The sequence below is a fragment of the Nelumbo nucifera genome, chromosome 1, assembly GCF_055504915.1.
Source record: "Nelumbo nucifera cultivar China Antique chromosome 1, China Antique-T2T, whole genome shotgun sequence".
In the NCBI taxonomy this organism is placed as follows: Eukaryota; Viridiplantae; Streptophyta; class Magnoliopsida; order Proteales; family Nelumbonaceae; genus Nelumbo; species Nelumbo nucifera.
This window is the reverse complement of record NC_142649.1, coordinates 178,445,550-178,589,728: the sequence shown is the minus strand read 5'-3', so window position 1 is coordinate 178,589,728 and position 144,179 is coordinate 178,445,550. Positions and strand designations below refer to the sequence as shown.

General features: G+C 40.0%; 5 protein-coding genes across 10 annotated transcripts; 3 read left to right on the top strand and 2 right to left on the bottom strand.

Moving 5' to 3' along the window:
* The first annotated feature begins 6,193 nt into the window (after positions 1-6,193).
* On the top strand, positions 6,194-9,173 carry LOC104600357 (putative xyloglucan endotransglucosylase/hydrolase protein 30). The gene is made up of 4 exons (XM_010263259.3): positions 6,194-6,629; positions 6,809-6,909; positions 7,221-7,429; positions 8,532-9,173. The coding sequence occupies exons 1-4, from the start codon at positions 6,419-6,421 to the stop codon at positions 9,049-9,051; spliced, it is 1,041 nt and encodes a 346-aa protein (XP_010261561.1). The 5' UTR covers positions 6,194-6,418; the 3' UTR covers positions 9,052-9,173.
* Positions 9,174-13,471: 4,298 nt separating this feature from the next.
* On the bottom strand, positions 13,472-30,699 carry LOC104600358 (LOW protein: zinc finger CCCH domain protein). The gene is made up of 5 exons (XM_010263260.3): positions 29,432-30,699; positions 24,026-24,689; positions 14,854-16,255; positions 14,670-14,750; positions 13,472-14,263 (listed from the first exon to the last, which is right to left on the bottom strand). The coding sequence occupies exons 1-5, from the start codon at positions 30,180-30,182 to the stop codon at positions 13,526-13,528; spliced, it is 3,636 nt and encodes a 1,211-aa protein (XP_010261562.1). The 5' UTR covers positions 30,183-30,699; the 3' UTR covers positions 13,472-13,525.
* Positions 30,700-37,649: 6,950 nt separating this feature from the next.
* Positions 37,650-72,107, bottom strand: LOC104600359 (uncharacterized). 6 transcript variants are annotated; one of them, XR_016080721.1, is made up of 9 exons: positions 71,844-72,098; positions 71,487-71,551; positions 68,757-68,817; positions 56,880-56,957; positions 51,621-51,695; positions 50,428-50,545; positions 50,181-50,333; positions 38,081-38,179; positions 37,743-37,980 (listed from the first exon to the last, which is right to left on the bottom strand). XR_016080721.1 is itself a non-coding variant. In XM_088895421.1 (9 exons), the coding sequence occupies exons 4-8, from the start codon at positions 56,885-56,887 to the stop codon at positions 39,447-39,449; spliced, it is 444 nt and encodes a 147-aa protein (XP_088751547.1). In that variant the 5' UTR covers positions 56,888-56,957; positions 68,757-68,817; positions 71,487-71,551; positions 71,844-72,107; the 3' UTR covers positions 37,743-37,980; positions 39,411-39,446. The 6 variants fall into 6 exon arrangements, 5 of the variants coding, with proteins under 5 accessions (XP_010261563.1, XP_088751546.1, XP_010261565.1 ...); XM_088895421.1 differs by lacking the exon at positions 38,081-38,179 and adding an exon at positions 39,411-39,536 and having other exon boundaries at positions 71,844-72,107; XM_010263261.3 differs by lacking the exon at positions 38,081-38,179 and having other exon boundaries at positions 37,650-37,980; positions 71,844-72,088.
* Positions 72,108-89,080: 16,973 nt separating this feature from the next.
* ORG1 (OBP3-responsive protein 1) lies at positions 89,081-110,183 on the top strand. Its single transcript, XM_010263265.2, has 14 exons — positions 89,081-89,432; positions 89,643-89,965; positions 90,051-90,094; positions 90,188-90,266; positions 90,350-90,466; positions 90,827-91,009; positions 91,132-91,218; positions 94,089-94,195; positions 94,293-94,380; positions 96,377-96,457; positions 96,555-96,631; positions 103,535-103,670; positions 108,934-108,996; positions 109,388-110,183. Exons 2-14 carry the CDS (start codon positions 89,654-89,656, stop codon positions 110,006-110,008), a joined length of 1,995 nt encoding a protein of 664 aa, XP_010261567.2. The 5' UTR covers positions 89,081-89,432; positions 89,643-89,653; the 3' UTR covers positions 110,009-110,183.
* A 2,032-nt stretch (positions 110,184-112,215) lies between these two features.
* LOC104600363 (Got1/Sft2-like vescicle transport protein family) lies at positions 112,216-123,000 on the top strand. Its single transcript, XM_010263267.3, has 6 exons — positions 112,216-112,476; positions 112,629-112,682; positions 114,090-114,163; positions 114,926-115,043; positions 116,355-116,413; positions 122,707-123,000. Exons 1-6 carry the CDS (start codon positions 112,378-112,380, stop codon positions 122,786-122,788), a joined length of 486 nt encoding a protein of 161 aa, XP_010261569.1. The 5' UTR covers positions 112,216-112,377; the 3' UTR covers positions 122,789-123,000.
* The last annotated feature ends 21,179 nt before the right edge of the window (positions 123,001-144,179 follow it).

Here is a 144,179-nt window from a genome sequence, read left to right as displayed (position 1 = left end):
GAGGAAGATAGGATATAAAGAATGATAAAAAAAAAAACTCTTCTTTTGTCTTTTTTAATCTCATCTGTGTTGTTGGTTATCTTCCTACACAACCCACCCTATTTATCCCATTTAATGTGGACCATCCTGGCATTCACATTCACTGGGTGTAGGGCCCTAATCTGTTTAATCCATGGTCCACATCACCCCTCCTGAGTGTAAAACCCTTATATTTTGCATTTATTTGTATTTATATTGTACATATCCGATACGTATTAATTATACGCATAATACAAGGGGCTTATGTTTAGACACATGAAGCCCTCTTAACATGTCCGTTGTGAAAACTCAGATATAAATCAAAACAAACAAAAAAAGAGTTTTGACTTTAAACCTTGATTGGTATAGTACGAAGCATATCATGACAAGAAGGGCTATAATGCACAGAGGCCAGGTGGGGAAGCCGATGATCCAATAGTTCAGTTGGTCAATCAGCATACTCTGAATCTGCTCCTCACACCATGTTTTAACCGCACATCAGGAATATTTCTTCATTCATAGGAGATATTTTCAATACATGGTGGGATGTGTCTGTGAGGTCGGTGTGGGGAGATTGCATCTGTTCCTCACACCTGGTGCTTCACAAGTGCCTTACATGCACATCCTATTTGTTATTATTGGGAACTTCTCCCATACTTATTTGTTATTATTCATGGGAGATGTTCCTAATGCATATGCATGATGGATGTGCCTATGAATAAGGGTGTCAATGGACCGGTCTTGGACTGGACCCCATCCAGTCCAAAATCAATTTGGACGGATTGAATGGACCAAAAAGACAGTGGATTGGACCAATTTGGTCCAAAATATTTATTAGATTGGACTGGACCTGATCTATCCAACGTATCCATGATAAATTTATATTGGATTAAGCCAATATCTGATCCATTGATATAAGATAAGAATATAGGTGTCAATGGAGTGGGTTTTGATTGAAACCAGTCTAAATTAAAATGAATTTAAACAAATTGGACGATGAATTACATTGGACCTGGTCCATTTATAATAAATTCACATTGGACTGGATCGGGTTGGACCAATGAAGAGGCACCAGTGCAAAGACTGTTTTTAGTGAATGCCAGTGGTGGGCCCATACATGCATCCTGCCACCACTAAGGCACTAACCCACCAGTGTACAACACCCCACCCCTGTGGGGGGCATGAGGGCCGGCCAAAGCCGCACCCCATGTACCAAAAATACAGAGGATGTGAGAGGAACGTTAAGGGAATAGAAAGAGGAGTTGTACACCTGTGCTGCACACTTGCAACTCCTTAAAAGCTTTTAGTGATATTTTCCCTAAAATCAAATGCTTTTTTGGGCATGTCAAACTTCAGGCATAGGTATTGTAATCCCGTGGGTCCCACCCATCAATGATGGGTGATGTGCCAAATCATACATGGACCCACAACTTAGTAGTGGAATGCTTTTAACTTAGCTGCCCCAAAATGACAGCAAATAGTTGCCTAAGTCACCCTCAGATGATGTGGGGCGGTGAGCTTCAACAAGTAGACCCCTTTGTGGGTCTCTTGCCATCTCCAAACGAAACTCTAGAATTTAGAAAATCAAAAGTGGGATTATGTTTCTGGATCATGGGTCCCATGTAGTTGAAATCGAAAGGGATATGCTTGAAAGGTGAGTTACATGGATTTTGACTAAATCTAAATCATTCTCCACGGAGCTGAAACAAGATTGGCTTATCTTACTTGACTTTTCTTTCCCTTGTCAGAGACAGAGAGAATGCCTCAAATTATTGTCAAATGAGAACAACTTCCATGGCCAGCAAAGTGCATTCCATGCATTTTGGCCTCTGGATTGCCAAAGCTTCAATCCCACGGTTTTCTATTTTAAAATTTTTGCCACGTGGTGATGATTATTTTATTGAAACTTTCCATCAAAAAAGCAGCTGATGCGGCGAAACACGTGGCTACTATTACAGCAATTCAGGATCAAAGTATCAATAAGTATCATACCCATACTATACATATCGATTTATGCGGTTGTTGATATATGAAATATGAGGTTCTGGTAGGAGTTTAAACGGATTGAATTTAATCCGAATTGGAATTTGATTAAAAATTTTAATACTTGAATTCTATATGATATCCAATGAATACTTAAAATTAATAATTCGAATTCAAGTTTGATTGATTAATTATTTATATAATTTAAATGTGATATATAAAATATAAAACATATATATTTTATATAAAAATCAAATAAACGATCGAATTTAGATATTTATCAAATTAAATTAAATCATTTTTAAATTCGACCAATTATAATATTTAAATTATCCAAATTCATTTTATTATATCGAATCTCAATTTTAAAATTGGATTTTCGAGCATCATTAACACCCTTAGAAATTAAACGTTAATATCCTTCTAGAGAGATTTATTATGAATTAGGTTGGCATGTGGAACTTCTTAAATCAAGGAGAATGATGCTTTGACACGCTCAATGCATAAAAAATAAAATAAAAAGAAGAAAATTTAGTATCAAGCTTCCAGCATATCGATACTTTGAATGATGGTAGCAGACATGTGCCAAATTTGTATAATTTTTGCTAGCCGTATCTTAAATGCTTATCATTGAAGGGTGTCAAAGGGGAAAAAAATATCAACATTATACACTTGATCTTTACAAGGTCATGCTTTTAAAATCGGATCGGATCGGATCGGAAAAATCGAAAATTAATCATTTGATTGGTTCCGTTTTATCCTAAAATTGTGTTTTGGCCAAAAATTATTGATTTGATCAGCAAACTGCTGATTTTGCAATTGAACTGTCAACTCAAACAATAGTTTTGACTGTTTTTTGTTTTTAATTTTTTATATTTTGTCAGAGCAGGCCATCCGTTTAAACCGTTCAACTTGGGAACTGAACCCAGAACGGTTCCCCGTTCAGTCTGATTTTAAAAGCCTTGGTCAAAGCCTCTATTTAAGGAAGAAAGAAATGAACGCATTAAGGAGATGATTTTATTGTGATTTGATTTTTCATTGAATGTATTAAGAAGTTAATGAAATCGTTTTCCTTTTGGGCTGCAAATGATATGTGATTATCCAAATCTGAATTCAAATCAATCGCATTTTCGATTCATTTTGTTTATGGAAAACAAATGCCACTTTTAGTTCATTTTATTAATAATATATAATATTTTAATTAATTTAATTTAACTTATTTATACTATTCAATTTCCAATTGTAATTCGAAGTTGATTTAAATCCGATTCGATTTAAATTTAAATAAATAAATCAAATTTGGTTTTATCTATAACCGATTCAATTCAATCCATTTGCAGCCCAATTTCTTAGCAACCATAAACGACTTCATTTTACTTGTCATCCAAACACGAATTAAGCTGGGGTTTGGTAACTGCTGAAAGAAATAAGAGTTAGAATATAGAATGCTTGAAACTTTCCAAATTAAATAAAAAAATAGAATGCTTGAAATCGTTCAGCTTTTCAGCAACTTGAGACCTACTTAACTGTTGAATGACGAAGCATTATAAGCATTATTAGGTTGGGATGATTATTTTATTTCTAATTTTTATATTCTAATAATACATTTAATTTTGAATCTATTTTTAATAATTTAGAATGATAAGTCAAAAACCTCTCCTCTCACTAATACAAACAATTTCATTTGGTTTGTCATCAAATCATACCACCATTGATTATTTTTCTCAATGAGCCAATGGGCCGCCTATTGTCCATCTTCTACCACTAATATCGTGTTTGGTTTGAAGGAAAAAATAGGGAAAGGAAGGGAAATGTAAGAAAATCTTTACAAACCTGGTATAAAGTTTTCAATGTTTTCTTTTCTTTTTTTATTTTTTTTTTAAACCATAGCCAAATGAAAATCATGGAATAGGGTGTAAACGGATTAAATTCGAATCAGATCAAATAATATCCGAATTCGAATCTAATTAGAAAATCCAATATTCGACGGATATTGAAAATTAATATCTGAATTCGAATCCAATTAAATATTCGAATGTTCGATTCGAATTTGATTAATTAATTATTTTAGATAATTATTAAATATATAAAATAAATATTTTTTTGATATAAAGTATATAAATATATAAATTATTTATATAACTTAATTATTATATATAAATTATATAAAATATTTTATACATTATATATAAGAATTAAATAATCGACTGAATTTGGATATTTATCGAATCGAATCAGGTCATATCCAAATTCGAATCCGATTAACAATTTGGTATGAATAGGATATTCAAATTCGACCGATTAGATATTCGAATTATCCAAATTCAATTCGATTATGTCGAATATCGAATTCAAAATTGGATTTTTTTGAATACTGTTTATACCCCTACATGGAATCATACTCACTATTATTTAGGTATTATTCTATCGACTCGAATTCGATCTGGATAAATAGAGGGATACACCCACTTATAATCACTTTTTAATGTTAATTAATATGTTGGGTTTAGTATGAGCCCATCACAGTTCACAACCCAAACCAACCCGGAACTCGATTGGGCCAACCAGTTGGGTCAGTGCGGGTTTGTCATTTAAGCCGATCCATTGGACATCCTTAAGGCTAAATAGGGGTGTTCACAGATAAGTTAGGCCTATTTTTTTTACCAAACCAGTACTACCAATTTATGGAAAACTGGTAATCAAAATCGAACCAAAGCTGATCAATTAACCAATTGATTTATTCAATTAATTGGCAGTTTAGTTCATTGGTTTTTCGGTCTTTTTGTTTTTATAATATATTATAAAAAATATATAAACATATAATAAAAAACTAAAAAATATCATATTATATTTTAAATAATAAATAATATTATATATATAATGCAAAGTGCAAGTGTGAAGCCCATATCTATGATGGCTGGCTGCTAATAATATACCGTATATACCGTGAGTGGAGGCTGCCAGATGACACCATAACCACCGTAGGATTGCAATCAGATCAGACAAGCTTTGGAATTAACAAATAACAAATATTCAATATCTTATCCCTATCCCATTTTCATCTCTCTCTCTTGCTTCTTCGGTCCTTATCCAGAGCCAGAGCCATCTCTCTCCCACTCCACGACAAAAGATGTCGCCAACCCTGCCCCAGCGTGTGCTCCACCAGCAAAATTTTGGAATATACGCTCCAAGCCTCCAACCCAACCTACTTGACACGTGGGTGACAGCTCCATTGACCGCGACACGTGTACATACCTCCTCGTTCGAGTCCCACCTTCCAATAGTAATCCTCCACATCACTAAAGACGGCGGAAAGCTACAGATTCTTCGCCTCGTGGTCCCCACCAAGTCACTAGAAGATTAGACAGACCTTGAATGATTTTTTTTCAATATTTTATTCCGACACTTCTTCATCCGGACTTGGAATGAAATATTGGAATCGTGCAAAGGCAGGAGTTAGTACTAACTACTATTCTACTAACTACTCCATTCATCAATAATTAGATTAATTAACCGTGAGCTTAATCATCCTTAATATGATTAGAGACGTCATTAGGTCCCCATCTGACAGCTGTCCTGCATGGATTCCCACCGGGACCCACATGTAGCTTCTCCAGCACGTAAGTTAGAGAGGGACTTCTTTGTCAGCTCGGAGAGCTAGTGATAACGAGCTCCACCCACCACCTTGTCAACGGTTCTTTTAACTAACGACGATTCTGCCAGAGTCATCCATTTGACGCCTTCTGCCGTTACACTAAGGTCGAGCGGGCCCCCCTAGCTCTGTTTACGAGGCACACGTGTGCAAGTGCAAGACGTTGATACACGGAAGCTATCATGTCTGTAAGAGCACAAGATAATTTCCCTCGTAATGAATAAGTGATGCTGTTGCCAGCGTGGCAGTGTTCACACCGCCGTTGCTATCGGGACGCGGTTTACAGCCAACACAAAGAATGGAATGTTGGAAAGAAGCTTTCTCCTTCTATTTTCCGTTATGAGAACAGAGATACGCCCCTCGTTTCGCCCGAAACTACGAAAATACCCCTCTATTTCTTCCAATTTTACCGAAATTGTAACTTTTCGGGACGTAAGTGAGGGGTATATACGTCAACCAAAATAATAGTCAAAAACTTTAGAACAGGTCCCGATCCTTTTCCAATACGAAACTGACCTTCGCAGCAAGCCCTCCTAAAGAGGGAAATGGCCAAAGTTGCCCTCACTAAAATATTAGTCGTTGAAAATTAAGAAGGCTGTCTTTGTATAAAATGAAGCCAAGAAGTGAAGTATCAACCCAGAACTCTCGACAAAGCGTCATTTTTTTCGTTACGGGTTTTTCGAGTTGCAGAGGAAGCAGGAGAAGGGATAGAGAGAAGAGGGAAAAAGGAAGAGAGTGAAGGAAAAGAAGAGCAGAACAAAATAGATGGATCGTTTACGTTCTTCTTCTTCTCTATGTAGAAGTAGAGCGTTGTCGTATCTCTGTTTCTTTCTGTGTATCTCTTGCGTCGCAGCAACAGATTTTAATGTTACGACTATTAGGTTTGACGAAGGCTATTCTCCTCTGTTCGGTGATTCGAATGTCGTCCGTTCGTCCGACGGCAAGAGCGTCCATCTCCTGCTCGACCGTTACACAGGTATCACAAATTAATCACTTTTTCTGTTTAAACCTGAAAACTGGTTTCCCAATAAAACCAATCCAGAAATTAAGCAAGAAAGTAACAGAGTAAGGATTAATTTCTCGCTTTTATATATGTTCTCTTGTACGGTAAGCCGGTCGTCGTCACCATTAACGGTTCCGTTGGTCGAATATCAGGTTCTGGTTTCATATCGTCGAGCCTCTACAACCATGGATTCTTCAGTGCTAAGATTAAGTTGCCGGCCGATTACACAGCCGGCGTTGTCGTCGCCTTCTACGTAAGCACTTTCTTCTTGAAAAGGGATTAATTTCTACTTTTAATGTTAAAATAGTGGGAAAAAAGTAAAGAACTATTTAATTTCCACCGTCTGATCGGGCTATGGTTCGATCAGGGCTAGTTGTGGGACCAGGTGGGCTCACGTGTACTGACTGGATGGAAAAGGCGATGGATATCGCTGAACAGTGGTAACGGATTCATGTGTGTCCGAGGTTCCATCGAAGTAGAGAGAGAGAGAGAGAGAGAGAGTAGTTGTTTCTTTCGTAGTAGTTGATTATATTATCACGATCACGGTGCTGAATGCTGATGCAGACATCCAACGGAGATGTGTTCGAGAAGACGCACGACGAGCTGGATTTCGAGTTCCTTGGAAACATTCATGGCAAAGAGTGGAGGTTCCAGACAAACGTCTACGGCAACGGGAGCACCCACCGTGGGCGAGAAGAGAGGTACTACCTCTGGTTCGACCCGACCCGCGAGTTCCATCGGTATAGCATCCTCTGGACAGCCAACAACATCATGTAAGCATCTCAACCCAAACCTCCCTCTCTCTCTCTCTCTCTCTTAAAAGTAGACACTTGGCAACCTGCATGCAGAGCTTTGGCTGTGGGACGCAATATGAGATGGGTCCCACAGAAGAGATGATAGAACTGTGGATTAGAAACCTTGGGGACTTGTTAGGCTGTTGGATTTCTAGGGGCTTTAAGTTTTATCCGCCTACCAAACGAGAAGACCTACACGGCTGCACCTACTATATTGAATATTGGTTGAATGTGACTTTCTCCTGAGGCTGAGATTACTGATATTCCTGAAGCAATTGTTTCACCTTCACGTGAATTTCTGCTCTGCATATGGGCTTTAGAAAGTCCTGTTTGTATACTTATTCTAGCTTATCCTGCACGTACGTTTAATTGTTAAAAAGGTTAATGGCTCAAGCTGGGGAGACGAGACGAGACATAATCACCTAAAGGGATAAACCGACTCGAACGGAAAGTTCAGTAGTCTTGTTTTCATCATTAATGGCAATTTCCAGCTTTGATTGAGTTGGGTTTCCTGGGATTTTGCCCAAGTTCTTAGCTGGGGACAGTTGGGTGTTTATATAGGATGGCTTGTGAATCCAATCCAAGTATATTCTCAAAATGGAAAAATATCTCTTCTTTTGGTAAGAATCGCAAAATAATAATTTCTTCTCAACGTTAAATCTTTTGATTCTTGACACTGACTCTCATTAGGTTTTATTTAAGCTCCATTTGATCAAGTTTTCAAAAGGTCTGTTGTTAATCCGTGCTTGGTGTCGATGGATTAAGCTGTTAATCATCTCTGTTGTAAGTTGCTGAATTCTTAATTGTTAATTGATGAATTGAAATAGTAGTTGGCATGAAACTTCATAAAAGGGAATAGGAAATCCAGCAAACTGTGGTTTCTTCTCTCCTTTTTTAGTGATCTACACCAAACCGGGTCCAACCCAATTCGTAAATAGTTTTGGACCTTGGAATAGCTCTTCTCTTCTCAACTCAAATCCAGAAGTAGAAAGCCTTGAGATGTGGATAATGTCTAAACATCTTTCCTTTTTTATCTAATTTTTAAGTTTTATTTATTTATGTTATTTTTTGTGGGGTCCAGATTCTACGTGGATGATGTTCCAATCCGACAGGTGGTAAGAAACGACGCAATGGGTGGCGACTACCCATCAAAGCCCATGTCGTTATACGCAACAATATGGGACGCCTCCAACTGGGCAACTTCCGGTGGCAAGTACAAAGTGAACTACGAATACGCTCCCTTTGTTTCCCACTTCTCCGACCTAGTCCTCCAAGGGTGCCCCTCCGATCCCATCCAGCAGCTCCCCACCGGCAGCTGTGCCGAGAAGGATGCCGAACTGGAGAGTGCAGACTATGCCGTCATCACGCAGGAGCGACGCGCCGCCATGAAGAACTTCAGGCAGAGATACATGTACTACTCTTATTGTTACGATTCATTGCGGTACCCTGTCCCACCACCGGAGTGTGTCACAGTTCCAGCGGAGAGGAGGCGGTTCAAGGATACTGGTAGGCTGAAGTTCGATAGCCACCACCACCGCCACTCGAAGCGGCCCAGACGGGTTCCGACTGGTTCAGCATCTAACAAACAGGCCGAGATGTAAATGAGGTTGTTGTTATTTGTGGAGATGGTGGTTGATTTTTTTTCTTTCTCATTGTTTTGTTCATGTTGATGTGATTGTAAAGAAAAATATATCAATAAGATCTCAATATGATTTTCCCATTATTCAAGAACTGTTCTTTTCTGATACAACCTGCAGCCATTGGTTGAGGCGGTAACCTCAGTCTTCATGTGAAGGCTCGCTTCTTTTTAACCACCCAATTTGCTCCATCATTGTTCAATATATGTGTATCTTAATTATTCGAATTAATAGGTTCATATATGATCATTGACTCATTGTCATTCACTCTTTTTCTGAATTTCTCTTAGATAACCTTTCATCTGAGTGGTTACATTTATTTTAGAGCTTCTATAAAAGGATTCTACCCAAAAAAACTATCTAGTGTCTACATCATTCATGTATATTTTTCTATTGTTTGGTAGTGGAAATGAATAATTAAAGGCAAAGAGAATAAAGAAAACTATTGTTCTTTACCTAATCCTAATGAAAACTATCTTCTTCTATTTCATTTTTTAAAGATAGTTGGGTTGGTAAGTACATCACTGTCATGTCATGGCCATGCATGAAAGAAGCTTCATTAAGAATATCATGGAGAGAGAGAGAGAGGACCAGATAAGGAAGTGGAGTATAGTGATTCTTAACTCTTAAATGAAGTATTTATTCCAATATTGAACAAATACTTTGAGACAAATGAAAGGGGGAGCCATGGCTTTTATTGAAGAGTAGGGTTAGTTGGATGACAAGGGCTCTCACTTCCTTCCACAGTGTGGGAGTTGGGAATGATTGGGGTTAGTGGGTTTTGTTGGTTCTGGCTGAGCTGTAGCCAACTGTTTGATGGGTCTCAAATGCTTTTATTTGCTGAAAGCCAAACCCAAGTTGATTTGACTGCAATACATTAGTGCTTGTTAAGATAAGTTTAAAAAAAGTTGCACATATTTTAGGGATTCAGGGGTCCATGGCAAATTGGCAATGGAAGTAGTTGGTTGTGGTCCTCTTGTGCTTTTGTTATGATGGCTTTGGTTGGAGAGGAAACCAATAACGAGGATGGCTTTAACCCCAAGCTGTTTAGCCCACAATAGCAGGAATTAGCAATCAAAGAGTTGATCAGTAATACCAAAAGTGCATACACCTGTTCCTTTCAGAGCCCTGCAAAAAAAAAAAATATTCCTTCTATTATTGCTAATACAAATATCGTATTTTATTGGTAGCAGTTTAAAATCCAATCCTAAAGGGTGAACCACTTTTGGGTCAATCCACCATGTCATCATTATAAAGTGAATTTCAAAAATTAAAATAATGCAAACAAAAAAATAACGATTTTAATGGGTCAAACAGGTTAACAGTTCAACCATCCAGGTCGATGGGCTACTGTGGTCTGTGGAGTTCTATAAGCCAATGGACCCACTATTTGATGGACAAATTTTCAAAAATAAATTACAATAATGCAAAAAGACTGGTAACCCATTGAAGGGCTCAGATAAGTCAATGGTTCAACCATGGACAGATGGGTCAGGCATATGACAAAGATGAGCTATGAAATTGAATGTGTCAGTCCAGTGGATCAGATGGGCACTCTGAATTTGACCATGATATCCTTCCATGTGGCAGAAATATGTGGGTTCCCATAGAGCTCCCTATGACCTAACTGAATGGTACTTTGGTCAATTTCATACTTGATATAAAACCTATGGTGCTGGTTATCCTACCTTCCTCAGACCTCAGATAGCAGGTGGGAGCCTGGGACCAATAGCATTTTTAATCCTAGTTTCAATATTCTTAATTGAGGAATCAAGCAGCAGCCTAGTTGTACATGCAAATGTATACACCACAGATGTGGTGGAGATGTGAAGATCTTTGCCTTTTAGGGTGTCTTCTTGTTGGACCTAGCCTGATGAAAGTTATGCAGTCCTTCTGTATCTAAGCTTGAAACTTTGAGACTGGAGGTGTAAGACAAGTTTATACTAATAAAAATCTAAATGACATTGTTCTAATTAATTAAAAAGATATTTATCAAGTAAGGGTTCATACCAAAACATTTTGACTGAACTTTTATTTAAGAATTACAATTAATAAAACAGAAAGTAATAAACAACAACCATATACATTAAAGGAGAGGGAGAAAAGATCTTAATTACCACTAAGGTCTCGTTCGTTTGACGATATCTTATGGGGTTAGTTGGTGAATCAGATACTTGACCAATTTTCTTACGTTCAAATATTATTATAATGGGTTTTATGGAAAACGATTTTTTTTGACAAATAACCAATACTCTCCTAGAGGGTACCCGTCGAAAACATGAATAAATGAGAGAGAGAAGTAGTACCGCTGATTCGCTGCCTTTCTTTCTCTCTCCCACAAAAGTTTTCCATCGTTATAGAACAACCAATGTGCTACTCTTGTCCCTACACATATACGTACCGGTCAAAACTCAAAACCAATGTATAGAGTACAGGGAGGGGGATTAGGGGGTGGGACAAAGAAGTGTGCGGTTGAGGTTTTAGTTCATTGACTTTAAGACATAAAACCTACAGTTACGCGAGCCTGGAGGGACGCTGAATCTGAATGACCATCTCAACCACTACTAGGCCATTAAGCAATTGATTACTTCATCTCTCTCTCTCAAGTAAAAGGTGGAGTACAACTCTGCTCCCAGCTCCCTTGCTTCCTAAATTATTTTCCAGCCTGGTCCTGGTCCTCCAAGACCTGCAGAGCCAGCAGCTGCTCCATTAGCTAATGACACCAAATTGGAGAAAGACAGCTATGCCTTTATAATTCTTACATTGCAGGGTCATGTTGGTTGTGCATCGTACCATTGCTGTTTTTTCCTCAAATCCTTAATATGTTTTGGATTGATAAGTACAAAATGATGAGAAATATGTGTCGTCACATCATATATGAGAATCACTTGTATGGGATTTATCATTTCTGTTTATTAGAAACAACAATTTCTATTGATAAACCCAAAATGTTTTGCTAGAAACAACACAGGTGTAGGAGAGAGAGATGGGCAAGTAACAAAAGTAGAAGAGTACAATTATAGTGCATTTTGAATATTTGTTGCCCATTAAATCAAAATTTCAACCAATCATATCAAAGATGTCACATGATCTTTTTATTTTTATTGGTATCATGTTTCATCTTCTACTTATATTAAAAACTTTAACAATAATAAAAATGATTTTTATTATAAAAAATTTGTATCCTTTAATATTTGACATATGTGACATTTTTTTACATTTATTAATACTTGCATAATAATGTTCATTTTATCCATTGTAATTGTGCATTGCTTTCCAATTTATTTTGACTTTAAAATATAAAAAAGTTCTCTCAAAAAGTGACAGGAACGGGTCAATTTTGCCCACAGTTCATAACAGTTGCAGGGAGTGATGTGTGGTGTGGATTGATCCACAAAAACTCCCCACAACACATCCCAACCGTACACTGAAAACATCTCCCAATGGCATACGGGAGATGTTCTAAATGCACGATATAAAACACCCCTTGGTCTCTTTAATGAAAACCCAATATTCATGAATAGTTACATTTTTGGTTAGTAATTCTGAATAGCATGACATTGCTAACAACGCCTACGCCATCCAAAAAATCGCAACCACTGACAACCCTAGAGTCAAAGACCGGATTCCCCAAAAAAATAAAATAAAAAAATCCACTCCCACGTCCCTTCTAAAGAAGAAATAGCTCAATAGAAGGGGGGCTTCAAAGGGTTTGCCCAAATTTTGTCTATACGGGAAACCTCGCTCCCACGTTCCCCCCCCCCCCCCCCCCTTTGCTGTAGTACCATAATGGGACACCATTTACTTTACTACAAAGCCTAATATCTAAAAACTAAAACTCCTAGCCAGCAGATTAAAAAAAAAAAAAGGTTTTCAGCTTTGAACCCATCGAAACTCCAATGTCCCAATGTCAAGCTGTCAATTTTCTATGTACTAACTAAAAAACATTACTTACCAGACTTCCATAGAAAATCCTCCATGAGATGAGAAAATACATGACAACTGCCTTGACCTGAATTTTTTCTCTTAACTGCAAAGAGACGGCTTCTCTAGAATGCGTAAGCGAGTCAATTGCTGAACTGAAAAATAAGAAATAATAAAATGGGAACCGAGAGAAAATACCTGATATTCCAAGTGCATCAAACCAATTGTCACCTATACCGCTTTCAAAACCCAGTACCCAGTATACTGTTCCACTTATATCAACCACCCAGATTTCTGAACATAAATAAAGGACAGAAGAAAAGTACATTGATAACCTATCCTATGTCATCCCTTTTGTTTCTTTTATTGAAACAAAATCAACAGAGAACCATCAGGGCAGAAAACTTAAAAATTGGTTGATGAGGTAGATAAGCAATAATGGCGAACAAAATGAGAAACATGATGAATTTCAATGAAAATGGCATTTCAAAAAACACATGGAATAGAAAATGTCTCAATGTGTACTTTCAGGAGAATGATGTATCCGACTTAAATTTACCAACCCAGACTCAATTGACTCAGACATTAAAGCCTCACAAACCTTGGAACTGTCAGAAAAACCTACTGGACCACACATTATATCACCGAATGCCTGATTCCCTTCACTACCATTAGTGGAAGGGTTGCCCTTGGAAATGCCACTTTTGTTTGTTTCCTCATCGTTACTGATTGAATTGCTTATAGGCTGTGAAGCAGTTTCAGGAGAGAAAAGGCAGTGTCCCACTGCTTCATGTTTCTCCTGATCTGGACTAGCAATAAGCTCCATTTTCTTCTGATTTGAAGCTGAAATCATCACCTCCTGTACAACCTTTCCTGGAGTTGGTTCCGACTCCGGTATCTTCTGACTGGGAGTTGATGGTGGTCTGATATCGTCCACCAAAGGAGTTGACATCAGTTCCACAACCTCTTCACCAGTAGTTGAAACACGCTCCCCCATCTTAACAGGCTTCTGATCACTGAGACTTGGAAATTGTTCCACTGCCTCCAGATTGGAAGTAGGGACTGCATCTGCTTTCTCTTGCTTGTAATAATCTAGAACCGCATCCCCTGCTGTCTCCTGATTGGAAGTTGGAACCAGCTCGGGTTTCACCCCATCATCTGCTGTTATCATTTTTTGTTGTGGCTCAGAGAATGATTGAATGTTTTTGGCCTTCATCTCTTCACTCTGCTTTTTGTAAAGGTTCAGGGCTCTCTGCAAACATAGAATAACAATAATAAATCATCAAGGCAATTTGTAGGTCATATATCTACTAGCTCCGTTCATCATTACAGGTCAGTTGCTCAGTTCAAATTTAACACCCTATAATTCAGTTCTTGATTAGAGAAGACAATTTTAAATTCAGAAAATTGTGAACCAGCCATTGCACTGGTTGTCTATGAAAATGCTTTAAGCCGCAGAAAGCTCAGGTGTAAGCCATGGCTTCCAGAAAGGATCAATATTTAAAGAGTTTGCAGCAATGCTGTATGGGAACATATACAAATAAGTTGGCACCTTGCACTGATAAAGGCAGGCTCAAAAAGGTATGACTAAGCAACATGAAGAAAAAAATAAGGATCACATTGCAGCTTTAGAGCACTAGTTTCTGAAATGAATCTACCTGGAAAACAGTAGCCCTGATTGCAGGGAAGAAGGAAGCACCCATAGTATAAGAAATATTATATCCAGATTCTGCACTCTCCTGTCATAGAAAAAGGACTAAGATACAGAATTCATAATACAAGTAAATGGGGAAAGAAAGAAATGGAAGAAGAGATATTATTATGTTCCGTGACATATTCTACCTCTAGGTCCATTTGTGCATTCTTGGTAACATCTTCATCAGTCTTATTTCCTTCAGTTTCCAATAAGCCCATGCACTGGCCATACAACTCCGGATGGGTAAGATCCTCTGAGATTTCTATCCCAGATAGATAAACATGACAAAATTGAGAACCACCATTACTAGATATTTTACAAGGCTCAGGACTATTCCCGTGGATGGATTTTGGAGAAGCTTCAGAAATGCCCTTTTCTGGAGTGGAGCTGGATCTCTTTATTTCAATGCTTTCTGCCCTAGTGACAGACCTGTTCCGTTCATTTCGGGTCCGCTGGCTTGACTGCCCAGCCCAGACCTCATCAGGGACACGGAGTGGATAATCCTCCTTCTGGGATGTCGTGGGCAACTCCATGTTCATACCACCGTTATGTCCCTTCCACATTTCTGCACTAGTTTCCCGCCCACGACCACTCATCAAGTGTCTGTTCTGATCCCATTCTGGTCTCCCAAACATGTGAGAGTCATCACCATAGACACCATTACTCCCATCCCATCCATGCAAATGAGGTGGGCAAGACTCTTCAGCTGGATTCCGCCACCCAAATGGATGTCCATGAGTGGAAAACCGGTCAGTATCGGGCAAATGATAATGAACCCCGGCATGATTTAATTCCATCGACGGTCTAACTCCAAACAAGGGTGGAGCAGGAAATTGCTGCATCACATGAAATCCTCCAGGTGGTGGCCCATGTTGATAAGGAAGGAAACCATTTGCTACTGGTGAGGGCCAATTTGGTGTACCTTTCCAAGGATTTCCCTGCCCCCTTCCTGCACCGGTATCACTACTCCTCTTGAAACGGTTACTGGGCTTACCTCTGCTGTCTTCTTCTGATGAACCTAAAACTGAAGGCCCATCAGCACCAGCTCTGAAAGGCGGTGGTGGAGGAAGAGATGATGATCTGTCAGGAAAGTGACCAGTTCTATTGAAGGATGATGAAACAGACACAGTGTCACCATCTCCTTGAGAAAACTCATCCACTGCCTTCTCAAAAGGAAATTCCCGGCTACCTCTGTCTTCATTATTGGAATGATCCCTTGCATCTTTAGAACCAGTACTCCTTCGTCCTGTTTCTTCAACATCAAGGCTCCGTCTCACACTGCTTCTATTGGAGTATCTCCGGTCAATACTTGATGATGATGGTGATTTCTCAAACTGCATGGGTGAGGCCAGAACATCTGATCTGGGAGACCGTTCAGTTGACAACTCACCAAAATGGTTGTCATCCCTTTGTACAGACTTGTCCAAAGATCGTGATTTTTCAAGGATGCCAGAGACACCAACCTCTCTTGAGGAAGTTGCATTAGGCCGAATTCTTTCTTCAGATGCAGAGTCTCTATACTTCATGTCCATTTGCTTTGAGCCATGCCTGAAAACATGAACATGTTGCAAATTATTATTCACCCAACTTCAAATAAACATGATCTGGATTCATTAACACTAAATCTGGCTATAACAGGAAACCAAATTGGTGTGGAAAGCCTTGTTTTCTGAACCTGAAAATCGTTCGAGCCAAATCAATACTTCAACAGACCATAGGGAGTGTCAACATTACAATAGCAATGTGCTAAACTTTAGTTGACATTTCAAATAATAATGTTTCCAAAGCTTCCATATTTGATGAATCATTGCAAACTTCTGTTTTTTTTTTTTTTTTTTTTTTGAATAGCATCGAATTCCAGTCTACAAGCTCCATTGCAGACTCTCCAGCTCCGGAAGTAACCAACAGACAGTCTCTGGTGTGAGGTATGTATTCATTTAGTCAAAAGAAAGTGCCATAGGAGTTAATTTTCTACCTAATATTATAAAATTCAGGGATGCAAGTTAAAACAAGGTTCACCCTGTCATATATCACAACAGATTGATTCATTTTTCCAATGCTCCATCCACATCATAAGGCCTCAAACTTCCAGGACTTGACCTTTCCATGGGCATGCTATTATGTAAACATCTCCCCCCCCCCCCCCCCCGAACAGAAAGAAACTCATTAAGATTGGAAAAGAGAAGAGAGTACAAAAAAATCCATGCCTAAGGAAACAAGGTTGAAGAGGCAAAACAACCTCAAGGAGGTGCCACAAAAACCAAATCAAGGCCAACCCAGAGGTGCACAACAAATCTAAGTTGGTCCAGTCTTCCATGGGCATAGAGTCAGCTAAGCTAAGAATCCATCTAAAACAGAGTTTAATTTCAGAAGCCAAGGTTCTAGAAGGATAATCCACCCTATAGAAAAAAAAATCTAGAAACAAAAAAAAAAAAACTCAAATATATTGGAACAGACAAAATGCATTAATTATGGAGATTTTGGCATGGCTAAGGGTGCAAACCAGACAGACTGCTGGAGAACCAAATTCAACAGTCCATGTCCTTCCCATGTCTGGAATGATTTTGTGCATGTAGTGGTAATCTCTTAGTCCTAGTAGTTTTGGTAGTGATTGACCTTGTTATTTGCAAAGTTATTGTGCATATTCTCATGTAAATAGCCTTTCACATATAATACAGTTTGTCAGCTTCATTATCCATTATTGGCGATAAAAAGGAAAAGCTACAATGACTTTTTTTATCAGTAGCAGGTCAAGTTCCTAATTAAATAAATGAAACGATATGTAGAGAGTTGTACAAGGAAGCTAGTACTATTAACCCCACTAGTTATCACTCTTCATACTGTTACAGATATCCTCGTTGGGAAGTCAGCCATTAAAACTTACCAGCAGTATTGGTTGCTGTGTTGGAGAAGAATACCAGAGATTTTTTGTGGAGGGAGTGGAAGGAGGAAGCTAAATGGCATTTGGTGAAGGAAGCCAACACTGCCCTGTTAGGGAAGTGGATGTGGAGGTTTAACGAGCAGCTGAACAGTTGTGGAGAAGGTTAATTGTATCCAAGTAAGGCTCTAGTAGCAGAGATTGGGAAACAAAAGATATAAGATCCTCTTATGGATGTTCAATCTGGAAGGCAATTCAGAAAACTCACACTCAGTTTATGAAGGGCATAAAATATGATGTTGGTAACGGATAAAGGGTCTTTTTCTGGAAGGATCACTACTGTGGTGATGGCCCCCTCAAGGATTTGTACCCTGACCTCTTTGAGATTGCTGGGAACAAGAGTGCAATGTTGGAAGAATGTATAGAAAGGCAGAATAGGTGTTGTGTTTGGAACCCTCAATTCCGAAGGAACCTAAATGACTGGGAGGTGACTTACTTGATTAGTTTGTTACAGATTTTGTATGCCTCAAGGATGAATGGTGCATGGGAAGACAAAAGAGGTGGATTTTTGAGAAATTAGGTGAATTTTATGTTAAATCTTTTTACAACAGTTTGACAAGGGAGGATGCCTCTGACTTCCCAAGTGATAGGATATGGATCAGAAATGTGTCATATAAATTGGCTTTCTTTGTTTGGTCCGCAGTACTTGATAAGATTTAACGAGGGACAACTTAATCAGAAGAGGTTTAGAGGCGGTGGATGAGAGTTGCACCATGTAATGTAAGTGTGGAAACCACAAATCATCACCTTCTGTAGCAATGAGTTTGTGTATTGGATTTGGAGAAGAATATTGGATATGCTTGAGGTTGAGATTAAAAAAAAAAAAAAAGACTGATGCAAAGGGATCCATAGGGGGTTAAGCAAGGCTTGAAGAGTAGCTTGGAGCATCATTCCTACAGCAATCTTTTGGGAAGTGTGGTGTGAAAGAAATAGCAGAACTTTCGATGGGAGGCAGAGCTCAAAAGAAGAGGATTTCAAAAAAGTATTGGGAATTGTGTTTTCTTGGTTGCCAAATCACCAATTCCAGATATCCCCAGTTGCCCAAACTACAGCTATCAAAGCTCATCTTGATTAGGTACATGACTGGAGGAGACCAGGTGATAATGTTAGTAGAAAAATGTCTGGAAGAATCTGCCACCATATGCCAAATTACAAATGATATGTTAGTAGAAAAAGGCTGGAACACATCAATAGGTTCAATGTCTTCATATTGATTAGGTTCATAACTGGAGAGCTTCCTTTATTTGGTTTTTGCCCTTGAAAATCTGGTGTTTCTTTTTTCCCAAATAGTCACAAGTAAAGCAGATTTTTTTAGAGAGAGAAAAAAGGTAAAGTATTTCATTACAGAAGACTGAAATAAATACAGCCTTGCCCACTGAGGCACTGAGCAAGGCAAGCACTTTGTACAACTCAGAAAAACCAAAAAAGAACATACACAAATATTTCTATACTCCAAAAGAGAACTGTAAGGACAATTCTTGAACAGTTTGTGCATTGCCACCCAGGAGTGTAACCTTCCCCAAATGCTCTTTAAGAGTTCCTCCTCTGATCTCAACTGATTTTCAAAGAGTCCCGTGTTTCTTTCCGACCCTTAGACCCCCAGCCCCATAACAGATCCAAATCATCCAATGCATTCCTTGGGAGGCATGACTGAACTCCAAAAACTTTTAACATTTTCATCCAAACTACCCAACTAAATCTGCAGTGCAGAAAGAGATGCTCCAACTTTTCAAAATTGTTGCCACATAGGACACATTTGCTTGGTTCTACTACCCAACCTCTCTTTGTCAAAATGTCAGCTGTTAAGCACTTCCCTAAGGCTGTCATCCATAGACAAAAGGATACTTCTAGAGGAGCCACCGTCCTCCATACGGGATCTTCGGGAAAATTATCTTCCTCCTCCCTGCAAAGGCTACTGTAAAAAGATTTGACTGAGAACCTACCTGATTTCTCCTTAGCCCAAATCCCCCCCCCCCCTTGTACTGTCCACCCTTGTCGCACTCAGGATCTGCATCAACTCCTCCCATTGCTCCACTTCCCAATCATTCAGGTTCCTTCTAAAACTGGGACACCACACCCCTGCCCATATGATTTACCCTTCTTCTTTCTAGGTGACAAAAATGAGGTGCCAAAACTACAAGGATCATCATCATCTAAGCCTAAGCCCAACTATATGGGATCGGCCATATGGATACTGTTTTTCCATTCGGTTCTATTTAGTGCCATATCAATTGTTAAATTATGAGCACTTATGTTGTTTCATACTACTTCGACCCATGTCCCTTTTGGTCTGCCCCTAGCCCCTCAACTTGCAGGTGCTGTAGGTGGTCTTCTAAGCACATGACCAAACCATCTTGGTCTACTTTATCTCATCTACCACCCATTAGAGCTACACCTAGGTTCCTTCCAATGACTTCATTTCTGACCCTATCCTTTCTAGTTTTTCCACTCATCCATCTCAATCAGTAGACACACTTCTGCCACACTTATTTTTTTGGACAAGTTGTATCTTAACTGCCCAATGCTCTACTCCATACAGCAGTGTTGTCCTTGCAACTATTTAATCGAATTTTCATTTTAATCTAGGTGGTATTCGCTTATCACATAAGACTACAGATGAACCCCTTCATTTTGCCCATCCTGCTCTAATTCTATGAGTGCCATCCTCCTCAATCTCTCCTTGTTATGAATTATCAAACTAAGGTAATGGAAAAGGTCACATTGAATTATCTCTTGGTGTCCAATCCTAACTGTACCCTAATTTGCACCCCCATTATTATTAAATTTACATAGCATATATTCTGTTTTAATCCTAGTTAAACCTCTTGTTTCTAATCTCTACATGATTTTATCCCTCTTATTTCCAGTAGAGAAAATATAAGCCTGCCGCAAGGATAAGTGTGTTGGAGTATCATTTTGTGATCATCAACCCTAGAATGAATAAAACAAAATCATTGAAAAGAAAACAAAAGATTTCCTGATAAAAAAACGAAAATAAAAGATTAACTAATCAACCAGCATCCAGCCTTTCAATTAGATTAAAATTGATCCAAACTCACAAAACTAAATACCATAAAATACAGAAACAAATTCAGCACAGTTTATTAAACTTTTTGACAAAAAAAGAAAGCAAAATAAAATAGGGTTTATTATAAAGATGCAACTATTTTTCTCTTTTTTGGAAAAGAACCCACAGGAGTCAATTGGTTTGTGGTTACCATAACAAGAGTGGGATTTGATTCCAGGTTTGGAATTCAATCCCCCAAGCCTTGTTGAATCATGTTTTACAAACACTGGGCCACCGGGGCAAGGTTGTTCAAGGAGTTTTGGGAACTGGATCAATTGTTTGCAAGACAGTAAAATGCAAGTAAATGAGAAATAAACTATCCAGCATTCTAATAAAAAAATACCAAGCAAATAGAAAGGAAAAGCAACCAAATAGAATAAATTCTTTTTTATGATTTCTTTTGAAGGGCTACACAACCGGGGGGGATCCCCCAACCCAGGTGCAGGTGGGATTCGATCCCCAAGTCTCCAACTCTTCACTACAACCAGCAGAAGACCTTACCAACCCACTGGTTGGCACCTTGCAACCAAATAGAAGAAATTTAAAAGTTAAATTTAGAGAACCACTTAAAGTAACTTAAAACTATCAGTCATTTTTAAATTATTAAAACTTCAAGTAAATAATACATAATGAGTGAAAACCAATGAACTAGTCCATATTAAAAAAAAATATAAAAAAAAAACTATGATTCATTGATACACTATAGCCCTTACTATAGTAGCCAAACTGAGTAAAGGAGGTTTATCCATGAACATGTTGGGCAGAACAAGAACTTAGATTATATTTAACATGTACCAGGTAGAACTTGGCTCATCTATCCAAACCCAATTGTGACTGTATAGGACCTGGTTCCAATAGAACCTTTAGAGAAGATGCGCACGCATGCGACACATGCACAGAACACACTCAAACACATTCTATAGATGCGCTATCCCAACCCATAATATTCTTGCACCACTTAAACCATATATAGAAGGCACAGGATAACGTAGAAAGGACAACAGTTCACTGGCAGTTGGTACACGTACACAGAAATAAAAGCACATCTAAGATGTTAGTTTACCTAACGGTCCCAACTTACATAAATCCAGATGGATATGAAGTATTACAATTGCTAAAATATCACTTGATTGCTCTAAAAGTTGAGAATTTTTTCAAGACAGCTGGAACATTTTATATACAGTATGAATAGTAATTTGAACAATTACTTATTAAAAAAATAGTTATTTGAACAACTATATATCTGTGTGAGTTTATGCATAAATATTTAAGTTCAGAGATGTGTCCGGTGATTAAAGGCAAAAGTCCCCTACTTTTGATTGAACACCATAATGCCAAAAAATGCACTCAAGTCCCAATCAGCGTAATCAGGATACTGTGCAACTGACAATTCCAATTCCACCTCCAAATCCAAACACAGACTACAGTATTGTAATGCCAATATATGTGATAATTTAAATTGTTTGGTTATTCATATAAGGACATGGCAGGTAATAATTTTAACTTGTTTAATTCACTTAAGTTGTGTCCAGTTTCTTGAAAACAAGTGAGAAAAGGAAAATTGTAAGGAGTTTTCAAGGGATTTCATAAAAAAAATAATAATAATAATAATGCGTTGAGGATTTTCCCACAACTTTTTCTTTTTCAATAATTTTCTAAGAAACCAAACACAGCCTTGTATTGCAGAGGGGGAGAAAGAAAGTTGATGTAAGCAAAGAAACATATAGGCAGTCGTTTATAGGGTCACATCAGCAAACAAAAGACTAAATCCAATCAGATAAAACAAATGGTACCCTCATTTTGAGTAAGTGAAAAGTTTTAGCAAGCCAGGATGGTATAAAACCCCCAGACGTCCTCTTCTTCATGGTAATTAACAGAATTAACATGGATATAAATCCATGGTTTTAAAATAATAATAAAAAAAAAGTCCTTTCCAAAGAAACAGCTATGCTGCAACTTGTCCCAAGCAGTGTTGTCCATGGTGAGGCAATAACCAGTTAGCACCCAGACTCGCGATTCAATCCCAAGTCTCTGCTATGACCAGCTAGAGACCTTACCAGCAAGCCAGCTGGTATCTTCACCATCAGCCAATCATGTTCCATCGCAAATATTTAAAGCAACAGTACAAACATAACAAAATACTAGAATATTCTATTCTATATCATTTCAAATAATTAGAAATACAAACAAACAAATAAAGCTTTAAAAAACTTTGCGGCTAAGTTGACTAGTCATTAATCCACTGGTCAACCCAGTCAATGCTTAGACTGTGTTTGGCATGCTTTCAAAGAATCAACTCTGATGGCTTTTGTGTTTCAAAGAATCAATCTTTAAGTTTGCATTTATGAAAATTGTTGGAACTAATTCTTTTTCTGGGTTTGTAACTCATTCTAAGAATTGATTCCTTGAAATTAAATTTTTTAGCTTCAAAAAATAATCACTTTTGGCTCAAAACTTGTTCTTCAAATAATGATTTTTTGGACCAAATTTTTTACCTAAGTGTGGCAACCGCCAACTGCATCACGAGTATTGAGTATTGGCTGACTAGTCCAGTTGACAATTTGTGATTAGTCAACACTTTGACAAAACTGGTCACAAGGATCTTTTTTCAGAGAAAGAAACATATATTTGATGACAAGGTATCCTCTTTTGAAGCTTTATGGAGAAGGATTCTCTTTTTGGTGAAATCCCGGTAAATTGCAATAAAAGCATATATCTGGCTTTCGTGCAAAGGACACTAGTGGAAATCCTTGGTTCCTACTTGAAGAATATTCTGTAGGAGCTCTCCACTCCCTCATACTGAATGTGAGATAAAAAAAGGAGCATGATTTGGAACATTAGTGGACATATCAGAGATGCCACCTCAAATAAAGCCAAGGTCCTAGTGCAGATGAAATCTGAATCATTATTTCAACCCCCCTTGATTGCTGATGGATTAGCAAGAGTTGAGGCAGGAACAACCCTTTTGTATAGTGATAGCTCTATTCCTGCCTAATTTTTGGTTGATGTGGGAAGGGTTACTATCTCTTTGTTCTTCATGTACATCCTTTCACATACACACCTTTTTTTAATCAATGAATATATCAGTACTTTTCTCTCAAAAGAAAACCATAAATCGTGTTTTTAAATATTCACACCACAGTATTCTGATGACTAAGATAAACACATGTTGAAGTGTCAGAAGATATGTTATTCCGTAACCACAATATCACATAATGGGAGCATATTATATGTTTTCTGGAAAACAAAGGATTTAAAAAGATGTAAAGAAGAAAATAGCAAATCGAATGGGGGGATACAAGCAGAAAATTACCTATGCTGCTCTTTAGAAACATGAGCACCAGGGCTTGGGGAACTCTTCCGCCTTGCATTGCTTACAGAAGAATCAACATCAGCATGGCGTGATTGAGACCTTCCCCTATCGACATGTGAGTCTATTTTGCTACTGCTAGATGACTTCTTCTCAACATCAGAGCGGTGTTCCTTGCTACTTTGGAGCTTAATATCACCATGATCATCAGTATCATCATTAGATCTTTTCCTTCCTTTGATATCTTTATACCTGGCTCCTCGGTTGTCAGGATGTGGACTACCATCACGATCATCATCCTGGGACTTAGATTTTTTATGACGGCTTTCTGCAGATATACTTTCATCCCTCAAATGCTTAGAGTCAGACCTACTGCTTATATGATCTCTAGAAGAACGCTCATCTCTGTGTTTATCATCCCTGGGCCTGTGATCTCTCTCCAGATCTTCTCGATACTTAACTCTGTACCTCCCATCTTTATTCCTTTCCTCTTTATATCTTCCATTCTTGGAATGATCATCCCTAGAAGACAATCTTTTTTCAGTACTGTCCCTGACATCATCTTGATATTTATCTTTGTCACCTGAGCCGTCTCTCCTACGCCTGATCCGTTTCTCAAGTTCTTTCTCTAACTCAGGATTACGCAAGTCATCTTGTATCTGCCACTCTACAGAAACACAATAACCAAACTGTCAAATGGAAGCTAATAAGAATTGCTAAGGGCAGAAAGATGCATTTCCCACTATCAGTTAATACAATTTTTTTCCTACAGAAACACAACAACCAAACTGTCAAATGGTAACTAATAAGAAAGGCCAAGGGCAGAAAGATGAATTTCATGCCATCAGTCAATACAAAACGTGCTCTACAAAACTAATTTTTGTTTAGTTTGTGGGGAGTGGTGAAAAAAACTTAACACTACTCAATCATGTAGCCCAAACACCCACTCTCTAACCAAACTTACATCTCAACACCTAAAAATCAAACAGAAAAAAAAAAACAAAAGAACAGAACATACAACCTACTTCTACAAAGGAACGACCAAGCCACAATAACCGAAAACAAACACGAGAAATCCTGATTGAAACCACTCCCAACCGCTTTGACCAGACACTTCATCCCCAAAATCATGATCAGACTGCAAACCCTGATTTTACAATCAAGATTATTTGTTAAAACCTTTTGGTTCTTGATCAGTTTCTACTTGTAATTAATCATACAAAAAGCCTAGAACATTCTATATTCCATAGCAATATGCATTAATTTCTTAGGGTTAAAAGACCATGACATTGTTAAAAAAAACACAAATAATGGCTCCTATTTTCTCAAAATCCTGATATTTTCCTAGGCATCCAAACAAATCAATCACAATATAAGCAACATATACCTCAGAAATCCCCAGAGTTTCATTTGATACAGTCAAGATTAACCAAACACTTGCAATTATTAATAGGTATCTTGACTCAGTTCACAAATCACAGCTACCTGCCACCATCTTCAGTAGAGCTCTAATTCAATTCAACAACCTTACCTGATAGTATACAATTGTTAGTTCTCTCCACATCCTTACTCTAGAAAAGTTTTCAGTCCTAGACGTACTAATAACAACAATTCTCAGAAAGATAACAAAAGCCACTAACCACCATATGATGCACAGACACAGCTACTTCCTTGCTTCCATTCTGGAACAGGAAATCTTGCCCAGCTGTTTTTTATAGTAAAGAAAAGAAATTTTATAAAAAGGAAAGGTAAATGTACAATCTGACCCATGTTGAGAATGAAGTCAAGTACTCAACCAACAACTTATTAAAGGTACAAATAGAAATATTACAAAGATTACATAGAGACTCCATTGATAATTTCAAGTGTTGACCATAAGTCAGATGCAAATGAAGACCAAGATATGTCTTTTTCAGGGTGGGCAAGTAACACCAATCCATAATAAGAAACCACATCAGCCACCACCCTCCTAATATCTCTGGATCTTCCTTCAAGATTCTTCTCTCCACATACCCCAACAAACTGCAAAAGGAACCATCATCATCTAGGCCTTGTCCCAACAACATGTTCCAAAATATTTTTGCTTTATTGCTTCCAGGTAACGATGGCCATGTAGAGAAAAATCTTCTTTGAACGGACTGGATCATGCATGGGTCTTCTAAACAGCCCAGCAAAGAACCTCCAAATAAATTCTGCAACACTGCAATTGATGACAGTCTTCTCATGATTACAGCACATAATGCATTGGCTTTCTGGGCAAAATCCCCTGCTTTTCAAATGATCTATTGTTAGAATATTATCAAGAGAATGCAGCCATGCACAAAACTTCCCCACACTCCTCTAATATCAGAATTTTCAGTTGATTTCTGATAATAGAATTATAAAATGACTTTACTGTAAACACACAATTTGCACATTTTTCCACAACCTAATATCAGGTGATGACTAACCATCTCTCTTCCAAACCCTTGCCAGATTGATGCATTCCTCAATCTCTCTTTCTAATAAAGAGCATCTGAAAATGGGACACCATACCACCAAGTACCATGGAACTTCCTCTTGAATATGTTTAGTCAATTCATCTATGATCAGTGCAAATAGATAAGGGCTAAGTGTTGAACCTTGGTGGAGACCCATAGTAACTATAAAATCTGAAGTCTCTCCCACTAGTGTTCTGACATTATTTGTTGCCCTCTCATACATATCCTTAATTAGGTCTATATACCTACTTTGAACCCCTTTCTTTTTCAAGACCCATCATATTATCTCTCTAGGAACTTTATCATATGCCTTTTCTAGATCAATGAACACCATATGAAGATCTTTCTTCTTCTCTCTGAACTTTTCTATCAATCATCTCAAAAAAATATACAGCTTCCAATGGTTGATCTCCCTGGCATAAAGCCAAATTGGTTATCTAATACACTTGTTTTAAGTCGATAAATAATATATATATATATTATACATTAATATAAATTTGGTTAATAACCGAAATACCCTGAAATTGAATTAACCGAACCAAAATACCCTAAACTGAAATAACTGAACTGAAAAAACCAAAACTGAAATTTTCAGTTCGGTTTTAACTGAATAATGCTCACCTCTAGCTGTAGATCACCCTCTCAATGTTGAATACATTGGCACCCCTTTTAATCTCCTCATTCAAAACACAATATGCCACCCTCTTTTGTTTTAATGTAAATGTGTAATAGTGAACCATTCTCACCTTCATAAAGTCAGTGACAACATCCACTTCCCCAGAATTCCTTTCACAACAGATGCAATATAAAAGTGCTGCTTTATTCTGATTTAGTGCAATGCCAAAGTATTTTACATATGTTTGAAGGGTGTCAACAGAAGTAGAGAATAAAAAACCCTGTTGGGCAAGCTTGCTGAAGTGCCAACGATGGGAAAAAGTGCCTTTGATTACTCATCAAAAAAAAATATGGGAATAAGTGATTTCACACATTTCATACAAGAAAGAGATAAATGATTAGCATCTTCACTACTCTTGAAGCAGAGAGTGCTTTTTATGCTTCACTTTTGAGGCCACCTTATATCCATGGAAAGATAAATTTCACTCACCTACTTGACAGGTAGTGTAAGCAAGGCTCCCTACTCTCTTTGCTCTTTTCATCAAGTGTTAAACCCCAAATAAGCTTTCTTCCCACAGTTATTGATAATGGTGCCCAACATTCCCACAGTTTTTGAAATGAACATAATAGAATGTCTGACAGTTTGATCATCAAGGACCATAAGTAATTTCAGTGTCTCATCCTCTCAACCAAAAAGGGGGAAAAAAGATGAAAGCTAACACTGCCTACCATGACAGCTCACAAGCTCATATGTTATCGAGTTCCTTCCAATCCCAAAACACACAATTAATTGTACAAACTAGAACATCATAAAAAGCAAGCTGCAGATCCAGACAGCTCATCAGAAAAGCCACAGAAATTCATTAGCAATTAATTTTCTTACATCGTCACTTTATATGTATAGTTCAGTTTTTCTGAGTTGTTTTATTTTCTTGTCTAGCCAGCAAGTGTAGGATAGTCTTAGGTAGGACACTTTTTGCTTCTTTTATACATAAATCTGATTTTGTAAACAGAATTTTTAATGAAAAAATTGGTTACAGAAGTTCTAGCATAACTTATTTCTTGTTTCCTATGGCGCAACTCCAGTGGATGGATCTTGATTCAACAGTGAAGTGTCATTAATCTTAATCAAGAAATGTTTAAGTGTATCAACTCCCAGTTTATCTATATCAACATATCTTGTTATTGAAATAAAATCTCAGTTCCTCATTTTTTTTAAATCTGAATCTTTTCTTGATTTTTTTCCTTTTTTGATATGTAAAACTTTTGAATCTTTTCTTGATTTAATTGAAAGTCAGAAACTCTAAAGAAGATGCAGGAGTAACATAAATTTTGGAATTTTTTTCTTGATTTCAGTAGTTATCTTTAACCAGGGTATTACTTTCTTGAGACTAGTTTCACTATATTAAAATCCCTAATCTTTCAAGTTATCCCTAAACCCTTATTCTTCAATTGTTTGGTCTTGTAAACTTCATAATCCTAAAATTTTATGAAACAGCATCAAATCCGTTTTTTTTTTATTTTTCTTCTTTTTCATCTTGACAGAAACCTTTATCTAGCTTCTGTGCCCTTATATTGTGAATCTTGAATTCCCCTTTGGCAATCTATATCAGAACATCAATCTTGATTCTCTGTCCTTGAATGTATACACTTTCCATATCGTACTTATGAAGCACACTTCCCCAAACCCCTCCAACTTTCCGCTCAGACTTCCACAACTAGTTTATAGGGAATCCAATACCTCCTTCCCAAGATCCCTGACACCCATAGTTCTGTAAAAACAACTCTAGATTTATTAGGCAAACATAAAATAGATCCCCCTAATCTCCTCGTAGGGCCCTTGGATCCTTTTCCAGTTTATCAGTGATTGCTGGAATCTCTTCTTTCATTTCTTGCAGTTTAGAACTCAATAAAGTTGACTCAGAAATTAACCATAAATGAACAGATGCGGTAACACTTTTTTCTCCTTTTGGTAGAGATGTTTAATAAGTTCTAGGATTCATTTGCCCAACAACCAAACAGTTGGGATTAAGATTCGGTTGAGTTAAGTTTGTACAGACATAATAGCAAGTTGAAATGAACTCCAACAATCTCAACCACATACAAAAATAAAAGACGACAACCATTGTAAAAGATCAGTCATGGAGGGAGTGAACAGGATTTTCAACAAAAAAAAAAAAAATCCAAAGTTTGAAAAAAAGGCCTTGAGATAGGTAAAAGCCACATTAAAAGGCAGAAATCAGTTCTTAAAGTGTTCAAATAGTACTGGAAGTTGACAATAAACAAATAGAAACATGATAACCGGTTACCTTACCTGTATTGTCTGCTTCCCGCTTCACGGGACGCTCTTCTTCAAAACCCCCTGATTGGGAACCTTGTTTCCTACCTAATTCACCACCCGCAACCCCTGACCCCGGAATAGTATCAACTGATCTCTCACGCCTAACGTCTTGAACCTTTCTATCCTTCTCTGTTCCCCGTTCCTTTTCCTTTGCATCCTTGTATTGATGATTATCTTTCCGACTTGAATCCTTTTCAGATTTACGCTTTGACTCAACCTTACTCATACTCTTCCTTGCCTCCTCATTCTCCCCTGTTGAAACCACATTTTCCTCTTTTCTCTCACTCCAACTATCGCTCTTTCTGCTAGACTTACTCTTCGAATCAACTGAAGACTTTGACTTGGGACCTTTATCTGAATCGGGTCGTGGCCCGTCCCCTTTCGTCTCTCTGTCTCCAACTAAAGAGTCTCCTTGTTCGTCCTCGCCGCCGTTCCAGCGATCAGTGACTACAGCATCGGCCCTATCTTTCCGCCTCTTCGAAGCAACATAATCTTCTGACATATCACCGTTACCTGGACCGAAAAGATCTTTGCCATCCTGTGACTGAGAACCAAGCTTCCGTTTCTCACCAGACGCTGAATCCCTGGAAACCCTAGCAGCAGCTTCTTCCCTGCCTTTCCTATCTCTCAAACTCCCATCTTCGTCAGAGTCCGAATATTCTCTAGTATCCTTAGAACTGTGTTTGTGTTGCCTGTGTGACTTATGTCGAGAACTTCGCGGCATGACGAAGTACCAAAAATTAAAGAAAGCAAAATCCAAAGCTTGAAACCCTAACTTCTAAGCCACGAACCAGACCAAACCCTAAGCAGACTGGAAGCTGAACTCCACAGACGACCTATCCAAATGCCGCAGCTCAAGCATTAAATGGCAGATCGACAGGAAACCGAGGGCGAAGTAGCCGGAAACCAGATGACAGGCCGCCGGGAGGGGAAAAAAAAGGGAATCTTACAAACTCCCTCCGAAATGAGATAGCCGAGATTCACCAGATTCTAGCAAGATCAATATTGACCAAACAGAAAAACTGAGACAGATGAAATGAGAATCGAGCCGTTGAGAAGATGAAATATTGGAATCGAGAGAGATCAAAAATGATTTGCTGTATTTTTTTCGAAATTAAAAATGTGACTCCAAGGCGTCTCTTGGTCTTGGAGAATCACGGATAATTCCCTGTGGGACGGTAATGTCCCGAACATATTTCAATATTTACGGCCTCAACCACGTGCTTTATATCCTTTTGTAGTTTCGTTTACACGTTTTATTTTCTTCGGTGAGCAATCTCTATTCTCAATTCTCAATTCTCAATTCTCAATTCTCAACTCTCAGTCTTTTGGGTTGGGCACGCCGTCGCCGTTTGTCCGCAACTCGATCGCCTACTCTATTCAACCCTAACAATAAAAAGATACGTGCAAAAAAAATAATAAAATAGTAAGGGTCCGTTTGGTTAATACATTTAGAATTGGAATCAGAACCCCTCATGATCGGAATCAGAATGGTTTATTATTCCCCCATATGTTTTGCTTCAAATGGAATCTAAATTAGAATCGGAATCATCTGAAATGGGATTCTCAATTCTAAGGGAGGAAAAGAGAAGAAGGGAGAGAGAATAATCATTCCCTAACATGGGGGAATGTGTTATTCCACTAGAAAACCAAGTGGAAAATGGTCCATTCCAAACCCCTATTCTCACAAACCAAATGGGCCCTAAAAAGATCTTAAGAACACAACAATAGAAAAATAATATGGATGTCTTTTTTTTTATTTTAACTATTCCCATTATCCATCAAATTGGATAAACTTATTATTATTATTCGACGCTTTTGTTGATCATTATTAACCCATCCTCCTTGCTCCCTAGCTTCTTGATTATATTCGTGGCAGATTTTTAAATCTTTTATACTCCTTAACTCTTTTTTTTATTGACTTGAAATTGTGTTTAAATTTTTACAAGAAAAAAAAAAGGAAATTTGTTTAAATTATGTTTTTTAATTATTTTCAATTAAGACAAATGTTTGTTTGTTTGTCTTACTTTAGACCCAATTTGTGAAAGCAAGTGCCTTTTGAAATCCATCTTTTTATGGTAAAAATGCATTTTGTCACATCCTATTGATAAGAAAAATTAGACCAATTATTCAATGAAAATAGCATTATATATTTTATATTATTATAGATTATTTTTCTCTAAATAAACCATGAATTTATTTTAGGGAGATGTTAGTATATGTGTATTTTGTGGATAGAGGAAATTTTCTTAACCATAAATAAATATAGGCACTTCACTTTGAGAATGTTTGCTCATGTGTATGGTTTTTCTTAAAACAAAAATTATTGTAATAAGGGATGTTTGTCTTGATTTTGTTACAAGTCAAAAAAGCTAAATCCAGATAGCATACTTATTGCACACGTGTATAGTATGTGATCTTACACTTGTTAGAAAAAACAAAGTCTTATATATTAACCAATACTCCATCCATTTCTTTTTTCTCCTTTTTTTTGTTTTTGCTTCACTCTAATGGATAGTTGAGAGAGCTATAATTGGATTGGACTTGTATCAATTTCAATCGCATATAAATATGATCCTAATACTTAAATTAATTAAGAGATGGCTTGTTGGTATATTAGTTAGTACATAGTCATCTTTTCTTGCCATACCATAAATAACAATGCTCCAACCATGGCTGTGTAGATTAAGAGGGTGTTTGGTATTGGAGCCAAGCATTTTATCTAGTTGATCACCAGTATCAAATTGGTGGTACTTCTTTACTTCAATTTTTTTTATTTTTTTGAAAATCGTCTTTTCAAGTTTCTTATTATAGGAAAAGCATTTTTTCTTACATAGCATTTAATAATGTGTTATGTGTATGTGTTTTGATACAGGAAATAAGCAATAAAACTTGGAAATTTGTATCAAATTTAGCTTTTCTCAAAATCCAACAGTGGATTCAATACCAAACACCACTTAAGCTTTACATGAATGAATTATAAGAGATTAACCACTTTTGATATAACATGATTTTAACCCATGCTAAAACCATGAATTCAAAACCTTTGATATATTGCTATGGTCCTACCTTGAATTAAGCCATAATATGTAATAGCAAAACTGAACTTGTGGATAGAACTTGTGAAGAGCATTATAACGTCGACAACTAAAGTTTTTTCATTGTTCTACAAATTATACTTTAATTTTTTTTTTTTTTTTTTTGGGGGGGGGGGGTGTGAAGATATCCTATTAGAGCTGTTTACGGGTCAGGTTGGGTTGGTTTATTGGGATTTTTCTAATTGACCCCACCTGGTCGGGTTACCTGAAATTGAAACCGAAACCGACCCTATGTTAAGCAAAACCGACCTGATCGGTTTGATTCAGGCTGGTTCGATTTGGGTCGATTTCGACTCTAAGTTCAACCATGGTAATAAATTTGTAGATTGGCCGTCAAAGAAGTAGCTAACATCATCATCCAGCAAGGAAAGTACATAAATTAAGAAAAAAACAGGCCAATAACTTTGTGAAGCACATAAAAAATTGAGTTTATGTATCAAGAAAATGGAAAGTCAAACTGTATTAGAGAAAGAAGACTGAAATTTGTATCTTTCAAGAAACCTTCTAATCTAAGTAAAAAAGGACACTTAATTCTAATTATAATTGGTTGCCTATTTGGTGTAAAAGACCATAGAAACTATGATTCTTTGATTCTTTTCTTTAAACTTTTCCAAAAAAATTCCTTGCCTAATTGTCTTACAATACTTTCCATTAATGTCATTCCTAACTAGAAAACTAGAAAATAAGTTAGGTTGTAACTAGGATAGAGACAACTTATTTAAGTAGGAACTAAGTAGGCTGTAACTACTAACTAGGAACTAACTACTAACTCGGTTCGGTTCGGATCGGATTCGATTTTCACACATGAAAACCAAAACTAACCCGAACCATCAATTTATGATTTTTTACAACCTAAAACCAACTGGTGCTGAAGAAAGCCCGGCCAACTCGGGTTAGGTCGGTCCGGGTTGATCGGTTTGGTCGAGTTGGGTCTTCTTATGAACAACCCTAGATCCTATTGTTATTGCCCCATTATAATATTTAAAATATTTTGATAAAAACCAATGTAAACTCCAAAACCCTCAACTATAGGGTTGGGATGTAATCAAATCGAGCTTTAGTCGAACAATTCAGGCTCAAACTCAATTAGGTTTGATTTGAGTTCAATGCTAACCGACTTTGAATATTTTACCAATAAAATATTTTGCTTGAATTAATACTCATAAGACTCACTAAATTTATAAAGCAAAATACATTGCTTAGTTTTGCATCAAGAAATCACTAGCTTGCTGCCTCTCAACCCAAGGTTCAAAGTATCGACATGTATCGGCCCGTATATATACCGTGCCGGTGGTTTCTCGATACACCCCTACAGGGGTTGTATCAGGTCAGCCATTGGTTCAGAGGGTAGTCGGGCCTTAAATCGGCCCCTCTAAACCGATTTCAAAAAATAAAAAATAAAACATAAAAAAGCACCAATATAGGCCAATACACCGGGCATATTGGCCCGTGTCGATATTTAGACCCTTGTCTCAACCTTTCCCTCTCTTGGTGCTCCGTTGCAACCCACAGTGCCACTATACCAAAGAAAAAGTGAGGAACCCCTCATAGTTGATCACAACTTCTTTTTTTTTTTGTGGTCTTGCACAAATCTCTCCTTGTTCCCAATCAAATGTATTCAACGGAATTGTTTACCTCTCTTCGTTTTTTCCTTTTTTTGCAAAGACTAGGTTTTTGGTATTAACCTTTTTTTCCTCTCCCCATCACTTTGTAATAGTTTACTAATTTTTATAAAATTTGTTTGTTATAGGTTTAATCAAATGTTGATTTGGAGTTTACAAGTAGCTCACCCCCATCAGTTACTCTCTCAATCTCTCCTCTAGGTTAAATCAAATGGTAATTAGCATTTATGGTTCATGATGACCATGAATATGATCTAATTTCAAAATTAGACTTAGGTTTTTGTTTCTTTGAGTTAGTTTCTATTATGTGCTTGGGTTTTTTGGGTTACACGTTGTAATTTCAATTAATAGATGGAATTTATACAATCAAGTGCTAGATTGGTGTTGTGGGCAATCAAGCCCATTTCGCATTTGTAATTGTAGCTTCTACATGGTAGTCTATTTCTCCATTTTCCCTTTTAAATTTCTCTTTTATTTTGTCTAAAAACAAAACATTGAACATCAATTTTATTACATGGTACCAATTATCATGATATGACATTTGATTTCATTGGATGACTAGTTTTTTGTATGCTTACAAATGTCAATCCTGTTTGGTTGGTAAGAAGGAGAAGAAAAAATGGGAATATTCTTCTTAGATTCTCATTTTCATTCATTTGTTTTGTGAGATGGACCGAGAAATAGTGAGACGTGGTTTCCCAAAATTTGGAATGTTCAGTGCGCCCCCAATGAGAAAGAAAAACAAGGGGGTTGAAATCAAGGAAAATGGGAGGGACAAAGGTCTTGCTATCATTACCGGTTCAAGTAGAGAGGAAAGCAAAGAAAAAGATGAAGAAGAAGAGGAAAAAAACAGGAAGAGGGAAAGGAGGAAAAAGAGGAAAGAGAGAGAGAGAGAGAGAGATCATCGGCCCCATTAGTTTTGAGTTCGAGATCGTGAGTTTTCATGATCTTCATTGCTAGTCTTGCCGAAGAAACCACCACTGCTGGTTTTGAACCAAGTTGCAGAGATATAAGCAGACCATATCTCGTAGAAAAGTTGGCGCAGCCTACAATCAAGAGATGAAGCAGTAGTAAATTTTCCTTCTCATCAATCAAACACCAGAATGCCAAAATGAGAAAATAAATTTTCCCTTCTCATTCCATCCCTTCTCAACAACCAAATGGAGTAAGATAAAAATATATTAAAAATATCATTTTATTAAAAAGCTCAATTAAGCTTGTGAGCTACTTGATCAGGGTATTATGAAGCTCGAACTCGATTCAACTAACTACTCAAATCGAGTCAAATTCAACCCGACTTGATAACCTTCCAACTGAGTTCAAGCATTTAGCAAGCTAAACCTGAATAGCTTGCAAATTGACTCAGCTTGCCTACACCCCTAATCTTGACCTAGCTGAAAATAAAAGAGAAGTGCATTACAATTTAAAAAAGTGGATAAAATAAATACAACTCTGTAACCAAACAGAATGGTTCATCATTCTGGCCCTTGTGCCTTCACAAAGCAGTCTTGAAAGTTGAAACCATGGTTTTAAAAAACATCTCAGAACCATTATGGGCATCGGTTTCCAGGCCGATGGTTTGATTGTTTGGTTCAAATGGATGGTCTGTTTTGACAAAAAATTAAAAAAATAATTAAAAATAAAAAACGGCTAAAAATCATTGAACGAGTCGATGATTCAATCACCCGAATCAACAGATTGTTAACTGATTAAACGCTTTTTGACCAAGAAACAAGTTTAGAATAAAACAGAATCAATTGCCTGAATGATTCCCGAATTGAATGGTCTGACCGTTTGAATCAACGGCAGTTCAGAAACCATGCTTGGAACTTCATCATTTTGACTTTTTAAAAACATAAAAGAAGAAAGAGGATGACTAGTTAGGAAACTCGTACAATCTCCTTTTTGATCGTTCTATCCACATTCCGCACGTCTCCTTGCTGAAATAGGATAACTATTTTACAATAGGACAAAGTATTCCCTGTTAGGGAAAAAATGGTGGGATAATAGTCCTGCCATGCCAGTTAAGGAGGCGAAATATCACTATTCCAAAGTACAGGTAGCGATTTTATACTTACCCTACCTTTTTTTTTTCTTATTGTAGATTAAAACGGTTATGAATATGAAATGTTGGTTTAAGTGCCTCACCTTTTTAAAATTTTCTTTAAAATTAGCTAATATTTAAAAAGTATAGATAATTCTTGACTATTTATTTATTTTGTGTGCTCTGGGACTTTGACTAAAGAATTTTTTTAAGTAAAATATTTTCATTTTATTGGTTTGGAAGGTAATACCGTAATGGATATTCAATGAAGGCTTGAACAGTGCTTCTTTTTCCTATTTTGCATAATTGATAACTATGATGAATTGTAGACTTTTAATTATTTGATGAATTTTATTTAAAATAATGAAAAATAAGAAACATTAAACTTATCTGTGAAATTTTATTTAATAAATAATTTGTAATAAATTAATTAAATAATTACAAAAAACAAAGAAAACGCACTATTTAAAAAGTAATACACATTAAGTATTGTATAGTAATAATAATAATAATAATAATAATAATGGAAATTAAAAGTTATTAAAATTTGTTTGAACAATGAAACGTGGTAATAGATATTAATACATTTATAATTAATTAAATAATAACTAAAATCGATAAATTAATAATAAATAGTTATAAAATATGTAAATACATTATCCTACAAAGTAATATGTATATTAAAGAATTATAAAACCATAATATAAGAAATTAAAATTATTAAAAAATATTTAAAGTAATGAAAATGTTAAATCTATTTATAAATTATAATTAACAAATAGTATAAGTTAATTAAATGATAAATAATTATTAAAGATATTTCTCAAATGTAAAAAAATGTACAGAATAATCAAATAGATTTATCCATAGGGATAAAATTGTAGAAATTTCTCGGAGGGTGGAACACTCATATTGGACAACTTTATTTACCAAAAATAAAAAAGGACTACTCAACCTTACTTGAAGATTAATAAAAGCATAAAAGTAAGTTTTCACTACTCAAAACTCAAAATTGCTCTCAACCTTTTTTTTTTTTTTTTGCTTCTTAGAGATCAAAAAACCTGCTTTTAAGAGGTTAAGGGGCATTTGACATTATGCGTATTTCTGATGTCTAATAATGCCTTTATAATTATCATATAATAATAATAATAATAATAATAAAATAAATACTATCATTTTCATTTAAATAAATATTAATATTTATGTAATAATAAGAATATTTAATAATGTTCATTAGTAAAAATAATTAAAATATTTTTATTTAATATTATTTTTATTATTTCAAATATTATCAAACATTCTATTTCCATGGGTAAAATAGTAAACTTCACAATTAATTTCAAATGTTGGAGAGTTGTTCCAACTCAAAAGATTTTATCTTTTTAGAACCTCTAAAAAGCAAAAAATCATTTCTACTTCTTTTCAGATTTTAGACCCAAATAATAGCTTTTTTGACTTTTTAGACATCAGACTTCAGATTTATCAAATGCCACCTAATATAAATTGCAAGAGTTGTTGCCTTTTTGGTGAAAGGAAAAGTTTGCCATTCAACAAAAGGGATTAGTCTCCCTTCTGTGTGAATTAATACATACAAACTTAGTTCGCCTCCATTAACTCTTGATCTGGACTTATTTTATCTACATCTGTCCCTCTTTCAATCCCCACAGATGCTGGATGCTCCGGTAACACCTGAACAACCATCTCCACCAACTCTTCAACATCTTCACTTTTCATGCGTTTCTCGCATTCCTCTATAATCTGCAAACGTCGAGCAGGACAATAATTATTTATTTCCAGAATCAACTAATTCCAGTTTATGAGACAAATAAATATCTATGCAATGGGAGAAAGGAATTACATGGCGTAGGCAGATAGTTCAGCTGCCCCATAAGTCTACTGATGCACATGTAGGATTATAATTGTATAGTGTTTCATGTACGCCCACTAATCTCTAATACTACAAATTGATAACATAAAATGATCAGTTTGATGGTGCTTTGGTGGGTTTGAAACTCTTATTTCTTTATTATCACCTTCCTTGTACTTTCTTTTAATAAACTTTATTTTATCACCGAAAAACATAACATAAAATGATCATATCCATTTGATCAGGCTTTGCAACATGGGTGGAACATTTTCTCAAGTGATAAATCAAAATAATGTCACCATATAGACAAATTAAAAAAAAAAGGATTCTTCACTCAAAACACAAGCAGAGTTTATGGGGATCATAAGCCTTGTCTGTCACGGAGATATCAAATCACGGACAAAACATAAGCAGAAAGTTATGGGGGTTATGGGGTGATACATATCTTTTTGTGCATGTCCATGACCATGAAGCCTGCATCTGGCTATCAGCCATCTGGGTATTACCCAAAATAAATAGTGCAAACGCTTAGCCTGTCTCAAGTTGAAGATAAATGTAATTGGAGGGAGATAAACAAAACCATGGGTTTCTTTATTGAACTCCATAATTTAAGGCAGAAATATGGCTCCAATCCTCTTAGTTCTCATGAACCATTGTATCATCAAAACTGGAGTATTTAAGCCTTTGCTAGTTATCTTAGGCCTATAACTGTATTTTTCTTTTCTCTTTCAAGTGACAGTATAAAAATAACACGTGGAAAAATATTGTCATCATACAAGCCTTATCCCAACTATATGGGCTCGACTATATGAATCCTGTTTTGCCATTCTGTTCTGCTTAATGCCATATTCATTGTTAAATTATTAGCGCTTAAATCATTTCTTACTAGTTCGATCCATGTCCTTTTTTGTTTACCTCACCCCTTCTAGCCACTTCAACTCACAACAGATCACTTTCTTGTGGGTGCTCTCAGAGGGTTTAATAAATATCCGTTGTTGATCTCTTGTTCTTTGTGTCAGCTATTTGGGATTGACTTTTTGCCCTCTTTGGATGCAAGTGGCTCCCTCCCTCAGATGTATCTAATTTTTTCAATCCTCCAACGAGGAGGGGAAAGATAGTAAGGAGATGTACTAGAGCTACAGTTTTATGATCAACTTGGGAGGAAAGAAATGGAAGGCTTTTCAGGAATAAGGCACAAGACAAAAAGGTCATGGTAGTATCACGATAAAGGTCACTGATATTTAGATCTTTCTCCACTAATGACATTGTTAAAAATTGGAAAATGATTGCTTAATCCTCTATAAGCAGAGTAAGAACATACCCCCGATGGGAACCCCACCACCCTTCTTCATCAAACTCAACTTTGATGGCTGTAGTAGGGGAAACCCCAGTCCTCTGGCATAGAGGGAATTTTCAGGAACAGCAATGGAGAGCCTTTGACACTACTCTGCACCAAAAGGCTAATGGTTGAGACTAGCAAAGAGAGGGAGTATTTCAAGCATCACATCATCATAGAGGGTGACTCCAAAGTGATTGTGTGGTAATCTGGTGGATTCAAAAGGAAAAAAGAAGTCCATGGCAATATAAAAATTTCTTGAGAGATAAATGAGCTTAAAAGGGATAGAGTGTTTAAGTTCATTGGATGTATAGGTGTGCAAATGGGTTGGCAGATGTATTGGCTAAACAAAAGGTAGAGAGAGACAGAGACGGAGACGGAGACAGAGACACAGAGAGAATGTTTTTGGGGGAAGTGATTTCAAATTAACTTTTGTATACTCTATTGATGGCATCTCATTACCTCAATCTCTGGGATGCATGTTCCTTTGTAAGTATGATCTGTTCTAATTAATAAAACTGTTACTGTTATTAAAAAATGGTATAATTAGTGACCCTTAAAATTGAAGCACAATTTTAGCAGCTGCTAACTTAGGGTTTTATCCATTAAGTCAAGGAAAATGTTACCCAAAAGGGAGACACTAGTCAACCACATCCCATCAACAATCACTACCACCAAACTACCATAGGCAAGCCATATCAATCAGCTAGAAACAACAATGGTAAAGCTTCAACTAGAACACCAAAACATGACATTGAATGCTACACCTCGCATCTCGCCTGAAACTCAGTGGAGCTCGACTTCCACCTGATCAACCCATGCCTCCATGGCTGTAGATCGCGTATTGGTCATGCTCTGATACCAATCTGTTAGGAGCTGCCTAACTCAGGGTTCGTGGAGTGAACTGAGCTCTCGAGGAGAGAGGAAAACAGAAGGGAAAACAGAGAGAGAGAGAGAGAGTGAGAGAGGGAGGGAGTTGTTCGGATGAAATGCCTGTCTTCTTTATTTCTTCCTCAGGTCTTTATAGCCCAGGTAAGTAGTTTGTTACAAGACTGTTGCAGTTTGTTGTAGGACTGTTATTCTGTTTTAACAGTCTGCCACTTGGATTAACCTCTTGCTGATGTGGCTTCTCCCTTTTCTTGTAGACTTGATATGTGTTTTTTTTTTTTTTTTGAAAAGGTAAGGTAATTTATTAAAATAAGAACCAGTACAACGGAGCCTAGGCCATTAGAGGCTGCCTAGAGCCACCACAAATTACAGATACAACCAGTTCTGAGATCTAAACAACAGACTCAAATTCTGATTTTTAAACAACTCCGATGCCAACACCCAGGACAGAAGTTTACCCACAGCTATCTGCACCATTTCCTCTGAAGATTTAGCTTTGCCCTGAAAAATTCTGTTATTTCTTTCAATCCAGATAGTCCAAAGCACAGCAGCTGGGATAGTCTTCCAAACCAAGATACCTTTCTTGCTGAGACCCTCAATCTGCCAACACAACAGCAGATACTTCACAGAAATTGGCATTACCCAGCTGATTTCCAAAGCTTGGAGAAAATGCCTCCAAATATAATTCGAAACTGGGCAATGTAAGGCCAGATGTTCAGTAGTTTCTACTACCCCACCACATAAGCCACATGACATACCCGAAATCTGAATGCCACGTTTCACTAGATTAACTTTGGATAGACATTTATTTAAAGCCATTGTCCAGAGCAAAAACTTCACTTTAGAAGGACTGAATGAGCTCCAAATCTGCCTAGTCGGAAAGTTTTCCTGACCTGAACTTGTCAACTTACTGAACATAGACTTAACAGAAAACATGCCATCGGCTTCCCATTTCCATCTCCAAGCATCCTCCATATATGGGTCAATCCTCTGGTTCTGAAGCAGGCCCAACAGAATTGCATACTCCTCAATTTCCCAGTCAAAGAGGCGCCTCCTACAAGTTAGGTTCCAATTGAAAGAGTTACCATCCACATTGAAATTCTCAGCCACCGAGGAGTCCTGATTTACAGAAATTTGATACAAGAGAGGAAAGGCATCTTTCAGACACACTTCAGAACACCAAGAGTCTTTCCAAAATTTGATTCTTTTCCAATTACCCAAGTTGTAACCGATTGCTTCCTCAAATAAACTAGCGTTCTTCATACCTGTCCAAATGGAACTTATCCCTCTTGAATTAGGAGAATTGGATCTCCAATCACCCCTGTCCACTCCATATTTGTCCACAATCAGCTTTCTCCACCAAGCATCTTTCATTTGCAAATCTCCAAAGCCATTTACACAAGAGAGCAGAATTGAATTTCTTCAATTTTCTTACTCCCAACCCTCCAACTTCCTTAGGAAGACACACTTGACCCCAGTTTACAACATGAACCTTCTTCTCCTTCTCCCAACCTCTCCAGAGAAAGTTTTTCTATAGGTAAACCACTCTGCTAGCCACTTTGGAAGAAATAGGAAATAGGGAGAGGTAGTAAGTAGGTAAATTAGAAAGAGTACTCTTAATCAAAATCACTCTCCCCCCAAAAGAAAGGTATTTAGCTTTCCAGGAAGCCAATTTCTTCTCCATTCTTTCAACAACTAGATTCCAAATCTAAGAGGAAGTATATTTAGCTCCCAGAGGGAGCCCCAAGTACTTGACCGGAAGATGGGCAGTCTGACAAGCCATAACTTCTGCACAAACTTCTAGATTTGTAACAAGACCTACAGGGATAATCTGAGATTTACTCAAATTAACCTTAAGGCCAGACACCACCTCAAACCAACTCAAAATTCCAAGCACCACCTCCAGTTGATTAGGAGAAGCATCAACAAAGCATAAGGTGTCATCAGCAAATTGAAGAATATTGACTTTTTCTTTCCCCGGAGCAATTGCAAAGCCCTCCTAAAGCCTATTCTCAGTAGCCTTCTTGCTAAAGAGAGATAAAATTTCCATGACACAAATGAAGAGTAGGGGAGAGAGAGGGTCACCTTGCCTCAAACCTCTTGAACTTCCAAAAAACCCCGTCGTTTGCCCATTAATTAAGATGGAGAACTTAGGAGCCTTAACACAAACTCTGATCCAGTTTCTCCAAAGCTACCAAAAATTCATTTTATCCAAAACCAGATCCAAGCAATGTCAATTAACATGATCATAAGCTTTTTCAATATCCAGTTTACACAGAACACCTGGGGTCCCCTCTCTTCTTCTGGACTCCAACAGTTCATTAGCAATGAGAATAGAGTCAACCATCTGTCTACCCGGGACAAAAGCACTTTGGTTACAAGAGATAACACTGCCTAACACACTTCATTCTTTCAGCCAAAACCTTAGCCAAGATTTTGTAGAAACTGTGCAAGAGACTAATGGGCCTGAAGTCCTTTATATTGACAGCCCCCTCAATTTTTTTAATAAGAGTGATGAAAGTTGCATTCAGACTTCTCTGAAAGGAGGCATTAGTGTGAAATGCTGGAAACACCTGGCATCAGATCACTCCTCACAATATCCCAACATTTTAAATAGAATAGATTAGAGAACCCATCAGAACCCAGTGACTTGATCATTTTCTAGCTTCTTTACTGCACCCTTAATTTCCTCTTCTGAGAATGCTCTCTAACCAGATTTTCTGCTCTCCATTTAACTTATTAAATTGGAGCTTGTAGACTTGATATGTAGGTTGGCTGTTTCTGTGCACAGTTCTTGATTTGCCGCAGCTCTTGGTCTTAACAATAATCTGTTAGGAGCTGCCTAACTCAGGGTTCGTAGAGTGAACCGAGCTCTTGAGAGAGGAAAACAGAGAGAGAAGGACAGAGAGAAAGAGAGAGTGAGAGAGTGAGAGAGGGAGGGAGTTGTTCGAATGAAATGTCTGTCTTCTTTATTTCTTCCTCAGGTCTTTATAGCCCAGGTATGTAGTTTGTTACAAGACTGTTACAGTTTGTTGTAGAACTGTTATTCTGTTCTAACAGTCTGCCACTTGGATTAACCTCTTGCTGACGTGGCTTCTCCCTTATCTTGTAGACTTGATATGTAGGCTGGCTGTTTCCATGCACAGTTCTTGGTTTGCCGAAGCTCTTGGTCTTAACAATACCCCCCCAGTTAAGTTGGACCTTGCCCTCAAGGTCAATATGGGGGAACTGGTGTTGCAGTTGTAGATGGGGTTCCCATGTTGCATCTTCTTCCGGCAGCTGTGACCAAACAACTAAAGCTCTGGAATAATGTGGGAGCCTTTCTTGATCCATCTGAAATTAGTGATACGCACCGGCTCTGTTTCTAGGTCTATACTTGAGAATTTGGGAAGATGTGGTTGAGTTATGGCATCTGGTTTCAAGCATTTTTTGAGAACCGAGACATGGAAGACTGGGTGCACTCTTGAATCTGGTGGGAGATCCAATCTGTATGCAAGAGGTCCAATTTTCTCCATGATCTTGAAAGGTCCAAAGTAGCAAGGTGCCAGCTTGTTCCATCGCTGTTTTTGTACAGAAAGCAACTTGTAGGGGAGCAATTTCAAGTAAACCACGTAAACCACCTGATAGTGTGCTTCTCTATGATGTTTATCATATGATTGTTTCATCCATTGTTGGGCCCAGAGCAGGTTCTGTTTAAGTTCCTGTAGAATGATGTCTTGATTCAGCAGGTGTTCTTCAAGTGAAGCTACTGCTGTAGAACCCTTCTCATAGGGAATCAGTGTGGGTGGGTCACGACCATAATGCCCTAAAAGGGGTCATTCCTGCTGATATCTGATAGGTAGAGTTGTACCACCATTCAGCCCAATGCAACCAGCTGAACCATTGTCTTGGCTTTGTTCCGGTGAAGCATCATAAATATGTTTCTAAGCAACGATTGACCACCTCTGTTTACCCATCTGACTGTGGGTGGTAGCTTGTGGATTTGTTGAGCTGTACACCTTGGAGGCGAAAAAGTTCTTTCCAAAAGAGGCTGATGAAGACTGGACCTCTGTCAAAAACTATAGACTTTGGGAACCCATGAAGACGAGCTATTTCCCGCACAAATGTGTCAGCCACTGTAGTTGCAGTAAATGGATGTGACAGTGCTAAGAAGTGGCTGTATTTTGTAAGGCGATCAACCACCACTAATATGACTGATTTACCGACAGATGTCAGTAGGCCTGTTATAAAATCCATAGAAATATCTTCCCAAACTTGGCTGGGTACGGGTAATGGTTTTAGCAGGCCAGCTGAGGATTGGGCCTCATACTTGCATTGTTGATATACCTGGAATGTAGATATGTATTTCCTTATGGACTTTAGCATACCCTTCCAATAAAATTGGGACGACACTCTCTTATATGTGCGTAGGACTCCTGAGTGTCCACCCATCGGTGTCGCATGGAAGTAATTCATTAGCTGGTCCAAAAGATCTGAGTCTGCAGGTAACACCACTCTACCTTTATAGTACAACACTGACCCTTGGATAGAATACCCGGTTTGTCCCCTGGTCGCTGCACCAACTGTGCCTTTATTGCTTGGAGTTCCTTATTACCGTCTGCTTCCTCCCATAATTGGTCCCATAGTGCTGCAGTGGGTTGTTGGAACACATGCAATTGGAGTATGCTCTCCACTACATGTTTGGGTTGACGTGACAGTGCATCAGCAACTCTATTTGTTGCTCCCGGTTTGTATTCAATAGTGTAATCAAAACCCATTAACTTTGAAATCCAACGCTGCTGTTTTGGAGAAAGGACCCGTTGTTCCAGTAGGAATTTCAGACTTTGGTGATCCGTCTTAATCACATACGGCCTAGCAGGTAGGAGCGCCAAGGCTGAACTGACAATACAACTGCCACCAATTCCTGGTTGTAGACTGAAGAACGGTTTTGTGTGGTGGATAATGCCTTACTGAAGAAGGCAAGGGGCTGACCATCTTGCATTAGTACTGCTCCCACACCCAGTCCCGGTGCATCGCACTCAACCACAAAAGGTTTGTTGAAATCCGGTAAAGCTAGAGCTGGTGGGGATGACACCACTGCTCTTAAGGATTCAAATGCTACTTGGGCTTTGTTGTTCCAGATGAAAGAGTCTTTCTTTAGAAGGACTGTCAGTGGTGCTGCAATTATCCCATAGCTTTTAATGAAGCATCAGTAGTACCCTGTGAGTCCTAGAAATGCCCGGAGTTCCTTGGTGTTACGTGGCGTTGGCCACTGTTGGATGGTAGCTACCTTGTCCGAATCTGCTGAGACCTTCCCATCTTCCACCACATGGCCCAAATAGTGTACACGGGCTTGCCCAAAGGCGCACTTCGATTCTTTGGCATACAACTGATTTTGTAAGAGAATGTCTAGAGTAATCTGCAAATTCATTAAATGTTGGGCTGTACACCAAAATGTCATAAAAAAAGACTAATATGAAACGACGTAAATGTGGCCTAAACAAGTCATTCATTAAGGCTTGGAAGGTTGTTGGGGCATTGGTGAGGCAAAACGGCATAACCCGGAACTCATAGTGGCCATCATGAGTCCAAAAGGCCGTTTTTGGAATGTCACTTTCATGGACTCTAATCTGATGGTATCCAGCCCAGCCCGTAAATCCAACTTCGAGAAAATTCTTGCAGTCTTGAGTTCATCCAAGAGCTCATCTATTACCAGAATTGGAAAGCAGTCCTTAACTATAATATTATTAAGTGCCCGATAATCCAAACAAAATTGCCACATCCCGTCTTTCTTTTTGACAAGAAGAACGGGTGAAGAAAATGGGCTGTGGCTGGGTTGAATAAATTTTTTATCCAACAGTTCTTGAACCTGCTTTTCAATTTCTTGTTTTTGAAAATAGGGATAACGGTAGGGCCTTACATTGGTAGGAGACGCATCCAGCAGTAGTGGATTCTGTGGTCATGATTCCTTGTTGGAGGTAAGTTTGTTGGCTCCTTGAAAACTGCAGCATATTGTTGGAGAATGTTGTGGAACTGTTGTTTGTAATCAGCTTGGGTTGACGTATCCTGGGCCTGGGATAACGTTGGGCCTGTATGATTTGATCCCCAGATAATGAGCTGATTTGGGTCTCGTGCTTCTTCCAACATGGATGCCAAGCTTACTGGGCTGGCTCGGCTAGCTGAGTGGCCTTGCAAATGCACTCTTGTTCCTTCTATCATGAAATCCATAGACAAATGGGCCCAGTCGCATAGAACAGGCCCAAGTTGCTGCAACCATTGAATTCCCAATACAATGTCGGCCCCACTTAACTTTAGTGGGTAAAGATCAACCAGAAATTGTTGATCTTGGATGTGTAACCCAATGTCTATGCAAATTCCATCACATTGAAGCAAGGTCCCATTTGCATATGGACCTTAAATGAGGCTGTGGGCTGAACTGGTAATCCCAATCGTCTAACTATCACAGTGGTTACAAAGTTTAGAGTGCTACCACTGTCAATTAGGATGAACACTTAGCGACATGGTTTTTAAAACAGAACCGGTCAGGGCACCGTTTTCCAGTTCAGCAGTTCAACCATCCGAGTCGAGCGGTTCGACCCGTGACATCATAAATAAATAAAAAAACAAAAAATACTTATATATAATAAAAAATAACATAGAAATTTAAATAAAATACACCGAAAAATATAGGAAAAAGAACAACATATGAAAAAAATAAAAATATCTAAATATAAATATAATAAAATACAGAAAATACAAAAAAATACAGAAAAAAATCTAAAAACTACAGAAAAAATTCCAAAAAATACAGAAAAAATTCCAAAAAATATAGAAAATTTTCCAAAAATTATAGAAAAAATATGTAAGCAAGAACATGTAATGAGAACCTTTTTTTTAGAAGAAAAAAGCATATCAGTTCAGAAAAAAATTACGTGAACATATTTTGAGAAGAAAACATAAATTTCATATCAAAACATATTTTGTGAAGAGAAAAAAGAAAGAAAATTGATTGATTCAGTTGAATCAAGAGCTCCCTCATCAATCAGTAAAAATAAGGATTAAGGAGTTAAGTGTCCCCAGTCATTTTCTTTCAATCTCAAGTTGTCTCTAGAAATCCTACCAAAGAAAAAAATCTCTAGAAAAATTAATTCATGCTTACTAAACAAGCATATATATTACCATTCTAGTAGGTCCAATGAATTCAAAAAATCAATTAAATCACAAAAAAATCAGAAAAAAATTATACCTTCAGGGATTCACCGCCAGTGGGCCTGGGTAGTCCGCCGCTACTACAAGTCGCTCACCGTACACTGCTGCAAGTCATCGCTGCTGCAAGTGTTTGGGAACTCTTCGCCGCTGCAAGTGCTTGGGTACTCTTCATCGCTGCAAGTTCGCCGGTCGCCGTCGGTGTGTGTTGCCGTCGGATGCCGGAGTTGATGGCTGCCGCAGATGGTAGGGTGAGGGTTGAGACTTGAGAGGACTGAGGAGTGAGGAGGGAACTCGGGAACCCTAAAGGTTAAACCGAATAAGGGACTGGGGATTGGGATTCGAAAATCGTGGGATATAATTGGCATTTTATTTTTTGTTTTTTTATTCAAAACATTAAAGATAAAAATATTAACCCGCGAACCGCTGCCTAGGTCGAACGGTTTAGCGGTTCAACCGCCCGGGTCAGCAGTTTTTTTTACTTTTCAACGCTTTTTTTCAATTTTCCGGTTTTTAGTAAAACCGAACCCAGATGGCTGACCGGTTACCAGATTTTCTGGTCCGACCATCCGGTTCAGTCCGGTTTTGAAAACCATGCTTGGCGACCCCAAACTAGACCCGTCACACTCATGGTTTGCGGTGACGAAAACCTCGCTAGGGCCTGTAGAGAGATTTCTGGTTGTATGGTCTTAGCCCAGTGTTCGTCAGTCAACGATCTTTCTTCCAGTTGCTGATCTTCTTACTCCTCGCTAGGGCTGTCGCGGCCATTACAGTTGATGGGTGCACCGCCTTGACCTCTAACCGAATTTCTTCCTTGAGTCCTCCCACAAAAGCTCCGACCAGAGCCTTCTCCGGCCACCCTTGGACTCTTAACGATAGACGTTCAATCTCCAACTTGTAGTCACGAACACTTCCTACTTGTTTTATCTTCGCAAGACTCTCGTCAAAATCTTCATAACCGAAAGCCCCGAATCGGACACACAGGGCGTCAGTGAAATCGAGCCATGATACGGGGGTGCCCTCGACGATACCACTGATACCAGAGGATTGTGTCTCCATCCAGATGCATTGTTGCCAACAGGATGGGGTCTCCGCCTAAGAAGACAGGGAAGATTAGTTTGGTGTTCCTTTCCAAGGTGGAGCTGCTTCTTCGTTTACTTCCTTGGCTAACCAGATCCTAGTTGATTTCCCTATCTTCAACCGGCGGGTTCTGTTCCAGTTTTTGCAAGATCTCTGTTAGCGTATCCTTAATACCTTGCATCTCGCCTGAAACTCGGTGAAGCTCGACTTCCACCTGATCAACCCGTGCCTCCATGGTTGTAGATCGCATATTGGTCATGCTCTGGTACCAATCTGTTAGGAGCTGCCTAACTCAGCGTTCGTAGAGTGAACCGAGCTCTTGAGGAGAGAGGAAAACAAAGGGGAAAACAGAGAAAGAAGGACAGAGAGAGGGAGAGAGGGAGGGATTCGTTCGAATGAAATGTCTGTCTTCTTTATTTCTTCCTCAAGTCTTTATAGCCCAGGTAAGTAGTTTGTTACAAGACTGTTACAATTTGTTGTAGGACTGTTATTCTGTTCTAACAGTCTGCCACTTGGATTAACCTCTTGCTGACGTGGCTTCTCCCTTTTCTTGTAGACTTGATATGTAGGCTGGCTGTTTTCATGCACAGTTCTTGGTTTGCCGCAGCTCTTGGTCTTAACAGATAGCAACACTTACTCATTCCTTTACAAAAGGTGCAGAATAAGTTTTTGCCTATGAAGGATGAAGAGACTATAAAAGTAAAAGGACTTCCCATTCTCAATATAAGGAGTTTAAAACTGAAAGCAAAGAACGAGGGATGAGCTCCCTTGAGGATTCTAGCCAGCTAAGTATCGGCTGAACCACTGAAGTGAAGGAACTCTTGTATAATTTTACAGGCTTGATTCCAGAAAGAGCTTCCTAACAAGCTCGCCCAACCCTTGATGGATATCCAATATGTCGTTTGTCTTATTTCTAGATCTGTTTTGCCCAATTTATCAGATTATAGAATGAATCCAGCTGAGCATGAGATAAAAGGAAAAGTAGATGAATTACTCAACAAAGTTTTTTTTTTTTGAGAAAAAGTTAATGTATTACATTTATTTTACTCATGTAAGCTCCAAATTACATGTATGTTTCATGTACAGCAAGAAACTATACATCTGAGGTGTGGAAGTGTTATCTAACAATCAAGACACTTCACACAAACCAAGAAAAAAAAGGAAAAGGAAAAACTTAGGTTGTGTTTGGTTTGAAGAAAAAAGTAGGAAAAGGTAGGGAAACCTATACAAGGAAAGGTAGCCTCAGGGTGAAGACTAGGAGTGAGAAGTCTCCGTCGTATGTATAGGTGGGTCAAACCACCAAATATTTCTTTCTTTAATAATAATAATAATATATAATGCTATCATATGCATCATTTAAATATATTAATTTCAATATTTCATATGAATTATTTCTTTGAAGGATTTTATTGCTAATAATTAGTGTATAGGTTTGTTGGTTAGTATACGAAACTAATAAAATAGCTTAGGAGGGGTAAGAATCTATATGCTTTATATTTTCAGATTCCATCACTTAGGCGACATGCTTCAACATGAGAATGTGGCATTCACATGCTTCAACATGTTCCAGTTAAATTCATGAATATATAAAAAAGTAATTACCGGGTCAATTTCAACCAAAGATGATGGTCTAATGTTGATAATATTGAGCTTTTCAGCATTTGCAAGGTCATATTTTTCACATCTCTTCAAGAATTCATTGATGCTTTCTCTTGTTTGATTGCAAACCGCACTTTGAACCAAATAATCGTAGACCTGCATGCTCAATGAGAAAGATTTAGAAAAAAAGGCATCATACTTCCACTCAGTTGAAACACAACTTAGTTACTACAAGCTAGACAAATCCTACCTTGAACTCAGATGGAGCTACAGGGGCAATTACACGGGTAGGATCTGTTGATGCTCCTCTAGACCGTAAAAAGTCAAGTACTTCAAAATTTGTGAGTGCCCCGGCATTGGCTTGTACTCTACACAAACCATGTCTTACTTAATTAATGGAATGATAATCAGCTATGAAAATATAAAATCTATAAATCTGGCTACTTGGAAGAAAAACTACATCTCTTTCAGCGGGAGCAGATTGCTCTCATCAACTCTGCTTTGGCAAACCTTCCACTTTACAATCTATTTATCTTTAGAAATCCTGCTTTGGTGGCAAAAAGACTAGAGAAATTAATGAGATGCCTCTGAGAGCTGGGGGAAACCCTTTATTTTTTTTGCAAAGTATCATTGTGTTAAGAGGAGGGAGAAGAACCTTCCATAATGGGATGTGAGGGGTAGAAGAAAGGATTAAGGGGGATAAGAATTTGGGCACTTGAGGTTTAGAAAGTATGCTTTGCATGGAAAATGGCTTTAGCATCCATGGCTTGACGACAAATGGTTAGGATGCCGGGTTGCCTCCTAGAGCAAACTTGCTATCTCCCTGAAAAGTCATTCACAATCTTTTTTCACTTCTCATCCCCTATGCTTGCCTTGATGTGGGCTTAGGGAATAAAGTTATGTTCTGGGAGGATTTACGGGTGGTGCCTTTGAAAAATGCTTCCCTAACCTTTTTTCTTAATCAGAAATTAAAAAAAGCGTGCTTATCTACTTCATCTTTGACCATGTGAATTGGAATTTTTTGGATTACATGTTGAAGAAGATGAACTTTGGAGTGAAATGGAGAAATTGGATAAAAGCGTGCCTATCTACTTCATCTTTTTCAGTTCTGGTGAATGGGAGCTCTTTTGGACTGTTTAGGAGTTCAAGGGGCCTAAGACAAGGGGACCCTCTCTCCACTCTCTTATTTATTTGTGTGACAGAAGCCATGTTCAGATTGGTAGAGGGAGCTTGAATAGGAGGAATGGTAGAAGGTTTCAAGGTGGGAAACGGGGAAGTGGAGATAGCCCTACTAGAATTCGCAGACGACACTCTCTTCTTCTGTGATGCCTCTTGGGAACAACTCTGGCACATGAAGGCAATTTAAGGTGGTTCAAGGTGGTAACTGGGCTGCACGTTAATATTATAAAGAGTGAAATAATGGCTGTTGGAGAGGTGCCAAACCTGGAGTTATGGGCTGATGATTGGAGCTGTAAAGTTCGCAAACTTCCTTCCAAAGGGTATGCCTTTGGGTGAAAACTGCAAATCCAAATTCCAAAGTTATATGGGAACCCATCATTGAGAAAGTGGACAGAAAATTGGCTTCTTGGAAAACCAAAGATTTGTCTAAGGGGGTAAAGTAACTTTAATCGAAGTGTGTTGTCTTCCTTTCCTGTTTTCTGTTTGTCTTTGTTCCCAATTCTGGCCAGATGGGCAGCAGAGTTAGAATGGGGGTTGGAAGAGGAGTCAAAGTGCCACCTTGTCAACTGGAGAAAGGTCTATAACTCCATAAAGGATGGGGGTCTAGGGATAAGATCAGTGAAAAATATCAGCACAGCCCTGCGAGAGAAGTGGTTATGGAGATTTAATGAGCAACTGGATAGTCTGTGGAGAAGATTAATTTTTGTGGCTAAATACAATTCAAGCAGCAGAAAGTGGGAGATTGAAGAAGTCAGAACATCATACAGTTGCTCTTTGTGGAAAGCAATACAAAAAGTTCAACATCAGTTTTTGAAAGGAATAAAATATGAAGTCGGTAATGACCTCAGGATTCTATTTTGGAAGGACTTCTGGTGTGGGGATGTCTCTTTAATGACTCTGTTCTCTGATCTATTTGAGATCTCAGTAAACAAGGATGCAACAATGGCTGATTGTTTGGAGAGCCAGGACGGACAGTGTATCTGAAACCCCCAATTCAGGAGAAAGTTAAATGATTGGGAGGTGGCTTCTTTGGTCAGGTTGCTTCAATTATTGTATGACTCAAAAGCAGTGTTTTAAAAACCGACCCAGAGGCCGAACCATTTTTGCCTCCAAGTCAGATGGGTCAGACCGTGCCACATTAGCCAAGTGGAAATTCAAATTTATATGTATACACATGTATAGGTATGTATAAACATTTATTTTATCAATAAATAATGTATAATTATGTTTTACATGTAATATATGAAATATTTTATATTTAATTTATGTTTTTTAATTCAGTTATAAACTTTTTATTTGTAAAAAATTAAAAATTGCAATTTGAGGCCAAAAAAAGATTTTTTTGAAAAAAATAACGGGGAAAGGCACCTATGCGTCTTGGGACACATAGATCTCGAAAAGTTACCCAAAATAAATAAATAAAAAAACTCAATCGGACATCGGAGTGCAAAGTTATGGCCTCCTGAAGTTTGCAAACACAGTTAGTATGCAACCTGCGACCCGAACACCAGGTTGAACAGGTCAACGGTCCAACCGTTCAGGTCAGACAGTTTTTAACCAAGTCAACGGTTTTTTTTACTTTCTCCGGGTTTTACTCAAACTGGACCTAGAATCTTGACTGGGTGATGGCTCAAGCGGTTCAACCAGATGGGTCAACAGTGGGTTGAAAAAACTGCTCAAAAGGTAAACGGAGTAGGAGAGGACAAGAGGAAATGGTCTTCGAGAAATCGGGCATCTTCTCTAGCCTTCTTTTCCAAGTATCAGAATTTGGATTAGATCTGTTCCATCTAAGCTGGCTTTCTTTGTTTAGTCAGCAGTGCTGGATAAGATTCTAACGAAGGAAATTTTGGTTAGAAGAGGTCTAGAGGTGGAGGATATGGCCTGCATTCTATGTGAGGGAAATGTGGAATTTTCTGGTCATTTGCTGATCCATTGTAACTTTTTTCCTTATTGGGCTTGGATGAGAATGCTGAATTTGTTTGGGGTTAAGTTGTGCTTCTCAGCTGATGCAAAGGGATTTATAGGGCATGGACATTTGGAGGTTTATCCAGCATGGTTTAAAATGCCCCTAATTTCCCTAATATCTCCACAACATATTTCCATTTCCATGGGTAGCAACACAAAATTTTACCAAAATCAACATATTCCCCAATGAACACTACCAGCACTATGTGGAGTACAAGAGATAGCTTTGACGACAATTTTCTATCTCCACTTTTACCAGAATTGACATATTCCCTAGTGAACACTACCAGCACTATGCAGAGTACAAGAAATAGTATTATAACATAAGTTGGTGACTCTTGTAATATATGGAGTAACAATGTTATTGCCTACCTAACTTACATGATTACCACTTTGAGCTAGTTCAATATTTGTTTTAAACAAGAAACATGAAGTTAAATATTAGTCTTTGTTTGTGTAGTAGATTATTTGATTGATCTATTATAACCATTTACATTTTCTATGAGTTCAAATTTTGCTTTAACTCATTCTATCATGAAGCTTTGAATCTTAAGGTTCACAGGACAACATCAGAACATAATCTTTCTTTGATAATTGAACTTCAGAACATAATCTTTTGTCTATAGTCTTAGTTTCTTAGCTTGTTTAATGATTTGGATCATGATAATAATTTAAAAAGGTGTGCCTATACTTCTGTTATCATTTTATAAAACATCATTCTATATTTTTGCATATTTTACAATGTTTTCACCATGCCTATAATTTTTACAATATTTCCATACGATATTTTTGACATTTCCAACATGTTCCCTATATTTGGATGACCAACATTTCCACCAACATTGACATTTTAAACCTTGTTATCCAGGGCTGGAAAGGTCGCTTGGAGCATCCTACCTGCAGCAGTTTTCTGGGTGATTTGGAATGAAAGAAATAGTAGATTATTCAAAGGAAGACATTCTTCAAAAGAAGAAATTCTTAACAAGATCACGGGGATGGTGCATTCTTGGTTGGCAATCCACCCTTTATTCAAAAATAAACATATGTCTTCCTTTTTTGACTCAGATTTCTTTTTTGTAAGGAATTTATAGTTTTTTAGGGGTGGCTGTTTTTTGGCAAGCTGTTTCCCTCTTTACAGCTTCTCATTGTACAGATGTTACATTGTAATTTTGGCTCTTTGATCTTAATGAAATACTTTAACTTGTACTTTCAAAAAAAGGTATTTTTGTAATTTTGCATGTTTAGGGGGTTATGTTTGGGAACAGGTCTTAGTCTAGTAATTTCCCTTTGTTTGGCTTTATGTTTGTAATTGTTTGGGGAAGGTTTAGTCTAATCTAGCTTCTTTTTGTAAGTGACTTGTTGGGCAAGCTAATTTGGGGGGCAAGTTTCTTCCTTTGGAATTTGTAAGGCTCATCTGGAGAATAGTATTTTTTCCCTGATGAACAAAAAAGGTTTCTCTACAGAATTTTGTGTGATTGCCAAGTTGGGGGGCGTAATTGCCCTCACTGAGGGTTTTCATTTTATTTCCATCTCTTCTCTTATCTTCTCTTCTTTCTCCATTAGTTCTTTGTTTGTGCTACATAGGACTGGAAATCTTAACCCCAACCCATTTGACCCACCCACCCATACTATTGGCGAGTCAATAAGGGTCGAGTGACCCATTAGGATCAGGGGAAAAGGGTCAGGGTGGGTTGGGGTCAGTTGGATAAAGGAAGGGTCAAAACTCAAGGGAAAAAGGGTTAGGAGTCTCATTGTTCTCAGTAGCCGTCAAGTTGGGTTTTCACCCCCACTGTTATCAGTAGCCGGCAATCAGAACCACTGGTGATTTCTTCTTCGGTTTTCACCCCCATGTTGTCAGTAGCAAACGATCAGAACCACCGGTGATTTCTTCCAGATCTGGCGTCACATAGCAGATCTCTCCATTCTTTCCGCCATGGTAGAACCTAGATCGAAGAAATCCAGGTTCGCAGACACAGATCAGAGAGGTTTCTGCCATGGTAGAACCCAGATCTGGGTTCACAGACACAGATCGAAGAGATCACACCAGATTTGGTTTAAATCCAGATTTGTATTCATCATCTTCCTCTATGGAGACAGATTTGGGTTTGCAAAACAAATCCATCGCATGTAATATATTTTCTCTAAAAATTCTTATACTTATTCTATATTTTTTGAAATTTTCTATTAATATAATTTTAAAAAAAATGATGGAAACTTCTATCAAAAAATTCCTACATTTTTACGTTTTGTTTTCTTGTATTAAAAAATTCAAAAAAAAATCTATCAGTTTTTGTAATTTTCCTACATTTTTTAGGTTTGGTTTCCCATAATTTTTGTATTTTCTTTGAATTTTATAGTTTTCTAAATCTTTCATAATTTCTATTATTTTGCATTTTATACATTTTCATGTATTTTTTTGTTATTTATTTACAATTTTTGTGTTTTTTCTATAATTTTTTATAATTTCTTTGGTTTTTCTACAATTTCTATTTTTCATATTTTATATTTTTCTAAATTTCTGCATTTTTTATGTTTGCGTTATTCTGCAATTTGTGTTTTTTACAATTTTCTGTTTTATGTAAAATGATAACTTTCATTTAATTTTTTTTCTATAATTTTTTATGTTTTACATGAAATATATTTATTATTTTCAGTGATTTGTGCATTTTTATTTTTATTTTTATTTGAAAATATTTTTTGAACTTTTTTATCATTTTTATGTTTTCTTAATTGATATTTCTATGTTTAATTCTTTTGAAATAGAGAAAAATTAAAAAAATGTCAACAGTTTAGGTCAGGGTTAGGATGGGTTGTGACCCACTAACATCAATAAATATGGGTGGCAAATGGGTTGGAGGGTCAATATGGGTGGGTTGATAGTCAACCCACACCCAAACCACCCATTTGCCACCCCTAGTGCTACACACTTAGAACTAGGTCGGTTGCAAGAATAATGCTGAATCACAAAGATCCTACATCAGCCACCAGGATCTAATTGTTTAAATTTGAACTTTGTGATCATTGGGGAACCCAGGACTCTCAGGTATTGGTGGAGTTTTCAGGAATGAATATAGCTCCACAACAGCATTATACTCAAGGCCAATAGACCATGGTGACTCCTTGAAGGCAGAACTGAAAACAGTATTACAAGGGATGGTAATGGGGTGGTTGGAGAATAACAAGGAGGGAGTTTGGAAGCAGACACCTCATGAGGAAAACCAGGCAGAACGTCAATGCAAGGGTGGTAAGTTTTCTATGGTTTGGCTATTGTTCTAGCAAAATAAGGGGTCAACAGGGCAGATCTGTACCGGGAACAATGTTATGAGCAAATCTAAAACGACGCTGAAGTGTTAGGGCTGCAAGCAGCCTTTGTACATATCTCTTTTTTTATACCATATTAATAAAATTTTAACTGTTGCTGACAAAAAGAATCTCAAATCTACAACTACAAATGCTCGAAAGTCAAAAGTAAATACAGAAACCTTGAACCTCAATAGAGGAAAAAAGAAGCAATAAATTATCAATGAAACAACACAAACTAGGGTGGGAATAACTTACATTTTCATCAGGAAATGAGTGATTAGTTAAAATTGAAGTATAATTTGATAAGTATACACAAGTGAGATTAACCAGAACCTGGATTTTGCATTTAACATAAAAGTTAGCAACAGAGTTAAGATAATTAAGGAAATCTACAGAAATGTTGCACTAAAATTCAAATTTTCATATCTCCTTGTGCACCAAAAGGCAAGGCACGTACTAATTGAAAAAAAAAACATATACCAGTGATTCATATCTCCTTGTGCCCAAGGACTACACTGTGGACTATAATCAGTGTATACCACCTCCAATCAAAAAATTTGTTATTTCTTGTGCAAAATTATTTTCAAGGAAAAGCATTATGAGCTGAGAAAAAGCTGCAGGCAGATAAAATTAAATAAAATAGAAGTTCAGGAAATTGAATTTCCAATTCCTAAGTGAATTTACAAGAAGTCAAACGGAAAGATGGGGCTTCCAGTTCCTAACTTTAATGGGAAGATGACGGGGTGAAAATTTAACTTGGGTGGGTAGGTTGGGTTTAGAGTCCCACATTAAGGGTTAACACAAGAGCTGACTCAACAGGAGGTAAATTCCTCAAAAAATTGCAAACTCATCAGCTTGGATTGAAAGAGGCTAGACTGGGATGAGTTGCCTAACATTTTCTCAGTGCAGTAACAGCTTTCAAAATCATTATTAGACCTAAATATTATCTGTTTTCTAGTTATAGAAGTTACATGGTGTTTCAAAGTTTCAACTAGTCTCTGTCAAAAGCTGCATGTGTGGCACACCAATTCATGCTTAGTCTGAAAGAATGCTAAAGGGTTTAATTGGAAACTACTTGGAAGTGGAAAATAATGCAAATTGACCATGTAGTAATCTAATTTAGATTTGCTTAACCATTGGTCCATCCTTTCCATCAGAACAATTGGTCCATGAATGCTTGTTTTCTTTTGCCTGCTTAAACAATAAACTTGTATGTTGGTATATGTTATCTTTGTCGATGTGAACTGAACTGCCAGCAAAATGTAATGCATGTGATTTGTGATTTAATAATACAAAAGTTTCTCCTAAAAATTGGATTAGATTTTGGGCTAGAGTGTCCAATTTGCTCAAGAAAAATAACTATATATGCAACAAACCAATCAACAATGGGAGTTGGGAGAAGGCTTGATTGAGGTGAATTAAACTGGATATAGAGCTTGTTGAACCTTTTACTCAGAAGCAGACTTGAGGAATGAATGCATTGGGTGAATTTTGAAAGGGAGAGTGGGGAGTCATCATCAATTATAAACTCCTCAGGTCTCTTAATTAAGACAATGCTGAAAGACCACTTGGTTTCCCTTAAAATATACAGGTAATGTTTTGTACTCTTTTTTTTTTGGAAAAAGGTAAAGTATTTTATTCAATCAAACAAGAATACAACAAAGCCCAGACCACTAGATCTGCCTGGGCCCAAAACAGATTACAAGCTCATCCATGATTTTGTGCAAAATAACTGAGATACATTCTGATTTTTAAATTCCTCATTCACTGACACCTAGGAACAAACCTTGCCCACCGCTTTCTGCACTACTTCTGAACTTCTGAGGTGACCACAGAAAATTCTGTTATTTCTTTCAGTCCAAATGGACCAAAGAACAGCCTTGTGGAATGGTATTCCAAACAATCTTTCCTTTCTTACTGAGACCCTCCATTCTCCAACACATTAGTAACTCCTTCACAGATCTTGGCATAGACCAGCTAATCTCCAACTTCTTGAAAAAATGTCCCCAGATTGAGGAGGAGACCGGACAATGGATGCACAAGTGCTCTGTAGATTCTACACAGTTACCACATAGAACACAGGAGGGGTCCAAAATCTGAATACCCCTTCACACCAAGTTAGCCCTAGTCAAACATTTGTCAAGAGCCATTGTCCAGACCAGGAAGTTAATCTCGGAGGGACTGGATGGGTTCCAAATCTGCCTAGCAGGGAAGTTCTCCTGACCTGAACTGCACACCTTAAGAAAAAGGGATTTCACAGAGAAGCTACCATCTGCATTCCACTTCCAAGACCATTCATCTTCCAAACTCAAGTCGATCCTCTGATTTTGAAGCAGCCCCAACAGATCCACATACTCTTCCACTTCCCAATCCAACAAATTCCTCCTACAAAGAGGAGTCCAGATGATTGAATCACCAGAAATGCAAATGTTATCATCAACAGAAGAGTCTTGATTCACAGCAATTTGGAACAGACAAGGAAAAGCTTCAGCCAAGGGACCCTCCAAACACCAGGGATCCTTCCAAAACTTGATTCTGTCCCCCTTACTGACCTTAAACTTGATCCCATTCAGAAAGAGATTGATGTACTTTGAGATGCCTGCCCAAAGAGATTTACCCCCAATTTGATGGGGATCTAGAGTTCTCCAATCACCCCATACCACTCCATACTTTGCCGCAATAAGACTTCTCCACCATGCATTCCTCTCCGAAGCAAATCTCCATAACCATTTACTAAGAAGAGCATAATTAAATTCTTTCAACTTCCTAATTCCTAGACCACCCACTTCCTTAGGAAGACACACTTTCTCCCAATTTACAATGTGAATCTTATTCTCAGCTTCCCATCCTCTCCAATAATAAGTTCCTTTGGATCTGTTCCAACCTGTTTGCTATTTTGTTTGGGATGGGAAAGAGAGAAAGGAAATAAGTGGGGAGGTTGGAGAGGGTGCTCTTAATCAAAGTAACCCTACCACCAAAAGATAGATATTTTGCCTTCAAGAGTCCAACTTCTTCCCCATCCTCTCAATGATTGGGTACCAGATTGAGGAGGAAGAATATTTGGCCCCAAGAGGCAGACCCAAATACTTTACCGGGAGGAAATCTGTTTGGCAAGTCATCACTTTCGCACAATCTTCTAAATTTGAAACATGGCCCACTGGGATGATCTTACTTTTACTCAAGTTGACTTTGGGACTCGACACCACTTCAAACCAGCTCAAGATTCCAAGCACTGAGTCCAACTGAGACAGAGAAGCATCCACAAAGCATAAGGTGTCATCTGCAAATTGAAGGATATTGACTTTCTCCTTTCCAGGGGAGATAGCAAACCCATTCCATAAGCCCGAATCAGCAGCCTTCTTACTAAAGAGAGTGAGAATTTCCAAAACACAAATGAATAACAAAGGGAACAGAGGATTACCCTGCCTCAGACCCCTAGAGCTATCAAAGAACCCCGTGGATTGGCCATTAATTATGATTGAAAATTTAGGGGTCTTAGTACAAACACTAATCCAGTTTCTCCATTTTTGTCCAAAATTCATGCATTCCAGCACATGATCCAAACAATTCCAGTTGATGCAGTCATATGCTTTCTCAATATCAAGCTTACAAATCACACCCGAGATTCCCTCTCTTCTTCAAGAATCAATTAACTCATTGGCAATTAAAATTGAGTCAACCATCTGTCTTCCAGGCACAAAAGCACTCTGATTATTTGAGACTATACTACCTAACACCCCTTTCATTCTTTCAGCCAAGACTTTAGCCAAGATTTTGTAAAAACTATGCAGCAAGCTAATAGGTCTGAAGTCCTTAATACTCACAACCCCCTCAATTTTTGGAATGAGGGTGATAAAAGTGGCATTCAAACTTCTTTGCAGAGAGGCATTAGCATGAAACTCCTGGAACACCTTCATCAAATCCTCTTTCACAAAGCTCTAGCACTTCAGATAGAAAAGGTTTGTGAAACCATCCGGCCCAGGCAATTTGTCTCCTTCTAATTTCTTAATTGCAGCACTGATTTCCTCTTCTGTAAAAGGGCTTTCGAGACATAATTTCTGACTATCAGTCAGCTTCCTGAAAGAGAGATTAGAGGGAAAGGGTTTATACATCCAATTTTCCTTGTATAGCTTTTTGTAAAAAGATGCAACTAATTTGATCTCAGAATCTGATTCCCCGCTTCTATCATCCCATACCAACTTATTAATAGAAGAGGCTCTAGCTTGAGCATTTGCCATTTTGTGAAAGAAATGTGTGTTTTTATCACCCTCTTTTAGCCAAGTGATCTTAGCCCTTTGTCTCCACTTTATTTCCTCTTTCACAACCAATTTGTCTATGCTATTTTTTGCTTGAGATCTCTTCAGCCTTAAGTCTTCAGAAATTGGACCCAATTCTTTAGCTCTGTCAATCTCTTCAATGGTACCTAGTAAGGCTTTCTTTTCAGTCCCCAACTTTAACATTTTCTCCAAACTCCAAATTTTTATTCTCCTTTTGATAGCAGAAAGTTTTTTTGCCAGAATAAAGGAGCTGGATCCCTCCACCTGAGTTCCTTCCCACACAGCATTCATCAACTGAATAAGACTATCTTCCTCATACCAAGCATTTTCAAATTTAAAGAGAGCTTTAACTTTCTCCTGATGCCCACAAATAAGCTGAATAGGGCTGTGATCTGAAACAGGTCTGGGTAGGGTGATCTGTCTAAAGTCCAGAAAAACACCATCCCAATTAGAAGATACCAAGAACCTGTCCAACCTCACAAGGGTAGGATTTTCTTGGTTATTTGTCCAAGTAAATCTGTTACCTTGAATGGGGATATCCATGAGATCCATGCTATTGATAAAATCTGCAAACTGCCTCATCGACCCATTTCTTCCACTCCTTATGTTTTTCTCTTCCACCGATAACGTAACATTAAAATCACCACCAATGACCCAAGGATGAGCCAAAGAACCTCTTATATCTACTAATTCCTCCCAAAAGTCCGCCCTGAGATTAGAAACTGTTGGTCCATACACATTTGTGATTTGAATAGTATTACCATCTTGCAGCTTCATGACTAGAGAAATTGAGAAATTCCCACTTCTGCAAGAAATCAAGCTACATACAGAAGGGTCCCTAAGACATAGCAGGCCCCCTGCACTCCCAGAAGCAGCCTTTGCCTTCCATCTAACCTGACCATCTCCCCAAACACTCCGAATAATGCCAGCATCAATTTTCTCCAATTTTGTTTCTTGAAGCCAAACAATTTTCGATTTCACCATTTTCAGGGAATCAAATACCACCATTCTCCTTCTCCCCGATCCCAGACCTCGAACATTCCAAGATAGAATTCTTAAGTCCATTAATACAACAATTCGAAGAAGCAAATACCCCCCAACTCAAATTCTCTTCCACCTTCTCAGTTTTTCTTTGACCCCCTTACAGCCCCATCACTACTCCCTGCCTTCTCATTCAGACCCCAAGTAAGATGCATCATTTCCCTGTTCCTCTTGGAATTCGTTAATTGGTTTAATCCAATACTGTCAAATTTGGATCAGACCGGATGGTCAGACCTCTAGAACCAGAAAGCACAAGTAAAATAGTATTTTTTGGTTTTTCAGTTCTTATAAATGTCAACTTGTTCAAGCTTAATTACCCCATTTTGGGATCACATGTGTATATGCCCTTCAGTTCTACTCCTAATCTTCTATTCTCCAATTTTTACCTTTAGAAGTACTAATTCAAAAAGTGTATGATGATTAATGTCTGGTGACTCTTTGGCTAGAGTAGCTACCATGGTCTCATAGGTACTCCTTTTTTTTACGAGTAATAGTATAATTTTATTAATTCAGAAACTGATTTAGAGTTGTGACTTCATATAACATCTCATGGAGAGGCACGAGCTGCAGCCCCTCCTAGAAGCATACAAGTAATCTAGGAATAAATTACAGAAGTCACAGCTGAGCCCAAAACAGTTCTTCCCTATTTACCCCTTGCTTGGCTAACACATCAGCCAAAGCATTTGCTGATCTCCCCACCCACTATATAGAAACCAACATATTCCTTGTCAACCAATTAAATTTCTTCATTTCATTCTTGTAGCACCATATAGCATCCTCAGGGTTGTTCAACCAGCCCACCACCACCTTGGAGTCCCCTTCAATTAGCAAATGCTCTACCCCCAAGTGGTTTGCAAATTGCACCCTTTGTACAGCAATTGATAGCTCTGCCCTGATAGAGTCTCCGAATCCTAAAAGACCCGAGTAAAGCAAAACAATTTGTCCACTCTTGTTCCTCAGAACACCTCCCATTCCAGATAATCTTGGGTTACCCATGCTACTTCCATCAAAGTTCAGCTTCAGTGAGCCTTCAGACAGAGAAGATCACCCTCTAATTATCTTGTTCTTAAAGGATGAACACCTTGCTACTGCTGACCAGTTTCTCCAAAAGTCATTAAATAAGAATTGATGAAAATTTTCCAAAGTCTTCAGCCAAAATATTGCCCTATGCAACACACGATCTTTCAATTCTTGGCTGCTCTTTTCCTTTTCTTGAAAAATTCTAGCATTCCTTTCTTCCCATAATGTCCAAATCAGGGCAGCACAAGCACATCTCCACATAATTCTCCCTCTTTTTGTAGGCCAAGAGAAAGTAGAATGGTCAAATATCATGCAAACTTCTATTGGTAAACTCCAACTGAAGGGATGGGAGATCCATCATATGGATGGCCGAACCCTGCGGGAAGGTTGGGCGAAATTTCAAAAATTTCTTTACTCCCATCCGGGAATCCTATTCCAATTTAGAAAAACTGCATTTTCAAGGTTCGTTTTTGTAAACAAACCGGACCAAATCTGAAACCAAAATTAGGAAGGGATGTACCAGATATGGAATCCACGCAAGAATGCTCCTCCCAACGTAGGTGTTCACGCCCAAAGAGTGTACCAAATCCTCCCTCCACTGAAGATGACACAGCTTAGGATGAGGCAGGATCAGCAGGTAGTTCTTCACCAAGAAATTGTGATTCTTCAGCAAGAATCGAATGGGATAGTGAGCACAGCTTCTAAATTGTTTCTTCTGGCAAGAAACAATATCAAGATCAAATCTTGATCAAATCCAAGACTGGAGATCGAACAGGGTAGGGCGGCAAGAGCAAGAAGAAAAAGAACTGAAGGCAAGATCAGTCTAACTGAGTTGTCTTCTCTCTGTATTGAGTGAGTTTGTTTTCAAGGTTCGCCCTGCTCTCTTATTTATAGCCTTAAAGAGACAATTTCCTAATCTCATTAGGAGTTTCCTGGTCCAAATCTTTATTTGGATCTGAACTCTTTAAGTAATAAGGATAATCCCTTATCTTATCTGTAGATAAAGATCAGCCTTCCTAATCAAATTAGAAGTTCCTTGATCCAAATCTTTATTTGGATCTGGACTCTTTAAGTGGATTAGATTAACCCTCTTATCTTTATCTGCTTATCCAAATCCCAGATCCGCCCCTATTTAATTAATCTAATTAACCTAGTCCGAAATGGGATTTTAGGCCCATTAAGCTTTCAGGCCCACTTCCTCTTTAATGTTGGCTAGTTTGGCTCTCTTTGTATGGCGTGGGACCCTATCATTGATCTACACATCAACCACATGGGTTCAGTCTAGCCTCTGTTATAAGGCCTAGCTGAATTCACTGTTGGATACAGTAAACTCCTGAGTCCATCACTATGGGCTCTTAATGGGCTCAACATTTACACTAAATGGTCCTTGGGTCCAACCATCTTATGAAGGCCCAAGGACTGTGGGCAGATGCAAGATTAGCCCATCAGGTATAACCCTCAATGGTCTTACACTTAACCTCTCAGCCCATAATGATCAAACACAGCTCGACAAGAGAAGACCTCTCCCTCGGCTGCAAGGTACAATGTTGCACTCTCTACTAATATGGATCCCGGGAATTAAAACCTTTTTGCAAACATTTTAAAACCATAATATATATGTATATCTCTATATAAATATATTTTGCAAAAACAAATTTCAACGGTTGAAATCAACTGCTGACAGTTTAGGTTTCCATCAGAGAGAGTGCGTCCCCAATCATTCACTTTGTCTGACAAAGGGGTTGATCCTGTCACTATGATCACCCACTCAGATGAATTCTCGGACTGTCCCAACATACCCAGGTTTTGACCCCCTCTAAGAATCTCACTGATTGGCATATCAAAGACAGCCCAATCCGACACCTAGTGCAGTATCATAATCGAGTCTAGGGGTCAGGTGTAACATTCCAGTTTTGCCCATCTATCTCCAAGGTCTAGGGCAATACTGGAATTTTGGTCTTGTTCAGGGTTTCAAGAAAAACCCACACTGCATGTACCTCAGGTCTCACCCTGACAGCTGAGACAAGCCACCCCAACCAACTTGGTGGTACATCAGTGTCAGCCTTGGCAGGATAAATCTCCCTAGATCTACCCAACAGCTGTGAAGATTCTAAACCAACACGAGTCTCATATGTGTCCAGTTTAAGGGTATTACACAGAAACACACCATAATAACATGAATCAAATACGTACTTTATTCATTTACAATAAATGTCATAATGTACATCATGCTGATTGGAGCTAAGGGCGTACACTGTCTAACACCAACTACTCCCAAACAACGAAAATAACCAAGCCCATAGGACAGCAAAAAATGGACAAGATATAAGTAGATGGTAACAATCCTCCCCATGAGCTCTACAAAGGATACACCAATTAGAAGAAATACAGAGAAAAGGTCTTCTCTTTTGTAGGTTATCTAGAGATTTTACTTTCCCATAGTATATTTCCCAATAAAAATCCATAATCTTTGGGGGAATTGGCCTACACCAAATTTCCTTTGACAAAAAGGGTTGTTGGGTAGAAAACTAAGAGATGGACTTGAAGTAAGAAGCACAACCAAAGATCCCTTTGGGTCTAGGAGCCCACACCCTTTTGTCTGGCTTGGAGGGATCCAAGCAGACCTAATTAGGGAAACAAAGTTAGTCAGAGAGGGATTCAATTTCATCATCCCTTAATTCCCTACAAAACTCAAAGTCCCAATTAGGAGCCATAGGTGTTCCTAAATATGAGACAAATTTTGAGACCACCTCTTTTTTATACAAAAAACAGAAAATAACAAAGGGAAAATGTCCTTTAAAGGGTTGTTCCCTATCTAGTTGTCCTCCCAAAAACGAACAGCATTACCAAAAAACTTCATACCTGATAAACCTAAGAAATTGAGGAAGGGTGTTGTGAATGGCCTTCCAATGTGCCACCAAGTTAGCCTGCCTTGATACACTAGCATCCCACCCATTCTCTGAACTCCCATGAATGCTTCCCACCACCTTTCCAATGGCCAATGCCACAACCATTTCCCTAACAGGGCTTGATTTTTTTTCAACCACCCTCCCTAGTCCCAAACCCCCCTCTTCTTTATTTCTACAAACAATTTCCCATTTAACCAAATGATCCTTTTTTCTAGTCCCGGTTCTCACAAGAAATCTCTCATCAACTTCTCTAACTTCCTAGCTTCCTTAGGTGGTATCCTAAAAACAGATAGGAAGTAAGTGGGTAAGTTTGCCAACCACCCTCCCTAGTCTCATAGGTACTCTTACCATCAACAACTTAGGCTATACTCTTATTAGGCCCCGTTTATATTGTTCCTTTGATTCAATTTCTGTTTCCCATAATATCCCCCACATATTGACATATTATTTGCATATAATAACATTACATCTTCAACAAGTTGGGGAGTGGGGTGGAGTGGGGAAACTGGAGATCTAGGGATCCTCCCCCAAGTTGGGGAAACTCCCCTTGGAAAGGTATCATGAAGAATTTCTCTGTTTTCTTGGAAGGGATTTCTGTCAAGATTGAAAAGGGGGATAGAACTAAACTTTGGAAGGACCCTTGGTGCTTGGATGGGCCTCTAGCTGAGTTATTTCCTCTCCTTTTTCAGTGTGCTTCTAACCAAGAAGCATCTGTGGCTGAGTACTTTTGTTCGGCTGGAGATTCTGTTACTTGGACCCTACCCCCCTTTAGGAGGAATCTTTTTGATTGGGAGTTAGAAGAGATTGTGGAGCTGATGGCTCTTCTTCAGAAGCAGAAGATAGACCTGCTTTTGGAAGACAAATAGTGCTGGAAATGGAATCTTGATGGTGAATTTACTGTTAAATCCCTTGCCTCCAAGCTTTGCAGATTGGGCCTCACTGATTTCCCAACTACACAGATCTGGAATTCTACAAGTCCTTCAAAGTCCAATTTTCTGATTTGGACGATGGCCCTTGACAAATGCCTTTCCAGATCTAATCTTGTGAAGCAGGGCATCCAAATTTTGGATTTATCTTGTGGTCTTTGTGGGTTCCTTACTGAATCGACAGATCATTTGTGTATTCATTGTCCATTCTCCTCTCAGGTTTGGGTTATGCCTAGGCCGGTTAAGGAGCGTCTCTGCTGTTGGAATGTTAAAGGCCTAAGCAAGAAAGGGAAACTGGTATGGAGGACTATTCCTGCTGCTGTCTTGTGGTCCATTTGGGCTGAAAGGAATAGTAGGATATTCTGTAATATAGCTAAGAGCCCTGAAGATATAATACAGAGAGCAGTGGACAAGCTGATCTCTTGGGTTTCTGTTTCTGTGGTGTTCAGAAGTCTGAATTTGTCTTTTTTACTTTGTTCTAATTCCTGGTGGAGATTGCAATTGCTGCGGTTTTCAAACTGCCTTTCTGGGTCTGAATCCAGCTTGTATGTGTTTTTGTTTTTGAATAAAATTACCTTACCTCTTTCCAAAAAAAAAAATATCTTCAACAATTTCAATGTATGATGAATGCACCATCCATTCAGAAACAGTTATTAGAAAATTGAAAAAAATTAAGAAAATTATTGGATCCTTAAATTTTCCTAATAATAATGAGGTCTCAATCTTGAATGATCCTTTCCTTTTGATAGTGTTGATCTGAATATGAAGGCCAAAAGTATGGTAGACATCCTTACAAAAGGCTGAATTGCACAAAAGTTATATGTTAATATGAACCAAAAAGAAGATAAAAATTAAGTAGGAGGCAAGGGAGACTTCCCTGAAGCCCTACTGCACCAGTAACCAAGATCTAAGGGATTTCCTACCTTTCATGAGAACTGTTATTTTTTTCCTCAAAAACCAAAGAGTTCTTTTTGCACCAAACCATCCATAGGACCATAGATGGAAGCACTAACCAGAGGATGTTGTTACCCCCTTTTATCAAGACCTTTTAAATTTCAGCCTATGTCAGACAGGCCTATTCACCTCTTTAAGACATTTATCTGGCATTGCTGGCCAAACCATAAAATCCACCTTGAAGGAAGTACAGGAAGAAAACAGATTTTATTACTTGGAATGATCACATCCCAGCCTGCTGGAACTTAGCTTACTGAAAGAAGAATGCACTTAGAAAATTTCAGATGCATCTTACATCCAAATTCTATTATTCCTTTGATTTGGAGCAGTTGCTAATCTTGGCATATGGCTAGAATTTTGGCCATTGACACCACCACCCTAGTTATTCAGATTTCTTCTTATTCATGGATTCCAAACAAAAACTATTACAACACCAAAAGACTGTTTTTCGGGGGGGGGGGGAGTATGTAGCATTTCATATGGCATTACCCCCTCATAGATATCATATACATATTAATTATATCATATTTTTACTGTTGTATTCATATTTATTACCTGATTAGTAAAATTATCATGGATATGTTAAAAATAAAAACAATTGTTGTGTGATTTTAATATTTATCCATTTATCTATCATTCCTTTCATAATTTGAACATGTAATTAATGACATTGACATGAAAATTAAACTATATGTGTCCACGTATTAGAAATCCAATTAGCATTTACAACACCTTTGTCCATTGCAGGATGGTTTGATAAAAGCAAGAAAATTTGTGGGTTACTGACACACCAAGTCAAAATGCAAAAGAAGAAAATCTACACCACATAATGAACAACTATATAGTTCTAGTATGAAACTTCCAATACTATACCAACAAAGGATATGCAAATTCTAAAGCCCTTCAGTAGGAATGACCTTGCATATTCAATGTCCAAAGCCATATTTGAACATAGAGTAAAAATTAATAACAAAATAATAGGATGATATAGAGAATGTTTCTAACCTTGATTAGGTGGTGGAACAGTCTGATTATGAGTAGGATGATATGTAGCAGGTGTAATCTTCTGAAAACAGACAACAAGATAACTTAAAACCTTTACAAAAACAAGAAAGTACATTTGTATCTCTTTTGTTGTCTATTTTTAGATCAAAGCAAATAGATACAACAAATTAAAGACAAATTCTGAGCATTTACTTTTGAAAAGCAGAAAAAAAAAAGGATACACGTGCAATGTGCAATCAAAATTCAAAATAAATTGTAATTAGAAGAAACGGGATGGTTGACCCATGTTCAATCAAAAAGAGGAGATCAACACCATAACAAGGGAAAAAGAAAATGTGGAATTATGATTAGAAGGGGAAGCTGTTCTGATTGTGGATTCTCATAGTTTACTTGTGGATGCTGTATGTTTATTTTCTTTTTTTAATAAATGGTTGTTGAAATATTAAGACTAAATCAGCTCAAAGAGACTAAAAAAAGACTTAATGGTTAGTGAGCTAGAACCAACGCAAGAGAAACAGAATCAAGAACCAAAAATTATATCAATCCATTTTTAATTCGGAAAGGGCTGTCACCCACTGGGATGAGGTTTTCTGGATAATGATAGCTCAGAAGTTCCCAAATTCAGACCCTGCATCTCTTGAATCTGTGTTTGGCTGTTGACTTCGAAACCTGAGTGCCATTACTTCATCTACCTCCTAATCCTGAAAGTTCCTTGAAGGTTCCTATGAAATTATGAAGTCCAAACAATGTCATTCATCACTTCCTGATCCTTGGAAAAGGAATATAGGGAAAGGTGCAGATTGGGGCCTGTTGTCACACCATGTATCTGCTCAGAATTGTACCTTTCTCAATTACCTAACTTAAAGATTGTACCCTTGCTTAAGGTTTCAAAGGATTTGTCAATCCCTTTCTGAACAGGGCACATATATGTGCCATGAGCCACTCCTGCAACCCAATTTCCATTGCTTACTCCATAGTTCACCTCTACAACCTCCTTCCACCAACTGTTAACTTCCATGCTAAACCACCAATGTCATTTCCCCACCAATGCAGAACTTAACACTTTCAAATTCTTTATCTGAAGATCCCCTTCCTCCTTTAGTGAATAAATCTTCTTCCAATCAACCCAATGGATCCCTCTCCTCCCTCCACCCTTTCCAAGCAATTCCCTTTGAATTCTTCCTAACTTCTTAGCTACCTTACTATGAATAAGGAACATAGACAGGTAGTAGGCTGGTAAATTAGCTAATGTACTTTTTATGAGTCTCACCCTCCCTCCCTTTGAAAGGTATTTAACCTTCAAAGAGGATAGTCTCCTTTCAAACCATTCCACCATCATACCACAAATTGCTCTTTAATTACACTTTCAAGAAGGCAGTGCTAAATATGGATTTATGGATTCTAGACGTTTGAATAACAACTTGAATTACGATCTCAGAATATAAAGAAAAATTAATTAGGTAGTTAATTTTTATAATAAATTATATAAATATTAATAATTGCCTCACAATCTAAGATCAAGGTTTTAAAGAGTTCGACTGATCAAAAAAAGGTTTTAAAGAGTTCGGATCTGCTCCTCACAGAGCACACCTCACACCAACCTCACGGCACGTTTCAACCATGCATTGGGAACATCTCCCCATAAATAAAAATTTAGAATTACAGAGATGTTCCAGATGCACAACTAAGATGTGCTGTGAGGCGCGCTCTGTGAGGAGCAGATCTGACCTCAGTTTTAAACGGTTAAAGGCAGATGCGAGGCAGTTGGGTGCCAAAGAGGTGAGGTGTAAGCCTCAAACTAAAAAATTAAAAATTATGGACATATTTCATAATTAATAAAGCACAAAAAAGAAACAAATAATTGAAATTTTACATAATTATGTCTGACTTTTTTAATGTAAAATGGTCCAACAACCATTAAATGTGTGTTGAATTTTTTTCAATATTACTTTTGTGAAATCTAAGCACTAAGAAAACAATGCTGTAATCAAAATAACTAATAACTACCAACTAACATATAGAATTTGATACCACAATACAAATTCTAAACTATAGAAGAAAAGATGAAAAAAGGAAGATAGGATCAAGAACAGCCTAACACAACCCAATAGCCAAATTACAAAATATGAATCCTTGAAGTTCAAAATTGCAAATTCCTGTAAAAATTACAATAAATTTTTTGAAGTGTATCTCCTATAATAAGTAGACTTCCTACCAATAGAGCTAGGCAAAACATTTAAAGTTTTAAATTAGTAGGCACACCTTCATTAAAAGCACCAACTAGCAAGCAAGGCATATCAAGCATGTTTATTTGGTTATGAAAATTTAACCAGAATTTATTCCTATTAGTGTAAGAAAGTTCTCCAATTCCCAGAAGAATAAAAAAATACCAATGTTTCAATTAAAATTCTAGTTTCAAGGCTTCAAGCCTAATTAAAGATCAAAACCTGGTTTGAACTTTGAAATCAAAATTTAAAACCCTCTTTTCTAAATTCTAAATTTCTAATGATCGTTCAAATTACATCCTTTTCTTTTCGAGCAAGTCCCTTATCACTAAAACCATGTGTTCGGCTCCATTCATTTTCTTCTTCATGTGGCAATCAAAAAAAAAAAGCATTCAGAATAACCATAGCCACAGCTTTTAATAATTATTTAACACCAAGTAACCAATTAACCGTAACAGATTAACCATGAAAAATTATGATTTAAGAAATAAGAATAAGAACTTACCTTGGTCGATGATCACTTGGTAGTCGATTGTTAGTCTGTTACAGACTTCAAATTTCAAACCAAACCTGAAAAGAAAAATTGAAAATTAGAAAAACAAAAAGTTATATTGAATATTGAAGATGTAACGATGGGAAACTCAAAGCAAAACTCTGTTTTCAGTTTATATTGTAAATAGAAACTCAAACCTTGGAGTTACCTATGCGGTAGACAAGCAAGAACCACAGGAAAATTACAAAAATAAAAAATAGTAGTAGAATAAGAAGAATAAGGAGAAGAACGGGAGAAGAAGGGAGAAACCCTTGCGCAGTTGCGCCAGAATGGAAAAAGAAGAGAAAGGGGAAAAAAAGGAAAAATTACTTGATCCTCGTTTCAATGTAGATTAAGCCGTTGAGGAGAGCACTGGAGTTGTTCTTTTGCACTTCTCACTTCTTGGTTCGAACCAGCAAGAAGAAAAGAGTTCGATTCCCACTCTCACTCGTCACTCGGAATGCTTTTTCATCTTTTTACAAACTTACCCCGTTAAAAGCCTGAAATGTTCTAGGCTACCCCTCGACGATTTTACGCCTCGAGGGTCGAGGCGAGAAACGTACGCTCATTGAAGTGAGGCTACGCTCTGCATCTTTGAGAGGCTATCAAAACCAGGCGATTTTTGGCTGCCGATTAGGAATGGCAACGGAGCGGGTTTGGGGCGGGGATCATATTCCCCGTCTCCGACCCTGATTCGGAAATTAGTTCTCATCCGTATCCGAATAAAATTTGTCCTTTATCCTTGATCCCAACGGGGATGGATTCCATTCGAATTCTCAAAATTTTTTAGATAACAGTATTTTTTAAATAAATTTACTTAAAATAAATAAAAAAATAAATGATAAATAATGTTTTAAATATGTTTTGATATAGAAATAATATAATAATATATATTTTAATATATATATAATCGGGGCCGGGGTGGGTGGGGACTTCAATTCCCATCCCTGACTTCAGCCCTAATCGGGGATTCCTATTAACCCCATCCTCATCCCCGCCCCGCTGAAACAATCCCCATCCCCGACCCCATCAGGTCGAGGAAGTCAGGTCCCCATCAGGGATGGGGAAAATTGCCATCCCTACTGCCAATAGGGGTAGATTCAAGCCAAGCCGAGCTGAATACTTAGCTATTCAAGTTCGACTCGTTGAAACTGTGTTAGGCTCGAGCTCGAGCTCATCTCAATTTAAAGCCTGCAAGTTCGAGCTCGGTTCGGCTCGAGCTCGACTACAAGCCAAGTTTTTTCTAAAAAATAAATATATATATATATATATAAATCTTTTATTTTACATACAAAAAATTAAGAATTATTTATTATTATACATGTAAAAAATAAAAAATATACATATAAAAATGTTTTTATTTTACATACAAAAAATAAGAATTATAAAAATTATTTACTATTATACATAAAAAATAAAAATTATTTATTATATATATTTATATGTATGTATGTAATAAAAATTTATTTATTTATTATACTAGGCTCACGAGCCTAACGAGCCGAGTTTTACTGGGCTCGAGCTCGGCTTGATTAGCAAACGAGCCTATATATTAGGCTCAAGTTCGACTTGTGGCCACCACTAGCTACCGAGACATATGCCTTTTGCCTCACCTTGGATGCCTTTTAAAACCATATTTAAGATAGATCTCATCTTATATAGTTTCAAAGCTAGAGAGTTAGGCTATAAGAGTTAAATTATATTTTGGCTCAGTTTGGAAGGAGTACAAATGCAAATATGTAGAGTGTAAATACATACAAAATAATACAAAATATAAGGTTTTGCACTCTACATATTTGCATTTGTACTCCTTCCAAACTCGGCCTTTAGAGGTGTTTACCTTGCATGAAAAGTAATAGATCAAGTTAGCTAACTACAAAACTAATTTTGCATTTTCAAGAACAGACCATTCTAATCCATAATTGTAAAATACAAATGGCTAAAAATGAAAAAAACAAGGGTAAATTTCTTAAACTATCTTTATGGTTTAGCCAATTGACCAAGTGTACCTTTACTGTTTGAAAATTGACTAATGATACCCCTACTATTTATGACAATTAACTAATACTTCCCTTACTATTAACGTTCCATCATAAACTACTCACATGTGCCATCACGTGATTGTTATAACTTTAAAAATACCCAATTTACCCTTTATGTTCGAAAATACCCTTTTGTTTGTGAGAGATGATTCTGATATCAGCTCAAGAGGGAGAGAGAGAGAGAGGGGAGGGGCTCAAAGTTGGTTATCTCCGGCACCGACACCGGCATCTACATCAATGTATCAGCACGATAAGGAACGAAATGAGATAACGTTTCTCTCTCTCTCTCTCTCTCTCTTGTGTGTGTATGTGTGCCTTTCATTCGTTCTCTTCTCTTGGAAAACCCAAATGATCAATTTATACAAAACCCGTAAATTTAAAGGGGAGTGAAATAGAATTTGGGTCGTGAATGGTGAAGTAAGGTCTAAAACCAACACTACACAAGAGTGGGGTGACTAGACTTACAAGGCTGGCAACAACTTCACAACACTAAGGTGGTGTTGGCGCTATTATAAGAATGGGCCTACCGATAATCAAGAGCTCCTAGAGCACCCAAAGCTGTAAAAGAATCCTACTGAATATACTAAAAAGACCAGCATCATGGAAGAGACCTTGCCGGAGGAGCAGGTGGCAGGTTTACTTTAAGGCTATGTTTGGTTTGAAGGAAAAGGTAGAGAAAGGAAGGGAAAGACAGGAAAACCAATACAAGGTTTGTAAAGGTTTCCTTACCTTTCCCTACATTTTCTTTCAAACCAAACATAGCCTAAGTGTAACATTCCCTATAGGAAGTTCCATTAGTTTACCTGGTATAGGAGCAAGCCATGCTGAAATGCAAGAAGCAATATGCTCCAGAGTTCTCTTACCAATGTCGAAAAAACAGAGGACCCAATATTTGTAACAAAGGCCTAAACACACTCGAGAATGGACAGTAAGACAATATGACCACAGACTTCTGCTCTCCTCCTCGCTTTAGCCTCTCATCCAGCCTTTGCCTATTGAATACATAACCATACGTGTACATTGGGCTATTAGCATAAATGCTATTGCTCGACCTTCTGAGTGCCCTATTATCTACAGACTTTGGAGATACCACTTTAACTATATCCGAAGAAGATACATTTCCCAATTGAGTAGTCTCCCGCCTTCGGAATAGAAAAAAGAAGATACAGTCATGAATGCTCAAGCGGCTTTGGTGTTGGCACACAGAACCATGAAAGGAACTGAAGTAATTTCAAGCTCTTCATATTGCGTGAGAAAGTGGAGGAGAAGGCAGGCGGCGATTTCTTCAACCGTTGCTACAAGCTCTCCTTTATCTCCGTTCGTAAACAGTGGCGGTTTCGGCAATGTACCCAAAATGGCAGTTTCGACAACATGCTCACTAAAAACATCATCAACAACGGCAACCATCGACGGAGAACAATGTGGATCTCCTCTTTTTTTTTCATGTGTTTTGGCCGGACCAAGCAGCGACAAATCTCCCATTCTCCTTTTTATTACCTATGTGCTTTGGTCGGACCAAGCGAGGAGAGCAACGGTGGATCTCCCTTGTTCGTATTGCTTAAGCTCTAAAAAAACCGACAGATCCACCGCTGCTCTCCGTCGCTTGGTCCGGCCAAAACACATGGCAAAGTAGCGACGGGTCTCATGTGTGTCCTGTTACTCTGTTCGTGAACCCAACAACGGTGGGGAAAAATAAGGAAAGAGAAAGTGGGAGAGGACGATGGGGAAAAAGAATGAGAGAGAGAGAAATAAGGGTTGGGAGAGAAACAGATCTAAAGGGTAAAATAGTCCTTTTATCTTTTTGTTAATGGGAAATTAAGGGATGTTAATGGTAAGGGAAGTATTAGTCAATTGTTAGAAACAATAAGGATAGCATTAATCAATTTTCAAACAATAAGGATACACTTAGTCAATTCGCTAAACTATAAAGTTAGTTTAAGAAATTTACCCAAAAAACAAAAATATATATATATATATATATATTAAAATTGGTCTTGTCCATGTTAGCATACATCTCCTTTGAGAGAAGCTATTTATCTATTTTCTCCATTTTTTGTATTTTTTCTTATATTCTTTTGTTTAAAAAATATAAAATAGTAATTGATAGAGGGAGATTTGGCCCGACCCCTTGGCCACGCGACATGTGGAAGCAACCAGGGTGACCTGGCAGAAGTGCCAGATCGGCACAACAGTAGGCCCACAACCCAAGCTCTGAGAAAACAAGTCCCGAGCTCTCCCTTCGAGGTCCTGAGCCTTACAAGGAGCACAAGGCAAAAACCCGAACTGCCCATCCAGGGGCAATTCGGGCCACACTTCTATCCGAACTCAAGACTTCACCTCACACACCACTTCGGCTCCAAGTCGCCTGACTGAACAACCGTACCTAACGCCCAGGAAACCCGTACACGGAGACGGCGCACCTGACTGATTAGGGGTCCGACACATGACAGCCGTCCTCCAACGGCCACTTGCCACCGCCATCTCAGACGGGGCAAAGACGGCCCTGGAAACTGGCAGTGGAGGTTATGACACCCGAACCGGCAACTGGCAGAGGTTATGACACCCGAACCGGCAACTGGCAGAGGCTATGACACCCGATATGGCAGAGGAAATGACACCCGATCTGGCAGAGGTAATGATACCCGAACTGACAGAGGTATGGAAGTAAGTGTATAGGGTGATTATAAAAGGCCCCCATCTCTCAAAATAGGATGTATGTGATTCTTGCGCTTTCTGGTCTTGAAGTTCTTCATTTTCCTTGCCTTCTCAAGAGCACTAACTTGAGCTTCGGAGTGTTCCAACCGGGTTCCTCCTCGGAAGTCTCTGTTTTCTTCCTTTTTTCAGGCACCTCCAATTCCATCAGAGGCGAGGTAACCGGCAGCTAGGATCGACCGGATTGCGCACCATCATTTGGCGCCGTCTGTGGGAATCTTTCAAAAAGCCTCCCCTAACCTTTAACTCTCTCAAAGAAACCTTAGCTTCCATGGCTTCCTCCAGCAGCAACAGGCACAACGCCGACTTGAATGCTGTAGGGGAACACCCTTAGCCCGCCATTGTATGCATCGGACAGTTCACCGTCCCCCTCTCGACGGACGGAATCCCTAGCCTCGATGCACCAAGCATGGTGGCACCTGTGAATGTTCCCCTTCCCCTCCCTATCGAGATAACTTTCGCCGAACCAACTGTTGTCCCTTTAGCGACTAGCCAAAACCAGTTTGATGACTTGATGCAGTGCATGCGAGCAATGCAAGCCCAAATGCAATAGTTCCAGCAATATCGGCTCCATCAGCAGCAAGTACTGCACCACATTTCTCAGTATCACTATCAACAACAGTTCCCCCAACTGCCTCTGAACCAACCACAGCTCCCACCTCGGCACCCCGCTCCGAAGCCGGTCAAGCCCTCCCCTCGGGGCGGGCGCCTTCACTGAGGAGAAGCCTCCCAACTTCAGAACCCCTTCAAGAGCCAGGCCTCATTCCCGGGCAGGAGGGAAAGACTAATCACCCCCGCCTCGCAGCTCGCCGGCGAATCGGGAACCTCCTCGCCAGTCAAGTCAGCACCTCGGCACTCCAAGTTCGAGCTCCTGCTCGCAGAGAACTAATTCGGCATCCCGGCCGCGAACTACCAACAGTCCGGGCCCATTGAGCTTGGCAACACCGAGGCAAACAGCGCCAATACCAGGCCTTCTAAGCAGCAACGAAGACGCCGATGAAGTCACCGAACTACCACCCGTATCCTGCTCGAGCTCCGAGGTAAAGAAGAAACAAGCTCGGACGAGGTAAAAGTTGCCCCTATTCTTTCAGTCCTTTCCCCCTATCATCAGAACTCCTTGCAGTCCCCATGCCCAAGGATTTCAAACTCCCTCCCCTAGACAAGTATGATGGGTCTTTTGACCCCAATGACCATGTCGATGCTTTTCCAGTCCCAAATGCACCTGGCAAGGGCTAGTGAGTCTTGCATGTGTGTGGCATTCACTACAACCTTCAGGGGAGTAGCCCGCACCTGGTACAGGAACTTGGCCCCCGGGTCGATAAGAAGCTGGACCCAGTTTGTGCAGGTATTCACCGCGCACTTTGTTACCAGCAAGCGGTGCCCCGCACTGAGGAGAACCTCCTCGGAAGAGTCTAGAGGGAATGAGAGTCCATCCGGGGCTATATCAAGCGGTTCAATGACGCGTGCTTACAAATACCGCGCCTGGACCCCGCGGTGTAGCTCGCGGCAGCCAAGAGGGGAGTGACACACAAGGAGTTCAAGTGGCACAGGGTAGTTAACCAGCCCGCAACCGTGGCTGGATTCCTCAAGCTCGCAGACAAATTCATAAGAACAGAGGAGGAGATCAACCAAAGGACTGAAGGCAGGATCGAAAAAAGGAAGAGGGAAGGTGAGCCCTCCAACTCAGATGACAAGAGAAAGAGAGACCCAGCTCAGGGGCCGAAACCAAGCCAGTCGTTCCGAGCTCCCTTAACAGGTCGGGCAGACTACACGCCCTTAAACGCGAAGTGGGCCGAGATCTTAATGACAATCAAAGATGCCCCGTATGTGAAGTGGCCACCTCGTCTGAAGGGAAACCCGAACGAGAGGAATAAAAACTTGTATTGCAGCTTCCATAGGGACCACGGTCATAGCACCGAGCATTGTAATAATCTCCGCGACAAGATAGAGGAACTTATCCGTCGCGGGTACCTACGAAATTTTGTACACCATAATAATAATAATAATAATAATAATAATAAGAGTAATAAGATAGGTCGGCAGGGAGAGCGCAGCAGAGACGCTCCCGAGTCCAGCAGCCAGCCAGCAGAACCGCAGAAGCAGCCCCCGAAGGAAAGACCAATTCGGGGAACAATCCACGTGATTGTTGGAGGATCAATCGTAGCAGGTTGCACATCGGCATCAGCCCGGGCATCAACCCGGGAGGCCGCCAGAGAAGAACAAAATCCCCCAAAGCGGCCTAGGATGGAAGACCCCATATTCTTCACCGAAGACGATGCGCGCGGGGTCCACTACACCCACGACGACGCACTTGTCATAAAAATGAAGATCAACGACTTCGAAGTCCGGCGGGTAATCATTGACTCCGGTAGTTTGACAGACATCCTTTTTAAGGCAGCCTTCGACAAGCTCCAATTCCGAGAGAGTGACTTAAAGCCCGCTAGTCGGCTTCAGCGGAGAAGAGGTCAGACCCCTGGGAAAGGTCACAGTACCTGTGGAAGTCGGCACGTGGCCTAGCATGGTAAGACTCAGTCACGATTTCTTGGTGGTCACGACCCCCTCCCCCTACAATGCCATAGTAGGTCGGACGATCACCCACGCTTTAAAAGCCATGGTGTCCACTTACTATTTGGCCATGAAGTTCCCAACGGACTTCGGCATCGAGGTAGTGCGGGGAGACCAGTTCGAGTCCCGTAAGTGCTACATTGCCACCCTCAAGGGAAAGGCCAAGGTAACTGGTGACCTCGAACTGGAGCGACCAGTGGAGCAGAACGAGGAGTGAGCTGCGTCAACAGAGAAACTGTTCCCATCCCTGTCTCGACAGGAGACCCCGCCAGATCACTTCAGGTCGGAGCGTCCTTGGAAGAACCCTTGCGATCCGAACTGGTACGCTTCTTACTTAGTAACTTAGATGTTTTTGCTTGGTCCACGGCAGAAATGCCTGGCATAGACCCTAAACTCATAAATCACAAGCTCAATATTGACCCTGTAGTTAGGCCCATTAGACAAAATAAATGCAACTTAGCCCCAGAACACTGGAGGGCGGTCGATGAGGAGGTCGAGAAACTCCTCGCAGCAGACTTCATAAGGGAAGTTCATTACCCGAGCTGGGTAGCCAATCCCGTTCTGGTAAAAAAGGCAAATGGCAAGTGGCGCATGTGCATCGACAACACCGACCTGAACCGAGCTTGCCCAAAGGATTGCTTCCCCCTCCCCCGGATTGACCGCCTAATAGACGCGACCTCGGGACATGAGCTGCTAAGCTTCCTGGATGCCTAATCGGGCTACAACCAAATCAGGATGGACCCAACCGACGAGGAAAAAACCGCCTTCGTAACCGAGTTCGGCCTATACTGCTACAAGGTCATGCCCTTCGGACTGAAAAATGCTGGGGCAACCTTACAAAGGCTTGTGAATAAGCTGTTTCAACCCTTAATTGGCACAAAGATAGAGTGCTATGTAGACGACATGGTCGTCAAGACACAGTTTTCGCATGAATTAATACAAGACTTACATTTGTCTTTCAAATTCTGCGTCAGTTTAACATGAAACTAAACCCAAATAAGTGTGTCTTCGGTGTCACATCAGGTAAGTTCTTAGGGTACATCGTCAATCGGCGCGGTATTGAGGCCAACCCGGGCAAAATAAAGGCCATCCTAGATATGAGACCACCTCGAAAGGTAAAAGAGATTCAGAGGTTAAATGGCAGAATAGCCGCTCTGAGTCGTTTTATGTCTAAGTCAGCAGACTGTTGCCTGCCCTTCTTCAAAGCAATAAAAGGCAAAGGGTTCGAGTGGAACCCAAAGTGCTAACTCGCATTTGACAAGCTCAAGAAATACCTCGCCAGTATCCCGGTGTTAACTCGGCCCGAAGAGGGCGATGTTTTAGAACTGTACCTCTCGGCAAGCGACGAAGTGGTCAGTTCGGTACTGATAAAGAAAAAAGATCGGGTCCAACGACCCATCTACTATGTTAGTAAAATATTGCAGGGAGCAGAAACAAGATATCCGGAGATAGAAAAGCTAGCCTATGCGCTGGTCCTTGCGGCCCGCAAACTCCGTCCGTACTTCCAAGCCCATACCATCATCGTCCTCACCGACAAACCCTTGAGGCAAGTATTACTCAGGCCCGAGGTCTCTGGACGATTGACGAAGTGGGCCATCGAACTCAGTGAGTACGATCTCCAGTACAAGCTCCGAACCGCTATCAAAGCCCAAGCCTTGGCGGATTTTGTTGCAGAATGCACGTTCAGCTCCAAGGTCCTTAGCCCGGTTGAGCACGAGGCCCCTAGTTCGGGTGAGCTCGATGCTCCCAGGCCGGTTGAGTCCGAGCCCCATAAGGTCACACCCAGTTCGGTATCTCTCCTGGTTAGGCCGGACACGAATTGGGATGAAGAGCCCTGGATCCTTCACGTAGATGGCTCCTCAAATCAGCAGGGCAGCAGAGCCGGTGTAGTTCTTCGCGGTTCGAGTGGCACGAAACTGGAGTACGCGCTATGCTTCGAGTTCGCGACATCCAACAATGAGGCGGAATATGAGGCGTTGATAGCAGGGCTAGCTCTGGCGCAAGAGGTAAAGGCAAAACACATAGTTATCTGCAGCGATTCCCAGCTCGTGGTCAACCAAGTTACAGGGGAATACGAAGCCCGCGAGCCAACTATGATCGCCTACTTGACAATGGTAAAAGAGGCTCTGCTTAAATTCCAGTCACACTTCATCAAGCAAATCCCGAGGTCAGAGAACGTTGAGGCTGACGCCCTGTCCCGGCTAGATAGCACTAGTGACAACACCATGAGAACTGTGTACATAGAGGACTTACCTCGGCCTAGCATTCTTCGAGGGGCAGAGGAGGTCGCTCCTGTCGCCCAAGCAGAACTGAGCTGGATTGATCCACTCGCGAGCTTCCTGCTACATGGAACCCTCCCCGCAGAACGCAACGTCGCCAGGAGGGTAGAGCGCCAGGTAGCCAAGTACGTCATGATAGACGGACGACTGTACCGAAGATCCTATATGCTCCCCTACTTGCGCTGCTTGCGACCTCCCAAAGCCGAGCTCGTACTCCGCGACATTCATGAAGGCCTATGTGGCGGACACTTGGGGGGTAGGGCCATCGCCCAAAAAGCACTACGACAGGGGTACTATTGATCAACAATGAAAGCAGATGCCGTTGGGTTAGTCAGGAAGTGCGAGAAGTGTCAAAAGCACGCCAATATTCACCACCAGCCCGTCGCCGACCTCAAATACCTCACCAGCCCGTGGCCCTTTGCAAAATGGAGTATTGACCTGCTCGGGCCATTCCCGCCAGCAACAGGAGGAAGGAAATTCCTAGTAGTGGCAGTAGACTACTTCACCAAGTGGGTTGAAGCTGAAACTCTTGTAACCATTATAGCTCGAAACGTCCAGAACTTCTTCTGGAAGAACATAGTGTGCCACTTCGGGCTACCTCGGGTGCTGATCTCCGACAATGGCAAGCAATTCGAGGACATCAAATTCCAAGAGTGGTGCCAAGACATGGGGATCCGACAAAAACTTCACGACGGTTGCGCACCCACAAGCAAACGGTCAGGCAGAAGTCACAAACAGAGCTATCCTCCGCGGACTGAAAACCAGGCTAGACCGAGCTAAAGGGTGATGGGCAGACGAGCTGCCCAGTGTCCTATGGGCATACCGAACTACAAAGAAGACCGCCACCGAAGAAACTCCCTTCAACCTCACCTACGGCACGGAGGCAGTCATCCCAGCCGAAATCGAAGTCCCCTCACTTCGGATGGAAGCATACAACGACAATACTAATAACGACGAGCTACGTACCAACCTCGACCTACTTGACGAGGTGAGAGACCTCGCGTACATCAGGACCGCGACATACCAGCAAAAGGTAGCTCGGTACTACAACGCCAGAGTTAAGAAACGAAACTTCCACGTCGGCGACCTGGTTCTCCGCAAGGTCATGGTACCTGAGCCCGGCGTTGGCAAACTTGGGCCGAACTGGGAAGGACCCTACCGAGTAAAGAGAGTACTCGGGGAAGCATACGAGCCCGAGACCCTGGAGGGTAAACAGATACCCCGGGCATGGAACATCATCAACTTAAGACGATTTTACCTATAAATGATCAAACTAAGCAGGCCATGAGCCACTACTAGAACCTAAGGGCCAGAATGCCGAGCTAACAAAGACTTTGGCACCTTAAGGCCCAGAATGCCGAGCTAACAAGGACCTCAGCACCATAAGGGCCAGAATACCGAGCTAAAGAGACCTCGACACCTCATCAACGAAAGCAATCTGCACGAGTATGTTAACTAACCCGGGCGGAGAACAGATCGGAAACATAGCCTTACTGTTAACTCGCCTCGGGGCCTAAGTCTAGCAATTTGGCAACATAATCAGCTCGGCGAAAAAAGAAAACTGCCCAACACTTTGCCAAAAAAGGGTAGGTATTCATTGCAAAATGAACTTGTTTACACTTCATCCAAAAAAAAAAACAAAAACACAAACGAGCTCACAAGCCCGGAGGTACATCTTCCTCGCCTTCAAAAGGGACTTCGATAATACCCGAAGGACCCACTTCATCTTCGGAATCCGTGTCATCATCATCTGTAGTAGCCATTTCCCGAGTGATGCGCGAAGTGGTTATGGCACTAATGTCGAGCTCGGGGTATGTGTTCTTTATCATCCATCAGCTCAACTTGAAACCCCTTCTGTACGAGCCCACCATCATGTCGTCAAAGCGTGGCGAAGCGATGTAATCCTTGACGGCTTTCACCTTCGCCTCCTCGACAGCTTGAGAAAAAATCTGAGTCTTCTCCCTGATATCATCCTGAAGGTACTCGACTTGATGCTCCAGGTCCAACTTCAGGTCCGCCATGTGTCTCACCACCATTCCTAAGGCCTCTTTGTCCCTCTGAGACCTCGATAGCTTGGCTCGCGCAACATAGGAAGCCGCTTCGGCAGCTTGTGCTCGCTTCAAGCCCCTCTCCGCCTGGATTGACAAAGCGTGGATAGAGGAGTTCACATGCCAGAACAAGGACAAATCAGCTCGGTAAAAAAAAAAAAAAACTACTTCGACTTACCGCCATGGCATGAGAGGCAGCCCGAACGCCTATGAGATTTGTAGGAAGATCGACCCATGCCGCGACCTCCTTAGGGCAAATGGCCTTCTTGCTTTTTCGGAGAGCATAGCTCGGCGTCAGCACGCTCCCAACCTCATCGTGACTTCCCGAGCTTGAAGACATAGCCCGGGTATAAGCAGTGTCGGCATAGGGAGCCCCTACCGCTTCCTGAACTGGAGGGGCCACCTCGGGCTCCCCAAGAGGCTCCATTCTCGGTGCCTCAGGCTCCGCAACCCGGGAAGGATAGGCGCAGACCCGCTTAGCAGCTCACTTCCTCCTTTTCATGCCACTGAACATACTCGCACCTCGAATCTTCTCTGCCTCCATAGCACCTGCAAAAAGGAGCTCAACGTCAAAAGACGAGAACAAAAACAAAAGCAAAAGTATCTTCGTCTGAGCAAGAAACCTACCCGAACTCAGACTGACCTAAATAAGCTTGTCCTCCGTCAGGTAGACTTCGCATTTGAGCCCAAGCCGGGCCCAGTCCTGGAGGCCGTTCACCGTATCTTCGTCTAATGCGACACCGGGGTCAGGAACGGCCAACCCCCACTCAGTAGGAAACGACCACCCCGTAGCACTTCAAACCACGAAGTAGTCCCGCTTCCATGCCGGGACCTTATTTGGGAGATCGTGTAAGAGCTTGAAGCTCGGGCGAGGTGACAAGTAGTATGCCCTCCTACGCCCGGGCAGGGGACCTGCTTGTTTCTTAAGCATGAGAATAGCGAAAAAAAATTCCAGGTCCAAGGGAAGGCAGTGTTCACATCAAAGGGAGATGGTTCCGACAAGGTTACGGATGGAGTTCGGGTGAAGCTGACCTACAGTGACGCCGAAGTGGTTCATGACCTCGACGATAAGGGGATGGAAGGGAAGGTGCAGCCCGGCAACAAGCTGCTCCTGGAATATCACGATCTTGTCCGGACCGTGCTCCCAAGGAAAGTCGCCCGAGGGTAAAATATAAGTATACTCCCCGGGCAGGTTGTATTGGGCGATAAGGGACCAAAGCCTCTCAGGCGTCATAGTTGAAGGTCCGAACTTATCTGGCACCCGACCTCGACGAGAGGTGGATTCCAAGCTACCCGAAGTGACTCGGCCTACGGGCTCAAACTCGAGCTCTACCTCGGGCCCCACCTCGGACTCACTAAGACTGTCGGGGGCAGCAGCTCGGTTCGTAGAACCGGCATTGGACCCCCCCAGGAGACTATCTAAACTACCCGAGCTAGACATCGAAGCAAAGAGGGCTGAGGACTCACTAGGAAAAGCTACCGGACTACGAAAGGTGACGCGAGCTCAAGGAACGAATGCTGAAGGATGGCGAAGGAAAGTGACCAGGGGCCCCCCACTATTTATAGCCACTGTACTCGTGCATCAACGACCAAGATCAAAACCATCCAATGGCTCCCCGCGAAACCGGTTGCGCACCCCCCGAGGAGAAGTCAGTTTGGCACGCATTTTTTACGTTCAAAAATTTGAAATCGTTTACGCGCGTGAGCTACACGTAGCTTGGGATTGACCCTTGGTCGAACCAAGCTGACCCTGGTTGGGCCAAGAACACAAGCAGGTCAGACCGGAGAAGTTCCAAATCAAGGCCAAAGCGTCACGAGGCAAATCCACCCGTCATCCCGTGAACTCCCCACGTCGGGTTAGGACCCCGGGCACAGGGAGTGGGGGGCAATTGATGGAGGGAGATTTGGCCCGACCCCTTGGCCACGCGACATGTGGAAGCAACCAGGGTGACCTGGCAGAAGTTCCAAATCGGCACGGCAGCAGGCCCACAACCCGAGCTCCGAGAAAAGGAGTCCCGAGCTCCCCAAGGAGGAACCCGAGCTCTCCTTTCGAGGTCCTGAACCTTGCAAGGAGCACAAAAGGCAAAAACCTGAACTGCCCATCCAGGGGTAGTTTGGGCCACACTTCTATCCGAACTCAAGACTTCACCTCACACACCACTTCAGCTCCAAGTCGCCTGACTGAACAACTGTACCTGACGCCCAAGAAACTCGTACACGGAGGCGGCACACCTGACTGATTAGGGGTCCAACACATGACAGCCGCCCTCCAACGGCCACCTGCCACCACCATCTCAGACGGGGCAGAGACGGCCTTGGCAACTGGCAGTGGAGGTTATGACACCCGAACTGGCAACTGACAAAGGTTATGACACCCGATTTGGCAGAGGAAATGACACCCGATCTGGCAGAGGTAATGATACCCGAACTGGCAGAGGTATGGAAGTAAGTGTACAGGGTGATTATAAAAGGCCCCCGTCTCTCAAAGAAGGATGTATGTGATTCTTGCGCTTTCTGGTCTTGAAGTTCTTCATTTCCCTTACCTTCTCAAGAGCACTAACTTGAGCTTCGGTGTGTTCCAACCGGGTTCCTCCCCGGAAGTCTCCGTTTTCTTCCTTGTTTCAGGCACCTCCAATTCCATAAGAGGCGAGGTAACCGACAGGTAGGATCAACCGAATTGCGCACCATCAGTAATCATTCCTTATCTTGATTAGATTAAACAACCAATGAGATGCACTTTCCCATAACCTAAATAATCTATTCTCCTAAAATTTCTCCTAAATTACCTCCCCCACTTTCTCCAAAATTATCTCTAGTTCTTATTTATCTTCTAAATTATCTCTAATTCATATTTATCTCCAAAATTATATCTAATTCCTATTTATCCTCTCCCCTACTTTTTAACTTTTTCTATCTAAAGAAAGTTTGGATTAAAAAATTTAAGAATTATTTAAATATTAATTTTACAATAATAGTGTATATTCATTATATATTTATATATACTATAATTAATATTTATTTTATTTATAGTAATTATTTAATATTTTTTTATAAATTTGCTTTCAATAATTATTGATAAATCTATTTTTATTTTTTATTTAATAGAAAATGATAAATAATTATTGGAGATTAAACAACTATTATTTAATTTTTGAAATTTAATTTGTTGTATTTATTGTATTTTCATTATAATTTTTGTAGTAATTATACTTATTAGAGATTAAAATATTATTTGAGATTGCATTATTTATTGACTAATTTTGTATATTTTTAATATTTATAAACTTATTTTCAATGATTGTGTATGTTTGCTATAAGTTTTCAATAATTATTGGAGATTAAACTATTGTTATTTATTAGAGATTAGACTGCAAATTTAGTTGAAATTAGGAGTGTTCAATGATTGGTTCAGTTCAGTTTCAGTCTGTTTTTCCAACCAAATCGGTCTGGTCAAGTCTCAGTTTGTCACTCAAAACCGATTGATCATTCGTGAAAACCCACAAAGTTGGATTGTATCGATTTGGTTCTATTTTTGGTTTAGTTTATTTATTCGGAATATTTAAATCTATGATTTGCTTTTGCTTTAAAAACAAAAGCAGAAGCAAATAATGACAAAATGTGCAAAGTTATTTTGGATTAATTTGTATTTGTGCTACCCATTATGGGCCAAATGTGCTTTTCACAAAACACAATAAGGCTCAGTTTGGAAAAAGTACAAATGCTAATATGTAGAATGTAAAACCTTATATTTTGTATGTATTTGCACTGTACTTATTTGCATTTGTACTCTTTCCAGACTAGGCCTAAGGTGCAAATTAATATATATATATATATAAGCCACGTGACAAAAATTGTGACACATGGCAAAACATGTCATGTTTGATCTCATAAATATATAACATGTGGCAAAATATTTGTCATATAACAAAAGAATTGTGAATACATGACAAAATATACACTATTTATCAAGTATGCAACGTGCATGGTGAAATATATGCCAAGTTTGACAGCAAAATACACATCATGTGGCAAAATATATGCCACATGGCATCAATTTGTTTCACACGGCACAACTATGTATCAAATAGCATTTTTATATTACATTTTTTATTGACAAAAGCTAAAGATTCCTTTTCGTTTTCTAATATTTTTGTGGAACTTGTACTAATATGCTATTCTCACCAAATATAAATTTCCATTTTTACAACGGTAGGATGGAGTTTGTGTTCTTATGGGGAAATGACATAACCGGTCAACCAACTTTTATTCCTATGCAGTACTGTTTTCAAAACCGGACCGGACCGGAAAAACCGGGAACCGGTCACCTGATCGGTTCCGTTAAAACCGGGAACCAGTCACTTGATCAGTTTTGTTTTTTTTCAAAACTGTTTTTTTTCCTAAAATCGTTGATTTTGATCAGCAAACTGCTGAATCAGCCAGTTAACCCTTCGAATAATTTTGATTATTTTCCAATTATTTATTTATTTATTTTTATTTTTTATCAGAACGAGCTGGCCATTCAGGTCGAACTGATAATCAGACCCCTGACTGATTCGATCACCGATTTATTTTTAAAAACCATGCTACACAGTTTCGCAAAGGCAGTGGTGGCTAGCCCTATTGTAATATGGAATTTTGTTTATGTATAGATGGATCATATATTAAACATAATTCCAAAGCAGCCTTACTGGAGTTTATTACAGATTTGAATCTTAAAGTGCAATTGAAGCAGAACGACATGCCATTTTATAGGGATTAAGGGAAGCTCTTAATCGAAACATCAACCATCACTTGATTTTTAGTGATGCATTATACATATAAAACATCTTGAATCATCCCTCTTTGCCTTATAATTGGAAAGGTGTGCTATACAAGGATGAAATAAGAATTACTAGATGGTTATAGAATATCCATATATACGTAGGCAATAAAATGAATAGCCCATAGGTTAGCTTATGCTATATCAATTACGTCCAAAATATTTTATGTCAACGGTTTTTTTCACCACGGTTTGATGAATATAAAATTAATATTTACGGAATGGTATATTGCACCGCAGAATTTTAAATTTTATGACAGATCTACAACAATTCAAAATGTCAAATACCCCCAACCTAAATATCAATACTTGCTCTTATATTGGCATTAATTCTGAGTTGACAACTACCCCAACTGTATAATGGGATTAAGAATTCCGATGGTAGACTGAACCTTGGCATTAATTCCGAACTGACACCTACCCTAATTGTAGGATGGGGATAAGAATTCTGACAATAGGCTGAATCGTCATTCTCCCTAAATTTTATCATATCATGCCTAGTAAAGCAATATATCATAACTAAAAACAATTGTTTTGAAAACAAATCATTACCAAATCGCAAAAGCACACGGTAACACCAAAAAAAAAAAAAAATGTTCAAATTCAATGTCTTTGTACTTTAAAAAAGCATAAGCTTATCCAAACACAGGTAAAAACCAACATCCAAAATGGCTCAATCAAAGTAAATCGGCTTGGTCCGAACAAACCGGTGCTCAAATTATCTTAACAGGCAACAACCTCTTGTAATCTTGTATTAGGAATATCTTTCCATAAAATAAAGGGAGGAATACACTGCAACTCAATGCAAAATTCTTAAATTAGAGCCCCATAGTCTGTAGCCCCCCTGTAAACCACATCATGCACATGAATTTAAGTTGGGGCTAAGAATTTATGGCTTTTAAGTTGGGACTAAGAATTCTGAGTTGGACCCTTCACTTGAAAGCCAAGAAAGTGGTTGAAAAATTTTCCTAATATATCTTTAGTCCTGGTCACACGATTGACATCAAGGCTAAACGTGCTTCCGAAAATACCCATGTCAGGTTTACCAAATTACAAACTGTGGTTTCTGAATTCTGATTTAATGCCTGGTTCATCAAACATTGGATATTTGGATGTGCCCAGATCAGTCTCTGATACGACTAATTACCTATTGCCCTTCGTTTTATTTGTTTTTTGTTTTTTTTCTTTGGGTTGGGAAGAATTGGTGGATGAGGATGAACATGACCGTCTTGACATGGAGAAAATTCTCGGGAGGGAGGAGATATTTGCAGAGCTGACGCGACCATGCGGAGAGCCCATGGAGAAACACCTCATGCGTGTTCTCCCACGCAAATCTCACACGTTCTCTTTCTATATATACGCCTCCTTCGCTCCATTTCCTCTTCCATTCTCTTTAGTTCTTCTTTTTCAATCTGTTTTCCTCGTCACATTCTAAACGAGCTTCTCCACTCCCCGTAAGTTTTCTCCAGCCAGATCTTCTATTTCTTTTTCGTTTTTCCCTCCTGTAATTCTGACTGTAATTGAAATTTAAAAATTCCTTTTGTCAAACGATTTCTATCGTTTATTATCATTGCTGTTATTTTTTTTTTGTTTTATTGGTATTTTCTTAATCACCGATGGAGACGGAGTTGCATAATATTCGATGGATACTTTTGAATGTTCAGAGCTTTAACCAATGGCGTTCTGTGGAGTTGGGTTCAATTCGGGACCGGGGAGTATCGAATTATTGCATGCAAGCGAAAATTCGTCGACAAGACTAATCACGCCCTTTCGTGAACATTTAATCCGAAGAATGACCAATTTTCCTGCGAGACCTTTTCGGAGAATGAGGTGTTGGGCGGGAAGAGCCATGTCTCCATCAGAACAGAAGGGGAATAATCCAACCGTTGGACACAGCTCTTTGGAAGAAGAATTGGGGCCTGTTATGAAATTCAAGATGTCGGATTTTTCTGTCTGCGATCGCGTCAGCATCGGGCTTGGTGGAAGGGTACGTAGAATTTTATGTGTTTATGTGTTAAGGGGATTGCTAGAGACATGGCTTTTGTAATTCTATTTGATTCGAGAGTTGACAGGCAGACGAATTAGTATTTGAAGCAACAGTAATGGATTGTCACAGGTTAGTGTTACCTTTCCGCTGATCTGGTATAATACGAACAAGAAGTTCCTTTAAACAATTAAAACTTAGAGATTGAGAATTCGGTAATTGCAGCCCCTTGTATAAAACACGAGTCGTGCTTCGACAACTTACTTCTCCTCAAGCTCAGCGAAGAGGGAGGCGGGCCATAGAGGTAAATGAACCACTAATTATATAATTTTTATTGCTTGTGGTTGGAAATATTATTTTACTTCTATTTGATGAATTGTCTTACAGGTACTGAAGAAACTAGCTCGTCGCAGAATTATGTATCATTCGTACTCAATGCAAGTTCATGGCCATGTTTCTCAATCGACAGATACTAATCATAGCTCATTCACACTCGTTCACGGGGTAGGTCTCACATAGAATTGTTTAAAGTAATGGGTGTTGGTAAGTACTATGTATTTTCATAGGAATGTGGCTCCCTGTCTCCCATTTGTATATGCAAACCTCTAAAGGCTAGGAATGGTTGGACGATTGTAGGCTAATGGATGTTCTCTTTCATTGTATAATCCACATTATGATACCAGATCTTTAGATGAGATGAATTAGCTTCCTGATGTGCCAATAGAATAGGGAAAGGAAGATGGATTCTCTGTCCACTCCAATGGGAATGTTAGCATTTCTTGCTGAATTCTACTCACTTAGAAAACAAACTGAAGATTGGGTTGATGCCTCATATAATTAGACATTCCTTTCCTTTGTTTGCAGTATCATGGTAGTTATTCTCTAAGGCATTGGCTCCAATTATCAGATTGGCTTCCAACCTTAGAAGCTACTTTGGCATTGGATGAGGAGTATGTAAGAAAGGTTGGGGATGACACAGTTGGAGGACCTACTATTTCTCGAAAGTTGCGGCTTATTCGGATTTTAATGAGGGATCTCTTGATTGGAGTATGTATTTTTTTTATATTTTTATTATCTAGTTGCAAATTTGTAGATTCTTTCTGTGCGTGCATTGTAATTCAGCCATATAGAATTGGAATCATGGTGTTTCTGTTGTTCATCTCCCTCAGGTAAACTACTTGCATAGCCATGGACTTGCTCACACTGAGCTAAGGCTAGAGAATGTGCATATAAGCCCATTGGATAGACATATAAAAGTAAGTTCTGATAGTTTTCTTCATTCATGCTAAGCTGAGAACTTATTTCCCCCATTTTTTGCAGCACAGTTTCTTATCTTATTCAGAGGTTAATATTCAAATATTAGTTAAAAATGTTTCCATATGCATCTTTCTGTAGAAGCAAAAGTCAGATGCCGGATTGAGACTGTGGAATAGGAATAAATTATAAAAACTTTCCTAATATATCTTATAATAACCCCAATCAAAATATGTTTTTTTTTTGAGAAAGGGGAAAGTATATTGTATTAATCAAAGTATATGGTCCCCTGTACAATGAAAAGCTGTAAAGGACCTCAGAAAAAAAGTCTACATTTAAAAAAGTAGAAAAGATGTCATCTTTAAATACATTATGAACAGCCAACCAGTTCTTAACTGTTGCAACTGCCAAATTTATCACCTCTGCTTCAGTTGTGGATTTCTTATCAAATATTCTGTTGTTTCTTTCAAATCATAAAGCCTACATGATTGCTGGTTGAATAGATGACCAGCACAATTTCCCTTCTTTAGTCATTTTGGGAATTTGCCATCACTCTTCCAGGAGTGCATTTACAGTACCTGGGAAGCACCGATTTAGATTATCAGCCTTCAAGAAATGATTCCACACTGCTGTACTGAAGTTGCAATGCCAAAAAAAAGGTGGTTTGAGGTCTCTGTTTCCTGGTTGCATAAGGGGCACCATAGGTCTGAAATGTTGAAACCTCTTTTTATGAGGCTACCACCCAACCAAAAAACTTGACTTTAGAAGAGGCCGCAGATCTCCAAATTGCCTTGTTTGGGAACTGCTTTTGAGGTTCATCAATTATACCTTTATAAAAGGATTTAACAGTAAAGTCACCTGACTGATTCCACTTCCAACATCTTACATCTTGAGAAAGCAGGTTTGGGAGATTATTCTGAAGTAAGTTAGGAGCTCAGTCACCGTCTCAATCTCCCAATCATAAAACTTCTTCTGAAAGAAGGATTCTGGATAATTCTATTGCCTTCCACCACATATGATTCAGCAACTGAGGCCAATTTGTTTTCAGCCACACTATCTAACTTAAACTTTATGCCTCTGCTGAACTTAGGAAAAACTTTAGAAATTCCTTTCTAAACACCCAATCAAGATATTTTTTCTATCTGGTTCCCAATAAACAAATTTCATATTCAATGATTTTGACGTCAGGAGGAAGCTATCACAACTGTAAAAGACTTGCATAATTATCTATCTAATGTTTAATAAATGGTGTGCATTTACTAGATGTCTAGAATACCACCTAAAGAGAAACACAAAAGCTTAGTTATTCTCCATAAAAGGGCTCTAAATGTCAGCAAACTCATAAGCTTGACAACCTTTTGCCATGTTTCAAAATAATGCCTATTTTTTTCCCTGTTTTCTGAATGGAATTGAGATTTCAGACATAATGAGAGGAAACATTCAACATAGGATAGCCCTTCTAGCTGATCTTGACACTTGTCATAGATAAAGAATAAGTGGTTAATCTCAACCCTGAATGATAAAGATAAACTACACCATAAAGCTAGATGGTTGAGGCAGGAGAATCACCGTTAATTCACTTTGCTCCTTTCATTTCTACTTAACAGTGGGAGAGCCCTATCCATTAAAAATTCCAGTGCAAGTTTTTACTCAATCTTTAAGTACACATGCTCAAACAAAAGGGTAGGTGAAAGTAGGAGAAGAAAAAAAAACAACTGTTCAAACAAGATAAAATAATTTGATGCTTTGCTGATAACTTTGAAACCTGTAGACCTGCAGTGGTACAGAATTTTTATTTCCGGGAAAAGCTGAAATATTAAATCCAAGCCATTTGTATTAAAGCAGATTCTTTGCATTACTCAATGCCCCATTCTTTTCTCTGTCTTGAATTTCTCCTTGAAAATAAAATGCATTGATTATTCTTGACCTTTCTTGAATTTCTTGATAAATATATCTGGAAATACTTTTTCCCTACACTGTTGGACATAATTGAGGACTTTCTGAGGCTCTTCATAGAGTTGAATGGCAGAGCAGGATTCATGTAGTTCATCATCATCATCATCATCATCATCCAAGCCTTATCCCAATTATGTGGGAGTTGGTTATGTAGTCCTGTTTTGCCTTTCCATTCTATTTAGTGCCATATCCATTGTTAAATTATTGGTGCTTAAATCATCTCTTAGTTCTACCCATATCCTTTTTGGTCTACCCCTAGTCCTTCTAGCTCCTTTGACATGCACCAAATCACTTTTTATGGGTGGTGTTGATTTCTATGACATGGTCAAATCATATTAGTCTACTTTCTGACAGGACTCGTGTAGTTGACACCGTATGTTGGAATGGGGATTATTTGAGTTGAGTTTAACAGAGGATCATTTGTCTAAAATTTCTACTTAGAAAGATAGTGACATGAAGGCATGTAGCTACCACATAGCAACAAGATTCCAATATGGTGATTTTTGTCCAATCAATTTATCTCCTAACCTTGAATAGACATTTTGATATGTTGCCTGGTACTCAAGCCCACCAAAATCTTTGTAGGGAGAACTGATGTAGCCAAGTACTTGTAAATTTGAATTTGTTTGGCTGTTTTTACATTTGCCCCTAAAAGTTTTTCTTAGCTGAAGAGGCCATGTAAGGTTCACATTAGTACATTACTAACCTACTCATTTACTTTTCTCATCCTGTTGGGATCACTTTAAAGGATGGGAGTGACATTTGAATGCCTTGTTAAAGGGTTGGTGGCAGTCCCTAGTGGAAACATAAACATAACATACAGATTTATTATTTTTTTTCTTTCTATTTGATCTGTTTTTGTTTCTGTTTATGGCCTTCTTGTTGGCAACTACATTTTAACCATGCCTTTTATCAGGTAGGAATTCTTGGAAATGCTGCAGATTTCTATGATGGCAGTCCGGACAATAGTACATTAGATAGTAACTTTAACAGGCGGAAAATGATGATTGCTTTTGACATGAGGTAGGATGCTTAACAATGAGATGTAGCATATTTTATATTAGTTAGGTTTCAGATGTTCATAAGATTTGTTCATTTGATTTTCTTATGTATTGTCAAGATGTGTTGGGTTTATAATGGCAAAAATGGTTTTGCGGGAGCTCATGGATCCTTTAATCTTCATGAAGTTCAAATCTTTCCTCAATAAGGTACATCATAAATTGAATCTTCCTTTTTTTTTTTTTTTCTTTTTTTCTTTCTTTCTGAAAACTACTTGATTTCATATTGAAAACTTTAACTGATGCAACAGTAGGATTGCTTTCATGCTGGATCTTTTGACATTCTTTTGTTTGTTTTTTGTTTTTTTTTTCTTTTTTTTTGGGGGGGGGATATAACAAAAATTCAATGACTATCAAAACTTAGTTGTAATGGAAAAAAGTAAACCAAGTAAAATTGTGACATTGGACATCTCTTGAACTCATTTACATGGTGACTAACTGAGAATAAGGTTTTCCAAGTTCAGCAAGAGTTTGCTTTTTCTTTTTCGTTTTGTTTTTCTTATTTCCCATTGAAGAGATGAGGTGAACTTTTGTTAAAGCTTGTGAGAAATGAGATTCTATTTATCAAGATGGATATAGAAAACTAATTTTCCAAGTGGTGTTCATATAAATTGTTTTAAGGTCCTGTTGGCAACCTCTTTTTCATCCATGTCTTTCTCCTGCACTGAAGTTCAATTAGGGCTGAGAATTCAAAAATAACTGGAGTACATTAAATGGATGCATTTTCTTTTGTCTTTTGTTTTTAAATTTGTTTGGTTTCTTTTGTCCTCGACCTCATTCGTTTAATTTGAATGAATCCTAGTCTGAATATAGGCACGATGCTAGCTCAAGTAGAGGTTGTTGTAATTGGGTGGGGTTGGGTGTGGATTGAAGAGCAACCCGCACACTACCACCCACACCCATTTGTGGCCAATTTTGTTTAGCACATATATGGTCCAATGGCAACCCAACCCAATCCAAATATCTTGAGGATGTAACGACCATCAATCTGTCAACCCAAAGCCGACCTGCTTGATTCCTTAAAGTCAGAAACCTTTTTTTTTTGAAGATAAATAAAAAGGAAATTTTTATTGCTGAAAATAAAAGATACTTCTAACACAGGTGACCAGAGTCACCCCAACAGAAGAACATAAACATTCAGAGTATGTCAAAAGTCAGAACCCAAATCTTCTTTCTTTAGTCCCTCAAATTCTGGGAGTACCTCCCAGCCAACAGATAAAGAAGAGATTGCCGTCCCAACTTCTTCCAAGCTTTTCATTTCTCCCTTCAAAAATCCTCTCGTTTCTCTCCCTCCAAACCTCCCTTATAGTCAGAAACCCTTGTGCCATGCTTTGACCATCCACTTTTCTGATCTTATTTGGGGTGGTATCTATAAGTGACTAAAGCTAATTATGACATTCTAATATTGCCACATGTCAGAGCCACTAAATGACTGGGACCAGCATAAACCTTTCTGATGGCTTTTTGAGCGGTGTGCTACAGTATTGGCTGTCCAAGAAAGTTGAGGGCTTCAACCATCTCTCTAGAGAGAGAATATGAAAGCAAGCAAGATGATATCCCATTTTTATATCTACATCCATCTTTCTAGAGAGAGAGACAGACGCTCTGGAAGAGAGTGAGATGATATCTCATTCAGAGATCTAGGGAGAGAGAGGTTTATCTTTAGAGACTCCAGCAGTGAGCAAGATAGGATCTAACAGAGACTTACCTGGAACAGAAAGTGGGGGACCTTCTACAAACCTAATCCATATAAAGTTTGACACCCGGAACAACTTAATCCATTTAAATTGATCCAGTGTGGGAATCAACCTGCTACATGACATGGGTGGGTTAGATGTATTGGGTCATAAATTGCCACCCCTACTTGTAAGTTAACTTCGGTAACTTTATGCCATCAACAAATCCATCAAAAACTTCATACCTTCATCAATTGTGAACCCTGTCAATAAACCATCATCTTAAATTCTGAATCTACAGTGTTGTCCATGACATGGTAAATGTTTATAGATTCTCTAGTTTTCCTAGTTATTTGAATGCTGAAACTTAAGCTTTATCAACTTGAGTGCTATCAACAAAAAACAGATTTTATGATTGATTTTATTTCAACTTCTGTTTTTGCTATGTTCCTTCTTATCTTTAAATGCAGGGAAACAATCCAGCATGCTTGCGTGAATTTTTATTGCCAATTCTCTGTAACAACTTTCCATCTGGAAATCCTGGATTACAGGTTAATATCTGTTTGTGGAATGAGTAGTTTCCAATCTGATGCTATTTCTTTTCCTTTTCTCTAATGAAGATCCGTTGATTCTCTTTCTTTCTTGAAGATACTTGATAGGAACTCGGGAGCAGGTTGGAACCTTCTATCCTTGTTGCTTGCAACAAAACCTTCTGAGAGAATAAGGTCCATTCTGTGTGTGTGTTTTGCACTTTCACCTGTTTCTTATCGTATAATTAAATTATCATTAAACAATTTAGCTTTGATGTTATGTGGACAATTTAGACGCACATTTTGTTATTTGTCTAAATACAATGGTGTTCCTAGCAAATGGGCTTTTCTGTTACACCCTAAGATCATATGTTCTATTAGATGATGAGATTGTTTTCTTACCACCTGAACCAAGATTCTTCTTTTCCTTGTCCTTTCAGGACCATCTGTCATGTGATATCATTCTTACTAGTGAATTAATTGGTTTCCAATACTTTCCCCTATCTTGTGTTTACCTTTTCAATTAGATAAATTTCCCCTCCCCTAACAAACAGATGTAAATCAGTCCTCAAATATTAGGTGTAAATTTGAAGATTAGAAGGAAAAGGAAGAAGAGAAGCAAGAGCAGCAACACAAGAGAAGAAGATAGCGAAAAGAGAAGGAAGAAGAAGTATTGAATTATCTTCCCTTTCTCCTCTAATATTTTTTTATTAAGAATTAAAGTTAAAGTAATGACAAGTATGCCCTTAAGTGGGCGGCCAGCTAGGCAGTAACATAAAGAGATTAAACAAAAAAGAAATAACAGGCCCATTAAGAGAGGCCCATTAGCCAACAATAAAAGAAAAAGATATTACAAGAGAAGATACTAGGACCCATTCGGCCCAGTCTCTTTACACTCCCCCTCAAGCTGAGCATAGATGTCAATCATGCCCAGCTTGCTTATATAGTGTGTCATTTTCCCTCTTGGAACTCCCTTGGTCAAGATATCAACCAATTGCTCGTCTGATGTGATGAATGGCAAACAAACTTCTCCTGAGGAAACTCTTTCCTTATAAAATGTCTATCAATCTCAATGTGCTTAGTTCTGTCATGTTGAACAGGATTATGTGCAATGTTGATAGCTGCTTGGTTGTTACAGTAGAGCATCATTGGCTTCTCGTAGTCAACCCCCAATTCTTCTAGAAGGGATCCTAGCCATAGTAATTTTGACACACCATGTGCCATTGCCCTGTATTCTGCTTCAGTTGAGGATCTAGCAACTACAGACTGTTTCTTACTCCTCCATGACATAATGTTCCCAGCGACCAGAGCACAATAACCTGAGGTGGATCTCCTATCATCAATACATCCCTGCCCAATCAACATCAGTGAAAGCTTCCAGCTTCATGTGTCCATGTTTAGCAAACAGGATACCTTTCCCGGGAGTACCTTTCAAGTAGCACAGAACCCTTTCTGCAGTAGCTAAATGAGTATCTCTGGGAGAATGCATAAATTGACTAATAACACTTACTGCATAGGAAATATCTGGCCGAGTCTTGCAAAGATATAACAACTTCCCAAGCAGTCTCTGAAACACCTCCTTATCAGATAAAAGCTCACCATCTGTAGCAGAAAGCTTATGATTAGGATCAATGGGAGTGGAGATTGGTTTAGCTCCAAGTTTACCAGTCTCGGTAAGGAGGTCAATGACATATTTACGCTGAGAAATGAAGATACCATCCTTAGATCTAGCAACTTCAATGCCCAAAAAATACCGAAGATCTCCCAAATCCTTGATCTCAAATTCAGAGTTGAGAAACCTTTTTAGTTTACTGACCTCTTGAGTGTCATTACCCATGACCACAATATCATCAACATAAACTATCAAGAAGGTCACCAGAGAGCCATTTCTCTTCAAGAACAGGGTATGATCAGATTGAGTTTGTGTGTAGCCAAAGGAGACAAGAGTAGCTCTAAACCTCTCAAACCAAGCCCGAGGAGACTGTTTGAGACCATAAATAGATTTCTGCAGTTTACACACCTTACTTTGCATTTCCTTCCCATACACCCCTGGAGGCAAAAACATATAGACCTCTTCATGCAGGTCTCCATTCAAGAAAGCATTTTTAACATCAAACTAGTGTAGGGGCCAGTCAAAAGTAGCGGCTAGAGATAACAAAACCATGACTGAGGTCATCTTAGCGACATAGCGACATGAGCAAATGTCTCAAGATAGTCAATGCCATACATTTGAGTGTAGCCCTTAGCAACCAGCCTAGCCTTAAACCTTTCAATAGAGCCATCAAAGTGATATTTAATGGTAAACACCCATTTACAACCCACTGGTTCCTTCCCTTCAGGCAAGTCAACAATATCCCAGGTATGGTTCTTATGCAAAGCATCCAGTTCAGTCATCATAGCATCCCTCCATTCAGGTTGAGATAAGGCTTCTGGTACGGACCCTGGGTATCACATGGGAAGAAACAGATGCAAGAAAAGAGTAGTAGGAAGGAGAGAGAAGGCTGTAAGGCAGGTGTTTGGAGATACAATGGGCTGTACACTTCCGCTTGCCCTTGCGGAGAGCAATAGGAAGGTCAAGGTCTGGGAAAGCTGTAGATGGGTCAAAAGAAGGCTGACCTGTTACCTCAGTAATGATGGGAGGAGCAAGAGGCTCTTCTGTAGGAGTGGAAACAACCTGCCCATGTCTGAATCTTTGCCTTTGGTACCACCTTTGGAGAACAGGAAGAGGAGGAATTATAGGAGAATGAGGTGGAGGAGGAGGAGGAATAGGAATATTGGAGGTAGGTCTAGTGGGAGAAGTAGACACCTCATGATAGGACTTAAGAGGAATGGGAAGAGGAATAGATGGAGACATAGCAAAGGGCTCTTCAGATTTCTCCCCTTCAGGAGAAATGCTAAAGAAAGGAGTCAACTCAGCAAAGGTGACATCCTGAGATACAAAGCGGGTGCCACGAACTGGATCAAAACAGCAATATCCCTTCTGTGTGGAAGCATATCCCAGAAAAACACATTTATGAGCCTTAGGTTCAAACTTATGCCTTTGATGACTGTGAATATGCATATAGCAAGTGCACCCAAAAACACGGAGAGGAAGAGAAAAAATATCCTCATCCGGGAAGAGAAGGCTAAAGGGGGTTTTGAAGTCAAGGACTCAGGAGGGCATACGATTGATCAAAAAAGTAGCAGTAAGAACAACATCTCCCCAAAATTTTATAGGAACATGGGATGCAAACAAGAGGGATCTGGCAACTTCAACCACATGTCTGTTCCTCCTTTCTGCCACCCCGTTTTGTTGTGGAGTGTAGGAACAAGAACTTTGATGAATAACCCCAAAAGTTTCAAGATAGGTGGAGAGGGTTCTCTCAAAATACTCCTTAGCATTATCAGAACGAAATATTTTGATACGAGTGTTAAACTGGGTGAGGATGAGTTCATGAAAATTTTTGCACAATAGCTGGTACTTCATCCCTGGATTTCATGAGATAAATCCAAGTGTAATGAGCGTAGTCATCAATAAAAAGGATAAAGTACCTGTAACCCCCCATAGTTGGCAAATGATATGGTCCCCACACGTCAGAGTGAACAATATGAAAAGGAGAAAGAGATCTTTTATTGCTTATTGAATAAGAATGTCTACAATGCTTTGCTAGTTCACACGACTCACAATGAAGACTCGATAAAGACACTCCCTTAAACATATCTGGAAACAAATGACTCAAAGTAGAAAATGATAAATGACCAAACCGAAAGTGACATAACAAGACTTTGTTAACAGACTCTGACAAAACTGACTATAAGGCAACTCCATGAGGTGGTCCCAAAGCTCGATCCGGTGTGTCCAGCAAGTATGTTCCATTCGCCTCATGGCCACTCTAAATCATCATCTGAGATTGTAGGTCCTGAAAAACACAATGAGTGGGAAAAAAGGTTATGCTGCAATTCATGGATTTAGTTAAGCTACTAACAGATAAAAGGTTTGTGTTAAGTTTAGGGACATGAAGGACAAAGGATAAATAAAGGGTGTCAGAGGTCTTTATATCTCCTTTACCAGAGATGGGAGCAAGAGAGCCATCAGCAAGGGATATTTTCTCTTTGTCAGAGAGAAGGTGGTATGAGCAGAAGAGATTAGACAGGCTGGTCATATGGTCTGATGCACCAGAATCAATAACCCAAGGGATTTTATGATTACTTGAAACTGAAGCATGATTTGCAGAAGCACGAATACCTGAGTGAGCAAATGCTGATGAAGATGATGTCCTTTGTATGCCTCGGTTTCTTGCAATATTCACATATCTGCTCCTTTTTCTCAGTAGGACCCTTTGGCTTTATTCCAGCATGTGCAAAGTGTTTTGTAGGTGGACCCTACAACTGAACCTGCCACCTACTCTCCTTACTGCTTATCATAGCATATGCCTGAGAAAGAGTAACCTCATCTCTGGCCAGGATATTTTGCATAATGATGTCAAACTCAGGGTTGAGTCCAGTGAGAAATTCAAACACCCTATTTCTCTCCACCAACTTCCTATACATTTCAGCATCATTCTTACTCTCCCATACAACTGTTTCCATAACATCAATTTCTTGCCATAGGGATTTCAGTATAGAGTAGTAGATTGCTACACTCTTCTCCCCCTGTCTTAGGTTCTTCACATCACTTTTCAACTTATAGACTCTGGCTACATTCAACTTCTGTGAATAGGTCTCAGTAACACTGTCCCAGATCTCCTTAGCCGAAGACATCCAGAGATAATGCTGACTTATATGAGGTTGCATAGAATTGACCAACCATCCTATGACAGTATAGTTTTCTTGCATCAATTTCTCAAATTCAAGGTCCGTCTCTTCGGGTTTCACTTTACTACCTGTGAGATACCCAAGTTTTCCTCTATTACAGACATAAATTCTTATAGACTGTGCCCAAGCAAGGTAATTTGTCCCATCTAGCTTGATTGTGGTTACACCAGTCAAAACGGAATCTATCGAGCCAAGGCCTGAAATCGGCACTTGCTTGAACTCACTTCCGTATGGCTCCATTAATCAAACGAAAATCAAAGAACCAGAAATTTTGTCTATATAAACTTACTTGAAGTCAAACCAGAACCTAGATGCTTGAAAACTAGGGTTTTACTCCATCCAGCTGTTGGGGAGGAAGAGAGAAGATGCAGCTGCTCCTACTAGAACTTCCCAATCTCTTCCAAACCTGAACCACCCTCCTTTAGGAGTCACAAGACACCTCCCAAGCACAGAGCGCCACACCCAAAACTTCACCTTTACCTGTACCTTCGAAAATCTCTAATCGGCTAGGGTTTTGGGCAGCAACAAAACAACACCGCTTCTTGGCAATATCCAGCCAGATTTAAACTCTCCAAACCCTCTACCAACTAGGCCATAGATCCTTTGAACTATAGAGAAGAAGAAAGAAAAAAAAGGAAGAAATAGACTTGCTCTGATACCAAGATGTAAATCAGTCCTCAAATATTAGGTGTAAATTTGAAGATTAGAAGGAAAAGGAAGAAGAGAAGTAAGAGCAGCAACACAAGAGAAGAAGATGGCGAAAAGAGAAGGAAGAAGAAGAAGTATCGAATTATCTTCCCTTTCTCCTCTAATCTTTTTTTATCAAGAATTAAAGTTAAAGTAATGACAAGTATGCCCTTAAGTGGGCGGCCAGCTAGGCAGTAACATAAAGAGATTAAACAAAAAGAAATAACAAGCCCATTAGCCAATAATAAAAGAAAAGATATTACAAGAGAAGATACTAGGACCCATTCGGCCCAGTCTCTTTACACAAACAAATAAAAACAAGAAAAAGGAAAGAGTCTAACCTCATTAGTGATTGTGTGTATGTCTTGTTGAGCTTTTCACTGCCTAACCTGATTATAGCCACCTTTAGGTTTCATATAGGAACACTGAAAAATTTTCACAGATACAATGGGGGACAAAACTCCCCACCCCACTATCTTTCCTTTAATTAGGGTATACCATTATCCTGTTCCCCACTAGTGGTCTCCCAAAATACGTGATCCCTGTGAGCCCCTTGTCTTGCCAATGCACCAGCCATGCCACTTTCTATTCTACTTATCCAGCTGAATATGGCTCTCAATTCCCTTGCTAAGCAAATTGCTTCTCTCAGTGTGTTTATAAGTTTATAACACTAAGGGCCTTTACTGTTTTTCTTCATCCATCCAATGGTTGTGTGAGCATCGCCTTCCACTATCAGATTGGTGTATTTTAACCTTTTCCCAAGCTTCAATCCTTCCACTAGCTTACTGCCTTAATTGAGTTGCCCTGGCCTATAGGACCCGAGTAGGTTGTCAGGATCACTCATTCAGGATTTCTGAATACACCCCCAATTCCTGCAGGGTTGTCCAGGATGTACCCATCAAATTTCAATTTAACACTATCAGTGGTGGAAGGAGACATGGGCTAACTATTCGAGGTTTTGGTATGGAAGAGTTTGCAATGTGCTGCCATGCTCTTATTATGTTGAATAATGTTCAAAAAAGAGCTGTTGTTTTTACCAAAATTTTCTACATTGACTTCCATGTTTTCAATCAAGCCTTCAGCTGTATGCGTCTCTTCTTTAAAACACTACTGTTTATTTATTCCCATGTTGTCCAAAGAATGGCAGCCTTAGTGCATCTCCATCGCATCTTTCCCTTTTTAGTCTTCAGAGATAAAGAAACTTTGTTCAAAAAAGCTAACCAGATCATCAGGGGCAGAAGCTATAAGGTTTTTATTAAGTTTGCTCTGTTAATGCTGAAGGTAAAAAGTTCCATGCAAACAAATAGTTAAAAGCATAAAACATAAGATCAGAAAATTTAATATGGAGAACTAAGATCCTGATAGAGAATGTATTAACATAATAAACATTAAGAGATAAAGCCTTTTCCTCTGGTTGACATGTCTGTGGGCATGCTGTAGGGCAGTAAGTTCGTACTGTTTCTGATAAAAAAATGAGCAGTAAGTTCCTTGTTATTTATGGGATCAAATTTGTTGACCATAATAATTGAATCAACATACTGTACATATGCTGCATGCAAGTTTACATGTATAGCAAAGATAATATAAGCCATAATTGCCTTTTCAATTACTGTGCAGTTGTTTAGATGCCCTGAGGCACCCGTTCCTGTGTGGACCAAGATGGCGTGTAGATGCATCTATGGATATGGTTAGGTGGGGTCTAGGTTCAACTGCTGTTCGAATTGCAGAGGAATACATTTATGTCCGACGTCAGGTATTTTGAAATTTTACAGCCTCAGTTTGTCTTTAGTTGTCATATTTCATTTATTTCTCCCATACAGAATAACATATTTGTCTTTCTCCTTTAAGCCCCAAATCATGCCATTTACTAGAAGTACCTCCATTATCTCATGTAACCTGCAGAAAACCTTATTATTTCGTGGTTCAAAAGCCATCCTATTGTATCACTTTGAAAGAGGACATAGAGAACTATGAATTCCTTGAGTCAAGTTTCTGAGGCCTTGGATTAGTCTAGGATTAGCATAAATTTATATTTCTTAGGGCAACTGATATATCTGGAAGATGCAGTTAAACCTTTTTCCACTGAGGTTGTTTTTACCAAGCTGCTAATAACTTTCTTTTCTCTTCTAATCCCCATACATGATAAGATCCATGTAATAAAGAATCCTATTGCAAACTAAAGGTTGAAAGTGTTGTTCCTAACTTTCACTAGCTATGAACAAAATCATTATCACTGGAGGATGGCAACAATTCCATTTAGATGCTCCCGTTGTTCCAGTTGTTCCATGTTTTCTTATCTACCTACAAAAATGTAGAAGCACCAATTCTATCCTTTCTGCATGGGTAATCTGGTAGGTTCTACCTACCTCAGGTGCCTCTTCGAGGGTGGCACAACCTCCAGAATGTTTTAAGACGAGGAAGAAGTGAGAATTTGTATGGAAAATGCTGTCCATTGATTCTCAGGCTAGGTCCGTTATATAGATGGACCCAGAAATGACAAAAACAAGGCAAAAGCAAATCATTCCAATCATTCGGTGGTTACAAGAATATTCCCTCTAATGGGCTCTGTCAATTTAGTTACTCAGTCTCAGAAAATATCCTCCAATGGTCTTGGCAGCTCAGGCCTGCTGACAAAGCCTTCTAAAATAGACGTGAGCTATGATGGGCTGGTGAGTGATCTGGGTCGGTGGAGCATAGTTTTCAAGGCGCCAAGGTGAGGCTGGGCGTTAGGGGGGCGCCTTGTCGCCTAGTCGCCTAGGCGAAGGATTTTTTTTTATATAGAAAACATAGATCCTAGGGTAGTTTCCTAAGTACCATAGCCATATTTCCTTAATAATTATTCATAATTTTCATAAGAAAAGTACAAAGTTCATGTTAAAGTATAGAAAATGTGTTGATTAGACAAAATTTTAAGTTCTTCCTTACTTATTGGTTCAGGTTTTAAAGTCTTTGAGGGTTCAATACAGCATTTAGCAATGTTTGTATTGATTAAATCCTAACATATAAGAAAATAATAAAAACAGATTAGTATATAGACACACAAAATGAATATTTTAGTTTAATAGTGCCTATTTTATAATTATAATGTCAAAAATAATGAATAAAAAAAAGTATTTTACAATACATAGTACAACACTGCTTGGCGATTAGGCGAGGAGAGCCTCAAAGGGCACCTTGTTGCCTAGGCGTCGCCTTGACAACTATGCGGTGGAGTAACCCGGTTGGTATGTGGGCCGTTAGTGGGCTGGACCCTAACATAATCCCTTAATTTTGATTGATCAGATATTTGTTATCAGACAGTGTGTATGCCCTGGTTGCAAAATTATGTTACTTGTAAAAGGAAAATGGTCTCCTAATCAGATCATGTAGAGACCTTCTGTAGTGACCTAGCATATCTCTACCATGTTGAGGGATGATGTGGTGAATCCAAACCCTCCATTAGATTGGAGATCCTCAGGATTTAGCCATGTGTTCGATCACATTGTCCATGTCATCTCTGTATCCACCTATTGACATTTTCCCCAAATAAACTGTTGGCATAAAAAACTTATAAAAATCTGTACACAACATTGTCCATGATTCCATGTCAGTTAAACCTATTAAAGGTCTCCTAATCAGACCTTGATATGATACTCTGAATGGGCATCATATCAAGGATCAAAGTATCAATGCGATATGCTACCACTCTACAGCAAATAGATAGTATGATGCATTTTGATTCTCCACTATCTGGGGTTTATCTTGTAGCTCTTAGTTTTTTTTTTCCTATGAACATATCTTCTGGATTGAAAAAAGAAAGCCCTTTTCACCTGTCTTTTTAGAGATTTCATATCAGCCGATGCGGATTGATACATTGTGAAATTTCAAACCTTGCTCATGGACTGCGTCACCCTTTCTCTTTTCCGTGTCTCGATCTCCTTTAAGATGGGATTAATTGCAAGCAAAAATCCTGCAGGCACACTAAGAGCATGTCATCCAGCTACACGTTGGAATATCTCTCCATGAATTTAAGACACAAGTATGGGAGACATTCCCAATTTAAGGCATGATGTGATTCTCTTAGGGTGTTTGCACAATTTTTTCTTTCAGGAGATCAGGGTTCCTCTCTTTTCTCTCTATTTTTAGTCTACTTTGGACAACCAGCGTAGTATTAGGTGTGGAAATGCATTTGGGAGGGGGGGGGGGCTATAGAGGTGAGGTAGTTAGGTAACCATCCACTTCCTTTAAGGGGGTTATGTGGCATCCATCCCAAATAGAGAGAGGGAGATTCCCTCTTTTCAAGTGCCATGTGTCCATAGTTTTCAAGGCACCAAGGCAAACCTAGGTTACAAGGGAGCGCTTAGTTGCTTAGGCTTCACTTAATGTCTCAGAAAATATAGGACAACAAGGGGATGAGCCTCTGTTTTTGTCATACAAACAGAAGTAAAAGAAGGGTTAGAGACCAGGTTCTTGTCTAAGAAAAAATACGAAAGAAAATTACATTACCTTTGGCATCTGTAATTTTGTTATGTTTGGGCTGTTTCCCCATCTAAGGTGTTTAGTTGGGGGAGCCTTTGTACTAGTTTTTCTATCAATAAAAATTACATTACCTTTTCTCAAAAAAAAAAAAACATGAAAGAAAAGTCTCAAAAATGATGGAGAAGAAGGGGCGGAGCCCCTGTTTTTTGTTCCAAGAGCCTCTGTTTTTGTTCAAAAAAAAGCAATAGAAGAAGGGGCAGAGACCCTGTTTTTGTTACAAAAAAGAAAAAGAAGGGGGCAGATCCCCTGTTTTTTGTTCTAGTTTGCCCCTATTTTTTGTTCTAGAGGGGGTGGACCCCTTGTTTTTGTTCCAAAAATAGAAAAAGAAGAAGGGGCAGAACCCCTATTTTTTATTCCAGAAGGAGGAGAAGGAGAAGAAAAAGAATAGCATACTGGTTTGTTGATTTTCCTTGATTCTTCACGTACATAAAACTTCTATCACTCGAACCCTGACAAGAGTATCTATCAAACTGGTTTAGATCTTCGAATATCTAGCAGAACCCTAATAAAATAAGAAATTAATAAAAATTATTATTTTCTGAAAATAAGTAAAAAAGAATGATATAGTGTATCATGCCCATCTTAATATTATATACTTAAAATGTAAAAATATAAGAAACATGTGAAACTTTGATGAGGTTTTATATAATTCATACAGGGTTTGGGCAAGGCGAGCCCCAAAAAGTGCCTACACGCCTCGCTAGGCATCACCTTGACAACTATGCATGCGTCCTCCCTACTTAGAGAGAGGGAGGGCTGTATGCATAACCACTTTAAAAGGGTTTACTTCAGAAAATGGTTAGCACTTCTAAGCTTTAATTTCTCCTATTATACCACTCTTAAGGCCCTGGATGGTCGAGGCAGTAATTGGGTAAAAGTCCTTTTTTAGCATGGGGAGAGACATGTGGAGTCCTTTTGGGGAGCCAAACGCACAAACCATCACCATGTTTGACATTCCTAGGTTGTTAACAGTTCTCTAAAGAAATCGATTAGCAAATTTTTTTCTATCTATAAAATCTTATTACATCTGCAAGGCTAGAAAGATAGGTTAAGTCCATTGCTGACATTGTAGCCTTATTTCATCATCTCATGGTCATATCTCTTGGAACATGGGTTTGAGGAGAGGTTTACTAGTGAGTGAAGAGGCTGAATCCTTGGATTTGATGCAGAATTTAAACCCTATTTCCTTCCTTTTTTGGGGAATGATGAGAGAGTGTGGGCTCCTTGCTCTTCTGGTAGTTTAAGGTTTTCTGTCGGGAGGCCATCATCCTAATCACCAACATGTGTGATAGACTTCAAAGTGAAAAAAATTGTGGTAGCTGAACTTGGAATAATTTCTTGGCTTTATTTGGAAGAAGTTGAACTCCATTGAGTTGTTCTCTCAACAAATTGTGGATCGTAAAACTAAAACTAAAAGACTGAAGATGATATGGCATACCATGAAGGTAGCAGTGTTGTGTTTTTTTTTTTTCTTTTTTTGGGTGGGGGGGGGGGGGGGGGGGAGAAATGCTAGTTGTTTGAAAATAAGGAACTCAATGTGGAGTTTCTAATTGAGTTGATCAAAATGAGGGTGGCATATTAGGTGCTAGTGTGTGAAGAGTTTAATGGTGTAAGGTTGGATGACCCTGTTAGAGGATGGACATTATCCCTTTCACCAAGGGATGAAAGGGGGTCCATTTTGTTAAGCTACTCAGGTGCTGCAGGCTTTGGCAACTCTTTGGAAGCTGAGGTGTTGTCACTGATTCAAGGCCTAAAGTTTTTGGCACAACAAAGTTGGATAAATGTGATTGTTCAAGGTGATTGCCAAGTTATTTCTGGGATAAACTCAGAGGCAGAATCCCCTTGGAGATTTATAGCTTTGGTAAGGGAGGCTAAGGTCTTGAGGAGTCACTTGAATTGCTCATTCAGGTGGATTCCTAGATCAGCTAATTCCTTAGCTGACAGCTTGGCAAGATCTGGTGTAATGAATCAAGGGTGTATTGGGGGAATGCCTGGTCCTGGGGCTCTATAATATCCTTCAATAATTTTTATGTTTGTTTGTTCGGCTTGTGGCTGGTTTGTATTGGCCTTGCTGTATAGCCTGGACAGTTTTGTTTTTTTTCAAGGCAATCAATAAATATCTTGTTGTTTATCAAAAAAATGTTGTTTAATAAAACCATTTATTATTATTGTTATCAATGTAAAAAGTAATATCTTAAAAACAGGACTGGGCTGGAAACCAAGGGATTTGATCCTGTTTTTAGCAGTTTATTTGGTGGAAGCTATGAAGTTACCCAAAATTACCAAACCAAACCGGGGATCCTTTGGTTTCCTATTTTCTGGTTCAACAACTTGATCCAGTCCTGTTTTTCCAAACTGCATGTAAAAAAGCATGCTTTATGATAACAATTCCTTAGATTTGTAATCCATCTGTATTCCAGTTCCTTATCATACCTCTGTAACTTGGAATTAATGGATTTGTCACAAGAATTTCTGATGGTATACTTTTATCTTCTCAGCGTAGCAGGCTCTCTCATTTCATTGAATTGATGGAAATGTTGAATCCTCACCCAAAGCCTAAGGTAATTGCTAATATTTAGGTCCATTTCTTCATTACATTCACATTTTTTTGGGTCCTGGGATATAATAGTGCATGCATACAAATTGATAAAAAAAGTAAAGAAAACTTACCTTGCTTTGGTTAATTGGCATATGGGTTGGGCATCTCTTGGTTTGTTGAAAATTTTTGGTGAATTGTTGTACATATTGGCATATGAATGACCATCTAAAAGTACAATTAATTGACTGTTGTCAAAATAGTCTGGTCTTTGGATGTTGAGGTGCTCCATCTAATGCAGGGTTGAGACCATGGATACAAATTCATGCTACATCATCTTGCTCTCCCTTTCTTGATCAGTGATGCTACTCTTTGGCGAATGATCCTGATTCTAAAAATCATCTCTTGAAATGCAGAACTGGTTGGAGTTGCTACCAGGAAGATGGCGCCTGTTGTACTGTACAGGAAGGCACATAGGTCTAACCCTTCGTCAGCCATCCGCAAGAGTCCTTATTGGTGATGTACACCTTACAGTCACACGGACATCAAAAATGAATACCGCCCTTTCATTTACTTCTGATGTTGGATTCGTGGTTATGGTTGGCTCTAACTGGCCGCACAAAAAAACTGGGATGAGTGGGAAATTGCAGGTTAGCTCTTCAGTTAGATTAACAGCCGGGAGGCGCCAATACCTAATGGAAGAGAAGGCCAGAGGGAAATACACATCAAGCCCAGAATCCGTTACAAAGAAATTGTCTAACAGAAAGTGGAGGGCAAGCTCCATGAAGGAACTGCCATCAAGCCTTCCAGTAGCCAAGTTTACCTCAGGCGAGGTGGAGGTGACAATGCGTCTTGACGACTCATCGTTGCAGAAAGTTGACGTTGCAACAACAGTGCTTAAAGAGGTCCGCATGCAGGTACCACCAGAAATGTTTGATTTGTCGAGGATTATTTGTGGAACTTATGTGGACCCTAGGCTTCTGGTTCTTCGTGGAGTGGATGGATCTGCCCTGCTTTTCACACGATCTTGCATGTAAATGATCTGTATATAAAGATGTTTTCCTTTTTTGTAGCTGTAATTATTGGTTGGTTGTATCATTTGTTTGTATTGATAGTTGGTACGACGAAGAGTTTTTTAGATATAAGTTAACAACATCCCCTTCTTAAGTTTGAACATGATTTATTCATCAACACAGTATCTAATATTACCAAGACTGGTTGCAAATTCATTAATATTCACCACCCTATGTAATTACTGGAATCTGCCAAAGTAAATAAGTGCATAAAAAAACTGCAGTAGATCGAACTCTGGAATTCAATCCCAAGCTTACAATCAGGAGTCTGGCTTGGTTTTTCGAACAACCTTTACAGTCTTGGGAATATCTCCACTTACATGTTTTATTTCTTGGGGAAATGCAAAGTTACAAGAGACGTTTGGAATGCTGTGAGCACGGGCTTTATGAACCGAGTCGAATTCCATAATTAGCCAGAGACTTTATGAACTGAGTCGGTTGAAAACCTTCAACTTGAGTCTGGATCACCTGCCAGCAAAATATGTTTTAACACTACCAACACCATCTGGCACCATACATTTCATACATGATAGCTCCTACCTTTATGGTAGGCTCCTATTACATAACGAGACATGCGGTGTCCCATTAAACTGATAGGGTGTTTGAACAGAAACTGGATTCAGTCGGTGCTTGTTCGAACACCTATTATAGCCTTGCATTGGGAATTTCTCCATAAAATAAAGCACATAACTACGGAGGTATTCTCGATGCAAGGCTGTAAAGGCTGTTCAAATGGGCTTTGTATTGATTGAAACCGATCTAGTTGGAATGGGTTTTTTTAACGGAGATCCAGTCTCCTTCAACCTTGTCTCAATTAAAGGAGATCACATCTGCACCCTATTGAGTGTGCCCCACAAACATTCCACCTGCATGCATTGGAAATATCTCCCGAGGTTATCAGTGGAAGATGTTTCTAATACACAGGTGGGATATGCTGTGGTGTCACAAGTGTTTTCTTCGTCGCGCCATCAAGTGCCATCCATTGTGCCTACAGCCGCCACTCCAGTGTTCAAGTATGTGTCATGGGTGGATTATGCATGTATTTTTGTATGGGGGATTGTCAATGGCATTCTTGTAATTATTTAGTATGATTTTTCATCATTTTGATGTATCTTTATGTCATTCCCCCAAAAGCTTAGCGTACTCTTTGAGGGGAGATAGGTAGTCGAGTGAATCAAGAGCATGTAAAGGTTAAACATGAGATCCCCTTGACACTAAATTATGTGCTTATGCTTGCCATCCATTAATGCAATACAAGTTGCCTTTTGTCTAATTTGTGTGCCATTTTTGTGGCATTTTCTTGTGTTGTTGCTTGTTGCTTAGGCTTATTCGTCGCATTCGAGTGCCGCACGGGGCCCCAACGGCTAGCCCCGCAACAGTGGGGCACAATGTAAACGCACATCAAGCAAAATGGTTGATTCCACAGTCTGTAAAACATCCATCAAATTCAATTAATCCCTCTCTCAAATGAATTCAGATCTCCTGCCTATAATAACTTTGTCCACTTTTACTCACATAACAATTTAACAACGCAGTCACACATGGAAAATATCTCATCCTCTATGCATTGAGATGAGAGATGTTCCAAAGCACGGGATAATATGCTGTTGGTAGATGTGGGTAGAGGTGTAAAGTGGACCATGTTGGGCTGGTACGGCACGGCCCGCAGGTCACCCATGGGCTGTTATGGGCAGTTTTGCCCTCCTTAGTGGAAATTTTGGGGGTCGGCCCAGCACGACCCACAACTTAGGTCCGTGCTGTGCAATGCCATGGGTCGGGCTGGCCCGCGGGTCGAGCCTTGGGCCAGGTCGGGCCGTGCATCAGGACAAAGCTATTTATTTAAAAAAATTAACAAAATACTTAAAATTTTAATTTTATATGAATTTTGTGTATATAATACAATAATTAAATAAATTAGTATAATAAAATTAAAAAAAATATTTATTTTATTAATGTATTATATACTATATATTATTATATAATTATAATTTATATAATATTATATATATATATATATATATATATATATATATGGGCTGTCTTGGGCCAACCCGTGGACCTAAAACCCTATGCCCAACACAACCTGCATGATCGTATCAGAGGCAGGAGATCCGGATTACTCTCGAACACTTTTTTTGTGACGTGATAAGCGCGTGCATTTTTTAATAAATGGAAAAAAGAAGGGGGAAAGATACCTCACGGTACGTGTCGGAGAGAAAAGCGTCGCACCAGCCATCACCAAGCTCCAGCCTTCCGGCCTTCCAGGCGTTGAGAAATGAGTGCCAGACTGCAAGTGACGAAGTAGTGTATAGTGTAGGATTAAATTGGGCACAATGTGGAAACCCAATCTACCCATGTTCGATGGAGACGAAGAACATGATGAGAACTTATTGGGTGAATCTGATGGGTTGTTTTCGCTATCCCCTTTGCAGGTTTCCTGAGATCGTCATAAACTGCATCCTTAGTTTTTACTTATTTACTTATGCATTTCTAGTCTCAGGACGAATCATTTTCTTTCTTTATATTAGGGATAATTTGAAGTCATGACTTGTTATTTTTTCTGTTGTAATTTTGTTTGAATCAGAGAATTTATGGGTTTGCCGCATCTTTAGTTGCTGGGTTGGTTTGTATGCTTCTGGTACGATCTACTATACTCATTGATTTTTTCTCATTATTTTTGACTTTATTAATTGGGCATACGTGCATTTGTCCCTTTCAATAATTGATAATAATCTTAACGGTTTATTTTGGTTTCTTTCAGTTGACTATGTTATATATGTATATGTGCGTGGGTGTGGGAGTTGAGGGTTGGGAAGACGGGGGCTTTCGGCCATTACTATCAAATTCCATAAGAAGATTGAACTTTACCCACGAGGGTATTTACGCCCTTTTGAATAAGAATACAATGGCTGTTGGGGAAGTCTCCAGAATATAAAATTGCTTCATTTTTTTTTTCTACTTTTTTTTTTTCAATGGAATGCTATAAAGATTGGCCAAGAACTGAGCTGTCGATTATGTTTCCTTCTATTGGAAGCAAAAGAGAAGGTACCGAACTAATTTGGATTTTTTGTTAGATATTTCAAACTAATAAGATGCCTCTGAGTTTCCTCCAAGGGTTAAACAAAGAGAAAAAAAGGAACTTCAAGAATTCTATATTTCGTCATTTTGTAATTGATAGCTGCAGCGACTGCTATGAAGTGCAACTCTTGAATTCGTATATGGTAGTAAATGACGGATAGGGGATCGCAATCAACTGTTTATTGAATTACCATCTGATCTGTTATAAACCCAGGATGAACATTTTTATTATAATTTTTTCCTGATAGTTAACAGGGGTGAAGAAATATGTCCATTAATGATTAATTCATTAATCATATACATGCATATTTTAATTCTTTCATCATTTCCCAATGTTCCCCAAATGTATTTTTGGTTGTTTACACTTCACATAAACTATTAAATTATATGTTTCTTATGCAATTATAACTTATTTATAGTCACTTGAGCCTTAGATTTAGTGTTATTGATGTATTCATGGGATTTATATGAATTCCCCTAGCATATTCATGTGTGTCCTAATCATTCCACCATATCCATGCATATCCTAAGTGTATCCAAATACATATCTTAAATTGCCCATTGATACTCCTTGTGACACCAATCGTTTGGCCCTTGTGTAGGTCTATTATAATTGGATGGTTCACTTGACCCTACTAAATAATTAAATATATTCCTAAAACATCTATAAGCTATAAATTAACTCTTAAAAGACTAAATTGATCAAGAATAGAAAACCAAAAAATTAAATCACCAACTGGAGGAGGTAAGTGGGAGAAACTTGATTTTTTTCTTCCATGTTTCCCCCTTTTTCCATGTGTGCATTGCCTTACCAATTCAAATTTGAATGTTGTATATTTGATTTTGATGGTAAGTAGGGACAAGATCCATATATTAAATTTGGAATATAACCTGTAAAAAGAGAGTTGTTGATTGAACATTTGCTTCAGTTATCCATTGAACATTTTTCTTCTTTCTTCTTCTGCAGTCATTGATTGTTTTTGCAAAGCCAATCAAGTTTGCAATAATATTCAGCTTTGGCAATTTATTGGCAGTTGGAAGGTTAGCACTTAATTGTCTTGAACCATGTAGGATTCAAAAGTTTGTTGAGTGTCTCTAGTGGGGACTTTCATTCATTTCATCATGCTGTATGTTTAACTGTAATTCTATGTAAATTAACTGCCAGATGATTCCTTTGATGGATTTGTTATAAGCTGGTTGGTTTTTTAATGAGTTTTCCAGATAAAAGCTTGAGAAGAAAACCAATTTCTTGGTCAAGTATTAGTGAAAGTTGGAAATAAGGTTTGAAATATGTTTAAATACATTCACCATTATTGTAGGGGTTGATACTCTTCATTCAATACTACAATTCTTGAAAAGTTTTCCTTTCTTTGTAGTCTTGTCCCCAACAAGAAGTGGTTATTGTAGTTTGTCAGTCCTGGGTAGACCTCTGGTTGGGAAGTTTCTAGAGTTGTTTTAAAGATCAGTCATCTAAGTTTGAATTTTGGCATTTAGGCCAAACCAAACAGTAACAATGTAGTGAAAGTTGAGTTGGTCTAAACCATAGTTACTTGAGTCACTTGACCAGCACAGTATTTGCTTCCATCTATTAAATATGGTTCATTTGACTTAAAAATGCTTCCTAAACTCATCCAGGCACGGTTTACCTGAATTAAAGTGCTTGTTCATTCTAAGCCTGGTCTTGACTTGTTTTAGTCTTGATATACCCTGATTGTCCCCTTTCCTAATTCCTAACCAATTTATTTTGTTTTTAATTATCCATTTATCTCAAATTCTAAATTCTAAACCTTGCATTTGGCACAGCACAGCCTTCCTCATTGGCCCAGGACAACAATTACGAATGATGCTTGATCCTGTTCGTATTTATGCAACAGTGATTTACATTGGGAGTGTTGTTCTTGCTCTCATTTGTGCTCTTTGGGTAAGCCTTTTCCACTATGTATGGTTTTGGTGCCTCATAGGAAATTGAGAAAGCTTTTAGACATTTACAAGAATGCGAAACTCTATTCAAAACACATCAGATGCCTATAAGGTAAAAATTACCCACTCTTGGTCAATGTTATGAGAACTTGACCTGACTGGATGTTTGAACAGCTAAAACTGGGAATGCAGAAACCACTAAAATCTATGGTTCTCAAAAGTAAACCAATAGCTGTGTCCTCAAAAATGGTGGTAAAAGTCAAAACTGTTTGTTTTGGATGTTAAACTATTGATCTGCTCGAACTGTTTGCAATTTCTTATGACCATATTTTTCTTGATCGATCTGATAACCACTCATTTTACCTTTTTTTGATAAAATTAACACTAAAGGTAAAATGCATTATGCATGATTTGGGGAAAGGGAAGAAGACCCATGAGATTGAGAGGGATCTAGGTCTCTTAAGTTCAATCTATAATTGCTTCATAATAAGCCATTTCATAATAAAGTAGAAGAGTTGCTCCATTAATAAATCTTTATTTAATAACTAGATATAGTGTATTGCAATATAAATGAAAGAAGCAAAGCCCATAAAAAATGGGATTTTCATGTTTAATGAGCTAAAATCATCCTCAAAATATACAGGTATAATCCTCTATACCTCAAAATTAGAATCATAAATTGTTTGTCCTCAGTGCCTACATAGATATTCATATTTAGATCTATTGAAAGCTCTTAAATAGATAACTAAATGCCATTCCCTCTCAATCTTCTAAGTCAGTAGTATTCTAGATAATTGTTTTTTTGATGAGCAACTTTAGATTAAAATTTTGAAAAATTAGAGGGCTATTCTTAATCGAACAGAAGTCCAATTCAAGGTTGGAATAGGGTTTATGTGGACCTAAGGATTTAATGGATAACTAATCCAGAGGGCCTCTTACCTGATGAATGGCTTGGATTGACCTTAAGATTCTTTCACATGCTGAAATAGAGTAGGTTGTGTAGGGAAGCTCCCTACTTGACCCAAGTAGTTAACTTTTTCCCATCATAGTTGTACATGGCATATGTTTTATACTTTTATTTCAGGTTGGGCCTTCTAGACCTTGAAATTTGAAGTTGAGGCCTGGCCCATCCAATTTCTTGGCCTAGTACAGGCCTGGACCTGGAATTTTCTAGGCTGGATATATGAAGACTTGCAGGCAGGCTTCCTAAATGTTTTTTATCCTAAATATTTTGCCCCCTAAGGCCCTAAGTCAATGTTTCATTTTGTGTGTCTTATCTAACCACATTTTGTTTTCTTTTATTCTTTTGCAGTTTCATAACAAGATCTTAACATTACTTGCCATGATAACTGAGATCTGTGCCCTTATCTGGTCAGTTGGGCTTCACTTCTATATGCATTAATATTTTATAAGTTATTCTGGCATTGATGGTCAGAAAATTGTCAATGACCTTTTCTTTCTTACCAAATGATGCGCATGCTCACTCTCCTACTTCATTAAATTGAAAATCCTCTATGATATTTTACTGGATGAAACCACTCAGATTTCTCTAGCACAGCTAATTTTCTTTTGATCAACTATTATGAATAAAAAGAGCCCATTTATCCGCTGGTTATAGTCATCCTTATCAATATTTGGGAATTAGAAAATTTCAGGCATGTCTGATTGATATAGTAGCATGTATATGGTGCTATGGTTGGATCAATGGATCCATTTTGAAGGCCCCAAAAAAAGGTAATCAAATTGGAGTTTGAAGGAGGGAAGGGGTAGAAACAACTTCTGGCCTCATTCCAAAGCTCACTAGAGTCCTGGAAGAAAATTGGCAAAGGTCGGAAGTGGGGCCCCCCGACATGTATCCATGAGTCTGACTTGGCAACATGAAAACAAAGGACGCGGACATGCCTATGGACAAGTCTAAAGTATTAAAATGCTCCATATTTTTTTTTTTTTGAATTTTAACATTATCATCCTGCAGAAAAAGTTTTTAAAAGCTTAGATATTAACTTCTCATTTACATCGAATAAGCAAGGAGAGAAAGAAAATGCTACACAGAAGTGTCCCTAAAGAATCCATGAGTATCAGTATCTGAGGCTTATCCAACAAGGATGGTTCATCCATCTAGGAGAGTCTATCCTATACTGTGGGTCCCACATCCTTTGGTAGGGCCATCCTTCTCAACTACCCTCTGGGCATGTCTAGACATATGGATCAATGCAATCAGTCCAAAAAAACTCTCAGCTATGTGAGAGAAATCTGAATTCTCCTATTTTGGGGTACCATTAGCAGTTCCATTACACTGCCTATAGTCATTTGACCCATTTTCTTAGTGTTTGAACTTTTATTTCTTAGTGTATCAATGGGCCAATTAGTGCCTTATACTTTTATAACCAACATAGAAAGTTGTTGTTTTGATATTTTGAGTTCTACTAATTGAATATCTACTGGTGAACTTTCCATGCATTTTTCACATTAATGAGCATGCGTGTTATAGTTCTTAATATAGATTACTAAGTAACTAAATTTGACTTCTTATAGCTGGCAACCAAAACATTAAACATTTGAATGCTGATAAAAAACATTAACATTCGAAGAAGATTACCTTTTATTATATATTTGTATGTATTTTGAGGGTGGGCTTTGATGCAATGGTTGTGTTGCTCCATTGCAACCTGGCCACCTGGGTGACCAGGGTTCAAATCTTGGAAACAGCCTCTTTGTATGTATAGGGGTAAGGCTGCATATATCTGTCCCTCCCCAGACCCTGCATGGCGGGACTCGGGAGCCTCATGCACTGGGCTGCCCTTTTTTATATGTTTGCATGTATTTTGCAATTTTTATATATTTTTATGTATTTTGAAATTTTTATATATTTGTATGTATTTTGCAATTTTCATCATCCATGTCCCAACTATTAGACCTGTTCATGGGCTCGGGCTCGGCTTTTGCCAAAATTTGAAAGGGCCCAGCCTGAAGCCCAAGTCCGAAACAGTGTAAAGCCAAGCCCGAAGCCTGGTGGCCCATGAACAGGTCTGCCAACTTTATGGAGTCGGCTACATGAATCCCGTTTTGCCCTTTCTGTTCAGGCCATATCCACCATTAAATTGTGAATTTGTGAGTGCTTAAATCATTTCTTATTGTTTCAACAAAAAAAAATCATTTCTTATTATTTCAACAAAAAAAATCATTTCTTATTACTTCCACCCAAGACCTTTTCAGTTTGCTCCTAGCTCTTCCAGCCCCTTAGCCCCTTCAACATGTGTAAGCGTGTGTGTGTGTGTGATAATATAAGAAAAAATTTATTAAAAGAAAAGAGGGAAGCTGCAATACAACTACATAAAGGTGTTGAGGTAACACCACCTACTCGAAACAGAAAAAAAAATGCAAAACCCAAAAATATATAATACTTAAGAAAACTCAAACAGCTCCCACAAACTATCCCCTCCTTTCACCTACCAACTCCAGACCCCTTACCCCCACTTTACAACATTTAATTCACCCATCAAAATCTTCTTCTTGCCCTTCTCCCTCATTTCATGTCTCACCTCCTTCCCCTGAAGTGAATTTCTTTAGACTCTCCTTTTTTCTCATCTCGAACTCTTCAAAAAGCTCTTCTTGCAAAGTCCTCTCCACCAAAGAAAAACAAACCCAACAACTTTCCTACCTCCACCTCCCTATCAACCAACTTATCAAGATCCACACATTTGCTTTTTCTCTGTCATCTCTGTGGCTAATTTTTTTTGATCAGTAATCAAAGTAAATTTCATTACTTAGAGAAAAAAGATAATACAGAAACATGGGCAGCCTCGGCTACCAACAATAGAATACATAGACAAATTGATGATCAGTCTCACAATTGAGCCCAGAAGCACTCTGCTGTATTTACCCCTTGCTTTGCTAGATGGTCAGCTAAGCCATTTGCCGACCTAGGAGCCCATTGAAATATCAGCTGCATATCCCTTGAGAACCTCTTGAAATGTTTGAATTTGTTTCTGAAAAACCAAGGAATCTTCTCGTTCTGCTTTAACCAACTTATTACTATTTTGGAGTTGCCTTCAACTATTAGCTTCCGAAACCCCATTTCCAAAGATTTTTACATCCAAAGTACTGCCTTCAATTCTGCTGTTACAGAGTCACACACTCCAATGGGACCTGAGTACATTCCCAAAATCACTCCGCTTTCATTCCTTAGAACCCCTCCAATTCCAGAGGGCCCTGGGTTCCCAAAACTACTTCCATCGAAATTTAATTTCAGGAAACCTACCTCTGGGGGTTCCCAGTCCTTTAGTGTCTTCCGCTTAGCTGAAGTTGAGGCTGCAATTGTTTTCTAGTTCCTTAATATATCATCAATAGAGAAATCTGAGAACAACTTCAATGTCTTTATCCAGACGGCCACTTTTGCCATAATCCCTTCAATTAGTGCTTCCTTGCTTCTTTTCTTTTCCTCAAATATACGCTTATTTCTTTCCTCCCATAGGGTCCATATTATTGCTGCTCTTGTGCACCTCCACATCAGTCTTCCCCTCCTTTTTGGCCAGCTGAAAGTGGATCTATCAAACAACCTGTCCAATCTGTCCGGAGTATTCCACCTGCACCCAAAAAGAGAAAAAAACCAATCCCAAATACCACAAGCAAATGGACAGGAAATGAACAAGTGAAGAGCAGATTCACCAGTGGATTCACACAAGCAGCACCAATTTGGGGAGAGGCACCATCCAGGTCTCTTCCTCTGTAATATATCACAAGTGTTGATTGCACCATGGAAGACCTCCCAACAAAAAGCACTTACTTTGGGGGGAATCGGATGACACCAGATCTCTTTGACTGGAAAGGGAGTAATTGGTTGAGAAGGCACAGACAACGACTTGAAAAAAGAAGCACAATTGAAAACCCCAGAAGGATGTAGAGTCCAAATTCTATCATCTTGTTTACTTAGGTCCGGGAAAACCCCTTCAAGAATGTGTAGAAGATTTGAAACAAGGCCTTACTCAGTGTCCATCACATTTCTACGAAAACCTAGATTTCACCCAAGCCCGTTAGCTGAGGGAGAGGAGAGCAGAAACTCAGAAATTGGCTTACCCTTGAGAGCAGAAAGGGTGAACAAAGAAGGGAAAGAAACCTTTAAAGGGGCTTCACCCACCCAAAGATCCTCCCAGAACTTGATTTTGTTACCTGAATTAAAATCGAATCTGATGTGATTGAGAAAAGATGGAAGGCATTTCTGAATTGCTCTCCCGGGTGAAAAGCAAGAGGCCCTGCTAGAAGTTTCAGCATCCCACCCGTTCACTGAGAGCCCATGAATACTAGAGATCACTTTATGCCATAACCTGTCTGATTCTCTTGGAAATCTCCACAACCACTTCCCTAGAAGAGCCTGGTTCTTTTCTTTCAGCCTTCCTAACCCCAGCCCTCCATCCTCCTTCCGTCTACAAACTATTTCCCATCTGATCAGGTGATCTTTCTTTGTCTCTCCCGGTTCCCACAAGAAAACCCGCATAATTATCTCCAACTTAACAATCACCTGAGGTACACTAAACACCGATAGGTAATAGACCGGAATGTCTGTGGCTAATTTGTCCTCTCTTTCCCTTGCTCCACTTCCAACTTCTTCGTTCTTTTCCTCAGTAGCTTCAATTCTCACTACCCCTCTTCAGAATGAACATGTAGATATTCTTCTCACTGTTAAGAGCTTGAATACCTTGACCTTCCTTGGCAGGCACCTTTAGATTTGGATCTTTGATTCTCACCCCCTTTACAACTTTTTGAATTTGTTGCTAGGACCTGCCCCAACAAGCCCATATTTTATCTGCAAGAAGACCTTGAAAACATGAATATGAAAGTTGCTGGACTCTGACTCTTCGGAGCCTTTGAAACATTAGGGAGGTTTTCATTATTAGTCTCTGGTCTTCTTTCTTCCAGATCTTCACCTAGTCTTCCAATGACTACTTCAGTGACCAAAAGATCATTACAACTCCTAGGTAGATCTTCTGTGCCATCGTATTCCCCAACATCAAAGGGCTCGAAGAAAAGAGAGGAAGAAGAAAAGGTATTCTTAGAGAGAATCTTCACAACATTGGACTGAGACTGGCCAAGCAATGGGGTTTCCAAAACCATGAAGTGGAGGGAGATTCTAAGCTGTTAATAGGATGGCTGCAGACAAAAAGAGCATGGACTCTGAGACAGCAAATGAGGGAGATTTATTGTTTAGCAAGGGAAACTGGAGTAATCTTTACTTGGGCAAGGAGGTCAGCCAACAGTGTGGCTGATACTTAGGCAAAACAGGGAACTCAAAGGGAAAATCTTTTTTGGGCTGTACTGTAAATTTTGGGATAAAATATGGGGTCAACACTCATGCTGTGAGTGATTTAGCATTGTACTATGTTACTAATTCAATGAAAGTGACAGTTTCCAATAAAAAAAATCCTCACAACATTACCCTCATCTGAAGCCTAGTGGACTCTCTGTCTGGGGAGAGAGAACCATCCACCTCTGTTCCGCTTGCCCCCTCAAAACTGATGACATTCTTCCCACAAACTACTGCTGCACAAGGTCCACACATCTCAGAGCTCACCTCTTCCCCAACCCGAAATATATCTTACGGTTGACTAATCGATACTCCCCGCTTCATATCAGAACTTAAATTCTTGCTTCAGAGTAAAAACACGTATAAGAAGGTTTCTTTGATGGCTTTTATGAGTCCTTATTGAAATTTCAATCTTTAGGAAGAACAACCTTGGAAGCTACCAGGGATTGTCCGAGGCTCTAGTTTTAAAAGCTGTTGTTTCAGTTTCCTCTGCAGACAATAGACAGCAAAGCTTTGCATTTATGTCTTCAGTATTCTTTGTTTGAGTACCTTATAAAATTTCATCCATTTCTTAGGGATTCAAAGATTGTGAATAATTTTTAAGTTGATCTACAATATGCTTTTCTACTTGCTTGTTTTTGTTTAACTTGTCATTATCTTTATCTTAGATATCGTATATTCAACTTTTTCTGTTTTCCCTGAACAACTGTAGCATGAAAAACAAAATGGATGAAAAGAAGGCTAGGGTTCCTGTTAATTTTGTGGGTCATTTAATTCTGCTATATTGTCTCCAGTATTTTTCTTCACATATCTGGTCTTTAACATCCCACTCACTAGAATTCTCAATCTGCATGTTAATTCTGCTATGTTGTCTCCAGTATTTTTCTTCACATATCTGGTCTTTAACATCCCACTCACTAGAATTCTCAATCTGCATGTTTCTAGTTTTCCTTCCCTCATTCATGATTATTATATCTGTTCGTTGTAAGACAATGCATCTGCAAATTATAGAACTTTGGCCAAAGAACAACAGAACCACCTTAGAGGCATGCTCGAATACTTTGAACTGGTTTATTTGGATCGTAACATTCCTGCCCAGCTCAAGTTAATTTTCACAGGGCTTGTCAAAATTTTAGTTGAACCAGGGCTGGGGCTTCTACAGCATTTCTGGGTTCCAGACCAGTTGATTTGGGATCTTATTATTTTTTAAGATTTGTCTAGTTCAATTAAAACCAAATAAAAATAATAATATGATGATGATGATGATACAATGATAATTGTTGGATCTTGTCTTCTTTCTTTCTAATGTCCTAGTTATGCAATCTGAGGTCATTCATGTTGTTTCTTTTTTGAACTGTTTCAGGTATGGTTTAAGTTACATTCCATTTGCTCGTAGATTGGTTTCTGAATTGTTCATCAGTTGTTGCGACACTGATATAAACTAGAACTTCTGCCAAAGGAGATTTGTTTGAAACTGTTTTTAGAAATTCTTAAAACATCAAGATTTGATTTTATTTTTTTCGGGTGCAAGTGAAGGTTTGTGTCTAACATCTTATAGCGTGTACTCATACAAGAGTGGTGATTAGGGTTATGTAGAATATTGAATATTCACTGATAAGCAGAATTTGTACAAGGTTTTGTCCTCTTTTGCCAGCAACCTGCAAGTCTTATTTTAAGCTGAAAGCATATACTTGTCAGAGTTTACAGTTTGTCTCAGCCCAGCTTATCTACCTCCACCATTTTTAAGTATGCCTTGTATCAACCAAGACTCACGGGGCAGTTGGTCTATCTGGTTGGAAAACAAAATTCGAATGTCCAGGTAAATAATGTATTTCCTGTTTGCTCAGAGATCAATTGTCAGACCAGAGCCTGCTAAGTCGGGGTAGGGATGATCATGGGCTGGGCCACGTTTTGACAGGGTGTTAACATTTATAGGGCTGCTTGGTCCCGGCCCAGTCTGCACCCCAGGCCTGGTTATATATGTCCAGGCTTGGGGATGGGCCGCTCGGAACTGGGCACCCGACAAGAATTACTAAGGACCCGGAACTGAACTGGACCCGCTAGGGTCTGTAATTTTAGACCCATAACCAAACTGATTGATTCTTGAGACAATTGGGTCTGACTTGCCGGACCGATTATAATCAAGGTTCAAAATATCAAGATACGTTTTAGATATGTATGCGAATCGGAGAAAAATTAAGATACACAGAGAAACACTAATACACTATAAATACCAATGTTTAGAGAACTAGACTAGACATAGAACCAGAGAAGGGAGAGGTTTACGGGTCAGTGGTCTGACCGGGGTCGAATTGTGATGATGGGGCATATATATATATATACCCTATGAGTCATATAAATATTATATATAATACATTTTACAATTTTTAATATATTTAAATATGGTGGATGGATGGTAAGTGATGGTGCACGATCTGGATGCTCCTAACTAGAGGGCAGCTCAGACGTCAGTTGCTTAGTTGGTCGGTTGAACTACAAAGAAACAGAGCTCAAAGGACCGGGGATGGCTTACCCGGTGTGGGTGCTCCGACGCTTAAGTTAGTATTTTTTGTGTACGAACTGAATATCTGATAGCAAGTAGGCTAGTGAGCAATAAATCGCACGTACCTTGTGACGTTGGGGTTGATGCCCTTATATAGGCATTGTTTGGCGTAGGCTTCACACACAGCGTCTAAGATCTTCGGGAGGTTGTGCCTAACCAGTCCGAAGTCCTCGGAGGTAGTCGTGCACGTAGGCCAGTCTTTGTGCCTTACTCGGTTTCCTTCGGAACATTTGGTGTGGTGGCCAACTTTTGAGAGACCCGGGAGTGATGGGATGTATGTTGAATTGGTCGGTGAGCACGCCTCGTAAGTCGCCACCTGGACTTCAAATCAGGTCGGCAAACCCTCGAGGGAAGTCACTCCTCATGTCGAGGTCACTTCAGCCGGTACTGACGAGGTACCACAGGTCAGCCTTGGACAAGGTGCTGCTAGCCGCCCTAAGTTGTGGATGAGGTCGCCAGCTAGGTTTCCACCAAGTTGGTGGAGGCAGATCGCCAGGTCGCTAGGTGGGACTCCATTTTGGCTAAGACAAGTCATCGCCTAGGTGGTGTCGGGGTGTCATCCAACTGTTCCGAGATGCCATGTGTCATGATGTCAGTGGAGAACCAAATCAGCCTTCATCAATTGCCCCCCACTCCCGAGCTGAGGTCAGCTCGGCGAAGGGAGTAGCTTGTTGTAGTTTTTTTTGGTTCGGAATGATTAGTTCGATGAGCTTGTAGGCACCAGTCTAGTTCGCTTCCCAAGTTGAAAGTCTTAAGGATTAAATGCACCCTTATGTAGGACTTCGCCGTCTTGGTTATCCGGGCATAGGAGCGAACTCATCTGCTAAAGGAGAGGCAGAGTAGACACCCCGAGGACATCTACCTTACTTGGGGTGCAACCTCAAGGAGTTATGCAATTCATCCAAATACCTCAAGAGTGAAGTTCCTCATGCCGTTCTCAAGAGGGGCTTCCAACTGCGTGACTGCCTTGTCAGGTCGCTCCACTTACGTAGGCTACAATGCAATGTCCCTCACATCGGTCCTCGAAGGAGCAGCCGACAAGGTTAGTGCAGAGCCTGAAACCGAGGTGGAGGACGACTGTGAAGAAATCGACCAAATTTGCATGTCTACCGTGGTGTTGAAAGCGAACTAGTCTTCCTTTCCTCCACTTCTCTTTTTTCTCTTCTTTTTCTTTTCCAAGGTCAGCAGTGAGATGCCATCATCCTTTGAGATTGATTTAAGCGAAGTGGTGACATTGCTGCCGAGATAGATAAACGGGGGGCCAACCTGCTTTGATCGGCCTACTTGTAGTTGTCGTGTTTCGAGGTGGGCTTGAGGGGCCTTAGCTAAAAAGCGGTATGGTTATCCCTTAGAACTCAATTTGACCAGGTTGCCAAAGCGGATGGTCGTTTTGTAGTAGCTTTAAATGTGGCTGCATCTATGCCATCACGTGGGATTGGCTTCCCTAGGTGGGCGCTTACAAGTCCATGCCATACATGTACTGCACTTGCTCCTAGAACAGTTGGCCACCCACTCCTACTAGATCCATGGGAGGCTCACCCTGAGGGGGTGGCTCTTCTGTCTGTGGGTCGCCTACTCTCATGGGAACCATGAAAGGTTTGACCTGTGAGGCCGGTTACATATTTAGTTTGCTTCCAACTCTCATGGAGCCATGAAGGGCTCAATTAGTAGTGAGGCTACGCAGTTTGGGCTCGGAGACAATCTGGGCTAAATCGCTAAAGCTCGCCCGGGTTGGTTGTTCATATTTTGCTCCCTTGTGATAGCTTTGTTGATACGTATGTTGCTGTTAGTGTTGGACGGTAGGTCGATGCCACGGCTACACTGCATCAGCCCTCGTAGACGCTAGTCGTCTACTCTTATGATAAGCCAACTCGTAAGGGAGCCTTGGAAGGCTCGACTTGCAAGGGCGACCGCACAATTTGTTGGCCGCCGACTCCCGCGGGAGCCACGAAGGGCCCGACCTGTAGAGGCGACCATGCGAATAGAGCTGACGAGGTTCGTTCGGGCTGATTACTGTTGAGTGTGAATATAGAATGAGTTGAGTTCGGCAGGGCTGCTCCACAGTCTGTTGGCCATCAACTCCCACGGGAATGACGAAGGGCTCGACCTGCGGGGGTGGCCTCGCTTTGGGGTGCCTGTCGCTGGACTGCTGGTTGTTCAGGTCATTCTACTGTTGATTGTTCTGCGGTGGCATGAATGCATTGAACTTCTCCCACGCCCACATCTGGAGATTCATGCTTCGAACATATTGTACTAGCTCATAAAATTGCCGTGTCAATCCCGACGGGAACCGTTGATGGTTCTACTGCAGGGAGAGGGGCGTTCACATGAGGTAGTGGTGTGTTTACCTAGGGAAATGGGAGTGTTGGGTTCGGCATGGCTACTACTCCAGGAAGTGCTAGGGGTACAGTGAACTACCTGATTGTCATAGAGGGGTTCATCACAGACTGCTCTTGCCCCCAGTGACTGGTATTTCTTCGTTGTTGATGTTGGTGTTACTTGAAGACGCCATTGAGTTGATAAAGATGAAAACTAGAAGGTGAGAACTTAGCTTTTTGTTACGTTTCCCACAGACGACGCCAATTGATGGTGTACGATCTGGATGCTCCTAGCTAGAGGGCAGCTCGGACGTCGGTTGCTTAGCTGGCTGGTCAAATTGCAAAGAAATAGAGCTAAGAGGACCTGGGATGGCTTACCCGGTGTGGGCGCTCCGACGCTTAAGTTAGTATTCTTTGTGTGCGAACTGAATATCTGATAGCAAGTAGGCTAGTGAGCAATAAATCGCGCGTACCTTGTGACGTTGGGGTTGATGCCCTTATATAAGCGTTGTTTGGCGTGGGTTTCACACACGACATCCGAGATCTCTGGGAGGTCGTACCCAGCCGGTCCAAGTCATCGCCTAGATGGTGCTAGGGTGTCATCCAGCTGTTCTGAGATGCAATGTGTCATGATGTCAGTGGAGGACCAAATCTGCCCTCATTAGTAAGCTTCCTAATTTTTAAAACAAATGACTAGGGTTCAAGCCTTTTAATTTACATTTACTTTAAAATATGAGCATAATAATGTAATATGTATAATAAAGAGTCAAGTAAAGAGTAGGGCTACAAGTCGGGTCAGGTTATGTTGGGTTGAGGCCAACCCTAGCCCAACCCTAAGTTCTAAACCCCCAACCCTAACCCTAACCCTAACTAAATTCCTTCAACCCTAACCCAACCCAAAGTCAACTTCGGGTTGGGCCCAACCTAACCTTCTTCCCATCCCTTAAAATCTCGTAAAACTTTTTAATCTTAGATCTTAACTCAACTTTCACTGTATATATTAATCCTATGTTTTATTAATATTTGTTTGTTGATGTTTTTATTGGTTCTTTAAGTACAAAATAAAATAAAAAAAAGTGTTTGAAATGATTATAGTTTATTATGAGTTATAGCTTATAATAGATCTTTTATGGGCATTAAGCAATGGGTGGCAAACAACAAAGAGAAGATAAAGAATAAAATATTCAAAAAATATAAAAAATGTTATTAAGGTTTTGGTATTTCTAATTAGGATTAAGTGAAGTGATTATTTTAAAAGAAATACGTGATAGTATGTAGTAGGGGCTATACAACTATCATGCATATAAAACAAATCAATGTAGGATATCATATATATAACATATATTTATATATGATATGTACTATAGAGTCGGGTTGCCCGAGGGGTCAACCCTAACCCAACTCGAAGTAAAGTCATGTTCATAAATTTCAATCCTAATCGTAACCTGAGCATCAACCCGACCCAACCAACTGGACCCAAGTTGCAGCCTTAGTAAAGAGGTGGCTTAGTGGTAATTAATTAATATGTGAAAATAAGAGGTCTTGGGTTTAAATATTGTTAACAACATTTTAAATTTTCATTTATGTATGGACCTGGGGCAGTTTCATGAAAATGGGACTGGTTCACTAGTTTTTCGGTTAAATCGTTTGGTCGACCGATTTTCACCAGGTTTTAAACAATTCCAGTTATTGCGGTGCAACCGAACCGGTTAGTGCCCCGGGTCGTAGTTCAACTGATTCAACCAGTTGGTCCAGTCCGATTTTCTAAACACTGATAAATACTTCAGTAAATCATAAAAATATATAAGTAACATTAAATATAAGGCCTAATGAGGTATATATACATTAAGTTAATATATCTTAATGGTTTTATGAAGAAATACATTATAGTTAATTATAATTTCATTTAAAAACTTATGCTTAACTATAATTTATAAATTATAATTCTTAAGTTTTTATGGGATGAAAAAAACCCAATTATCATATCCAACCATAAAACATGCATTGGCACAACTTCTAAGTGAAAATATAATTAATAATTATTTATTTTTTATTTTCAACAATTATAAAAAAATAAATACATTATACAGTATATTCAAAAAAATAGTTATTAAAGAAGAAAATTCAATTGCTTTGTGGATATGATAGATCATCCATAGACTTATAATATATTCAATCATTGTGATCAAATGATAAAATTTAATAAATTATTATTTATTTTTAATTTTAAAAATATAAAAGTGAAAAAGATAATTGTTAAAGAAGAAATTTCAATTGCTTAAGTGAATGTGTTATACCAGAATTTGTAAGCTAATTTGCTCCCAATCTATTTGGGATTTGTAAGCTGATATTCTCCCCGGTGAGGTCCACCGGGAAGCTGTTGTAACACTTTAATCTGTTATTAATAAAATTTCTTTATATATTAAATGAATGTGGTGGTGGTGGTGGTGGGTCCTATACTCCTTATTAGATGGGTGTCCTCAAGAGAAGAAACCATATTTCCTTCAGCCTTGATCCAAGATAAAGACTTCATAATTTCAGTTAAATACTAATTCTTTATTATTGTATTAATGATGTCTTTCCATGAAAGAAAAAGAAAGCACCAGTGACCACCTCACCTCAGGTCAGGACTCAGGAGTAAGTCCCAAAGGCCAAATCACAATTAAATGCCCCTTTGGAGGGTTTTCGAGATGTGGTTTCTGCCTTTCTGGCGTTTTGAGTTTGGGCCCCACATGGGAATGTCAGAGAACTTGGAATGCGTGCCACACTTTCACCTGTGCGAAGTCCATTAACTTAGGCCCCGTTTGGTTCATGGGAATAGGGTTTGAAAAAGGAATGGATTATTCTGATTCCAACTGTTTGGTTGAGTGGATCCCTGTCATCTTTTTGGGACTGTTTGCCATTTCACCATTACAGGGAATGGCCATTTCCTGTCATTTTCTTGGGAATGGAATCTCATTTTCATTTCTATCTGAACCAAACAGACTATGGGAATAGATCATTCAGATTCCGATTCTAAAGGATTTTAGGGTCCATTTGGTTCACAATCGGAATTAGAATCAAAATCCTTCGGAATCGGAATGGTCTATTCCCATAGTCTGTTTGGTTCAAATAGGGATTGGAAACAACAAAAATGAGATTTCATTACTACGGGAAGGGCAGGGAATGTCCATTACCTCAAATGGGGGAATACCATTCCAGTGGAATGAGATTCTGATTCCGTCCAACCAAACAATTGGGAATTGGATTTCAATTCCAAGCTCCTATTCCCATGAATCAAATGGGGCCTTAATTTCGATTCTTACTGTAAACCAAACAGACCCTTAAGCATCCCAAATGCTGAACAACTGAAATGCATCAAGGTCGAATGTGTTCGTCATGCCGTCATATCATCATGAATAGGAGGAAAAAGCAATAGGAGACGTCTATGTAGGTGTATGGCATCGGTGTTGGGAACATTGCACCGTTTTCTGAGAAAAATAGTGCAGGGCATGTGGTGTTATAAGCACAATTTTCTTTGTTTGGAACTTGTGTTTATTTTTTGTTTGGAATTGGTGCTGCCATATAGGCGTTTTTTTGAGAAAACAACACTATAGGTTTTGTTTGGTACCAGATAGCAACGTTTTCAACATTGATCTTATTTTCCAATGTCCAAGATGGTGCTACATTGATGCCATGTCATTGCATCGTTGGCAGCAACGGATCATTTTCCTAGAGAACATCAAATTTAGCGTTACTCTAGACCACACTTTTCCGATTTTTAAAGCATGGTCTGAAGCAACGTCTTTTTTTTAGAAAATGATACCAAACAAGAGGACATTACTTCCAGCACCATTTTCTCTGACGTGGCACCCATATGGCACTGTTTTCTCTGAAAACGGCACCGATGCCAAACACTGCCTATATCTATATATGGCTATAAGCAAGTTTTCTTTTTTATTTTTCTAGGGCGAAGTCGTGTGGGTCTGGGTGACTGGCTAGCTCTGACCTTTAGAATCTGCAAAGAACAGAAGTTAGAGCCTAGAAGGTCTCCTCACTCATTCAAACGGCCAACAACTTTTTCTCTTTTCTTTTAAAAAAATAACACATAAGAACAAAAACAACCCAAAAAGAATACAGTTTTTTTTATTCATAAAGAGAAAGCAGGGTTTGACCCGATAGCCAATCTTTTTATGTTTATGATTATATGATTATAGAATAATATAGGTTTGTGAGGGGGAATATGCATGAATATTGAAGCATAGATCAGCCATGCATCATTCTTGTCGTTTCTGTCCTGGGCTGATCAATTGACAAACTCCCAAGATGTAACAGAGAGATAGAGAACTATTTACTTTTTGCCACATCTTCAATTCTTGAGGTCATTAACGAATTATCAGTTGAAAACTAATCTGGGATTCTGGGGGAAAAGTAATCAGCTAAATAAAATTCCCAACTGATGGATTCCTTTCCAATTTTGTGAAGTAATAACAACTTAAACTATTAAAGTTGTTATGAAACCCTCGTGCTTCCCACGTAAGTATATATGCCTCAGGCTCAGCTGTAGCATGAGTTGATGAACCAGGTAACTGGGATTGGGTTTGATTCCATTCCCTTCCTCCACATGTGGTACAGGGTAATTGCTATCTTTGTTTAGTTCGATCCTTGTTTTTTTCAAAAAAGTAACTTCGATTTCACAAATGGGTTCTTAATCGATCCAACTGAGCTCAGTTTCCTTGAATTATTTATTTGTCACGTAAAGCACACAAAGCTATCATCACAGATGAGGCACACCGACGTTGCAACCATTAAGCATACTTTATTGAAGGAATAAAAAGAGAAAACATATATAAACGTTAAGTAAGCTCCATTTTAAATAATACTAATGGGCCAATTGGAATTGGGTAGAATATTATATAAAATAAATTAAATAATGCTTACCTTTGATTCGCAGTTGGAATTAGAATCAAAATCTCTTAGAATAGGAATCGAAACAATCTATTCCCATAATCTAACATCCGATTCCACCCACCCAACCAACCAACCAAATGGGCCCTAACATTTTATTGAGCTTTAGTGAGTAAAACTATGTGCCATGACCTTTTTATTCTTAATTCTTACAACATTAATTTCTTCTACCACCTTTTTCTTGTCTCACCTGGTCCTCGACGAAGGAGACATGAAGACGTCACAATATTGAGGGAAGCTGCTTTTTTTATTTTTTGTTTTCTACTTTAATTTGTCGATGTAACAGTTAAAAGAAAAAGCAGATTTTCATTTTCCAGCCCGGTGTGCCGCCGATGTTTCGGCATGGATGACACCGAAACTCATTCATTTACTAGGTTCGGATCCTACCTAGTAATGGCCGAAACAAGTACGGATGAAAACAGAAAAAGTTTTAGCCTTTGAGGCAGCTGAGGTGAGATGGGAAAGTAGAAACTGAAAAGTAGACAGTAGTGTTAGGTATTTATTAGGGCCACGAGTTATTTGTCACACCAGATACCCTTTCTGGTAGTAAATTCGGGATCCTACCTACCTCACCATGAAAGAAACAGAGCGCATTTTGTTATTACTTTTAGCAGGCTTGTCAGGGTGTCTAGTGCAGCAAGTAAAGTAAAATCGGATTCATGTGCATATGCAGTGTTCGATGAAATTTCCAACAGAAGCGCCGTACCTTTCAATAGAGACTCCGGGTTTGCTACAAACAAGGCTTGTACGATGGGTTACGTAATCGAATCAACAGTAAAAGATATGTTTAATTTGGTAGTTTATACAGGCTGCTGACGTGTTCACTCCTGGTTGAATTACGTAGCCCATTGTAATAGTATACGTCTTGTTTGAAATTTGAAACTAAGATGCATGGTATTAGTTTAAATCGTTAGACCATCGCATCATTATATTTAACAACATATTTTAATAAGTCAATTGAGTTATTATCTTATTGAGCAAGGGTTGCTTCACTTTTTGTTTGGACGTTGTATTTTATTAGTATAAAAGTAAAATAAAGTATTATTCTTTTTTAAATTTGTTAAGTCCACCATATAATATTGTTTTTTACCACCCGTCCCATTATAAGCTCAAATAAAGGAGAAGGGTTACATCAGATTGGCTGGAATGTATAAAATTTTTTGCCAAATTTTCATGATTATGGATTTTAATACACTTTTAATGATAGTTTTTGATGATGCGCAATTCAGCCGGTCTTAATTGTCAACGATCTTGCCTCTGAACTGAGTAGCGGGGAACCTGGAACGGAGGAGATGAGGAAGCTACGGGGAGAACCTGGTGTAAAGGCTCCAAAGCTTAAGTTAGAATCCTTCGAAGGCAAGATAAGACCATATAGCGCAAAGTTTGCATACCTCCTCTTTGGGGGGGGGGGGGGGGGTGGAGAGCCTTTTATAACCACCTCGTGCACGCACTCCTAGACTTCTGTCAGGTCGGGAATGATTATTTCCGTGCTTCTGCCAGTTTGGGCGTCATTGCCTCTGCTAGGGCAGAACCGTCACTACTCTTTTTGTCGGAGCCGTCTCTGTAACTGGAGATGGCGGTGGCAGGTGACGGTGGCAGGTGGCCGTTGAAGTGCGGCCGTCAAGCGTCAGATCCCAAGTCAGTCAGGTGCGCCGCCCCTGGATACGGACTCCTTCGGTGTCAGGTACGGTGTGGTTCGTCCAGTTCAATGCTCTGGAGGCGAAGTGCCTGGGGCGGTGCGTGAGGCGAAGTCTTGAGTTCGGATAGGTGTCCCCAACTGTCATAAGACGGGCCAGTTCGGGTCTCTGCTTTGTGTGACTCGGGGCCAAAGGGAGGGTTCGGGCTCATCGTAGGGAGTTCGAGCTCTAAGTAGGGAGTTCGGGCCCCTTGTAGGGAGTTCGGGCTCCTCGTAAGGAGTTCGAGCTCTAAGTAGGGAGTTCGGGCCCCTTGTAGGGAGTTCGGGCTCCTCTTATGGAGTTGGTCTCCTCGAGGGGAGTTCGGTCTCCTCTTATGGAGTTGGTCTCCTCGAGGGGAGTTCGGTCTCCTCGAGGGGAGTTCGGACCGCTGGTCTCTTCCCTTTGGTGTTTGTACCCTCGGTACGCTGTTTTAAGTGCCGAGCTACTTGTTTTTTGCCACGTGGCGTGAATTGCGAGGTCGGGCCAAATCTTCCTTCATCAATTGCCCCCCACTCCTCGTGCTAAGGGTCTTGCCCTGGCGCGGGGAGTTCGCAAGGTGTCAGGTAGATTTGCCCTGCACTTTGAATCTTGGTTCTGCCGGCGCGAGGTGCGTTGTCAGGGTTCCTTGGGCTTCTTCAAGCGTCCATTAGGCGGGAAGCGCGCCGGCCTGCCTAAACGCTGATAGATGTGGCGGCGCGCGCTTTATTTCGAAATTTCAAAAAAGTGCGCCACTTGGGGGGCCCGATAGCGGGTGTCTTTTCAAATTTGAAAAAGACGTGCCGCTGCCGTTTTTACTAAGGAGACGTGCGCTGGCATTCCGTCAGTTTCGAAAAAATGTGTGCCGGCGCTCTGTCAGTTTCAGAAAGACGTGCGCCAATCACGTCTCGGTCTCGGGGGACGTGCGGTTAGTGCGGCTGTAGGCCGTCGGATTGGCTTTGATCTAAGCCGTTGCCTTTCGGTCACTGTGAGTATAAATAGCGGGGGGGACCCCAGTTGTTGTCACTTCTGTATTTCTCTCGAGCTCGCGTCTGAGTTTCAGCTCGCATCCAGTTCGCGTCCTGGTTTTTTTAGTTCGCGCTCAAGGTCTTCTGCTCGTCCGAGCTCCTGTGGTCTACAACCTTTGTCCGGGTGAGTACTTTCCTGGATCTCATCTCACTCCCGATGTCTAGCTCGGATGGCTTAGATAGTCCTTTCAGCGGGTCTGATGCAGGTTCTACGAACCGAGTTGCATCCCTCGATAGCCCTAGTGAGCCGGAGGTAGAGCTCAAGGAAGAGTTCGAGCTCGTAGGCCGTGGCGCTTTGGGTAGTTTGGCGTCCACCTCTCGTCGGGGTCGGATGTTAGACAAGTTCGGTCCTTCGACCATGACGCCCGAGGGGCTCCAATCCCTCATTACTTACTATAACTTGCCCGGGGAGTACGCTTATTTCATACCTTCGGGTAGCTTTCCTTGGGAACACAGTCCTGATGAGATCGTGATATTCCGGGAGCAGCTCGCCGCGGGGCTGCGATTGCCTTTCCATCCCCTCTTTGTCAAGGTCTTGAACCACTTCGGCGTGACGGTCGGCCAGCTTCACCCGAATCCATTCGAAATTTGGTGGGGACAATCTCCTTATTTTGCGACGAGAGCTTTCCGTTGGACTTGGAGATTTTTTCTTCAATCTTGATGCTTAAGAAGCAAGCGGGTCCCCTCCCCGGGCGTAGGCGGGCTTACTACCTGTCTCCTCGCCCGGGCTTTAAGCTTTTACACGAGCTCCCCAACAAGGTCCCAGCATGGAAGCGAGACTATTTCGGGGTGCGAAGTGTGCTGGGGTGGCCGTTTCAGACCGGGTGGGGGATGGCCGCTCCTGACTCCGGGGTCACGCTTGACAAAGAGACGACGAAGGGCCTCCGGCAATGGGCGTGGCTTGGGCTGAAGTGTCAACAGTATTTGACGGAGGCCAAGCTCATTGCGGCCGGCTTGAGTTCGGGTAGGTTCTTCACTTAGAGATTCTTATCTTGATGTCTTTCTTGCTTTTTACTGATGGCGAACTTCTTTTCGTAGGTGTGATGGATTCTCGAGGGACCCGGGGTGGACATTTGTTTCAAGGCATGAAGAGGAGAAAGCGGGTTGCCAAGCGAAGTCGTGCCGAGATGCCCCGGGATGCGGAGCCCGAGGTGCCGGACTATCAGCCAGAAGATCTGCCCAAGGAGCCCGAGATGGTCCCTCTAATGCAGGAGCTGGCAGGGGGCCCTTATGCTGAGACTACATACACAGGGGCTCCTACATACTCCGGGCCTGCTCATACGCGAGCTGGGCCCTCGGGCTCGGGGGCCCCGGGGGGTTTCAGGAGTGTGTTGTCGCCGACCCATGCTCTTCAAAATAGTAAGGAGGCTATCTTCCCCGAGGAGGTCGCGGCGTGGACTGATCTCCCTCTGCATCAAGTGGCCTGCCATGGTGTTACCCATGCCATGGTGGTAAGTGTTCTCCCTTTTTTAGAGCTCTTTGGCTTTTGTTTTGTTGGTTCTTTTGATCACTCAGTTCCTTTTGGTAGGTGAATTCTTCTATTCACGCCTTGGCAGCTCAAGTGGAGAGGAGCTCGAGGTAGGCGCGAGCTGCCAAAGAGGCTCGTCGTGCTGCTGAGGAGGCTGCTCGTGCAGCCGAAGAGACTGCTCGTTTTTCATGGATCAGGCAGGCGAGGTCTCAGAGAGATGCCGAGGCCATGGGAGTGGTAGTGAAGTACATGGCGGACTTTAGGCTGGACCTGCAGCATCAGGTCGAGTATCTTTAGGAGGACATCAGGGAGAGGACGCAAATCTTTTCTCAAGGTATCGAAGATGCCAAGAAGAAGGCCGTCGATGAGTACATTGCTTCGCCGGGCTTTGATGATCTGATGGTGGATTCATATAGGAGGGGTTTTAAACTAAGCCGGTGGATGATTCGGAATACGTACCCCGAGCTCGATGTTAGCGTCATATCCACTTCGCGCATAACTCAGGAGATGGCCAATGCTGCTGACGCTGAGCCAGACTTCGAGGGCGAGGCGGCGCCTTCGGGTATTGTTGAAGTGCCTTCTGATGGTGAAGAAATAGCTCCGGGCTTGTAATTTTTTTTATGTACTACCTTACTTTTGAAATGGAATGACTTTTGTTTAAGTGCTGGTTGTTCTTTCTCCCGAACTGAGCATATTTGCCGAACTAATCATGCGTCCGATCTGTTTCCTGTCCGGGCTACCGCACTTGCGCGGCTTGTTTTGGTGGTGATTTTATCCACTTTGCTTGGCAGTCTATAGGTAGTATCGCCTTATGTTGACAATGTTCCATGCTCGGGGTACTTGTTTTCTCTCTAGGGTTTCGAGCTCGTATGCCCCCCCGAGTGCTTTCTTTACTCTGTAGGGTCCTTCCCAATTTGGTCCGAGTTTTCCTACGCCAGGTTCGGGTACCATGATCTTACGGAGAACCAGGTCACTGACGCGGAAGTTCCTCTTCTTTACTCTGGTGTTATAGTACCGAGCTACCTTTTGCTGGTAGGCCGCAGTTCGGATGTGCGCGAGGTCTCTCACCTCGTCCAGTAGGTCGAGGTTGGTGCGTAACTCGTCTTCGTTTGTCTGCTCGTCGTATGCTTCTAGTCGCAGCGTAGGTACTTTGATTTCCGCCGGGACTACCGCTTCGGTGCCGTATGTGAGGTTAAAGGGGGTCTCTCCTGTGGCGGTTTTTTTCGTGGTTCGATGAGCCCATAGAACACTTGGTAGCTCGTCCGCCCACAACCCTTTAGCTCTTGGTCTAGTCGTGCTTTCAGTCCGTGGAGGATGGCTTTGTTCATTACTTCTGTTTGACCGTTTGCCTGCGGGTGTGCGACCAACGTGAAGTTCTGACTAATTCCCATACTTTGGCACCATTCTTAGAACTTGATATCTTCGAACTGTTTGCCTTTGTCGAAGATCAGTACCCGAGGTAGCCCGAAGCGACATACTATGTTCTTCTAAAAGAAGTTCTGTATGTTTCGGGCTGTAATTGTTGCCAGAGGTTCAGCTTCTATCCACTTTGTGAAGTAATCCACTGCCACCACTAGGAATTTTCTCCCACCTGTTGCAGGCGGGAATGACCCCAGAAGGTCGATGCCCCATTGGGCAAAGGGCCATGGACTGGTGAGGTACTTGAGGTCGGCAGCAGGTTGATGGTGGATATTGGCATGCTTCTGACACTTGTCGCATTTTCTAACGAGCTCGACGACCTCTATCTTCATCGTTGGTCAGTAGTATCCTTGTCGAAGTGCCTTTTGAGCGAGGGCTCTGCCCCCCAGATGTCCGCCGCAAAAGCCTTCATGAGTGTTGTGGAGTACGAGCTCGGCTTCGACAGGTCGCAAGCATTGCAGGTAGGGGAGCGTGTAGGATCGTCGGTAGAGCCGTTCGTCTATTATGACGTATTTGGCTGCTGGCACTGCACCCTCTTGGCTGCATTGCGGTCCGCAGGGAGGGTTCCATCTAGCAGGAAGCTCGCGAGTGGGTCGATCCAGCTCGGCTCTGCTTCAGAGACGGGAGCGACCTCTTCTGCCCCATTGAGAATGCTAGGCTGAGGTAAGTCCTCTATGTACATGGTTCTCATGGCGATGTGACTCGTGCTGGCTAGCCGGGACAGGGCGTCGGCCTCAGTGTTCTCTGACCTCGGGATTTGCCTGATGAAGTGTGACTGGAAGTTGAGCAGAGCCTCCTTTACTTTTGCCAAGTATGCAATCATAGTGAGCTCGCGTGCTTCGTACTCGCCTGTAACTTAGTTGACCGCGAGCTGGGAATCACTACAGATAACAACGTGCTTTGCTCCGACTTTCCGAGGTGGCCTCATATCTAGGATGGCTTTTATCTTGTCCGGGTTGGCCTCAATACCACGCCGATTGACAATGTAGCCTAGGAATTTGGCCGAGGTGATGCCGAAGACACATTTGTTGGGGTTCAATTTCATGCTAAATTGGCGCAGGATTTGGAAGACAGAATCTAAGTCTTGTATTAATTCTTGTGAAAACTATGTCTTGACGACCATGTCGTCTACATAACACTCTATCTTCGTGCCAATCAGGGGCCGAAACAGCCTATTTACAAGTCTTTGGAAGGTCGCCCCAACATTTTTTAATCCGAAGGGCATGACCTTGTAGCAGTACAGGCTGAACTCGGTTATGAAGCTGGTTTTTTCCTCATTGGCTTGGTCCATCCGGATTTGGTTGTAGCCCGAGTAGGCGTCCAGGAAGCTTAGCAACTCATGTCCTGAGGTCGCGTCCACTAGGTAGTCAATTCTGGGGAGAGGGAAGCAATCTTTTGGGCAAGCTCGGTTCAGGTCGGTGTAGTCGGCGCACATGCACCACTTGTCGTTCGCCTTTTTTACTAGTACTGGGTTGGCCACCCAGCTCGGGTAATGGACTTCCCTTATGAAGTCTGCTGCAAGGAGCTTCTCGACCTCCTCGTTGACCGCCCTCCAGCGCTCTGGGGCTAAGTTACGTTTCTTCTGTCTAACGGGTCTGACTACAGGGTCAGTATGTATTAAGTTTGTGAGTTATCAGGCCGGGGCTAATACCGGGCATGTCGGCCGCGGACCAGGCAAAAATATCTAAATTTTGAAGTAAAAAACTCACCAGTTCGGTTCGTAGGGGTTCCTCGACGGAAGCATTGATCTGAAGTGTGCGAGCTGGGTCCGTAGCCGAAGTCGGGACTGCGACCGTTTCCTCTGTGGGCGAAGCTCGTTCCTCGCCTTGCTCCGCAGGCCGCTCCAGTTCGAGGTCGTCGGCCGCCTTGGTTTTTCCCTTCAGGGCGGCAACATAACACTTGCGGGACTCGAGCTGGCCGCCCCGCGCTACCCCCACACCGAAGTCCGTAGGGAACTTCATGGCCAAATAGTAGGTGGAGACCACCGCCCGTAGGATATGCGTGATTGGCCGCCCTATTCTGGCATTGTATGGGGAGGGGGTCGCGACCACCAGGAAATCATGGTTGAGTCTGACCGCACAAGGCCATGTGCCGACTTCCACAGGTACTGTTATTTTTCCGAGGGGCCTGACTTCCTCTCCGCTGAAACCCACCAGGGGAGTGTTCGTGGGCTTTAGCTCGCTCCTCTGTAACTGTAGCTGGTCAAATGCTGATTTAAAGAGGATGTCCGCTGAGCTGCCCGAATCTACGAGTACGCGTCTGACCTCGAAGTCGCTGATCCTTAGTTTAATGACAAGCACGTCATCGTGGGGGTAGTGGACCCCTCGCGCGTCGTACTCTGTGAAGAAGATTGGTTCTTCGGTCTTTGGTCTTTTTGGGGGGTTCCGTTCCTCGAGGGCCGCTTCGCGAACTGAAGTCCGGGCTGCTGCCGAGGTACACCCTGCTACCACCGAACCTTCCACAATTACATGGATGGTCCCCCGAACTGGCCTCTCTTCCGGAGGCTGTCGCTGCAACGGTTCGGCAGGTCTGCTGCTAGATTCAGGGGCATCCTTTTCGTGCTCCCCTTGCCGACCTGCCTTATTGTTATTATTGTTGTGCTGTACAAAATTTCTTAAGTATCTGCGACGGATGAGCCCCTCTATCTCGTCCTGGAGATTATTACACTGCTTGGTACTATGACCATGGTCTCTATGGAAACTACAATACAAATTCTTATTTCTCTCGTTCGGATTTCCCTTTAGGCGAGGTGGCCACTTCACGTATGGGGCGTCCTTGATCGTCATTAAGATCTCGGTCCGCCTTGTGTTGTGTAATCCGTCCGAACTGCTAGGGGAGCTCGGAACGACTGGTTCGGCTTCGGCTCCCGGGCCGGGTTTTTCTTGTTGACTGGGTTGGAGGGCTTGCCTTCCCTCTTTCTTTTCTCGTTCCCGCCTTCGGTTCGTTGGTTGATTTCTTCCTCTGTCCTCATGAATTTGTTCGCGAGCTTGAGGAATTCGGCCACGGTTGCGGGCTGGTTAGCTACCATGTGCCATTTGAACTCTTTTTGCGTTACCCCTCTTTTGGCCGCCGCGAGCTGCACTACGGGGTCCAACCGCGGTATCTGCAAGCATGCTTCATTGAATCGCTTGATGTAGCCCCAGATGGATTCTCATTCCCTTTGGACTACTCCGAAGATGCTTTCCTCTGTTCTGGGGCACCGTTTGCTGGTGACAAAGTGTGCGGTGAAGACCTGCACAAACTGGGCACAGCACTTTATCGACCTGGAGGCCAGGTTCCTGTATCAAGTGCGGGCTACCCTCCTGAAGGTGGTGGTGAAGGCCACGCACATGCACGATTCGCTGGCCCTGGCGAGGTGCATTTGGGACTGGAAAGCGTCAACGTGGTCGTTGGGGTCGAAGGACCCGTCATACTTGTCCAGAGGTGGGAGCTTGAAATCTTTGGGCAAGGGGACTGCCAGGAGTTCTGATGCAAGGGGGGAAGGAACTGAGAGAATCGGGGCAGCTCCTACCTCATCCGAGCTCGTCTCTTCTTTGCCTCTGAGCTCTGACAAGACGCGGGTGGCGGTTCGGCGACTTCGCCGGCGCCTTCGTTGTTGAGTGGGCCTTGTACTGGCGCTGCTGGCCTCCGTGTTGCCGAGCTCGATGGGCCCGGAATGCTGGTAGTCTGCTGCCAGGGCGCCGAATCGGTTTTCCGTGAGCGGGAAGTCGGGCTTGGAGCGCCGAGGTTCCTGACCCGCCTGCGAGCTGCGAGGCGGGGATGATTTTTCTCTCTCTTCGGCCTGGAGACGAGGCTTGGCTGTTAGGGGGGTTCTGGGGCCGGGAGGCCTTTCCTTGGTGGGGGCGTCCATCCTGCGGGGAGGCCTTAACCGGCCTCGGAGCAGGGTGCCGAGGTGGCAGTAGTGGCTGATTCAGCGACAGTTGGGGGAACTGCTGTTGATCGTGATACTGGGAGATGTTGTGCAGTACTTGGTGCTGGTGAAGCTGGTGTTGCTGGAACTGTTGCATTTGGGCTTGCATTGCCCGCATGCACTGCATCAGGTCGTCCAACCGGTTTTGGTTGGCTGCCAGGGGGATGGCAGTCGGTTCAGTAAAGGTTGTCTCAATAGGGGGAGGAAAGGGGATGCTCGTGGCAGGAAGGTTTACGGGCGCCACTGCTTGTGGCGCATTCAAGCTGGGAATCCCATCCACCAAAAGGGGGATGGTGAACTGTCCAACGCACTCTATGGGAACTTGAAGTTGTTCCCCGGTGGTGTTTGTTTCCGTGCCACGTCCAGCATTGCTGGAAGAGGCCATGAGTGTTGGGTTTTTTGGAGAAAAGGGGTTATGAGGGTTTGGAGGGAGGCTTTTTGAAGCTTTCCCACAGACGGCGCCAATTGGTGATGTGCAATCCGGCCGGTCTTAGCTGTCAACAACCTTGCCTCTGAACTGAGTAGCGGGAAACTGGAACGGAGGAGATGAGGAAGCTCCGGGGAGAACCCAGTGTAAAGTCTCCGAAGCTTAAGTTAGAATCCTTCGAAGGCAAGATAAAACCAGATAGCGCAAAGTTTGCATACCTCCTCTTTGGGGGGGTGGAGAGCCTTTTATAACCACCTCGCGCACTCACTCCTAGACTTCTGTCAGGTCGGGAATGATTATTTCCGTGCTTCTGCCAGTTCGGGCGTCATTGCCTCTGCTGGGGCAGAACCGTCACTGCTCTTTTTGTCGGAGCCGTCTCTATAACTGGAGATGGCGGTGGCAGGTGACGGTGGCAGGTGGCCGTTGAAGTGCAGCTGTCAAGCGTCAGATCCCAAGTCAGTCAGGTGCGCCGCCCCTGGATACGAACTCCTTCGGTGTCAGGTACGGTGTGGTTCGTCCAGTTCAATGCTCTGGAGGCAAAGTGCCTGGGGCGGTGCATGAGGCGAAGTCTTGAGTTCGGATAGGGGGGGTGTCCCGAACTGTCATAAGACGGGCCAGTTCTGGTCTCTGCTTTGTGTGACTTGGGGCCAAAGGGAGGGTTCGGGCTCCTCGTAGGGAGTTCGAGCTCTAAGTAGGGAGTTCGGGCTTCTCGTAGGGAGTTCGAGCTCTAAGTAGGGAGTTCGGGCCCCTTGTAGGCAGTTCGGGCTCTAAGTAGGGAGTTCGAGCCCCTTTTAGGGAGTTCGGGCTCCTCTTATGGAGTTGGTCTCCTCGATGGGAGTTCGGTCTCCTCGAGGGGAGTTCGGTCTCCTCGAGGGGAATTCGGACTGTTGGTCTCTTCCCTTTGGTGTTTGTACCCTCGGTACGTTGTTTTAAGTGCCGAACTGCTTGTTTTTTGCCACGTGGCGTGATTTGCGAGGTCAGGCCAAATCTTCCTTCATCAGTTTTCTTTTCTTTTTTTAATTTGATTTTTGGTTGTAAGAAATTCGCTTACCCACCGAATATTGCTCCATGCAAAACAATAACCTAAACTTTAAATAATCCTCCTAAGTGTATATTTAATTAAAACATTCTTAATTGAACTAATTAATAATATGTGTATTATAAATTAAAGTTTGCTTCATGAAAAATTAAAGTTTATTCTAGTTCCAAATGGACCCTTAATGACTTTTAGTATTAAAGTCTAATGCATGCATGTTGAGATGGTAAGAAGTCATTTTCATTAGTCTGTGCCAATAATCAAATTATGTCACTGCATATGCCATCTGGAATGGCCTTCACCAGTATTGTTTTTTTTGTTTTCAATTCTTGTTTTGTGAGGAAATAGAAAATGGAAGAGTTCTATTATTTGTATTTTTTACTTAATTATTTAATTAATTACCATTTGTTTACGTGATACTCTTTAACTATAATAATAAACCAAGTATCTTTATGCAGTTTGTTCATAATCCCAACAAATTAAATAAAGAGTTGTGGAATCATCATGGCAACAAGTGTTCAATAGCAATATGTATTGTTCCACTTTTGATTATATAATTCGAATCCTGTTAATTAGACTAATATAATTAAGGACTTAAGTATAGATGCAGTTTTTGCATATTTTAATGGGGAAATGTTAGGTGACATGTGAGATGTGATACAAATATGGAGTGTCCATCTCACACGACTCACACACAGAGAGAATCTGCTACATCAAATGTCAGCTTATGGGGATCTGGAATGAAGATTCTCGTTGCTTGGCAAAGAAGAGAAAGTACATCACAAGTGTTTAAAGGTTACGACAAGGTCATGTGATAGGTGAATTAACGAAGGTGCAGTAGTGGTCGTCATCACATCAATAAGACGGGGGGCATTTTTGGTTTATGAATATGTCATCATGAAATTGGCTTTCCCTATGTTAGAATCAGCAGCAGAATTGGCAATTTTGAATTCAACTTTTTATAAATTTCTCAACCTTAGAGCTATAATTGAATTGGATTCTGATGGAATCTTTCTACATCCAAACAACCATAATTGGTCCAGTTAACAAAACATTAATTAAGTTCAAACTTGTCCTAAAATCCAATCTGTTGAACTTGGATTTAATCCAAGTCTGAGTTATTGTGCCTAAAATGAAGAAAAAAAATAAAAGGTTTTAAAAATTATTTATGCTTTTTACTTATACATATAATTAATTTATTAAAATATAAAATATTCAAATTTATTGGTTATAAACTTATATATATGATGTCCAGCAAAACATGCATGAAACCAGTAAGACTTTGACCAATCAAAATTCTCCCATAAATTTTAGCGAAAACCCACAACTTAGTTGAACCCTATACAAAATTATTGAATTGGACTTAAAATTTAATCTAATCGAAAATTGAATTTAGGTATCAAGACTTTCAAAGTTTGTCGATAGCCGTATTCAAGTGGTCATGATGATTTGCTGATGTACAATCAAAAGTCATGTCAATAATGAAAATACATATACAAATGAATCACATAAAACTGCGATGTTGGATTGGATGAACTTTGACTTCGAGATGAGCCAATCCCGTGTACCCCATAACCATTTATTTTCGCTGCATTTGGAAGCGATGTAACGGTTCAGTTTTGTATGCGCTTAAAAAGGGAGTATAATTATTATTGATGTAAAATTATTTTTGGGTTCAGTTTTGCGTATGCTTGAATTGAATGGAATGTAGTTTTATGTTGATAATCGATGTAAAGCTTCATTAATTTTAAAGTTTTACATTGATAATCGATGTAAAAATTATCGATAAACTTTACACTCTTCCATTCATCACTATTTTCAAAAAAGCAATGGTTACTTTCTGATTTATTTTCTGATTTTGCGAATATATTTATATTTGTACTCTTCTTGGGGTTAATACAACATGCAAGGTTTTGCTAAATTTGAAAAAAAGTGTAAATAGAAGGTCAAAAAGTACTGTATACAAGGTTTTGCACCGTAGATAGTCGTATTTGTATTCTCCCCAAATTGAACATGGCTTAATTTGGAAAGAGTACACATATAAATATATATATGCAAAACCTTATAT

Bases quoted from the DNA above. Each gene is read 5' to 3' on its own strand.
- LOC104600357 (XM_010263259.3), top strand. From the start codon at position 6,419: ATGGATCGTTTACGTTCTTCTTCTTCTCTATGTAGAAGTAGAGCGTTG. The intron at 6,910-7,220 runs GTAAGCACTTTC...ATGCTGATGCAG, and splicing joins GCGTTGTCGTCGCCTTCTAC to ACATCCAACGGAGATGTGTT. The intron at 7,430-8,531 runs GTAAGCATCTCA...TGTGGGGTCCAG, and splicing joins TGGACAGCCAACAACATCAT to ATTCTACGTGGATGATGTTC.
- LOC104600358 (XM_010263260.3), bottom strand. From the start codon at position 30,182: ATGCCGCGAAGTTCTCGACATAAGTCACACAGGCAACACAAACACAGT. The intron at 24,690-29,431 runs GTAAGGTAACCG...GTGTTTCTGTAG, and splicing joins GCGGGAAGCAGACAATACAG to AGTGGCAGATACAAGATGAC. The intron at 16,256-24,025 runs GTAATTTTCTGC...TCATGTTTTCAG, and splicing joins GTTTCTAAAGAGCAGCATAG to GCATGGCTCAAAGCAAATGG.
- LOC104600359 (XM_010263261.3), bottom strand. The intron at 50,334-50,427 runs GTAGGATTTGTC...TTGAGCATGCAG, and splicing joins TAGCTCCATCTGAGTTCAAG to GTCTACGATTATTTGGTTCA. The intron at 37,981-50,180 runs GTAATTACTTTT...CGACGTTTGCAG, and splicing joins CTTTGGTTGAAATTGACCCG to ATTATAGAGGAATGCGAGAA.
- ORG1 (XM_010263265.2), top strand. From the start codon at position 89,654: ATGGCGTTCTGTGGAGTTGGGTTCAATTCGGGACCGGGGAGTATCGAA. The intron at 89,966-90,050 runs GTACGTAGAATT...GAGAGTTGACAG, and splicing joins GCATCGGGCTTGGTGGAAGG to GCAGACGAATTAGTATTTGA. The intron at 90,467-90,826 runs GTAGGTCTCACA...CTTTGTTTGCAG, and splicing joins CATTCACACTCGTTCACGGG to TATCATGGTAGTTATTCTCT.
- LOC104600363 (XM_010263267.3), top strand. From the start codon at position 112,378: ATGTGGAAACCCAATCTACCCATGTTCGATGGAGACGAAGAACATGAT. The intron at 112,683-114,089 runs GTACGATCTACT...CTTCTTCTGCAG, and splicing joins GGTTGGTTTGTATGCTTCTG to TCATTGATTGTTTTTGCAAA. The intron at 116,414-122,706 runs GTCAGTTGGGCT...GAACTGTTTCAG, and splicing joins GAGATCTGTGCCCTTATCTG to GTATGGTTTAAGTTACATTC.